Here is a 144,179-nt window from a genome sequence, read left to right on the forward strand (position 1 = left end):
TGCTGCCTGATAATTTTGATCTGCTTAAAGATTATTTTTCGACCTAAAGTGATTAAATACATCTTTTTATTAAGCTCTTCATTATTATTCATCGGTACGAGGTTAAATAAAGTCGTCTGAAGGTAGCAAGGACACAACAAAAACAAGACATTATAGTGGTGAAAGGATAAATTACGAACTCTTGTGCAGATGTAGATAGAAGGATGATGGAGTGTCACGGTTGGTGTGGATATGGCAGTGTGGATCGGGATGGGATCCTGAATCCGGGGTGACGTCCTTTACAGTTTGTTCTTATTTCTACCAGACGACTTTATTAAGCCCAGAAAAGACTTCTTCCATTGGAGGGGTTTATTAAGGCTATATTTAACCTCCAGTTCAAAAGTCTATCTAGGCTGCATATAATCGTCTGGAGATGACATGAACGAAATAAAAAGGACGTCGCCGAGCTCATTAATGTAGCTTACTGTATCAGTGATTTTTGTTTTACTGAAAGGGTTCGATAGGGGCCTTCACCAAATATTTTCAGTACCATAGATCTTTTTGAAGTTAAAGTCGACTAGAGTTAGCAAGATTGAGAACTAAAGCAATGCGTCATCATATTGCAAGGGTGAAAAAACTGATTAATTTTTGGACTCCGGTGAAAATGTTAGCAACAGGATGATGATGGGTCTTCACGGTTTGTGCGGGCGTGGTGGCGTGGGTGGGGGTGGGCCGGAACAGGGTGGATTTGGCTGAGCGTGGGTGGCTGTAGACGTATGGCTGATACCGAGAAAGTCTCTGTAAAAGGATAGAGAAATACCTGTTATGTTATTAATTTCCATATTTACAACTTACTACTATGACGTATTATGCTCTGGCTACCACTTAACGAGTTTACCAAGCTTAGGAGGAATCCTCTGCACAGAAGGGGTTAGGAACTAACTGCAATAATCTCTTAACTACGACCGCACTTGATGTTTTATTCCCGCTACTGCCAAGTGATATTCGTCAATTGAAATACCCTTCAGATTCTGGTGGTTAAGTATTCAAGTGGCCTACAAATACCATGTAGCTTAAGTATAGCTATGCTTCCCTTTGGGATTCATGTCAGCATCATTCTGGCATCCCCTTTCTTTCATCTGAGGATTGGGTGAGGTACGACCCAGAAAACACGAAAACAGATAGTACGAAAGAAGGAGACTCAACAACGGCATGCGCAGTGGAGAAGGCCTGACATTCACTTACTTGCCATTCAAGCCCCCTGAAATCCTGGCAGTGCCTCACAGGTCTATCTGCGCGTACGTAATTAACCAATATACATTTAATGACCAAGGTATCCTTCATCAAAAAAACAAAAAATCGTCTCACGGTAGCCAGATTACTATAATCTAAAAGGGTGACAAGAGGTCTGAATGAGATATAAGAATGGATCAGAGCTTATACTGAGTTGCCCTTTAGATGATGAAATGACACCGACTGAATGTAACTGCCTGGCGGTAGCAAGAATAAAATAACTGATTCCTGATGAACGCAAGGGTTACTGCAGACTGTTTTTGACTCTCAGACTAGGAGAGGCCATGGCCAAGATGAATACATTTGTGTGGCTGTTGCAAGAACAAAAAAGTTGACCTTTCTCACTTGTCACCTCAGTATAGCGGTTGATGCAAGGGGTGAGGGCGAGGGGGTGGGGGTGGTGGGGGTTGGGGTGGCGCTCCCATTGTCTGTTGCTGTTGTTGCTGTTGCTGTCGTTGTTGTTGTTGTAATTGTTGTTGCTGCTGTTGCTGGTGGTGGTGCAGCGTTTGTGCGTGTTGCATGTAGGCCGCTGTGGCATCCTGTGCCGGGGCTGCAAGGGGCGGGGGTGGTGGGGCAGCGGAATGGGGAGGTGGAGCGAGGGGGTCGGAGGGTGGTATGTTCTGCAGGAGCCTGGCGTTGTGTTCCTGAGCCTTCTGCCGCAGTGCCGCGATGCTACTGGATCTGCCAACCAATACATAGGATGAGTGGCAAAATAGACGACACATCATAACACGTCAGCTTCTACCAAACACGTCACAGAGATTCACATAGCTCGAATAATATGTCGTATATTTCTAACGAAACTGCTTAAACGATTGTATCTAAGAAAACATAGCCATGGATTCTGAAGATTCTTAAAACACACACACACACACACACACACACACACACACACACACACACACACACACACACACACACACACACACACACACACACACACACACACACACACACACACACAGGAAAATGATACATCGTCTTTATCGTCGTCAGCATTATCGTCAGCATCATTATCATAACCCACTCACCACTGTTAATGGTCCTTTCCGTGCTTAGATATCCGAACCATGGTTTGCCTTATAACAGCTCCCAGGCTATACGATCTGTACTTACTCCCTAGCAAGACCCTTATCCTAAGATGATCCATTTTTATGAGGATATAATTCATACTTTCTTTTGCCATTGACATTAATACTCCTACATCACTTTCTGTTAGTACAGTTATTGTACTAATAACTGGTAGTTACAATGTATGTCACAGAAACTTTTGATGTTATAGTCGAATTACTGTGATTAAAATATAAACAGAATCATGATGGTGTTGGAGGTTGACGGAAATTTATTTGAGTGTGTGGTCCATTTACCCATCACCCAACCCCTTCGTGCCTCATCAGGAACGTAGGGGGAAAGGGATGGACTACTCATGCCCAACGTTTAAAGTAGGGATGGTCAGCCTCATTAGCCCTTGAGTGGCAGTATTTGAATAATAAACCTCAACTACCCATCGGATATAAACCCTTGCTGGCCCCGTCTGAGTTGGAGCGCATTAATTCACCAGGTGTTCTGTGGTTGTACTGTATGGTTACTACCCACCGTTGTAAGTGGTTTTCTAGATTACAGTAAACCATTTGATTTGCCACTCGGTGCAGTCAACTGAAACCAGCACTACATCAAGAAAATGGATAGTATAATAAAAAATCTAATTAATAGCTAAACGCAAGAAAAACTTTGAAAGGAGGACTGATGGTAGAACTGTGGTTTGTTTGCGCTTTAAAAAAAAAAAAAAAAAAAAAAAAAAAAAAGAGGTTTTTATCAAAGACCAGTGGTATATGTTGGGTATGGCATTGTTGCCTTACTGAAAATCAATATGGTAAGGGACGAAGCGAAAAGTATGTGCTAAAGAAAAGTTTATAAATTCAGTGTGAAAGGGAAGTGATATGATTAGTTATGTATACGAATAAGTTAGTCATATATTGCATAAGTCCTGAACTACGTATATTTTTACTTGAAGATATTTGTTACTAATATTTTTTGGCGATGTAACGTTGTTTTTTAAAGTTCCCATGAAAAGGCATTAATAAAATTTCTCTGCTGTGACACTGAATACACTGACTTCACATCTTGTTCAGTCAGTCTGATAAGCATTTAGATTTTTTAATTATATCGCCTGACTGAGCAGCTGGGCAACGGATGTATCCCAATTACAGAACTGACCTGAAGTCTTCCTGGGGCAGCTGTGGTTTGACCTCCGGTGCATCACCCCCTGGCTCCTCTTCACTCGAGTCACCTCCATCATCCCCATCGCTCCCATCATCTCCATCGCCCTCTGCTCCTCCCCCTCCCTCCGCGTGTCCCGGGTGAAGGTCTTGCTTGTCCTCGTGTTCCCTGGTCTCGTTCTCTTTGTCACCCTTCTCCCCGTCCTCCTTCTGTAGCTGTTGTGCCGCTTCCATACTTTTGCGGTGCATCCCTGTAAGTACACGCGTTGTCATCAAGCAAGCAAGGTTGGGATAGGACTGACTCTCACTCTAGTTTTTCCTTGCACATTGATTACTGCATGATACATGATTACGGATACTGATTTCATCCTTGTATAGCACTTAATGTCACTATAACACTCGATGTTAGTGAAAAAAGAAAATTTATTCTTGGCCAGTCATTATCGAAGTATACTGTTGATTAAAATGTTTAACTGTAATAATTATACATTTAGACAGTGTTGGGGAAAGATAAATAGCAGCAGAGGAGGTCCAGTTAGGACAAAATAACTGACAGTCGAGGAGGTCAGGTCAGTGCTAATGTGATGGACACTGATCCCCCAGCCGGGCGCCCTGCCCCCCGCGCCCCCACCACGCCCCGGCACACAACTGACTCCCCTCACCCCCGCCCCACACCCCGGGTCGTATTCTGAGTGGGTATGAAGAGATTAACACCTCTTCCTTCGTGATTTATTCAGCGCATTGCACTTCAGCATCGTCTGGTATATCAGTGATACAATGATATAGGTATTATACGATATACAGAAAATATCAAGATGCAGCAGACAAAAGCAATGGTCAAGGAAGAGGTGTTATGAAGGCTGCTAGAATATGAACCCATATCAACCCGGGTTCACACAGGTGACCCAGAACAGAACCACCATTATTTCAGTTGTTTCAGACTCTCCTGCAACGGGCAACCCTAGAACAGTATCAGGTGAGACGCAAATGACTGTGCTATTGCGTTGACAAATTTACTTTAAGATTTATTAGTGTCTGTTTATAATTAAAATTAGTCGGACGCATTTTACACAATGGATACATGATATCTTTATATATTCTGGTGTTGTATTTCCTTTCATAAGTATTAACTGGATTAAGCCGGTGATAAAGCTGTATTTTGTGGATGTGATTCAATCGTATGGTTGACTGCACTTCACCTCTAGTGTATCGTGTCCTTCAATCCCATCCTTCCCTGTGTGCATATGTGTGTCGATACTTGATCTGTCTGTCCCTTCTTATGAACTACAGATCTATGCCCGAGTGATCACCTCGCTGCTAAACCACGACTGTTGATGGTGGGTAAGGCTGAGGCGGAGTGGTGGGTGCTGGGGGCAAGTGGCGCCAGGTGGACTCACCTCCGTTTTGACCCATACCTAGCAGCCAAGGCGCCGGGCACTCCTCACCAGCCTCCACACTCTTAACTATCGCCTCGGGCAGGGGCAGCGAGTGTCGCACCATGGCGCCGTAGAGCCCGTACTCAGCCATGATGGTGCTCTTACCCCACGTCTTCTCCGTCTTGCGCCACTTAGCTCGCCGATTCTGGAACCATACCTGCCGAGGGAAACAGGGAACCAGGGAATTAGGAGTTTCATACATAGTAATTTTGGAACCATGTGCAAGGAGTTATCATGAAATAGGTAAAGATCTAATAGGTTTGCACTTCCTGTTGCCTACCTTAACTTAAGATGGAGAATTAATAAACAGGGAGCGGATGAAGTATATTCTCATACTGAAATTGTGTTCTTGTGAGTGAAAGTACAGCACAAGGAGCGCGAGTTACTTCACAGACGGTTGTGAAATTTTACTTTAAAAAGAAAGGTTAAATAATAATACGAATTGCTTTTAATCTCATGTTTGCTTGTTCTGATTCTACGCACACGGAAGCAGGAAATTCTTTGGATGTTTCGTACAAATATAAACCACAATGTAAATGCAGTAGCAGGTGGAGGCGGGAGTGCAGAGTGCTAACCCTTTGATTAGGTATGTCTGCCCCAAGCAGAAAAGAGATATAGTCTGGTGGCAGTAATAAAGGGAAGAAAAAAAAATGAGGGGATGATAGACACTGTTACAAACCCCATCACTACGAGATGTTTACCTCTGCTGTGAATGAAAACCTGTGGTCGGAACAGAGTGAATTGATAGAGACGTCACGGTGCTGAAGACGTTTAACCTTTCACTATGATGACGCTTTCGCATTTCATTCATGCTGCCTCAAGACGATTAAATTCAGCTGAAGACTTGCTCGCCAGAATGATATAGAGGGGTTGGGGGAGAGTCTCTAGGGTCCCTAAGTCACATTATCCTCTGCCTCTTCACACTTTATCTGGGTTAGTTATAGCCTTATTAGCATGTTTGTTACTTGGGTACTCTGTTAGGGTGAATAAAGTCGCTCTCTCTCTTGTTCCCTCTTTGTTGTCGCCTCTCCCTGTTGTAAAATCTTCAGCTCTTTTGTTCTGCTTATATCCCCCACCCCCTCTCTCTCTCTCTCTCTCTCTCTCTCTCTCTCTCTCTCACACACACACCATTTTTCTTCATCTAATTGTGTTTCATCTTCAGCTTTTTTTTTTTCTTCCTCCTTAAGTTGACCGTCTCTCCCCCGTTTTTTTTTTTTAGCCTTCCCTCCCTCTCCTGCCTTGCCACCCCTCCCTCTCCATCCCTACCTCCCCTTCCTCTCCTTTCCTACCACCTCTCCCTCTCCTTCCTTATCTCTCCTCCCTCTCCTTCTCTCTCTCTCCTTCTCTCTCTCCCCTCCATCGTCTTTCCTACATCCCATCTCTTCTCCCTCCCTTCCTCCCATACCATCTCTCCCTTCCCCTCCCTCTCCTTCCCTCCTACACCCCTTGTCCCCTGCGGCAGAAGACATGACCGGACAGTTATTGCCCTGACTGCACCCAATGGAGTGTGAGGTGCTGGTTGTGGTGTGGAGCACTCACACCAGCCCTCACTTCCATTCTCCAGCCATCACTTGCCCTCACCAGTCCTCGCTCGCCTTCACCATCCCTCAGTTGTCGTTCCTCGCCTTCACTCGTCCTTATTTGCCCTCACCAGCCCACTGTTACCGTCACCAGCCCTCATTTACCATCACCATCCTTTACACCCACTCACCAGCCCTTACACGCCTTTCCTTGCCCTCGTGCTGGCACTGGCATCATGAATGTCCACAACAGCATCAACAGCATCACCCAGAATTAGATAATGATCGCCTTATAACTGCCTTAGCCTACTAATATCCTCCCATGAGTAACTGTGCATACTTATGGTGAAAATATGTTTCATAAATATTCATTTGCGAATATACTACAAATGGATTTATTTGAACACACACACACACACACACACACACACACACACACACACACACACACACACACACACACACACACACACACACACACACACACACACACACACACACACGCATATATAGATAGATAGATAGATAGATAGATAGTATGCCCGTATATATATATATATAGATAGATAGATATTATATATATATATATATATATATATATATATATATATATATATATATACTGTATATGTATGTATGTTTATATAGCCTGTTTGAAATAGTTGTTTTAGTGTTGCTGGTTCGTTTGTTCATTATGCACGAAATTTCGTTAAGACAGAAGGGGCCAAACCAAACCACAACAGGTCAAGAGAGATTCCCTGTCAGGCTCAGGAGAATGACCCTCTTCCCTTGTTTTGGTATTAACCCGGGAATTAATTTAAACTTTCTCTTTCTTGTTTTTCCTTATTAGTAAACTTTAACTGTAATTAGTGTTGGCGAAGTATTGTAATCACGAGAGAGCGGAAAGTTTGTTGTATTGGGGAGATAATAAGACAGCCATGTTAGTTTTCACCCTCATTCCAACTCATCACTTTTGACATCCCACCCACCCAAGGCGATGACGTCCTTGTTTTTTTTTTTCTTGCTATTGGACAATTTCATCTTGGTTAGGAAAGACTTCATATACTACAGGAGTTCTAGAGGTAAAACTAATCGTGTAATGGTAGCAGTCAGTGTTTCCATTCCCTCTACTTTCCCCTAATAGTGATATGTCTCATCATCCACCCCTGGACAGCCAACCTCACTCACTCTCTTCGCATACTCACATTTTTTCTTTCTGCAGTTACTACACTTGTCTCCTGAAACCACTTCCTTCTGCAGCCTCCTCTGATATCCCCTTACTTCATCCTCCATCCACTCGTTTGCAGCCACTGTTGCTCAGTCTGTTCTCTGATTCACTTCCTTACTTCATCTCCACTCATCTCTTGATATCACTTCCTTCCCCTTCAGTCTTCTCTGATATCTCCCCATTTTCCTCATCCCCCATCTTTTGATTGCCACTCTTACAACTCTCTTATGCATTTCTCACTTTACTCCTTCTCTTTGTTCTGTGTCTTTGTACCACTTCCTTTCTCTTTCATCTCCTCCGATATTCCTCTTCTTCGTCATCCACTCTTTCATTACGTACTTTCACTCTCTTAACTCATTTCGTACTTCTTCCCTCCCCTTCAATCTCCTCTGATAACCCCTTGTGTCCTTCATCATAATCCTTTCTCACATTCCCCCCCCCTTTTTTTTTTTACCCTTTTTCCCACCCTCTCATCTGTAGGTACGTTTTCCCTTCACCCCTTTCTGCTTAGACTTTATTATTCACTTTCTGTTTCACTTCTCCTTACTCCTTGTGAGGCCACTGGGTGACTGGAGGAGTGTGGTGAGGTGTGATGACTGATGATGCTGTTGATGCTTACAGACAGTAATGGGGCGGCAGCAGGGGAGAGAGAGAGAGAGAGAAACTGGAACAAGACTAGAAGGGCAAGTAGGCTAGAAATCGCGTGCCATAGAAGGAATACGCTAGAAATCCAGTGATCGTAGGGAAGCTGATAGAAACATACAGAAAGACCGTGTAAGGGAAATGCAACATTAACTGCTTGCGCAAACAAAATCACTCAAAAGATAAATAATTGGAATAAGAAGAAACCAGATGAAGCGAAGGGACACATGAAAACACGCATTTGTAAACTGATATACTCAACATCCCTTAATCTGGGTGACGTTCTTTATTAGTTTATTCTTGCTGCTACCTGACGATTTTATTTAATTTAGGAAGGATTTGTAGTAGAGGAGTATAATTAGGCTATATATGTATCCCTCCACTAATAAAATAATCTCCCTGAAGGTGAAGTAACTCGTCTGAGGATAACAGGAGTGAATTAAATAATTTGTCACCGGATTCAAGATGTTAATGTTAAAACTGGTGATTGAAAGTTTTATTTTTCTTACATACTGTGTCTACTTCTGTCTGTTTCTAAAGAGTTTTTGGAAATTTGTGATGTGCATAACTTCAAAAATTTCTCGTTTTTTTTTTCCTTGTAACATTATTCCTTTAGATTTATCCATTGGCAAAATTTTCTGCTTCTTCCATATATCTCTCGCTTCTTTCCTCTCCCCGCTCTTCTCCAGTCCCTCATTTCTCGAACTATCCGCTCATGCACTCATTATCCCTATTGCTTCGTTCTCCTCTTTCCGCTAACCTCATTAATCTTCATCTAAAATCTTCATCACTCCCAAGCATGCAGACTCCAACCCTCTGCTCCCTCACACCCTCATGCACCATCCAGCTTCGTTGTCCCTCCTTCCTATCCATCCGCCTGAACCTCTATCCACTCATCCACCTTAGTGCTCCCTACTTTACCCTTTCTACCAAATTCTCTTAATCATTATGCATTCACCATTCATAATCAGCTTCCTTTTCACACCCTTCTTGATAACTCTACTTCCAGCTAGCCAAGACTCCACATATCCACTCCCTCTCGTTCATGGACTACTGCTCACTGTCTTCTAATCTCTTCCTTCACCATCCCATCTTTTATCATTTGTCCTCCTTTCTACCGTTTCCCTTTCTGTCTTCTTCCAACTCCACTTCCACATAATTCATACAACGAACCATTCTGACGTTCTTTTCGCATTCTGAATCTACACTGTCCGTCCACACCTTTTACACTTCGGTTCAGTCTTCCACACACTAGACCCCACTATTCTTTACCTTTGTACTTACACCCTACTACAGCTATCGACCACCCTACGCACACTGCTCCATTCTCCACTCACCTAATTCCTCCACCACACCTTGCTTCAACCTTTGCGACACACACCCTGCTTCACCTCTCCATCCACGCTGTTCCTCACCTCATTGCACCACTCTACACGCCCTATCCATACTTTATACGCCTCACTTCACTATCTACAAGCGCACACACACACACACACACACACACACACACACACACACACACACACACACACACACACACACACACACACACACACACACACACACACACACACACACACACACACACCGCTCGCTGGTGCAGTGGTAACGCTCTCGCTTGCCAACTGGTGGACGGGAGTTCGCGCCTCGCTCAGGTTGCGAAAAGTTTCACTGACGAAGTGGGTGGTTACTGTCCCCCTTGAGCAAGGGGGTGGGTGTGTGAAGGTCACAGCCTTGCCCTTAGATCGGACTATATGAGCTCTCAGCTCCCTTCCGGGAGGGTAAAAGCTGACGATCACGACCATCAAGTGATCCTGACCGACCCGGTGAATTACACACACACACACACACACACACTACTCCAATCCTCCACCAGCTCCCACCCCCACCTCGCTCCCTCTGCCCACATTCCCCACCACCTCCACCGCGCTCCACCATCTGGCTCCAGCGCCGTGCCCCCGCCAGCAATAAGTCAATTAGCGCGGCGTCTGCTGGTGTATATTAAGAGGCGCGTTATTTAGGGTGGGTCAATTTGGCGGGCCCGAGGTGGGTTTAATGGCTCTGGGGGCAGTAATTCGTAATAAAGACTGCTGGCCCGCGTCTCTCACCAACCCCCTCTCCCCCCTTTTGAACCCCTCGCCCCCTCTTCCTCACCCCCTCACCCCTCACACCTCTAACCTCCACACATTTGAACCTCTTAATCTTCAACCCCCTCTTTACCGCAATTAATCACTTTATACTTGAACCTCTTATCTTTGATCCCCATACCCATGAACCCCTTGACCCCACTTCCTCACCCTTGAACCCTCACACCTCTAACCTCCACACTTTTGAACCTTTAACCCTCAAACCCGGCATTACCTCAGTTACTTCCTCATCCGTGAACCTCCTATCTTCGATCACCTTACCCATGATTCCTATAAACTTGAACCCCCCTGCCTCAGCCTTGAACTTCTATACCTCTCTTATTTTCATCCCCACTGAACCTCTTGCTCTAGAAATCATTGCTCTTGAAAACTCTACCTTTGAAACTTCTCACTCTGGCTTTCTCTCCTCACTCTTGAAACTCGAACCCTCCTTCCCTCTCCTTTCATTCTTTAATCTCGAGCTCTCCTTCCTTCATTCACTCTTGAACTCCTTATCCTACCTTAGCTCCCCCACCCTTGGACTTTCACCCTTTTCGCCTCCTAACCTTCGAATCTCCTGTCACCCTTGCTGACTCCCTCATCTTATCTGTCTCTCTCTCCTTTCATCCCTCACTCTCTCCTTATCCCCCCTTCTTATCATCCCCGCACCCTCGCTCGCCAGCTCTTCCCTTCTCACACCCTCGCTTTCCCCAGCATGCTAGCTCACCTCTCCAGTCTCTCTTATCCCTCACTCTTATTCATTCTTTTGCTCCTAATATCGTCACCCTTTACTTCCATACCCTCCCTCGTCTCACACCTTTCCTCACGGCCCTCACTCCTAACACCCTAATCGTTTACTCCCCAACTCGAACACCTTCATTCTTCACTGCCTCGAATCTACCACCCTAACCCATCACTTTTCTGGCACTTAACACTCTCACGCTTCACTTCCTAGTTCTCATCCCTCACTCCCTCACCTTTACCATCCTAACTTCGCCGTTCTTATCTCTAACTCCTAAACCTATATATATTATCCCGCCGACTCCCACATTATCCCTATCAATATCTCTATCAGTATCTCTCAGCAACCTGAACTTTTAAACTCCATCACCTCTGACCTCCTCGTCCTTCTCCTCTCATACCTTCACCTTTAATCCCAGCATTATGATGACTTAATTTAACTACTTCCAGAAAATTTTTATTCAGCGTAGGAGAGACCTCTATCTGTGAAAGGATTAGAAACAATCTCAACTAATCGTTTCGGTTCGATGATGCCTTTATTTTTTGTTCTTGCCAGCGAAGACAGTGTTAATTAGTTTTAGTTTGACCTCTCGTGCGTAAACGTTTAACCTTACTAATATTTTCAAATACACAATGTCGTCACCGTTCCTCACGTCTGATTCATCTTGCCTCTTACCCCTTACTCTTTCGCCTATCCCTGATGCCCCTACTCCTGTCTTCACTGGACCCGGCCCGTGATCCACTGACCTTTACTTCAGCTCCGTGATCTCAACCCCTAATACCCTTACCCCCTAGCGCACTAACCCATAATCTCGCTAAGTTCTCAATCCCACTAAACTCTAATCACGTCATCCTGATCTCCTGACCGTCAACCTTCACCACTTCTGCCCTCTGACCGTAATACCCAAACCCTTAACACCCTGACCCCTATCACATTAACCCCTCATCATAGTGCCCAGTCCTTTCGCTTTGTTTTCCTTCATCCGCCGACCCAAACTCCTGATCCCTAACCCCTAACCCCTGCTCCTGACCCTCAAAACCCCTAAAGTTCTAAACCCTTCACCCTGTCCCCTTGTCCTTTAATCACTTTCACCCTGACCCTAAACCTCCCTCATTCCAAGCTCTCTGACCCTTAGCATTCCTTGGCCCAGTTCTTCTTATCATTGAACCTGTTGTCCTCTCTCATGCACCGTCCTTTTTACCTCTTTATCAACTTCTATTTTCACCCCTGACACGCTGATACTTATCCTTCCTCACCCCTGACACCCTGATACTTTTTTCCTCATCCCTGACACCCCGATATTTATCTTTCCTCATCCCTGACACCCTGATATTCATCCTTTCTCACCCCTGATACTAATATTCACTCTTTCTCACCCCTGACACGCTGATATTTTTCCTTTCACACCCCATCACCCTGATCCTTATCCTCTCATGTCCAATGTCCTGATCCTTATCCTCTTCCCCCTAACACCCTGATATTTATACTTTCTCACCACTGACACCCTGATATTTGTCTTTTCTTACCCCCGACACTTTGAACCCAGCCACACAAACAGATTAACAGCCAATTCCCTGTCATAATTAAGATTTGTTGTGGCAAGCAGGAAACGAAATGGAGTCCCCATTTTTCCTTTTTACTGCTTCTCATGTAAAAAGACGGAAGTGATGATGTGTTTGTTCGTGAATCTAGCCATCATTCATCATCATTATATTCCATTTTACACATGTTTTCCATGCAGCGTGGAGCAAACGGGTTCCCCTGATGGCAGCCCTTCACCTTCCTCTGGTCTGCGCCAGCTCTCATAGAATCAGATACCATAGTCATAATTATCTCTGTAATAGACAACCTCAATAAGATTACTGATTCCGATACTTTGCTTTCCCTTTGTATTCTGCACGTTGTTTAAACCCTGCCACTCACTTTTCCCTCTCATTTACATCCCCCTCCTCTCACCACCTACTCTCATTTACACTCTCCTCATCACCTCCTGTCTTTTACAACCTGTCTCTCACCTTTCCCCCACTTACATTGTCCCACTCCCACTAACACCCCTTCCTCTCATTTTCCTTGCTAGCTTACACCTTCCCCCTCACCTGTTCTCCAACTGATATCCTCCCTCTATCCTCCCCTTCCCCATACTGTACAGCCTCTCTCTCGCCTCCCCATTCCTCTTACACTCTCCCTCTCAACTCCCCTTCCTTTTTGCACCCCGTAATCTCACTCCTTCCTACTTATACCCGTCGCTACACCTCCGGCTCACACTTACCCGTACACCCTCCCTCTTCCACACTCTTCCCACTAACACCCCCCTCCTACACACCCCTACTTAACCAACCCTCCCCCATATCTCCCCCCCTCCATTTTACACTTCTCGTCCCCACACTTCCCCTACCCACACCATCCCCCTCCCACATCTCCTCTTCTCACACCCGCCCTCCCCAACCGCCTCGTAATTGAAAACTGGCCAGGGTCCTTGGACGGGGGTGAGGGGGGGATGAGGGGTGAAGTTGGGTCATTCCAGGCCATTCCAAGCCATTCCAAGCATTCCCGGTGTGCCGCGCTGATGAGTAATGACCAATACGGGGCGAGGCGAGGCGGGGAAGTGGGTCGTAAGTAGGGGGCGTGGCCACAATAAGGTGCAGGCTAAGTGAAAGGAGCGTGGGCTGCTGGACGTTGGGTGCACTGAAGTGGTGGACGGCTTGACTGCACCGTTTTAACCCTTCAGTACCATGTCGTGCTTCCTTAATTACTATCTATCTATCTATCTATTGCCAGACGCCTCAATCCCGTTTGGGGTGGCCACAAACAAATCGCCTCCAAATCGCCCTGTCCCCCGCCATTTCACTGCCCTGCTCCCAACTCACACCCCCCTCTCTCATATACCTCTCCACCCCACTCTTTAAAAATGGTATTGTTCAACTTACACCTTCATACTAGAGGGAACAGGTATAGCAGGAATGAATTTACTTAACGGTTTTAACTTGCCTTTTTCTCCACCGTGGTAGCTACTGATGTGTGATGGTGTTGGTGAACCTCCACGTTTAGGGTCGTATTCTGAGAGACTTTGATGATTTCGTAACTCCTCTTCCATAGTAATTTATTCCTCACATTGCACCTCGGCATCTTCTTGTATAGATTTGATGCAAACTACAGTGACGTTAAAACAAATAATGTACGGGAGAATGGCAAGGTTTAAGATGCAAAATAAGACGAGGTGCTACAAAGCTTTCTATGCGGCTTAGAATATTGCGCATAGAACTTCTTGTACATAATCTGGTAATAAATTATATGAAAGTGGAAGAAAGTACAGTGGATTTGATGGAAAGTAGTCAGGTACTCGTATACCGTTGAGGATAAAAGTCTGCCTACTATTCCATTGCGTCTGCTTCATACGTAGGGCATGTCCGTCACTTTCCTCAACACTACGTATCAAATAGAATTGTCTGTGAGGGGAGAAACATGACAAGCCGCTCCCAGCTTAGACGTATTAAGCATTATTGTTAAAGTGAGAAATAGAAGAGGTGAAAATCTGGCGCATTTTTGTCCTCGGTTGTACATACGCTCGCCTTTTCATTCCTTCATCGAGAGATGGATCTGTATATAGGAAATGAACTGAGACTATAATTGTAATAGAGAACCATTTTTGTCTGTATGTTCAGTATATTATCTGCGTCTTATATTGAACACCCCGCCACTGATGAAGAGCACTGACCTACGATTATTAACAATGAACGTTGCTGATATTCATTGATCTACAGGATGGTCCGTTGATACCACTCCACTAGAAACTCATCTGAGAGTATCGTAACATGGTGCAGGGACAGATCAGTCTGCTGGTAAGGGCGTGGGTATGGCAGTGGAAGTAGGAAATGAATAAATGATGTAGGACAAGCATTGATAACACTGTACTGAGCCGTCCCCGCAACACAATAAATCGCCCAGTGGAGTGGGAGCGTTATATATGGATCATCCTGTATGTTTTGGTTCAATCAATCAATCATTTCCTGTGGCACCCCACGAGATGCATAGGGCCTCGATGAACTCTCTCCACCAATATTTGTCTCTTGCCATCTCCTTCAGGTCCCACCAACACTCCTCTCCTGCTTCCCTTTTCAATGTTTTGGTTACTCAGCAAAAATATGAGAAAGTGAGGACGCTGGCGAAGATGTGGAGAATACCAGAGTCAGCAAAAATTCTGCCCTAAAATTATCCCCACGCGCTCTTGCATACAATCCCGCACTGGGGTAAATAAGAGAACACAACAGCGACGACAGAGATCTTGAGTGTGATTTTCTTATTTATTTTATTTTGCGGTAGTATACGTTCTGACATCCTTAATATGCAGAGGAGTATTGGAGAAGGAAAAGGAAATGAAACAGGGGTAAATCGAGAACACGGTTTGTACTCTACTTACGAGAGAACACCAAAATGAAAATGAGGTCTATTTTTTCATTTATTTTTACTGCCTTATGAACACGTTACTTTCCAGTCGCTCTGTAATTCGTTTTATTACTCTCAAGACTGTGTTTGATATACTGATTATCATTATCTTTTTCATATTTTCTTCTTCACGCTTGCTTCCTGACTCCCACTTACTGGTAGACTTCATCCCATCCTGCTATCATTTCTCTTCTCATTTGTTTCTTTCTTTATTTATATATTTATTTATTTATTTATTTATTTATTGGTGGGGGGCAAACCCTCTTTTCTGTTTTTTTTTTTTTTTTGTGTCTTCTCTGGTTTCAGTTTTCATCTTCTTCTGACATAGTTTACTGCCTATACACATTTGACGTAGTAGTCTTCTTACATGTCCTCTTTCGCATGTCTATAGTTCATTTTCTTCCTCTCTATTCTTGCTTTTTTTTCCTTCATGGCTCCTAACTGTGTCTCCTTCTGCCCCTTCTATCTCTCATCCTTCTTTCTTTCACTTCACCCCGCATCCCCTTTCTTCTTATCTCCATTCTCTACACCACTTTCTTCCATGCCTTTAACCTAGTCTTTCTTTCTTCTCACTCTCCTACCTCCCTGCTACTCTATTCCTCCTCCCCCTTCCTTCCCTACTCTCCGTCAATGTTATTTTCATTCCCCCACCCTCTATCCTTGGCCCTCCTTCCTCTTCTCCCCTCACTCCTCTCCCTTCCTTCTCCCCTTCCATTCCTCACCCTCCTTCCTTGCATCCCATTTTCCCACACACCCTCTCCTTCCTCTCGTGGACTAATCTGTGGTCCTTATCTCTCATTCCCACCTTCCTTTATTCACTCGATCCCATCTCCTTGCCTTCCTTCCCTTGTTTCCGTCTCTGCTCCCTCCCCCTTTCCTCTTTCTCCAGTATCTCCTTCCCTTCGTCTGTTCTCGGCTTCACTCACTCTTGCTTCCATTTCCCACCACTGTCGTTTTGTTTGTTTTCATCTCCCTGTCTTCCTTCCTTTGCTCTCTCATCCACTTCTTCCCTATCCTCCTTTTCTGCCTTCTCTTCTTCCCTCTCCTTGTTCCCTCATTCTTTCATTCCTTCCTTTATACTTCTCATAGCAGCTCATCTGTCTCTTACTCTTCTCTTTACCATTTCTTCCATACTCCTCGTTTCCTTCCCATTTCCTTCAGAGTAATATAAACAGCAGCAAAAGCTTCTTATGGCACGAGAAGGATTAAGACATTGAAGCATTAAAGTGGAAAGAGAAGGCTACCTCAGTGTTCTTGTATCTTCACTCTTGTTTCTCACCCTACGTTCTGTTCCTCATCAGCTTCTTCCTAACCCATCTCTTTCTTTCTCATCCCTTCCCTTTTTTATTTATTTTTTTCAAGAGTAAGATTCGTTTTGGTATATTTTTTGCATGTTAAAGTGAGGATGAGATAAGCAGTTTCAGTATGCACTGTACGTTTATGCTTGTGACATTATGTATGTTACAGTTATAGATATGTAATGGATGTTTGGATGATCATGTAATGTATTCTGTGTGTGTGTGTGTGTGTGTGTGTGTGTGTGTGTGTGTGTGTGTGTGTGTGTGTGTGTGTGTGTGTGTGTGTGTGTGTGTGTGTGTGTGTGTGTGTGTGTGTGTGTGTGTGTGTGTGTGTGTGTGTGTGTGTGTGTGTGTGTGTGTGTGCGCGGCAGCCCGGCTCACTTAACGAGGGGTTTGCGGCTTGGCGGGCACTGAGGCTCCCGGAATCAAGTTTGGGTAATTCAATAAGAGCGAGATGGCCCTGCCCCTCCCCCCTCTTCCCTCCATCTCCCCTCTCTCCTCCATCTCCACTCATCCTCATGCGTACCCCTCACCCCTTCATTTCACCTCACTCATACGTACCCCTCACCCCTCTATTTCTCGTAACCCCCCAACATACCCCTCACCTCTCTATCTCTCCTTGCCCACTTAAACATACTCCTTACTCATCTACTTCCCTTCACTCTTACTCTTTTATTTCTCTTCCCTTACTTACCCTCTCCCCATTTACTCTCTTCTGCACCTCTCCCCCCTCCCACAAACTACTTACCTCTGCATCCTCTCACCCTTCATTCTGATCCCGTTCTCTCACACATTCCCACTCTAATCCCACCTCCCACACACCCCTCACCCTCTCACCCCTTCTCCAACACACCCCTCACTCTCTAACCCCTCTTTCCACACATCCTTCGCCCTCTCACCCCCTCCTCCTTCACACCCCTCCTACCACACCCCCCTCACCGCTTAACCTCCACCTTTTTCCCCTCCCTTCACACACCTCTCACCCTCTCGCCTCTCCATCCACATCCCATCACCCCTTGTATCCTACACCCCTCAGCATGGTCATAAAGTGGGGACATTTTGGCCACATTTCTTCCCCTCCTTTACTCTTTTTCTCACACACACCTCCTTTCTCTCCTTTGCCAATTTCTCCTCCGTTCCCTCCTTCCCCTTCCTCTACCTCCTTCCCCTCCTTTCCCTCTTTCCCGTCCTTTCCCTCCTCCCTCTGCTTTCCCACATTTCCTTCTTTCCTTCATTTCCCACATCCCACTCTCATGTATACTTCTTTACCATCCTTAATCTCTTAAGCTGGCCTTTTTCCTCGCTGTTATGCTTTTTTCCTTTCCTCTTCTTCTCTTCTTTCCTCCTCTCCTCGCTCTGATTTTCTCCTGTCATTCCCATCTTCCTCCTTTTCTTCTTTCTGCCTCCTCCCTTTTTTCCTATCCTTTCACTGTTTTCATTCTCTCTCCATTTTCCTCTCTTCTCATCTTCTCTCCTCTTCCCTCCTTACTTCGTCTCTCTTTTCTTTTTCCTTCTTTTTCCCTCCTTTTTTCTCATTTCTTTGTCTCTGCTTTGCTTTTTTCTTTCTTCCTTTTCTTCTTCCTTCCTCTTCTCTCTCTCTGCTTCTCTCGTTTCTTTTCTTTGCTTCCCTCCGATCTTTCCCCTCTTCTCCATCCCTCCTCCCTTACTTGTTCTACTCTCCTGTCTTCTCTCCTTTCGTTTCGTTCCTCATTGCTCTTCTCTCCTTTCCCTCCCGCTCCTGTCTTCTTTTCTCTCCTCTCCCCTCCTCTCTCCTACCCTCGTCTCCACTCCTATCCCCTCTTCTTCTTTCCCTCCTCTCCTCTCCTCTCCTCTCCATTCCCTTCTCTCCTCCTCTCTCCTTTCTTCTCTCCTATCCTCTTCTCTCCTCTCACCTTTCCTCTCCTCTCCTCTTCTCTTCTTTTCTTTCCTCTCCTCCCACCTCCTCTCCTATCCTATCTTCTTCTTTACCCTCATCTCCTCTCCTGTCCTCTCTTCGTTTCCTCTCTTCTTCTCTCCTATCCTCTCTTCGGTTCCTGTCTTCTCTCCTCTCACCTCCTCTCCTCCCGACAGTGGCTTCGTACCCAAGCTCGCTCAGGACACCGTTCATGCAAATTCAGGCAGACCCAACAAGAAGGCGATTAAGTTTATGTGAGTTCTTGCTAACTTCTTGTTTAGTGTTATTTAGTGGCGGGGGGGACGTGGAATACTTACTGTGTGTGTGTGTGTGTGTGTGTGTGTGTGTGTGTGTGTGTGTGTGTGTGTGTGTGTGTGTGTGTGTGTGTGTGAGAGAGAGAGAGAGAGAGAGAGTATTTCCTGCAATATAACGGCATGATAAGACAATTCTTCAGCTGTACAGTCGATCAAGAAAGTATAGATGCACACTTCGCGAAATTATTTAGCACCAGAGAAGGAAAATTTCAGGTGACACTACCCCACGTTTATACACCTGGTTTCTTGAGGAGGCCATACATAGCCTCTGCTTGACATTTCCTACTCAGTAGCAGGTGCCATCCAGATTACAACAGATTAACTACCCTGTAACGTCATGAGCTATACTGATCCTTTAGAATATCCTCGGCCCCCTCCTACTCCATACTTATTATTGAATGTACGTCCTTTCCAAAACATTTCATAGTGACTAGTACCATATTCTTGTGTTAATCTCTTGTTATAGCTAGGCAGGGAAGGTGAAGAGATAGGAATTTTAGGACAAGTTAAAGTGCACAGTGGTTAGTTACCCAGATCGCCTCGGCTCTTAACGATGCCCTCCTATCTGTACTGTCTCAGCCATGTCACTATCTCAGCCACGTCACTATCTCAGCCAGGTGTAAGGTATGGGTGCTCAAGAAATGGTGAGACATGGAGCGTAACTCACATTGTCCTGTAGTTTCGTCAGCTTAGATGGCTTGCTACGCTCACTTCACATTAACTTGGCCAGGATTTTCGTTTTTTTTGTGGCTTATATCACGTTGGCAGAATGAGACAATGCTACCGGGCTCCATCCTTTCCATAGCACTTCCCCGAGACTGGCACCATTTTTCTTGTGTTAATCTTTTGTTACAGCTCAGCACTGAAGATGGACAGATGACAATTTTAGGCAATGTTGAAGGTAAAAGTCTGCACTACCTCTTCTTTAGCGATTAAATATGCATACCGCACCTTACTGTCCTCTTGTGTGATGTTTTGTCTTTACTTCCATCATGGATTGCATAACAGAAACGATAATACTGACGTGCCATAAACACAAATAAACTGGTAAGAGAGGTACTAGAAAGCCTCTTGGATCCGTATTCATATAAATTAAGGAGGGTTTTCACACGTCTTCCTTAGTGGTTTCTTTTGCTTATTACATCGTATTATTCTCGTGTGTGTGTGTGTATGTGTGTGTGTGTGTGTGTGTGTGTGTGTGTGTGTGTGTGTGTGTGTGTGTGTGTGTGTGTGTGTGTTTGAACATATCAGAGATAAACTGGTAAGGAAGATGTGCTAGGGAGCCTAACCGATGAGAATACTGCCTGGAAGCTCACGGGAATACGAGCCATTGTCTCCGGCGCCACCCAGCATAACTCTCGTTCCCTGATGGCCTAACTCGCATCACTCATGCACTCTAATTCCTCCCCTTCCCGCCGTAATGGTCTATCGATACAAATTTGATCATTGTGTTAGCGGCGGCGTTGCGAGCGGCCGGCGGAGGAATGAGCATTTAATATCTGCGCCTGGAAGGGATATTTAATACTACATTAATCATACGGGGCATCAAGGGGCACCAGCAGGGCGTATCCCTCTGGGGGCTCCGACGCGGCCAATATCGCCCTTATGGCCAATCGGATTTAAGGGTGAAAGGGGGCGTGTGATTTGGCCCCGTGGGAGAGGCCTGGGGAGGGCCCATACCAGCGGCTATCAAGGGTAATGTCCCCAATATTTCTCTGACAGACCACGGCGGCCGACCGAGCCATCCCCTCCCTACCCTACTGCTCCTTATTCCACCCCCTTACCCCCATTACGACCTCCACCCCCACTCCAACCTCCTTTTCCCTTTCCTCAACCCCTCCCTTTCTGCCTTGTATCTCACCCAACCCCTCCCTTCCTTGATTCTTTCCTTTTCATCCTTTCTTCTCTCCCTCCTTCCCTTTCTTCCTCTCATATCCCCCTTCCTTCATTCTTTCCCTTCTTCCTGCCTGCCTTCCTTCTCCCGACCATCCCTGTTCTTCATGCTCCCTGCATTCGTAATCGCTCTCTTAAATCTCCTCTCCTTACTCAAATCTTTCCATTCCTCTCTTCTTTAAACCCCAGCCCGTTCCTTCCTTCCCTCTTTCCTTTCTTCCTGTCTTTCTTACAACTCTCCCACCTACCCCTTCCCTCCTTCCTTCCTTCCTTACATCACTGTCCCCCCTTCCTTCTTTCTTTCCATCCTTCCCTCCTTCTTTCCTTCCATCCTTGTTTCCTTCCATCCTTCTTTCTCAACAATTTCTCCCTTCTTCATGCGTCCTCGATTTGTCGGCTATTTCTTTAATCTCCTCTTTTCTTTTACTAGGATCTTTCCTTTGATTTCGTCATTACTTTTTCTTCTATACACAAACCTTTCCTTTTCTTTATTTCTTTATTTTCTCTCATCGTACTCATCTTCTGTTCCTCCACGCTGTCCTCTTCTCTGCCCCCCTCCTCACAAATTATACCGTGTGTGGTGCTGTGTTTATTTAATTTAGTAGATGTGACTGTAGTCATTAATTTGCATGTGAAATCTTGTGTGTTTATGTGTTTACTCTGCATATGAAATTGGATCATGTGAACCGTTTTCATCTCAGGTTCTTTGTGTGTGTGTGTGTGTGTGTGTGTGTGTGTATGTGTGTGTGTGTGTGTGTGTGTGTGTGTGTGTGTGTGTGTGTGTGTGTGTGTGTGTGTGTGTGTGTGTGTGTGTGTGTGTGTGTGTGTGTGTGTGTGTGTGTGTGCGTGCGTGTGCGTGCGTGCGTGTGCGCACGCGCGCGCAAATAAATTGGTCGCTAACGTATTCATTATTTTCTGCCTACATAATCTGTACATATACACGTGTAATCATTAGGAAGCACATTTTATTGCTTTATAGGTGATGTGACGTACGATATGCCTTGTTCAATAATATGTTAATGAACTGATAATGGAGAGGCCAGATTATCAATATTCCAATATTTTGATAAAGTGCAATAACTCACGTGACATTATTAAAAGGTTTTGTGTTTATTTACAGGTGAGTGTGCTGACTCCTTATGCACCTGACTCGTCTCGGCACGGCAGTTTGGTGAGTACAGTCGTCGATTTTAGGGTCGTATTTTAGGAGCCCTGGATACGTAGCATCTCTTCCTTAGCGATTTATTTGGTCTGTTACATCTTTTTATCCCAGACTTCTGTCAGTACTTGAAATATATACAGATCATAAACTAGAATATCATTGTGTATTTACATAATAAACTATAAAGCAGGAGATGCTACGAATCCTACAGTTCCACCCAGAATTCGGTCTTTGGTTTTGCAGTGTGTGGTGTTCTGCTCAATAACAAGTTCTTTTTGCTGTGTTCAGGATTAAAAATGTTATTATATATTTGGTTGTTGGTATTTAATGTTACGAAGTACTTTTGTGCTTAAGAAAGTGTTCAGTATACATTATAGCACGGTAAATTGGATACTGATGCTTGCGTCAATATATTATTTTCACACAAGGTTTGTACAGTAATGCCATGTTTTAAGAAAGGCAAGCGTTTAGCAGACTGATGTGGAATTTGGGCTGTGTTCTTATTGTGTGTGTGTGTGTGTGTGTGTGTGTGTGTGTGTGTGTGTGTGTGGCTGGGAGGGAGGTGGGGCTTTAGCTGCAGGGCGGAGGTGTCAAGAAATGGATAAATGGATAAATGGTGGGTCAGAGTGAATGTGTTAGTTACTTAAGACAGGTGGGCTGGATTGCTGTAGGTGTAAGTTGAGTGGTGTGGGTGTGGTATGTGTGTGAGTTGGGCGGTTTGGGTGTGGACTGGGTGGTGCTGATGTGGTATGGGTGTGCGCTATCTGGTATTCGGTGTGATATGGGTGATATGGGTGTGCTATGGGTATGCGATGGGCGATTTGTGTGTGGGCTGGATGGTATGGGTGTGATATGGGTGTGGGTTATGTGGTGTTCGGTGTGGTATGGGTGTGGGCTGGGTGACGTGGGTGTGGTATGCAGGAGTGCTTGGTGGTTTGGGTGGTATGAGTGTTGTATGGAGGTAGTCTGAGTGGTATGGGTGTAGGGATGTGAATTGATGGTATATATGTAGCGTGGGTGGTGTGGGTGTGGTATGAATATGGTATGTGAGTTGAACTGGGTGGTATGGGAGTGTACTGGGTGGCTGTTTGTAACCCTCCCCCTGGTGTCGCATTGGTTTAGCTTTGACGGGTACGGTAAAAGCTCTCTTCCACCACTTGGCTCCACTTACCTCTCCCTGTCTATCAATATCCCTCCTCTTATCACCCTTGCATGCCAGGCGAGTAGGAGGATGTAAAAATCTAATGGTCTACTTCCTATAGCACGCGTTGTGGCTTAGCTAGATGACTGTTTTATTGTAGTTTCAGATTATATTAACTCTTGCACGTTGGCATTTCTTGAGTCTGGAGAGTGATAAGTGTTGGCAGCTTTTGACTTGAATTTACAGTATTTCCACTCTCTCTCTCTCTCTCTCTCTCTCTCTCTCTCTCTCTCTCTCTCTCCCTCCTCCATTCATATCCCTCATCATCTCCCCCACCAGCGCCCCCAGTAAACTAATGACCCGGGGTGGAATTTATCACTTTGCATGGAATTAACTTGTAAAATTGTCAGCTGTCACCGCCACCCTGGAATATATATCAGAATATTAAGGGGGATGAATGAAAGGAATTAGAAAAAATGAATTAATGGTGAAAAATGGGAAGTGAAGAGGCGAAGAGAAATATTTATGGTGAAAAGAAATGTGAGAAAGAGAAAAGTTAATTGTGAAGAGCTTTAGGGGAAGAAATATATGGGGTGGTTAAAAATACTCGTAAGTTAATGGTATATAACAGAGGTATCAGAAATGGTGATATATATCTGTTGTGAAATAATTAATGAAATCAGTGTATGTGAAACTGGAAAAGAGTATAAAAATTAGATAAGTACCTATGAGAAATGATAAAACTTTTAGTGAAGGTATAAAAATTTTCAGTAGTGACAGATCTGAGAACAATGAATGTATAGGATTGAAGAAAAACTAACTGCGAAAAATCTGTAGATGGATAAAATATACAGGATAAGGAGGAATGAGCACGGATGAGGTTGATAGCGATGAAAAGGTAAGCGAAATGAATGCAAGGGAACCGGATAAGTTGACTGATGAAAAACATGTATAAATAATGAAGATTCGAAAAGAGATTGAAATAACTAAGAAATGAAGGGACGAGTGTGACTGTGAAAATCAGAGATGAAAGTGAATAAGAAAGGATTGTATAAAATGAAAATTATCGAGGAATAAGTATGGAGCATAAGTGAAAAATAGGTTAATGGCAAAAGCTTCAATTAAAATGATGAAAGAGGAATAAGACGGCATTACTTACAGATAAAACTCAAGGAGGATTTAGGATGGGGAAAAAGGATATGCTATCGTAAAAAGGACTGAAAACAATAATATCAAGCACTGGAGAAAAAATATATGAAGAGCGATATTTCTCTCGGTAAATTATAATGGATATGAGGAATGTATGATAAAAACGAAAAATCCACTGATATGAATGTAAGTGAATGGAAAATGAATGAATAAATAGAAAATATGAAGGGAATGAGTAAGAATCAATGAGAAAAGAGTTATTCAGTAAAGAACTTGAAGGGATGGAATGCAAATATATGGAGAAAGATTGTACTATAGCAAGACTCCTTTATTGGTGTGAATGTATAACAATGAGAACATAAGCTGAATGTTAAAATTTAAAAGAGAATGTAAAGAGCAATGATGATGACAATAATGATGATGATGATGATGATGATGATACTGCTGCTGCTGCTGCTGCTACTACTACTACTACTACTACTACTACTACTAATACTAATACTAATACTAGTACTACTACTACTACTAATAATAATAATAATAATGATAATAATAATTGGAAAACATTGAAGAAAATAAGTAAAAAAATAATAATTAGTTGTATGTGAAATATTATAGGGACCTAATATGGTGGTTCGAGAAAATATCACAAATGATATAACGAATCCTAAATACCATCAAAACAGAGAGAATATTAAATTAAAAGAATATCGTGCACTCATTCCAAGTACTTTTTTTTTTTTTAGAAATTACCGAGAAATGTAAAACAAATTAAGAACGTAAGACTGAACTGATGTATTGAATTTTGTATTTTTGTATCGTCAGTAAGATAGTTTAACTATTACCGGTATATCAGTGACTTAGCGACATCTTAACTTTATAAACTTCGTTCTGTCCATTTCTTACATACTTTGGCCACCCTCGTTCATGGTATGCCTCATCTACTGAGCTAAAGGTAATACGTCTCTCTCTCTCTCTCTCTCTCTCTCTCTCTCTCTCTCTCTCTCCTGAAATCTATAACACTGTAGCCAGCATATTCCACGAAAAAAAGGCATGACAGCAGCAGAGAAAAGTTAATTTGAAAGAGGGAATTCGCAATAGCCGGGAATCCGATTTGAGCGATGTCGCAGTGAGTGAAGGTAGAAAATAAAAAAAAGTGGGATGAATCATATATATTAAAAACGGGAAATTCAGCGGGGATATTTCGAGGCAAAACACGAAAAAATGCTTCGTGGAAACTGGAAGTGTGAGAAAACAGATCTGAATTTTATTTTCATTTTTTTTTACGAAACCAATTTATTCTTTATTCACAAATGTTTCCCTGGTTACATTATTTACGGGATTAGGTGTTTTTATGTCTTCAATATGACAGGTCTCCTCTAAGTTGAATGAAATCGTCTAGTGGTGGCCGGAGCAAAATAGAGCACTCAGGGAGCCCATAACCCCGGCAAGAGAGCACTATCGCCCATTTGACCTTAACCTCATACGTTTTCCGGCCCAACTTCAGTCTTGTTCCTCTAATGGTCTTCCGTCGTTATTCAAATTTTGTGTGCAGTTCAGTCCAATAGTTTTCCACGATGGTGGTAATAGCCAAACAGACATCGGGATAACCAGGTCCAGCCAAAAAATAGTAGTAATCGTAGTAGTAGTAGTAGTAGTAGTAGTAATGATAATCATCATCATCATCATCATCATCATCATCATGCTAAAGAACGTAAATTGAGATTCTTGCCTATCACTTCCCCATGAGAGACCTCCCATCAGCTGAAGAAAATCGTCTGATGGTAACAAGGCTAAAATAAAACATAAACAGGCAGGAAAAAGTATAGAAGAGTTAAACCTTCCACGTCGCTAGATCTCTCCTAAGCTGAATAAACTCGTCCAGGAGTGGCAAAAATGTAGTGGCATATTTGTATTGAAGGGGCTAATTCTTAGCGTAGGAAGCTGCATACATTTACAGTCATTGTTCTTAATCTGTCCTTCATCCTGTTTCATCATTCTTACCTTGCATTACATTTATATGCTTACTTTTATAATGCGTAATTCCTTTCGCCATTAGCATTCTCATATACCCATCTCGTAGAAAACCTTCTCTGTTCTCTTTCAGTATTTTGTTGGCTCGTAATGGAGGCTTGTGGTGGTGTTTACGAGTTGATAGTTATTGATGTGTTCCATTAACTGATCAGGATAAATATCAAACAATTTTCTTCTTACCGCCACCCATGATTCATTATATATTACGCATTATATCAGCAGTCTCATTGTCGCACACCCTTTGTCACACGTTCTTCCTGCCATCCTCCTTTCACACGCATATAATCCCTTCTCCCGTCCTTTCTCCCCTCCTCGCTATATCCCTCTCTCTCCCCCCTCCCTCATTCCCTCCCCCTCCCCCTTCCTCATTCCCTACCCCTCCCCCGTACCACATTTCCTCCCCCTCCTCCCTCCCTCGCTTCCACCCTCCGTGACCCTGCATACATCATACTTCTTGTCACAGTTCCCACCCACTCTCCCGTTCCTCCTTCCCTTCCTTCCTTCCTCTCCCCTCCTTTCCTCCCTCTCTCACTTATTTCCTTCTTCTCTCCCTCCTTTCCTTTCTTCCTCTTCCTTTCTTGTCTTCCAACTCATCCCTTATTCTGTCCTTCAGTTCTTTTCTCCCTTCAACCTATTCGGCCTCTCTCTCTCTTCTTTCCTCCCTGTCTTCCCTTCCACTCTCCCATTCCGTCCCTCTCTTCTCTTCTCCCTCCCTGTTTTCCCTTTCACTCTCCCATCCCGTCCCTTTATTTCTCCTCCTTCCTTTTGTCTTCCCTCCCAGTTTCCCATTCCGTTTTTGTCTTCTTTCCTTCCTCCCTCCGTCCTCCTCCCTACTTTCCCATTCCATCCCTTTCATCATCCTTCTATCTCTCTTGTCACCCTCTCATTCCATTCCTTTTTTCATTCTCCCCTCCCTCCCTCCCATTTCTTCCCTTTCTCCCTCCGCTTCCCTGTCTTCCCTTCAGTCCTTTGTTTTCCCATACCAGTTTGTTTTCCCCATTGCCCATTTCCTTCTTCTCTCCCCTGTCTTCCTTCCAATTTATTGCTTTCCTATGCCAGTTTATTCTCTCCATTTTTTCCCCCTCCCTCCATCTTTACCTGTCTTTTCTCCCTTTAATTATATATTTTTTTTGCACGTTTTTGTCTCCATTATATCTGTGCAATTTCTCCTACCCATCCTGTAAATTGTTTCACCACTTAAGTCTGAGGAATTATTATTATTATTATTATTTCTTTTTTATTCTTGCTATCTCCTGACGATTTTATTCATCTTAGGAGAGTCCCCTAGTAGTGAATGGGTTGACCTTTTCGCTGTCCTAATTTAATGAACGTGTAATTTTGCGAGGAAAGTAATTATCGCACTGTCATTCGCCTACCAATTCACACTCGCGGGCTTCATAATCGTCATCATCTTCATCATCATCATCATTCCGACCTCTTTTTCCCAGAGGGGCGTGGGTCACATCGCCAAAAGTCGTACTTTGAGTAACATTTGAAATTACGTATTGCCTCATTCTTAGCGATTTGTTTTGCACTGTACACCCGAATATCCTCTTGATGTTATTGATGCAAACCATGTCAGTCCCAGAACGATATAAACACCGTACAAGAGAACATTAAAATAAATCGTTGCGGAAGAGGTGCTACGTAGCGGCCTATGTCACCTAGAATACAAACCCTCAGCCTATAACAGTTGTAGCTGCCGCGTCATCTCACTCCATCTCTTTGCTGCCAGGCTAGTCGTCCACCCATTATTTATCCTTTCATACCACAGATACGTCACACCCATGCTTTTTTATTCTTTTATATTTCTTTTGCTTGTTTTGTTAGTTTTATTTTTTTATGTGTTCACAGCTAATCACACATATTTTCAAAGCTTTCTGTCTTTTTTTTTCTTTTTCTTTTTTTTTTTTTACCCTTCTGTGCTATAATTTTTCTCCCACTAACCACAGATGCCACAGCCATAATTTTCTTCTTCCCTTACTTCGTCCGGTTGTCTTGATATTTTGTTTTTGTTTTTGTTCACAGTGTGTTAGACATATTTTAAAAATATTTTTGTTGTTGTCTCTTTCCTTTTTTTTCCTTACCATATTTCTTCTTAGTTTGGTTGTGAGTAATTGCCTTCAAGTATTCACGTTCGTAGATCATCAGGTATATAGTTTTTTCTTTCTTTTGCTTTACCCTTCGCTACTCTTTTTATTATTTTTTCTACGTGTTCACAGTTCAGCGAGCAATCATATTCCTCAATCAGACTCCTTTTCTCTTCTGTCTTTTCCTTCATCCATATTATAATTTCTTTCTTAGGTCAGCCGCTACAGTGCATTCATTAAACTATTCATTCATTCATTCATTCATTTATTCATTCAGTTTTTTGGCTGTTCTCCAGTTCTCTTGCAAGCTTTCACAGTTCACCGATAATCTTTTTCTTCTCTCAGCATTTATCTTTCATTTCCTTCTTTTTCCATTTGCCCTGCATCATCTGCTTTGTGTATTATTTTTATTATCATTGTGTGTTTGGCCTAATATTACTACTTAATTTTACCCATGCTTATCCTTTTTTAAGTGTATTCTGCTCTTATTCTTGACCCTCCTGCACTCACGGACAATTTCCATAACAGTTGAATATCATTGCCAATATCTTCTTATTAAATCAGCTGTTATTACTCTTAATCGCCTGCTTCCCCCTGCTCATTGCCACACCACACCACATTCCTGTGTATCCCCAGTCCATTCCATGCAGACTCATTCTTGCTCGAGAGAGAGAGAGAGAGAGAGAGTGAGGTTTCACTAAGATAGTCTCTTTTCTCCTTTCGCACTTTCCCATAGAATGTCCACTCCAATTTTTCTGTACTGCCTGGTGTTCCCCCTCGCTTTTTCCTGCCGGTTTCGGCTAGAGAGTATAGTGGGTTGGGGAGAGCCTTCTTCTTTGCTATCCTTGACTTGCTGTAGTAGTTTTGTTACTCTTACAGGGGACAACTGGCCTACGGCAGTAATCCTTTCTTCATATGTTCTATTGTTGTTGTTGTTGTTATTGTTGTTGTTGTTGTTGTTGTTGTTCTTCTTCTTCTTCTTCTTCTTCTTTTAATAGTTATATCATTCCATACCGTCAATTAGTAATCACACATCTCTACGTGTCGCCCTCGTCCTCAAATCCCACATTATCCATTTCACATAACTTTCCTCGCCCATTAGTTCCCTCACCCCCTCCTCACCCCCCCCCCAGCACGTGGTCGGCCCCGTCACTTGTGATGAAACACGTGACGCCTCGGGTCGCACCGTCGTGTCTCTTTGTCAAGTTCTCCTCTAGTTTAAAACGTTAATTTAAATGCTGAATTAAGTTATTTGCCTCTCGACGGGAGTTCTTCCTAGGTTGTTGTTGTTGTTGTTGTTGTTATAAATTATGATGTTGGTGGTGGTGATTGTTGTTATGAATTATGAAGTTGGTAGTGGCTGTTGTGATAACGGTATTGGTGGCTGTGATGGACGATGTCTTCCTATGGACTTCGATGTCTGGTTATGCAAACTCCCCTCAGCCCTTGATCCATTACACTTTGCTCAAGGACACTACAAGTTACGAAATCCTAACAACCCGTTCCTTTTGAGCCAGCTGTCGTCTTACATGACACGTCTTATGTCACCATTTCGGCACAAATACCTTCAGTCCATTTTAAATTCATGCCAGAAGCTGTCTCATTCAGGACTGGTGCATTGTAGTTAGCTGATTGTGACATATCGGTGGGTCCTGTGGAAAATTAGCAGTCTGATTTATCGAAATTCAGATTACCAAACTGTTCTTGCAATGTGGCTGCTGCTTGGTTATTCATGATTAAGTATTGGAGGCGAATACAGTTACAAATGTATTTCTTTTTTGTGTCCGACTCTGGGCATAGGCGTAACAATCCGTTCTCCGAGACCTAGCAGTCCTCCTTTCGTATCATACACCTCCACATGTCACCACATCGACGCTAACACCCACTTTCCATATTGAATACATGTTAGGGCTGCCATATCCAGGACTGGTATATTGGTATTTGTTATGAAATTGAATATAGCTTACTCATAATGTGAATACTTGCACTGTTCTGTGCTGCCATGGTATGACCAAAATATACTTTGTTATGTTTATTCCCTTGTTTTGAAAAAGTCATAGTGGATAAAATTTAAGCATTATAGAGCATAAACTATACCGGTGAGGAACTTTGTGGGGAAACTGGGCATCACCGATCAGAATTTCACATGTACAGGATATGTGATACTGTTATGGAACACGGAAATTCCCAGTTTAGTTGTTTATAGAGCGTAGTATTATAATGTGCGGTGAATATATTACATTATTAAGAGTCATGGAAATAAAAGCAAATTCGGATGCATGTGTATCAGTATATAAATTTTATGTGACAGTCATGTTTCAGTCTGTAAGCACCACTGTGTGTGTGTGTGTGTGTGTGTGTGTGTGTGTGTGTGTTTACTTCTGTGTGTAGATATATTGCGGAGATACACTAAGGAAAGCATGAACATTTCCAAACCACAAACAAGGTAAACAAACTCAGTTTTAAATTATTTTGAACAAAACAGGATTTTGTATCATAAATTTTTATTTAAGGAAGAATATGTGTAACTCACTCTGTTGTCTCGTTTTTACTTCGTTTTACCCATCCTTTCATTGAAATTTTTTTTCCATAAATTATGTCTTCTAGACTTCATATTTACACTCGTGGTCGTTTGTGCGCATCTAATATCTTTTGCATTACAAATTGCTTTATTGACTTACATACAGAACTTAATTTTAATCCTGTATCCATTCCGGCATTTTAGAGTCTTCATGGTTTCATCTGGTCGTCTGTCTTTACAACTTCAGTCTGGTTTCATCTCTCTGAGTCTCATCCAGAACTTTATTTTTTTTATTTTCTTTTAATCTTTCACTGAATTTACTTACTTCAGTCTTATTACATTTTTTTCACATGTGTATTATCCTTACACTGTCGAATGATATCCATTTATTTCCAGCTTTGACACCTATTTTCCAGTTTTCCCAGACTTCCAGGCCCCCGCCTCTCCCTGGCTAGCCCAAGGCCCCGGGTGTCACGTGATGGTATTAGCCTCATTATTAGCCTGGTGTTGGCTGAGCCGCACTAACTGCCAATTACCGTGCTGGCTCCAGGCTTGTTGCTCCAGCCCGCCTCTCTTTCTTTATCTCACGTGCCTCCCTCACTTCTCTCACGTGTCTCCCTCACCTCCATCTTTTCTTTTTCTCAGTTTGGCATTTCCCTTACGTGCCTCTCTCACTTTCTTCTCTCTATCTGACACTTCTCTCTATCTGACACTTCCTTCACTTCCATATCTGATACCTCCCTCACGTGCCGCTTGTACTTCCATCACTCTGTCTACCACCGTCACCTCTTTGTCTCACATACCTCTCTTAAGTGTCTCTCTCATTTCCTTCTCCCTGCTTGACAAGTCTTTCACTTCTCCTGTCTTTCACAACTCCCTCACGTACTTTCCTCGCCTGTCTTCTTTTTTCTCACGTCTCACTTACATACTGTACATCCCTCCCTTTCATATATATTTCATGTTTCATCCTTACTATCTCTCTTCCACCCTTACCTGCCTCTCATATTAATTTGCCTCCTTTTTACAGATCTCTCCGCCTCTCTCTCTCTTCCTATGTCTTGCCTTTTTCATGTAGCTCTCTTTCCGCCCACTTTTATATCAGTTTTTCCTGTCGCGTCTCCCTCATGCCCCTTCTTCTTGTATCTTCTTAGCCCCATCTCTCATAATCACTCTTTTACTCATCTTCCTTGCCCACCACTCTCATCTCTTCCTTCAACTCTCCCAGTTTCGCTTTCATTCACACCTTTTCGCCTGTCACATCTTCGTATCTTTTCTTTAAATTCGCTTACTATGTCTTTCTCCATTGTGCACACCTTTTCGTATCACTTTTTATTTCTTTTCTTGCACATCACCCTCATCTCTCTTCCTGCTTCCTTCCCGCTTCACTCTCTTTTACCCATATTTTTCTCACATTTTCACATCCCCATATATCTTGACTTCCCTTACTTTCTCTTATTTACTTTTTTTCCATCATTCACTCAAACTACACTCAACATTCATCGTCATTCACTCCTCTTTCATCCCTTTTTAAATCTCTTCCATCTCCTCCGTCAAAATCTTCACGCCATTCTTCCATACCTTCCCTTATCTCCTCTTATTTTTCTCCTTTTCTCATGTTACCTGCAAGTTGCCCTCATTTTTCTCACTCCAATTCTCTTTCCTCATTATCTTTGCACATCTTGTTCCTCTCACATCTTCCTCACTCCTCATTTTCCTTATCTTCCTCTACTTTTCTTAGAGAGTCTTATTAATCCAGTCATTTCCTTACCTTCCCGGACTTCACTCTCTCAGTCATTCCTCAAACCCTCCTCTCTCACTCCCTTTTACATTTCTTCTCCCTCTCACATCTCCCCTCACTCCCCGTCTTCCTTATCTTTTCTTTACCTGTCTCATTAGTTTACACATTTTCTCACATTCCAGCACCTCACCCTCACGTGTCTTCCTCCAGCCCTCCTGTCTCACCCTATTTTACACTCCATCCTCACACATTTCCTTCATTTCCCTCATGGCCGGTTTTCCTCATCTTTCTTGACTTTCCTTTATCATTCTTATCGTTTTACCCCTTTCTTTCCCTCCTTAAACCTTTCTTTCTCCAGCCGTCCACTCTCATCCACAACTCTTCAGCCTTTCACATTTTCTCATCTTCTTTAAGCCGAGCCTTCTTTATCTTCCTTTACTTTCCTTGCTTTAATTTTCTTTGTCTTTTTTATTGTTTTACTGTATTTCTCATCTTCCCCGCACCTCACCTTCACCTTTCTTCCTCCAACTCTCCTCTCTCTTACTCTCTTTCCCTCCTCAAATAACCCTTCCTCGCCAGAACGGTTATGTTGAAGTGTAATAGTCTTAATGACGCCGTTTAGAATTATTGTATCGTGTTCCACAGTGCGATTAATGCTCGATTTTACAACGTCAAGTATGTAATGGCCAGATGAGCTGCTTTGGAGTGGGTCTGGGGCGAGAAAACGGTACAGGCGAACTATTACAAAATTCCTATAGTCATAAGTTGAGCTTTAGGACTTGTTCCTTTGTATTATGTGGTAATATATGTGTGGATTTGTATTTTTTCTTGTGTTAGCATACGACTGTGTGCTTGCATTTAGGTCTGATTCTTTGTTGGTGCTTATGTGAATGCCTGCATATCCTTTTTGTATGTATGCGAGGTTCTGCATCCCGTTTGTTTGTACTTGCTGATATATATATATATATATATATATATATATATATATATATATATATATATATATATATATATATATATATAAATCTATATATATAATGATCAGTTTTCTGTGTGTTTGTTGGTTTGTCCCTTTGTTACGGTAACAGCAAACACGGCGTATTGTAGCGCAATCTTTGTCAGAGCAAGGTGCCTCGAAAATGCTCTCACTTGAAAATAAAACAATTTCCAGTCCAATCGGGCCACCGGTTCCTGAGTTATGACTTATTTCTGGATTTTTGACATCGAGTAGCATCGGCTGCCTTTAGGTATATCTCTTTCTTCGTGGGCATTGAGGTTACCGTAACGCAGCCATTTTGACATTGAGCAGAAAGGCCGCCGAATCGAGTACATAATTTATAATGTGTGTGTGTGTGTGTGTGTGTGTGTGTGTGTGTGTGTGTGTGTGTGTGTGTGTGTGTGTGTGTGGCTAATTGTGGCGTGGTGAGGGTAATGGTGCCACTCCACCCCACCAGTGTTTTCCGATAACCATAACATAACAATTAGGGTTGCGATGACAGTGCTGCTGCCACCATCCTGTCACCACCCCCACCCCTGCCATCACCCCACGGCCATCACCCTATACCCTTCCGCCGCTGACTTAACCTCCGTGGTTTTAAACTTGAGGGCAGATCGCCTCATGAAAGTGATGCAACAACTTTTGGGGAATTGCGGGCGTGATGAAATATATCTCTACACCTCTGTTACTGTACTGATTTTCAAACTGATTTTAAGCATCACTAGAGGACCCAGATCCTATATGTTTCTTATTATATTTATCAGTTTTATAATTATACGCAGTTATTAAATATAAAACTGGATTTCCGATTGAGCAACGCACAAAATAATTGTACTTGAATACCTAGCAGGTTGTCAAACATTAATGATTATGATAATAAAGTTCTCCAGGTAAAGAAGTTAATAGGACAGAACACAGTCGTAATGTCTGGGTTACAGCTCAAGAAAGTCTGGGAATCACCAGCGCAATACCACAGTGACGGTACCACCGCCTTGATCATGAGTCGGTACCAATACTGCAGCCTTCATTACCACTGTCACACCCGCTGCTGCCCCCTTACCCTGTGTGGTTGTTAGAGTAAAAACACCTACATCCAAATTGTCCTTTCTCATCTCAAAGTTTGACTCACGTAGTGCAGATCATTTAAGCCCGTCAGTGCGATATCTCTGTGTTCGTTATCGCTACGGTTAGATGACTTGATCCAGCTTAGCAGCCATCCTTTGGACCATATCCTCTTCAGTACGACGACGACCATCTGATATTAGTCTTGCTAGTACCAAACAAATTTATGCCACCTATAATCAAGCTATCATGACAGTTTATTCTACGTTTGCCACATCCGCCACGGCCTGTCTTTCTGTACGACCTCTAGCTATCACTTTTATGATATCGTTTTTTTGTTTTTTGTATCATCACTGCTGCTCTTACTGTCTACCCTACCTTGTGCCACTGCCATTACCACGCCACTGTTATGTCACTGTAGTTGCTTTGTTTTTATCTAACGAAACTGGATCACTCATACAGTTTGAAGGTGAAATCGTGGTTGCATGAAATTCGATTAGCTTTGGTTATGAGTCTCCTTGGTTGCTAGTCAAATCAACCCTCCCGTATGACTACGTTTGACCATCAGTTGGGAGGAAAGGAGTTAGGAATCTTCGTCGGGTTAGAACAAGCACGCTATACATACATGATTTACCTCTGACTTGCCACCTAACTTGCTACTTTTATGTCGTCACTACCATTCCGGCCTTATTTCCGCCGAGATCTACAACTACCCTATTACCACAACAATTCTGACATTAATTCTCACGAGACCTACATTAGCCATGCCGGAGTTATTTCTGCCGAGACCTGCAACAACAGTATCTCTACATAATTTTGCACCATAACCCCTTCCCACCACCACCACCTCCACCACCACCTTACCTCCACAACCCACCACTACCTCCATCTTCATTACCCACAATTATCATCCCACCGATGCATCCATAACCTTCTCGTTGTTACCACCTCTGTCCGCCACCCATCACTGCCACCAGCTCGACAACCTAGCCTGACTCACAACCCTGTTATCACTCTTGCCATTACCACCATCATTTCCATCTCACCACAGCCACTCAGTGTCAGGGTGTGGAGAACACGATTTCCAGTCATTCTTTCCGACGAAATTTCCGTAGCAGTTTCTCTGTGTTGTATTTGAGTCCTAGCTTTTTCCTGTCGGTTTTTGGATAGAGTGAGAGATACGCGGAAGAAACCTTCCTACATTGCTATCCACGTCTCCGACTGATAGAGTACACTCCTTAGTTATAACCTGTCCTATAACAACGGACTTCGAAAAGACTAATCGGTCAGTTAGCGTTTGCTTTCCTTTATACGCCAGTTCATTACTACTAGTGTACCCACAGCTCTACTCCTATTATTCTTTAATCATCTCTGCCACCACCACTACCACCATCACTTGCACTACCAGCACCATTTTCACCACCACCACCTAACTACCAACATTCCTATAACCCACTACTACCACCATCAGCTGTAACACTATCCGCCTACCTTCTGTACCGTATACAGCAGAGGACCCACTTACGGTCTGTGCATCTGCTGTCGGGTTCCTGCAGCCACGCCACACTGCCTCCCGCCGCCGCTGCCTGCTTATTTATCTATCTTGCTTGTATTCTCTACGTTAATTACTTCATTTCCATACTCCCCCTCGGCCCGCTGCTTACATTTGCATAGCGGCTGTCCCCCTCCTTCACCGTGCTCATCCCTCACCCACTCCCCTCCCTTCCCTTTCCCCCCCACCCCCACCCTCCCGGTATATACTATTTCCTTCCCCTCCCATCCCCTCCTTTCTTCCTCCTTCCATCCTTGCCATCTATCCCTCCCTCTATTTCGTCACTTTGGAACCTCCTCTCCCTCTGTCCCTCTCCTTCCTTTCCTTCCTCCTTTCACCTCCTTCCCTCTCTCATCCTTCTGTCATCTGTCCCCCTCAGTTTCGCATCTTCCTTCTCAGTATTCCTCCTCTTCCTTTCCTCCCTTCCTTCCATGTCACTCATCCTCCATCTTCCTTCCCCTCTTCCTCCTCTCCATCGTTCATCTTTCCGTCATTTACTCGTCTCTCTATCCCTCTCCTCCTCTCTCCCCTCTCCTTCGTCAGCTTCCCCTCCCTCTATCACCCATCTCCTTTCTCCCTTCCTTCACGTCTTTCATCCCTCACTTCCCTGTCTTTCCACCCTCGTCCACTCCCTAATCTTCCCCTCCTACCCTTCCAGTTCGATATCAACCCTCCCTCTATCCCTCCCTCTTTTCCGTTATTCACGTCAGTCATCTCTCAACTTCCCTACTATCTCTTCCGTTCCCCTCACTCCATCACCTACCCTCCCTTCGCCTCCTCCTCTCTCCCCTCCACCATCATCTACCCTTCCTCTATCCCATTCCTTCTCTATCCCCTCCTCCGTCATCTACTTCCCCTCCTTCGTTCCCCTCTTTTTCAATTCCCCTCTCCGTCGCCTATCCTCCCTCTTGTCCTTCCATTTTTCCCTCCCCCTCTCCTCTTTTCTCTCCTCTCCACCATCTAACCTCCCTTAACCCCTCCTCCTTTCTCTCTCCCCTCCAGACTTCCCCTTCATTCAAATCCCCTCCCTTTCTGTTCCTTTCCCCTCGGTCATTAACCCTCCCTCACTTTGCTTCTCCACTCCTGCATCTCGCTTCCCAATTTCCCTTTTCGTCATATTTCCCCTTGCTCTCTGTTTCTTCATTTCTTGCCTGTTTGCAGTTTTCCTTTGTCTCTTTCCCTACTCTGCTGTTTCACTCCGTTCTCTCCCTCCCCTTACCATCCCACTCCATTCTCTCCCTTCTCGTACCTTCCCACTTTGTTCTCTCCCTTCCCTTACCATCCCACTTCGTTCTTTCCCTCCCCTTACCATCCCACTCCGTTCTCTCTCTCCCCTTACCATCCCACTCCGTTCTCTCTCTCTCCCCTTACCATTCCATTCCCTTCTCTTCCTCACCCCTTACCATCCCACTCCGTTCTCCGTCTTCTCTTACCTTCCCACTCCGATCTTATATTCTCCTTTATCAAGCCCCTCCAAATTCTCCTTCCCTTTAACGTGTACCTTCCCTTCCAGCTCCAGCTCCTTTTCCCTTCCCTTCCCACCCCTTCCCTTCCCTTTGCTTCCCTTTCCTTCCCATCCCCTCTCCTCCCCTCTCTTCTCCCCTTCCTTTCCCCGTCACTTCTTTGTCATCTCTACTCAGTCACTAAACTTTCCTCCCATCGACCCCTTTGGAAGCGCCTTCATCATCTCATTTTGCCTCTCCATTCTCTCTTTATTCTCTTTTACCGTCTCGCTAACTTGACATCGTCCTTTCCTTCCATCGTCCTCTTTACCCTCCGTCAATTTCCCTTCATTCATCACCGCCACCCATCTTCTTCTTCATCACATTACTTTCTTTCGTTCTTATATTGTCTTCATGTTATTTTCGTCTTTCACTCTACCCGTAACCACAATGCCTTAATCCCGGAAGAGGATGGCTACAATCAAATCGCCTCCACGTCACCTAGTCCTCCACCATCAGGTTGCCCTTCCTCTGACTCACAGCTCCCTTTTCTACTTTCATATATCATCATCCTGTCCATTCCTCCCTCCCATCACCTTTTTCTTGGCGATTTATTTTGCCTACTTCGTCCTTATTATTCTGTCATAATGTTCTGTTTAAATCGATTATTTCGTATAAGTGACATATAAGAGAATATTAAGGCATAAAGATAAAATAAATTGTTAAGGAAGAGGTGTTGCGAAGCCTACAATGCTGCTTGGACAATAGCCAGTAATACCATATAATTCTGTTCCAGTTAAAATAATTTATTGTAGCCCTGGTTATTTAGGGCTAGACGATTGATCTACTTTCCTATACGCTGCTCACTTCAACTTGGCTTAAAATTTCCATCTCTCCTTCTTGAATGCTGAGTTGTAACAAGAGATTAACAATAGACTTTGGTGCTAGTCACGAAGAAGTGTTATGTAAAGGATGGAGAGCTGTGGTATTGTCCTTTTCTGCCACTGAACTACCAGATATATGCAGCACACACACACACACACACACACACACACACACACACACACACACACACACACACACACACACACACACATCCCCAAGTCTTTTCCAGTGTTTGTCCCCGTTTACTTGGATATCCCCTCTTTCCAAACACCCAGTCTCCCTTCCTAAGCCTCTGTTCCAAGCTCCTTTCCCAGTTTTTTCCTATCCTCCCCTTCCACACACTCTTGTCATCACACAGCTCCCCTTTCGCTTCCCTCTTCCTCTCGCGCTTCCCTCCTCTAAGTTTTCTTTCTGTTTCTGATCCTCCATTACCTTAGTTTCTTTAGCTAACGTCCCCCTGTTTCATTTTCTTTCGCCCGGTTATGCAAAATTCCCTCATCTTCCTCCCTATCCCCCGAAAGGAGTGTTGTGGAGTACATGAAAAGGGCAGAGTCAGCCAGCAGTCCACTGGGTTCAGGTACAGATAAGCCTGGGGCCACAACACCAAGAAGTCATCAAGATCGGTGTGAGAGCCCAGTTGCCAAGACTATGGATGTCGCAGTGCCTGACAAGAATGGTGTAGTGTTGCTTGATTAAAGACAAGACAAAATTAGAGCGCAGACCAGCGGTAGTTTACATTACTGTGTCCGCCAGTCTGTTCTTATTCACACACACACACACACACACACACACACACACACACGAGAGAAGGTATATCCCTCTACTCAGTGATGGAAGAAAAAAAAATAAGAGCGCAGTAGTTCTCGTTAGTGTCCACCACCAGTACCAGTTCGTCATTTCTCTCTCTGTCTCTGTCTCTCTCTCTCTCTCTCTCTCTCTCTCCCTCTCTCTCTCTCTCTCTCTCTCTCAGTAATAAAGCCAGGGCCCCTCGATATTGACACGCGAGATCCGTCCTTCCTGGTCCGCACTAAATACGGGTTTAATAAAGTGTGGAAGCGGGTCGGACTAAATACCTATTCACATACAGCTCCTCCTGCCAGACCCCGACACTAAATTCCAATACAAGTTCTTTGCTGTAGACGAGGCGTGAGTTCCGGAGCCCCTTCAACACTTGCACCCCGGGAGCCGAATGGTCAATATCCCGGCTGCATTGCCCCTCCGACCCCTTTCATATGCACCCATTATTGCCAATATCGCAGGCGGCAGGCACGTCCATAAGCGCATTTGCAACTTCACCTCAGCGAAATGGCGAATTCAGATTACCCAACTAGCATCCAAGTTGCTCATCTGGGGCGGCCACCGATCAGGGCAGGAAGCGACACGAGGGGCGAGGGAGAGTGTGTGAGAGAGAGGGTGAGAGGGAGAGAGAGAGAGGACACCGTGGCGAGGTGTATTTTGTTCCTCCATTACCGCCTACGTTAGCACTAATATCCCGGGGAACGCAAGACAAAGGTTTGCAATACACACTGTCTCTATCTCAGGGCGTAAGGGGAGGAAAGAGAGAGAGAAAGAGCGAGAGCGAGAAAGAGAGGTGTAGACGCGGGTTTTATCTTCTTCAATACAATGATGCCTTTTTAATTTTATTCTTACCACCCGTGGACGATTTTTCTCTGTTGTGAGAGCTTTTGTGCTGGAGGGTTTATAGACAACTTTCATTAACCTTTCGATACAATTACATTTTCTATATCTTATTCCTGCTGCCTGCAGACGGTTAGATTCAGCTTTAGGGGAGACATCTTTCAAGAAAGACACTTACTAGGATGATTTTATTCAGCTTTGGGAAATCTTTCGTAGATGATGGTTTAGGAAATAATGTCTGTTAAGCCATTCAGTGCAATGACGTCATATATATATATATATATATATATATATATATATATATATGTGTGTGTGTGTGTGTGTGTGTGTGTGTGTGTACTGTCGTATATCCCGGTGCAGACGATTTTATTCAGCTTTAAGAGAGACCTTTCGTGGTAGAGGGTTTAGAGACCATCATTCTTACTTCTTTAATATTTTACCGTATACATATTCCCTCCAGACGATTTTACGATTTTATTTAGCTTAAGAGGGAGACCTGTGGAGACCTGCTCTGGTATTGAAGGCATTAACTCGGCCGTCGTAGGGATGAGACTATTTGCGAGGCGTCACTTAAGGCTATTGAAGTCGGGAGCAGGAGCCAGGGTTAATGACGCTGGGGTGAGACTGTCTGCGTGTGTTTACTGCTGCCGGGGCTCTTGATGGCTGTGTTTTGTTGCAAGGGCAGCAGAGAGGTAGAGGTAGAGATAAAGACAGAGTGAGAGAGGTAGAAGTAAAGGTTGGGAGGGAGGGCTGTAGAGGATTAAAGAGAGATAAGAGGGAAAAGAGGAGGTATAGTGAAGGCAAAAGGTGAGGGAGGGAAAGCTGAAGAAATGGATTACAGGACGGAAAAGTATAGGATGGGAGGGGATGTCCATACTCAGGGACGAGCGGTAGGGAGGGAAGATTAGGGAGAGAAATGAGAGGAAAGAGGGTAAAAGGAAAGTAGAGGGAGGAGAGGCGGGAAAATTATGATGCGGAAGGGAGGGGACGAGAGGTAGAAAGGGAGAGACGTGGAGGAATAGAGGAAGGAGAAAAAACTGTGGTGTTAGAGAGAGGGAGAGACAGGGGGGAGACCTAATGAGGTGAGAAGTAGAGGTAAAAATACTGTGGAAGGAAAACGTAGTAATAGAGAACTGAAGATGATGGAAGAGAGAGAGAGAGAGAGAGAGAGAGAGAGAGAGAGAGAGAGAGAGAGAGAGAGAGAGAGAGAGAGAGAGAGATGGAAAAGTTATGGTGTGGAAAGATGGACTGTAGAGGGACGAAAATACAGGAGTAAGGAAAGTAGAGGTGAAAGGGACGAGACGAGAGAAAAAAATGATGGAGGATAAAATATGGTTTGGGAGGGAGGAAAACTGTATGGAGAGAAGGAGTAGAGGTGGAGGAAGAAGTAGAGGGTGAGGAGAGATGGAAAGGCCAGGAATCGGAGGGAAAATAGGGAAAAGTATGTTGTGCACGGCAGAAGAAGTTTGTAGGGACGAGAAGAGATAGAGGAAGGGGAGAGAGAGAGAGAGAGAGAATTTTAGGGAGGGAAGGAGGGAAGGAAAGTAAAGGAGTGAAGGAGGGAAGGAGGATGAATCTATAAGTGCGAGAGGTAAAGGCAGAAGAATGGAGGGAGGAAGAAAAAATTGAAAGAGAAGGGGAAAATGGCTGGAGAAGGAAGGAATGAAGAAGCATGGTGCAAGAGGGAAAGGAAGATTACAGAGGAGATAGTAGGAGAAGATGAAAGAGGGGAGAAGTCTTCCGTCCAGTTGCCTCGGAGCCAGCGTGCGAAGGCGTCCCTCACCAGAGCCATAGTAGAAGTAAGAATACTGTAGATATAGAGCTGGAGGAATGAAAGGAAAAAGTAGGGGGTGAGAAAAGGAAGGAGAAAAATTGTGGTGAGGAGGGTAAAAGGAAACATGGGAGGGCGGAGAGTCCTATGGGAAAGAGAAGCAGAGGTAGAGAGGGGAAGAGGAAAGGGTGAAAATGGGAAAAGGGAAAACTAGAGGCTTAGAGAGGAAGGGACAGAAAAAAGCTATAGTGAGAGGAGAGGGGGACTTTGCCTGGACGAAACATATACTGTATAGGTAAGAGTAAGGGGAAGGGGAGGGAGGAAGGGAGGAAGAATTGATTGGAAAAAGGGAGGAAAGGGCAGGATAAAAGAGGGAAGAGGGGAAATATATAAACGAAAAAGAAAGACGAGAGGGAAAAAGAGAGGAGGAACTAATAGAGAAGGGGAGGAAAAAGAGGGAGAAGGAAAAATATAAAGAAGGAAAAGGGAAGATGGGAGTGAGGAAAACATGATAGGGAGATGTCATGGAATAAAGACAATTGAAGGAAGAACTGCTAGGGAAGGGAAGGGAAAAACTGAGGATCAGGAGGGAAGAAGGGAAAATATATAGAAGGAAAGGGAAGATGGGAGAGAGGAAAGGTTGATAGGAAGGTCGAAGTGAGAGGAAAAGTTTGAGGCTATAAAAGGAAAAGAAAAATATATAGAGAAGCAAGATGGGATGGTGGAAAGAGGTAGATGAAGCTATCGGAGGATGAGGGAAAGACAGATAAAGAGGGGAGGAAAGACAGATAGAGGGAGAGATAGCTGTAGTTGGGAAGTGGATGTGAAGGGGGGTAATATAAGGAGAAAGAGGGAGGGGGGAAGGACTGTATGGGAAAGATAAGTAGAAGTTGATAGAGAGAGAGAGAGAGAGAGAGCTCACATACACACACACACACACTCTCTCTCTCTCTCTCTCTCTCTCTCTTGCCTCCCCTCGCCTCCTCCACTTGCACCCGTTATTGTCTCACCTTCCCGGCCGGACGCTCGTCAAGGGAGATGATATTTCTTGCGACTGTATCATATCTGTCTCGCTGCCGGACACTGCTCGCTTATGAAGTCCGGACAGGGGGAGAGGGGCGACCACTGGGATAAAGAAGAGGAGGAGAGAGAGGAAGAGGTATGGTGAGAAGGACTGGAGAGAGGAAGAGAGATGGTGAGAGGAATTGGGGAGAGGAAGAGGGATGATGAGAGATGCTAGAGTGAGGAAGAGAGAGAGGAAGAGGGATGGTGAGAGGAACTGGACGAAGAGAAGAGGGAGGGGTAATGGAAGGAAGAAGAGGAGAGAAATGAAAGAGGAAATGGGATAATTTGAGGTACTGGAGGCAAGAAGAGGGAGAGGAAAATTATAACATAACTGTAGAAAGAGGAGGAGAGAAATCGGCGAGGAAAATAGAAAAGTAAAAAAATAAAGCAAAGGAAGAGGATTAGAAACGGACGAAAGAAAGAAACGGAAAAATAAAACAAAAGAAGAGGAGGAATGTAAGAGAGGAAGAGCAATTGGGGGGAAGAGGGAGAGGAAAAATGAAACACGAAAAGAAATACAGGAAATGAAGAGCGATTGTAGGAGGTACTGAAGAGAAAAAGAGGGGAAAATAACACAGGAAGAGGTACTGCAGAGATGAGGAAGAGGCAAAGGGACTGTGAGAGGTATTGGTGGCATGGAAGAAAGAGAAAGAGGAGTTGTGTGAGGTATATCAGTGTTTATTATCCAGTCTTCATTTCTTCTTCCCCGTCCATTTTTTTTGTCGTTCTGCACATTTTTTTATTGCAATCACCTTCAACTTTCCATTCGTCAATCGACTTTCCCTTCCTCCTGCCAATGCAAGTTTCTCCATATTGTCTTCCCTCCTCCTCATATTGTTTTTCCGCTTCTAGAATGTCTTCGTAATGCCTTTCCCTATCCTCATTCTCTTTCCTAATAATCTGAGTATAAGAATGACAAAATGAAAATCCGTTCACCTCGTATTCCCTGGACACATCGTGCTTACAATACTGGAAGTCTGAAGCAAAAGGAAATACAGATTGAAGAAGTCAGATTCAAAGTTGACCAGTTGTATACACGAAGGACTGAAAGTATTGGTTAACTCTTACACTGGAAAGTAGGACAGAAAAGGAGTGAAAATGTGTAGCTGGACAGGTGCTGTGTACCTTTCGTAATCGGTTAGGGATGCAAGCGGGGTGTTCAGAAGATCAGTGATTACTGAAATAACAATACTAGAGGTAAAGAAATGCAACACTGAGACGCAGAGATTGTATATATATATATATATATATATATATATATATATATATATATATATATATATATATATATATATATATATATATATATATATATATAATTGATAATGAATCCATTATCCACGTTGTTAAATTTTTTGCTCTGTCTTTCTTTCCACCTAGACTTGATATACTCATGTCTCGTTTGTGCTTTCCATTTTATGCATTTCTATATCTCTCAGGTGAATGTTGCCTCTTTAATTACCCTCCACCTGCCAAAGGCAGAGGAAGGTGTTGTTATCACTGGGATCAATAGGTGTCCATCCGTAGAGTTGGGCGGCAGGGCGGCTGGCTGGGAGTAGAGATTTTGTTTTCTTGGTCAGAACTCAGAAAATGTTCACAACAGAGTCATGAAATTTCACATAGTTGTGTCTTATAGTGAAATGTTGCCTTTTGATAGGCGCTGAAAATAATGAAAAAGTTAAAGATTTTTTTTTTTTCCAGAAATTTCAATGCGAACTATGCAAGGAATCTGAAGGGCTCAGGTTATGTGTCCTCAAGGCTTTCTCCTTACGTCCACCTTTAAAAGAAGAGATTGGGGGGAGGGAGGGAAGGGCCGTTATGCGCTTGGTTAGGTGTGCAGGGAGGTGGGGGGTATGTGCTTAGTCAGATGGAGGGTTGCAGCCTATGTTTTACTTCCTCACTACTTTGCTGTTCCCTTCATATTCTGCTGTAACGCTGCATTCCACTTTATCTCAACCGTTACCAGTATTTTCTCCTTCCATCTTATGGGCATATTTTTTCTCTTTTATTTTATCATCCTCATCCCCCTTCCCCTCTTTTTTTCCTTCCTCGTTTGCACAAGCTCTGCAGTTAATCCCTTGCCACCGATGACGTATTCTCTGTTTTCATTCTTGTCACCTCCAGGCTATTTTATTCGGTTTAGGAGAGACGTTACGAGCGGTTTCATACGGCCTTCAATTACCTCGTGACTGCCAGGGGGGATCTCGTGAGCTGAATGAAATCGTCTGGAGGTAACAAGAATAAAGCAATCATAATACGTTACCGAGTACAAGCAGTTATTTATTTATTTATTTTTTTTTCTGCTGCTCGTCTTTTATCCACCTTCGCATTGTTCCTTTTAATGCACTCTCTTTTTATGGCATTTTTCCTCACATGTACTTTCTCCTTTTCGAAGCTGTCCACATCATATACTTTCTTCCTTTCACCTTTTTCCTCACCATGAACTTCTTTTCTTTCGCATCCATTTTTTGTCTCATGCACTCTCGCATCATTCCTCTTTCTCCACTCCCACCTTTTCGCGTCTTTCCTCCTCATGCACTCTCCCTGTTACATAATTTCTTTTCATACACTTTCTTCTTTTTGCATCTTTCCTAGTCATGCACTTTTTCCCTCTTGCATCTTTTCTTTCCATTAACTCTCTCCTTTTCTCATCTCTCCTTTTCATGCGCTTCATCCTCTTCCCATGATTGCTCCTCATGCACTGCCATACACGTTCTTGCTTTGCCTCTGCTCTTCTTATTTTCCGCCTGCATTCCCATTCTTTCCCCATTCTTTCCTCTCTCACACCCTCTGCCCTCCCTCTCACTTCCTCTCTCCTCGTCCACGTCTTCTTCCCTCTCTGTCTTTCGTCTCCCTTTCTGTGTACTCTGGTGTACCTTTAACCTGTTGAATCAGGTGACGTATTTTATTTCTTCATTTCTTCATTTATTTATTTATTATAGTGATAGGGTTTAATGAAGGCTGTTTCGAAGACTCGTAAGCTGAATAATAACGTCTTAAGGCAGCAAGATTAAATTAAAAAACACATAATTGGAGTGAAAAGGTGTAATGTCCTGTAGACTGTTGGATTTGAGCTTCTTCCCTTCAGTAGGTTTCTCTTCTTCTTCCTCAGCCACGTCATCTCTTATCCAAAGTCTGTCTTTCTTTTAAAAATTATCCACCATACATCTGCCCTAAGCAATATTATCATTAAAGACGGTGCATAATTTTGCCTGTACCAAGTATCAGCGTAGATACTAATTGATCAGATGCTTCAATTGATGAAGATTTTAGAGCTGAACAGCATAGACTGGAACGATTACTTCAGCATTTGCAGTTCCTTCTCAGTTGAGGGAGGAAATTGACATTTTAGACTGTGAAACTCTTGAAGAGATCACTAACACATTTGTTCTAACCTGACAAAAATCTCTAATCCCAGGTGTAGTCAGACTGGAGCGGTTGGTCTGGCTAGTAGCAAAGGATATTCATTCTTATTCATAACTAAGGCTCATCAAAGTTCCTGCAAACACAACTGGGAATTCAGGTTGTGGGAGTGGCCCAATTGCATTAGGTGAAGACGAACGGATTATAGCACAGTCATAACTATATATCGTTAGTATTACAGTGCCATGTGTACCATACATTTTTGTTAACAATATATTTTCATATTACCTTGCCTTCTATATGTTCCACACGTCAAAAAACAAAAAAATCGTACCTTGTCGTCCAGAGGGTCCTTACCTAAAGTGAATAAAATCGTCTGGGCTTAACCAGAAAACAAGACGTCCTCAAACTGAAGAGTTATGAAGATCGTTCAGAAAAGGAAAATGCGTTGGTGCTAAGTTCATTGCTGAATTTACATCTAGTTTTTTCCCGTATGCTTTGGCCGGCATGTCCAATCCTGATGATGTATATTTTCATATTTTCCCTTATTAGCAATGATTTTCGGGAAATTGTTTTCATAGCCTCTTTTCATGCTGTGGCAGTTAGGAAGTAGTAGATGAAAATTAGTAATAATATCGAGTCACTATACTAAGTCCATAATGTATGTATGGTTTGTGTATGTAATTTTGTGGCTCAACTTTTCGTACGGTCTATCCTCTATTCCCCATCCCACCTCCAGCTACGTTCTCCCCATTCTGCCTGTTCACTTTTCATGTGTCCTCTCCTCTCTCCTACCTCCTATCCTCTACTTCAACTATTTTATGCCCACCTACCTGTATTCTGTCCTCGGGAAGGTCCAGCTTGAGCGAGAGCATCTCCCTGGCGTACACGTCTGGATAATGAGCATCCTTGAACGCCTTCTCTAACTCCTCCAACTGGTATGATGTGAAGATGGTTCTGTGGAAAGAAAATAGATTTAGTTTGGAATAAAAATTAAAATAAAACTGAGAAGTTGAAAAGTGAATCTTGTGGACTAGGAAAAGTACATTCTACACATGGTGGAAGGGATGAAACACAGTGTTGTGAAAAATTAGAAAGTAGACATTTTACTCGTAGACTTGGACGCACATATGGGAGATGGGTGAAAAGATGAATAGCTTGGAGAAAATTGTGAATATATTATTAGAAGGATGCCAGCTGCGAGGATAAAAGTCAATATTAGGAAAGGTACAGAGAATGAGATGGAGGTAATTATGAACAGTTCTGAGCAAGGAGGAAATGGCTTGGAATTTTGAGTCGACGATTGAATTTTCTGATGAACAGGAATGACTGAACCATGATCCAAAAGGATATAATTCGAAACCCATTGGCAAATGGTAAAAACAGAGAAGGATATGCAAAAGAGAAGAAAAGAATGCAGTGGGACGAGAACTGAGAGAAAAATTATTGAGGAATATCTGAAAACAAGATTATATGGGAACGAGGAGGTATAGGTAAATAATAGTATTGATTATTGTGCAATCATTTTAAGAATAATAATGATGTTTGAAAAGATGTGCGACATTTTCAGGGATACATGGAACAACGGAAAAGTGTAAAATCCCTAGAACCTTTGGGGGGGGGGGAGAAAGGTGGTCACTGCAATAATATAGCTGTATAACACAGCGCGTCATTACTTACTGTTAATTTACTCTTTACAAATATTCTCTTAGATCTGCCCTTAATAATGTGCTGACTTAAGAAACTAGCTCTTATGATAGGTCTGTTATTTATATTGGTATTCTTACATGCTTATTCAATGTTACTCGATAAACCTACTGCAAATGGTAAGTGATGGCGACCATCATCCACTCCTGATGTGGTGATATCTACCTCTTCCTTCACGTTTATCTTTCTTTTTTCTGCTTCTGCCCTCCTCTCTTCCTATTTCTTCCATCCCTCCTATCAGTTTTTATTATCTTGTTTTCCACTTCAGGTGGCTCTGCAAAGAATGACAAGCCAAACGGTTTCTCGTAACCCAGGAAGTAAATTATAATGCTGGGTGGTATCCTACATAATATTCCAAATAACAGGGTGAAGTGGAGCCTACTATAGTGCCCTTGTTAATTGGGTGGAGAGACGTAAATGTGGCGTCCATCCGGGAACCAAACCTTCACACTCTTCCCCGCATCTTGCTATGGTGAGACTGTCTGCCTCAGGGGAGCATTGGTTCATTGAGCAAGTTGGCTCTGCAGGGGCAGTTGCCTGTCTCCAGTTGATAGGTTTACTCGGCCAGAAAGACTGGGTTCAACCAACGACTGTATTAGCAGTACAGGTTACTAATTTCGGAGGAGTGTTCGTGTTATGACCGACAGGCGCAACTGTTTACTTTAGAACTTGCAGATTAGCTGTGTAAAAAAAAAAAAAAAAAAAAAAAAAAAAAAAAGACATGAACATTGTTTTTTCCATTCCGAACACAACTAAGCGTCTTATCCGAGCTCCTTGCGATAGGTCTACCCTTTTCCCATCCTCCAGCCAACAGTTGTAACTAGAAAATTATAACAGAGTGACACGTCTATAATTCTGTCATCTTAGGCCCAAAGCTGAGGTGACGTTATTGGCGTATTAGGAGGCTTTGGACTGACAACAGGTGCTGATAATCGTGGAAGAAGAGAAGGGCTTGGGTGCTGGGATATTGGCACTAGTTTTAGAAATTTGCTGACTTCCCGCCGCAACTTTTAAAACTGGTATTAAAAAGTTATGACCATCAGTACCCCCATTACCCGCACGTCCCCTCCCACATTCTCTCGGCATCTTCCACTAAGGGTACGGCACTTGTCAATAGTTCATTTACACCTCTGTGGCTCCGAGTTAATGAAGCAAAATTCCAACACTTCGAGTCAGCATTTTATGATTACTGTAGCAGAATCACAAAGTGTTTTTACACGGTTTCGATGTTAAGAAACTATTGATCAGTTTCTCATTTTGATATCGGTCTTCATCCGTGCCGTCTACTTGTGTGTGCTTCTCCAGCTTTTGACACCTGTAGTACGGTGACTTTTTTTTTTTCTTTTTTTTTTGAGGGGCCGCTGTTAGACGATTATTATATTAGGTTTAGACACGACCTCTTCAAATGCTAATGTTAGAAGCAATATCCATTAAACACTGAAATTTCATTTCATATATATATATATATATATATATATATATATATATATATATATATATATATATATATATATATATATATATATATATATGTGTGTGTGTGTGTGTGTGTGTGTGTGTGTGTGTACAGATACAGATTTAGTAGATAGATAGATAGATTTATTTATTTCTTCGGGTATTTTTGTTGTATAGCTAGACGACTGTCTAGGGTTTGGGGGAGATATCTTGTAGCGAAAGGGCTAGAAATAATATGCACTGACTTCTACAGTACGATGACATCTAATTCTGTTTATATTTTTGCAGCCATTAGACAGTTCAGTTCGGCTTAGAAGGAACCTCGGAATAAAGAGAATATCTCTTCACCAATGTCTGTGATTACTTCATGCATTTTTTTTTCAAGTAATCAAGACTTTTCGTATAACGGTAACAAAAACTGGCAACAGCTAATTCCATAATAATTCTAATAATACTCAGGGACTTGACAGTAGGCTACCGTACTCCAGAACGTTTAAGGGTAGATTAATGGTCTACATCCCTGATGGCATTACATAATCGAAATACCTCTAGTCGCCTCGAACCAACGCATGCCACATAAGTCACCGCAACTAACGCCGTAAGACATGTAAACCACCGGGCGTCTTATCGTATAAAAACTGAGTTGTAATACCAGACTTTCAGCTTTACGAGGAAGGATCCGTAATGTTCAGTGATCTACCTGTAATATTACACTGGACACTGATCCCTTCATAGCAAGAAGTCTGTACTGATGACCCTTCTTTCCTGCATTATTCGGCCAACTTCAGACTATTTTTAATAAGTCAGAAGAACGTCTTATTGTGGTGGTCATCGAAATGGCTTCAGTTAAACCCCTCACCGCAATGACTTCTCTTTTCTGCTTTGTTGTGCCCATCCTCTGTATTTTTTTTCTCGTTTCTACTTGATTGTCCATCCTACGACGTTTTTTTTCCCTTCATCTTAAATGGACCTTCGACAGCGAAAGGGTTAATCATGCAGCTGTGTTTATTTGTACTGAGAGCTAATTGGAGCCGTCACTGCCAAATTACGAGTTATCGCTGTCACAAATACCCCGCGAACCGGAAGCATTACAACGCGCGTGTTTGTTTACATTTGTCGGGGTGACGTCACGCTGCTACCCCTGCCAGCTGCCCTACTGACAGGTCTTCCCTCTTCTCTCGCCCTCCCTTCTCTCTCTCTCTCTCTCTCTCTCTCTCTCTCTCTCTCTCTCTCTCGTCTATTACAATTCCCTCGTATTTTTTTTTGTCGTTTCCTCATATGCAGTATTCCCTCATTCTTCTATTCTGTCGTTCTCTCCTTCCTTTTTCCTCCTCTCCTCGTCCTCGTCTCTTTCACTGTCTTTCCCTTCCTCTCCACAGTCTGTTTACGCTGTTTTCTTTCCTTTTGTCCCTTCCTCTTCTATTCTCGCATCCTCTTTTCCCTCCTGTCTCTTCCTCCCTTACCAAATACTGTTTACTGTATACGTGCCATTTTCGTCATTGTTTATATCTTCCCTTTCTATTGTACGCAACTTAAAGCTCATCCGGTCCTCAACACGCCCCTGTCTCTCACCTAATCTAAAGTTTCTTCACCCCACTTCCCTTCAGTTACTCTCTCTCTCTCTCTCCACCTACAGTCGGCGTGCGTGTGGGGGTGTTAATTGTTGTTGTTGTTGTATTGGTGTGTTGTTGTGGTGGGGTTAATCCTGGTGGTGATGAAAGGCCAGGACCTCACTCTCACCAGACGCCTCTTAATTGTTGCCCTAACTTTGGACAATGGCGCCCTCAGTCTTCCTTCCACCTGATCATCCCTCCCTCTCTCCCTCCTTCTCTGTCTCTCTCCCTTCCTCCCTCCTTCTCTCCCTCCATCCAGCGCCCCCCTTTTCCTTCCCTCCTTCCCTGTTTCTTCCCTCTCTCCTCCTGTCTCTCCCCCTGTCTCTTGTTCCATCGCTTCTTAGCTCTCTCTCGTCTTCCTTTCCACTCCCCCTCTCTTCTTTTCTTAGTCCCCTGTTCCTTTCTCCTTCTCTCTCCCTCCTCTTCCGTCCTCCTCTCCTTTGCTCTCTCCGTCCTTTCTCTCTCTCTCTCTCTCTCTCTCTCTCTCTCTCTCTCTCTCTCTCTCTCTCTCTCTCTCTCTCTCTCTCTCTCTCTCACACACACACACACACACACACACACACACACACAATGTTATTCTATGGCTTTCAACTCTTTACGCATCTTGGTGAAGGGCCAACCTACAAGTCATGCCTACTGATGAAAGGATCAACACCAGGGAAGTAGACAACTGAGAGAGAGAGAGAGAGAGAGAGAGAGAGAGAGAGAGAGAGAGAGAAATGTTCGCATATGTAGCTGAATATTGTGTGTGTGTGTGTGGGTGTGTCTGTATGTGTGTAGTCAGAGAAGTAAAAGAAATGGCTGATGAAAGATCGAGTGAAAGAATTGGAATTGGAATACAAAGAGGGAAGGGAAGGAAACAGGTCAGCAAGACACCCTTTGCTCAGCAGGGAGTGAGGATAGAGCAGGAAACAGGAGGCGGGCGGAAGACGAGAGAGAGAGAGAGAGAGAGAGAGAGAGAGAGAGAGAGAGAGAGAGAGAGAGAGAGAGAGAGGTACCATATTCAGTAGCAATAATTCATGGGACTGTTGGAATATAATCATAAGTACTTCAGTTATGAGTGAGAATGCGTGTTTTTAATAATTACAAGGATGTCAAGGTTAAGAGTGTTCTGGTGTATAGTCAGCATTCTCCAAAATACAGTCCTAGAAAAAGAAATATGAAAAGAAAAGATTAGGGATATAATGTATGACTGAAGAAAGATCCAAGATTAAATGAAATGTGTAATGATACGGTATTTTACTTTAACCTGGCCTAAAATTGCCATATGTCCAAGGGAGAGAAGAAAGAGAGGTTGGAAAAGTTAAGAGAAAAGAGGAGAAGAGCAGGAAGAAAAGGATGGTGCCAGGAGTTTGAGCAAAAAGAGGATGAGGACAAGAGGGAAGGATATGACTACGTTAAAGCGAGAGGAAGAGAAGAGGTGGATGAAGAGAAAAGGCCAGAAAATAAAGCGAGTGGAAGAAGAGGAGAAGGGCAGCAAACGAGGAAGAGGGGCAAGAACAAGACTGTAGAAATAAATTTAGGAAAGGTAATACATCAGGAGTCAGAGCGAGAGGAAGAAAAGGAAAAAATCAGGAAGGAGACAAGAAGCTAGTAAGAAAGGAGTGAAAGAAGAGGAACAAATTTAGGAATGGAAGGAGAGTCGAGGAGCTAGTAGGAGAGGTGAAAGAAAAGGAACACGAAGGAAGGAAAGAAGGAAGAGGAGAAGAGGCAGAATAAGAAGTGTGAACGAAGAGGAACAGAAAGGAAGGAAAAGAGGAGGAAGCAGAAAGAGGGATGAACGAAGAAGAAAAGGAAGGAGGGAAGAGACCAGGAGTAAGAGAGAGAGAAAGGAAAAAAATCAGGCAAGGAGGAAGGAATAAACCAGGTGTTAGAGAGAGAGAGGGAGAGAACTTGGAAGGGAAGAAGGAAGGCCCTGCCCTTCCAACCAATATTTACCAACGCCACTTTTAGTCAAATTGCTGGTGCAGTGGCGGCGTGGTCCCCGCTAGTCAAGCTTTTACCGATATTACGCATATTGTGGTCCTAACAAGATGGTCCCGCCCGGCTACCTCGCTCACGGGGGATGAGGGGGAGGTGGGTATAGGAGAAGAGGAGGAAGGGAGAGAGAGATTATTGGAGAGGGGGAGGTGCTAGGATGGAGTGGAGATTTGAGCGTGTTTGGAGGAGTGGATGGGAGTGCGTTGGAGGGAAAGCTAAGGGAATGTGGTGAAAGGTGGTGCAGGTAGGAGAAGAGGAAGAAGGAGGAGAGATTATTAGAGATGGAGGAAGCTAGGACAGAGTGGGGATTTGTGTGTGTTTGGAGGGACAGAAAGGAGTGCGTTGGATGGGTATCCGTAGGGGAATGGGGAGGTAGTGGAGAAGGCAGGGAGAGATTGTATTTGAGATTGAAGTGAGGATGGAGTAAAACTTGAGCGTGTCTGGAGGAAGGAAAGGGGATACATGGATTGCTGAAGGAAAAGGTGGACATGAGGAGGTAAGAAAAGAGGACGAAGAAGGTAGAACGGTGGGGGGGGGAGGTGAATTTAGGATCGAACAAAGATTTGAATGTGTTTGAAAGTGGGAAGAGATGCATGGAGCGCTGGGAGCATTAGAGGGATGATAGAGGATTGGAGGGAGTAGAAGAGGGTGAAGAGAGATGTGTGTGTGTGTGTGTGTGTGTGTGTGATAGCACTAGCACTAGCTGATCACTACCATTACTCAGATGGCCGCTACCACCAGTTCTCCTTCCCCCACCTTCCTCTTCTCAGCAGCTCCCTCCCCTCCCCAGGGTAAGCCCCTCTTCCCCAGTGCTGAGTGAAGCTGTTGCCGAGTTGTGCGGTGTGCTGAGCAATTCTACCAATAATCCTAACTCAGGATACGTATTTGCTGTCTGGTGTCCTAACTTCACTTATAATAGGCGCTGATTTTGGAGGTCGCCTAACTCCGAAGTGGAGTGGTAGGCCGTGTATATTCTGGCTATTCTCTTTTTTCCAACTTGGCCTGAAATTACCATCTGTCTATGAAAGCAGCTGTAGCAGTAGATTAACAATAGAATGTGATGATAGTCGTGAAAGCGCTATGGAAAGGATGTATAGTTGTAGCGTTATCTTTTTATGGCACAATGCTACGTGAAATCAACTAAAAAAGAACGAAAATCTGAGCAAAATGAAGGTGAAAGATCACAGTACAAGTGGAATCTGTGCAATGAGTTTTACCGACTACGGGTCAGATCCGAATCCATACTTTATTTTGCTCGAGGAAGCTGACTTTAGTTTTATAGTAAGAGTCTACAAGCACTGGAAACAGTGGGGATTATGGAAGCATTGGCTTAAAAATGAATGAAAGATCTGACCGAGTGCTTGTGGTGGATTTGTTATATATATGAGCGCCGGCACTTGCAGGTTTCGCCCATCCGTGCATTAACTGGGACGCTTCTGACCTTCCATGATTTTTATCAACTGAGGAAAAATATCACATTCTGAAAGGGAAAAAAGCAATTTCCTTAACGTCCCTTCAGTAGCGTAGCATCTCTTACATTATATATTTGCTGCCGCCTGACCATTTTACAAGTATTCATCGTAAATGAAACCTCTTATATTGAAGATGTTAATTCCTATCATCCAGGTGGCGTCTTTTAAAATATATTGTTGCCACTGCTAGGCGATTTTACTCTGCTAAGGGAAGGCCTTTTGTGCTGAAGCGATTTACTTATGTTATGACTTTTATATCGCTGAAAATCTCCCCTAACGTGAATTAAATCGCCAGGAGATATTAACAACAAGGAATGAGTCTCTGGATTGGAAGGGTACCTTGAATCAGGGTGAGGTAATTTCTAGTTTTTTCTTCTTGCTACCCGACGGTTTTATTCAACTTAGTAAATGTGTCTCACATTTGATGAGCTTTTTTTGGTTCGATGTCTACTGTATTTTCATTTGAATATCATCGTCAGGGATAAGAAACAAACATCTCCGGGGTCAGTGGATTTAAAGCACCTCTCATCTCAATCACCCACCACACAATAGGGTGCTGGGAGAAGGACGCCTTCACGCGGTGGCATCGATATGACCAAAACGATGAACTGTCCAGTTTTGCAAACGTTACCCAATCCCCTCCCCGATCACTGAAAGGGGGATGGTGGACTGGGGAAGAAGGGCAACTTAGTCTTCAATCCATCGGGTTCACGTCAGATGGGCTTGGGGTTGCGTGTACCATTACTACTACCACTAAATAGGAAGATGGAGACCTGATGGGCGTGTAAGCAATTATATCCATTTTCTGCACGATGGAGCCGGCTGATTAATATTATATGGTGGTCAGTGTGTGTGCATTAAGACCATTGAAGAATTACCCCAGTTGCCCTGAGCCTCTAGTCGGTGAAGGATTAAGTGGTCTCATCTCTTCATATAATACGTCAGGAAATTGAGCCTGTCAGGTTACGTACTGGAGTGATTAATTAATTATCTCTTCTGTTGGAATTAGTAATCCATCCATTGATAGTAACAGTTGTTGCTCATGTTATGAAAATGAGTGATTATTGTTTTCTGTGCAGCTGACATTACCTTACTAATTTCCGAGATCTGAATAAACTGAGCAAAATATACGATATGGGTCTCTCCGTATACGCTACTCTCCGTTCAACACACGAACAACTGTATATATATATACTGTATATACTGTATAGATAGATAGATAGATAGATAGATAGATAGATTGATATACAGAGAGAGAGAGAGTAGCTCATATAATTTTTACGTGACTTCCGTCTATGGATATCCCAGTATAGTTGCATGTGCCGTTCCATAATTACCTCGTTCCCTATATTTTTGCATTGTTGTGTCGGGTGGGGGTGGGTGGGGGGCATCACATTAAAGCTGGGTCCGCCACCACAACCCCGCCACCACTATTGTCACCATATAAAACTGAAACACCAAATTAATGCCTGGCTACACCGCAAACACCGCTACTGGGGGTAATGTGCTGGGGGAGCGGCAGGGGTGGGGGGTGGGAGGAAGGCAGGCATGAAAAAGAGAAAGGGATGGATAGGGAAGAAAAAAAGAAACACAATGCATGGAAAAGGGATTGTGAGAAAGGAATGAGTGAAGGAAGGAGGGATGGAAGAGAGAGAATCAAAAATAAATGAGTCGAGGAGGGAGGAAGGGAGGGAAGAGAGAAAGTGAGTAAGAAACGAGTGGAGAGAGGGAGGGAGGGAAGAGAGAGAAAGGGAAGAAAGGTATCGATGGGAGAAGGAAGAGGAAACGTGATGCAAGGAAGAGAGGATGGAATAAAAAGACGAGTGAGGAAGGTAGGGAGGGAAGAGGAATGAGAGAAAAAAGCTGAGCAAAAGAGTGGGGAAAGGAGAGAGGGAGGGAAGGAGGGAGGGAAGTAAAGAAGAGAGATAAAGGTGAGTAAAGGAGGAGGGAAGTAGGGAAGAGAGAGTAGGAATTGGAAACGGTGGATGTTGGAAGTAAAGGGAAAACGTAGGTAGGGAGGGAGAAAGAGAAGGATGAGTAAAGAAGTGTAGATGGTAAAAAGGAATGTAGGGGATGATGGTAAGGACTGAGTAAAGAAGTGAAAAAAGGAAGGAGGGATGCAGGGAAAGGAAATGTGTGTGAGTAAAGGAATGAATAGGAAGAAAGGAAGGAAAACTAGATATTTGAAAAGGAAAGAAAAAGAGAGAGAGGTGAAAATGACAAGGGAACGAGGAAGACATGAAAGAGGGGGTGAAGGAGTTTATCCGACAAATATAAGAAAGTGATGAAGAGAGGAAGAAGGTGGAGAAGACGTGGATGCGTTAAGTGAAAGAGAGAAAGAAAACTTGATGACTGATAATTAAAGGAAAATAAGAGAAGAATAAATTAGAGGGAGAAAGAGGAATGACTGGAGTAAAAAAACAGAGGACAGAAAAGACAGTGTCAGTGAAGAGAGATAATGAAGGATACGTGGGAAAAGATGAGTAATTTAAGGGGAAGGAAGGAGAAGTGACGGAAGGAAGGAGCCAGCGTGAAACATGGGGAGAAAAGAAGTCTTGAGGAGTAGGTGAGAGAGAGAGAGAGAGAGAGAGAGAGAGAGAGAGAGACAGACAGACAGACAGACAGACAGAGACAGAGAGGAAAAAAATACACTGGAAAAAAGTCGAGTGAAAACCGAACAGAAAGGTAGGGGGATTGCATTTTAAAGCTGTGCAATAATCCGCGGACCATTTTTACGATAATGGTGTTTAGTGGCTGAATATATTATGAGGCGAAATTCGGGAATGAAAATGTTGACTCAATTAATACGGGGAAATTCACGCTGTGGCGATTGTGTGTTGTTTTTAGCTTTACACGTATTTTCTGTCGGCATTTTTTTTTTTTTTTTTTTTTTTGGTAGTTTATGGTTTGTAGGGATCATGCGAGGCTAAGTTTATCTCCAAAATAAAATAACTTAGATGATCTCACCTGAATTTGCGTAGTAACATATACCATCTAATATTTATGGTATGAAAATGACTCTTGATTCTGCTTAGTACCAGACGCTTTTATTCCGTCTAAACAGCGACTGTCCTCCAGTACTCGGTGTATAGAGAAGCCCCATTAAGGACTTTGAAGCTGACTGTTACCCATTTGGATTCTCCCAATCGTAAGTTACTATTATACTCAGAACGTTGAATTCGCTTGAACTCATTGACCAGTATCCAAGTTTTTTTTAATCATTGCAAGTTCTGGACTGGTTAAGATTCCCTGGACTCACCTATGCCGCCTCTTCTTCTTTTTCTTGCGTGAGAGGCCGATTGCGGAAGGGTCCGTCGGCTTGCCCAGAAGATTGTCAGTGTTGAAACCTGGGGATGATAATGGGAAGTTAGTACACAGGAGGAGTACACTGGTTAAGGCGAGAGGCGTTTTGAATGCTGAGAAAATGGAGGAAAAATGAGGCGGGAGAAATGTGTGAGGAAAGTTTGTCATAATGAAGTGAAGGCGTTAGAAAAAAAATAAAGTACTCTGTAGGAAGAAAAGGACTCGGATCCCCTTCAATACGGAAAACAAGAAGTCTCTCCTAAGCTGAAGTTTCCTTAATCATCAGTAAGAAAAGATTATATATCGTTGTACAAAAAAGGATTAGACTTGATTGTTTTTTTAGCCCCTCGGTGTGAGAAGTGTAGCTTAATCTGAACAAAATCGTCTGGTGGCAGCAATAATCAAATACAAAACGTCATCGGTGCAGTGAGGTCAGTGGAAGGAGTTACATTACACAGGGACAAGTGATTGCCGGAAACGGGATGGCTCTCAAACCATTCAAGGCAAGAGTGCTTTACTTAAATTAATTTCTTCAGTCCGATGACGTATTTTTCATATTCATGGAACCACCAAACGATTACATTGAGCTCGGGACGGACCTCTGTAGTGAAGGGATAAGTGAAGGTTTAAGTATGAAAAGTCTCCCCTCAGACAAATAAAATCGTCTGAAAGTAACGTGAATAAAATATAAATTATGTCACCGGACTGAAAGGGTTAAGAAGAGCATTGCCGTCTGGATGCAGCGAGAATAATTATAATGCCATATCAAATTCATCATCGTACTGAAAGGGTTAATTATTGGTCAGGTAGACGGAAAGACAAATTAGGGATCGTATTCTCATCGGTTAAGGATGCACCCTGACGCCACCGTGCCTGATTATTTCGACCTGTGGCACGTGAATATTTCCTTTTATGTTATTTTGCATGGAATGTCGATATTGTAATTAGTAGTAGTTGAAACTCCAGGCTCAACTCAGTGTGAACAGAATGAATTGCAGGCTGAAATTATCCTGCTCCTGTATTCCTTCATCCTCTGACGGGATAGTGAGGGCACTATGGGACATTTGTCTAACCGGGCAGTAGTGCTGGCTGGTTATATCGGTGCCACAGCAAGAAGGCGTCCCTCTCCAGCACCATGTCGATATTAAAAAGGTATAAATAACATGCGAAAGAAAGCTAAATGTGTTAAGAAAATAAATCGGCAAGGAGGAGGTGCTTGAAAGCCTAAGTCCTAAGCTGACGAGAATAACGGCTTAGGAGTTGAAGTGCCACTGACCCCTTCACAATTTTCTTTCCTTTCCTAACTGGCTTATATCATCAGGTGGTAGGAAAAGAATCATCATCCATCATACATTCCCTTGTATCTCCATAAGGAACCCTCCATCCAGTTGGAGCGCCTTAACCTACTAGACAATTAGATATGAGGAAAAAATAATTAAACATAAAAATCATAGTAGCAAAGGAGATTAAAGAGTCTGTTTTTAATTCCCTCAGTCAGATGCCATTTCATTTAATAATTGCTTACCCCAAGTGATATTAGTCAGGTTAGGAAAGACCTCCCGCACGGAAGGCGTTAGAAACAACCTCCATTAATTTCTGCATCATGATAACAGTTTTTCTGCTCCTTCCTTGCTGACTCCATACGATTATACTTAGCTTAGGGAATACCTTTGGCTGTGAAAAGATGAAGGGCAGCTTCCACTAATCTTTCACAGTGATTACTATTGTCCTATTAAATTATTTCTACCCATACACGATATATTCCCCTCAGAAAGATCTCTTTGCATAGTTTATTCTCTCTCTCTCTCTCTCTCTCTCTCTCTCTCTCTCTCTCTCTCTCTCTCTCTCCTCCCCCAGTTTCATTACCCGAGTCTTTCTATCACTAATAAAGCAATTTCGAGATTTAATTGAGCGGAGGGTGAGTCTGGTGGCCCCACACCCTCCACCCACACCTGTCACCCACACGCTTGTTATATCCTCATCCACATCCACACACATCTATCCACATTCACCAACATCCACACACACACCGTACCCACATCCACATACACCTTACCGGTACGCATCCACACTTATCACTCACACGCTTGTCATTTCGACACCTTTACATGCTATAGTCACATCCACCCACATCGTATCCACACCTACTCGCACTTTACCCACACCGAATCACACCATATCCATATTCACTCATACCATACCCATACCAATCCACATCAACACCATACTCTCAGCTTTCATCCACGTTATCACGCAACTTTTGTCACTCACAGTTTTAACCTAAATCTAACCCACATTGATCCGAATTTTACACACACACACACACACACACACACACACACACACACACACACACACGAACTTTTTCCAGTCTTGTCACTCATCAGTTCATCTGCATTTTTCACTTACACTTGGCATCCACATCCTTCATTCATATATCACCCATACTGTATCCACATCTTCCATCTGACTTCATCCACATCATCCCCTCACTGCCCTTATCCATACGATTAACCCGTATCTTTCATTCACATTTTCCACCCATATAAACCCGTCTAATCCACACCCGTAGCTACTCCTCACACCTATCACCCCTCCCCCACACCTGTCACCCACACACCTGTCACCCACTAATGAACTAATGACCAGGTGAATGCCGTCCCTTGCTCCCTGCTGTGTTCCGGTGGGGGTTGAGAGAGAGAGAGAGAGAGAGAGAGAGAGAGAGAGAGAGAGAGAGAGAGACTAGCTGGAGGAAACACGTAAGTAAAGAATTTGAAGGGTAATAAAGGAGTAATTTTCGAGATGGTCTGCCGGTTGTGCTTTCATCTTCACTACAAACACTGAGCATTCTAAAGGGCTTATCTTCCTTCCTTTACCCGGACCATTATGTTTATTAGGCACGTAGGATCATTATTTACAACAATTAAGTGCATCACCTTCTGTATGTTTATAAGACAAGTATTTATAATCATTAAATGCAACTTCTTCCATTATGTTTTTTAGTCTAGTAGTATCGTTATTTACAGTATATAAATTCTTCTTCCATTATTTTCATTAGACTTTGGATCGTTATTAATTCTGAAATATTCCCATTAGGTTTATTAGACCTGTGGATCGTTATTACTTTTGAGATGTTAATGTATATCCTTCCATTCTGTTCATTAGACATACTGATCGTCATTTAGAGCCATGTGCATCTTTTTATGGAGTCACGGTGGCACGGTGGTACCCTGTTCGTTAATTTGCTTCAAATTTCAATGTGAGTTGCGACTATTTTAGAGATTTTGTCAATATTTTAGCGGTACTGTAGAGATCTGAACAATTTTCTGGTTATCTGCAGTTTTCAGTGTGTTGTATCATTTGATTTGGTAACTAAAGTAGTAATGTTGTCATTTTCTTATGTAGTTTTTCTTGTCACACACATAGACTCTCAGTATGCATTACTGTGCCTCATATACCACACTAGCTGTACCTTGACTGCTTAACAGATTAGTTTGGTTGGCGATATCTAGGAAAATGTATGAGTGCCTTGTAGGCTAATTTCAATATAATCAGAAACAATATATATATATATATATATATATATATATATATATATATATATATATATATATATATATATATATATATTTATTTATTTATCATTATGATTGCTGAAGACGGCTGAGTTCATTCTGTATAAAAATTCTACAAGCATCAAAGTAAATGCGTTTGTGGCTACAAAATCACTAGCTGCCACTATCCCTAGCACATTAATCACCGGAGGCTATTTTTGTCTAAGTTTTCCATCTTTTAGTGATACTCAGTGTGATGGGCTCCATACTCCTTCATTTTCACAAGTAATATCAAACTACGAGATGCCAGCGGCTACTTCAGTGGTCACTACTCTTCTGAACTGTCTGCTTGCTTCCCTCCATGCATTACGGCGGGCGCATAGCGTGCTTCTGGCAGCAAATTCTTCCCCCTTTTCTGTCCAGCTTCCTAATGCAAGAGTTAACCGGTACCCACAGTCTTTCATGTATGCAAAAGATCAACTCTGGAACTGTCTATCACGGTCTGTATTTCCTTTGGCCTATGATCTCCAGTCTTTAAAACGAAATGTGTCCAGGAAACTTGAAATGAAAGGATCTTGAATTAAGTCTTTGTTTTTATTTTTCATGGTGGGAGCAATCTTGTAGGCATCTAGCCTTTGGTTCCATCTTCCGTGCATTAAAAAAAGTTCCAATGCCTTTACCATTTTGTGTTTTGTGGGGTGGCTGCATTCAACAAATATTTTTATTTCCTATGCCTAGGATATGATGTTAAGATGAACCAGAAGCTTTGCAGACGGTAGAGGGATTTGTATTTTATGTGGGTTTTCACAGTTTTCAGTGAATATAAATGTAGTGTGTGTGAGAGTATTGGATGCAGCGGTGACATGGACTGCCAACACCTCCATTGTTGTCGGTGGGTGGGGTGGCGTGTGACAGCTACCCTCACGCCGCCACCAGAGAGTGATGGTGGCGGTGGCAGTGTTCGCGGGGGGGGGGGGGGGAAGGGAACGTGGACTATGGAGGAAGGGGACGTGGACTGTGTGGGGCGTGGACTGTGAAGGGCGTTGGGAAAAGGAGCGTCGACGGTGATGGACGATGGAAAAAGGAACGAAGATTGAGAGGGAGGTAGAGGGAGTATTTGCTGTGGGAGGATGGGAGTGTGAACTCTGGAGGCTTAGGAGATAGAAGCGTGGACTGTGGGAGGTGTGGGAGAAGGGAGCATGGAGTGTGCTGAAAGATAGACTATGAATTGTGGGAGTGTGGGAGGACTCTGTGTGGACTGTGGGGGTATGAATGAAGGAAGCCTGCTGAATATAGGGACCATGAAGGTGTTGCGAATTACTGTTTCACTAAGGGTTATATTGTGAATGTATTTTGTGCATTACCAGCTGAGTGTATACAACTTCACAAAGGGTGTGTTGCGCGTATTATACTTGTTGAATATATACGGCTTCCATGGAGGTTGTTGTGCTTGTGTGAGGTAGTTTGTACGTATGAATGTTTACTACTTGTGGGGAACATTATAAAGAATGATTATGCTAGAGTTAATGCTTTTCTATGAGAGCCTGTGTGTAGATGTGTGAGGCCGTACATTATAGGAGTGTATATACCGAATCAGCGATACTGTAGTTTTCATATTGTGCACTCATTAAAAAATAATGTATCCAAAAACGCCAAGCGTCGTGCCATAAGACACAACAAATGAAAAAAAAAAAAAAAAAAAAGCGACATTACTTTCTTGAGGCTGTAAATGTTAGGGATTAAGTATTCTGTTGTCTAAACCACGGGGAGGAGCTGCATATATTATAACAATAAAGGAGATACATATATCATAATGTAACAATTTAATAACTGCAGCTAACATCCAGGATTACCAGCAGTTACAAGTTGACAAAAGGCTAAGAGCTGTTTCCGAAATTCATCATGCCCAGTTTATCTGATTTTTTTTTTTTTATTAACATGTTCGGTTATTTATTTTTCTATCAATCTGTTTCTTTTGTTGGCTATTCAGTGATGATTGTGTGTGCATGTGTGAGAGTGTGCGTGTATAAGGACTGGGACATGTGCATTAATGGTAGTAAATGCACGCACTTCTAAGCTCATCTCCTTCTCTTCCCCTCCTGAGTGCCCCAGGGGAGGGAGAGAGGAGGAGGATTACAGAGAGAGAGAGAGAGAGAGAGAGAGAGGGGGGGGGAGGTTACTACATAAGAGGGAGAAACGATGGATGGAGGGGCACAGAAAGTAAGAGCGACGATGGACAAAAAGAGGGGCGATGGACAGAAAATTGAAAGATGGAGAAAGGGGACGAATAGAGGGCGAAAAGTGAGGAAAGAAAAACTGGAGAAGGGAACAGGAATAATCAGGAAAAGGGAAGATGAAAGACGAAGGGAGCCTAAAATGAAAGTGAAAAGAAGGAGGAAGGTTGTCTCATTCTGGACGAGTGTAATGGCATTAGCGAAGGTGTTTTTTTGACATGTGTGGAAGATCGTTAGGTTTCCATACCATACTGTTCAGCTTTACTGTATTTCCTCAGTTATTTCTTCTTTTTTCTTTCTTCTGTCTTTCTTCCAAGCACTTATTCAACACAGCGCCATTCCTTTATTTCTTCAGTTCGCCTCAAACTTAGCACAGTTGTTCCTTGGGCAAATACTCCCAGACTTTATTTTCATTTTTAATATTTAGGTCTTTTAAAGGGTTTTAATGGGTCAAAAGTCAAACCATACATAAACACAATTTGGGGGCATTGAAGTTTGTCAGTTTACTACGGCTGTGTGGAAACCATCCTGAATTCCCATGGGAATGTTGGTGACTTTAATTAAGTCTGTTTTAACAAAATTAGAATAATCAAATTGTCTCCTGCATTAGTCTGAGATCGAACTCGCGTCCTTTCAGAAGCAGACCACTTCGCTAACCACTTGACCACCACCTCCCCAGTTCCCTCTATCTAATCACTCCCCACCTCCCTCTAATTACTCCCCGCTGAAGGACGCGTGCCGGTCGGGGGAACTGAAGGGAATATTGGGTCAGAGGGAGATGGGAGAGAGATGGGGTAAAGAGAAGATGTGGTGATGAGAAGGAGAGGAGGAATAACCTAAATACAAATGAGGTGGGTAGGAGATAATAGACATAATTAACCCCTTCACTACGATGACGTGTCTTTATATCTAATTCTTGCTGTCAACAGTTGATTATATAAAGCTTAGAAGAAAAATGCATAAAACAAGGATATGGATGGTCGAGAAGAGGGGATGATGAGAAAAACAAAAAGAATGGTGGAAAGACAAAATAAGATGAGACGGAGTTGATGTGATATTAATAGAGGAGATAGATGTAAGGCCAGAAGGAAGAGTGTGAGTCTCAGAGATGGAAGAGAGGCAAGTGGCAGATGTGGCAGGGTGTGATTCTTGGTAAGAGGTAGGTGTGGATGATGTAGAAGAGTGAGGGTTGTTGCAAGAGTCAGGTGCTTTGTGGAAGGGTGAGAGTCATGGCAAGAGGCAGGTGTGGAAGGTGTGGAAAGGTGTGAGAGTCGTGGCAAGAGACAGGGATGGAAGGTGTAAGGGTGGGCGATGTGGCAAGAGGCAGGTGTGGAAGGTATGGATGGATATGAGTCGTGGCAAAAGGCAGGTATGGAAGGTGTGGGAGGGTGTGAGTCGTGGTCGAGTGTAATTTTAATTCTGAGTGGACTATATGAGTGTGGAAAGAGGTACTTGCTTGGAACCTATTATAATGCTGACTAATATGGTCAAAGAAGATGGGACATTAAGGGCTTCTTCCCAATTAAGAGAGAGGAAGAGAGGAATGGAGAGGAGGGGGAGAAAGAAAAGATAGGATGGAGAGAAATGCGGATATGAAAAATTGTTGAAGGAAGGAAAAAAGGGAAAAAAAAGGCGAGGATGGAAGGAAAAGAAGGGAGTGTGGAGAGGAAAGAGAGGAGAAAGGATGGAGTGGAGTGCAGGGTAGAGATAAAATGGATGGGTAGAAAAGAGGAGGAAACGGCGGGGAGGGAAGAAAGGGAGAGCAAAAAGAGATGACGAAAGATAAAGGAAAACGAAAAGAAAGGGAGGAAGAGATGAGGAATCGAAGGAGGAGGAAAGGAATGAAATGAGAGCAGAAAATAAAGGCAAAGAAGTATATTAAAAGGATAAAGATGAAGAAAGGTACAGCTGAGAAGGAGGAGAAGAGGAGGAGTGAGAAAGGGAAAGAAGGGATGATGAAGGAAGAGTAAGATAAAAATGAAATACAAAAATAAGAGGAGAAAAGAGTGGGTATACGAGAACAGAAAAAAAGCTGCAAAAAGAGAGGAAGTGTGGAAAGGGGAAGCGAAGAAGAGGAGGGACGATAGGGAGAAGAGAGGAAGAAACGGAGAAAAGAAAGTTTAGAGGAAGAGAAAAGCCATGAAATTTAATGAGAGAAAACAACAAAAGAAGGGAAAAAATAGAGGCCTCCCCCAAGGGGGGAATCACACCAGCCGCGAGCCGATACATATCAAATGCGGCTCGGAATATGACCTTGATCTTTACCTACTTTCACCAATTTCGAACACGCAGGAGATTTTCATCCCCACTACACGCTTGTAAAATTTTGTGATGATATCTCGAGCGGTTGCGAAGTTATCTTGCCAACAGATACACAGACAGACAGACGACAAATTGAAAAAACTACCAGCTTCGCTGTCGCGGCTGGTAAAGAGAGGGTGAAGGAAAAGGAGAGGACGAAGAGGAAGAAGAGGATAGTAGAGAGAATAGAGTAGAAGGGAGAGAAAAAACGAGAAGAAGAGAGAAGAGAAGGGAAGTGGGGAAGGGAAGAGACAAGGTAGGAGGAAAGATGAGAAGGAAGAGAAAGAGAAGACAATAATAAAGGTGGGAGGGAAGGGAAGGAAGGAGAAGGAAAGGAGAAGAAGAGACAGGAGGTAGAGGGAGAAGGAGAAGGAAGAGAGAGGGAGAGAAGACAAGAGCGAAGGTAGCAGTAGCCTATATCTCACACGTCACGCGCGGAGATCTTGTCAACCTATTTTTTCTCCCCTCCCTCAACATTTTCTCGTGAATCTGAAGTTACTTGTAAGAGCCCATTGTCACACTAGTAATTACTGAGTCTCCCCCACCCTACACCACCCCAACCCCACAGATATCCCCCACCCCCTCATTGTTGGAGAGAGAGAGAGAGAGAGAGAGAGAGAGAGAGAGAGTGTGTGGTGTGATTGTGTAACAGAAGGGAATGTGGCGGAGAAGAGTTGGAGAGAATGCTTTAATGGAAAGAGGGAGGAGTGTGAAGGAGAGGGGTGGAGAGGAGAGAAGGGTGTAATACAGAGGGAGAGGTGCGGTGAAAACTGTGATGGAGGGAGTGAGAGGTGTGGCGAAGTGAAAAGAAGTGTGATGTAGGGAGTAAGTGGTATGATGGAGAGAAAGTGCGATGGAGGGAGTGAGAGTTGTGGTGGAGAGAGAATTACCTGTGGTGGAGGGCGTGAGAGAAGTGATGGAGAGAAAGTAAGTGTGGTGCAGGGAATGAAAAGCGTGATAATCAAATAAGTGTGACGGAGGAAGTAAAAGGTATGATTGAGGGTGTGATGGTGGGTGGGAGATGTGTGAGGGAGAAAAAGTCAAGTATGATGAAAGGAAGCAGAGGTGCGGTGGAGAAGACAAGAGGAGCGTGATGGAGAGGAGAAACTGTGAGTGTTGGGGAGTGGAGGGAAGAAGAGCTTTGATAGTGAAGGAGGATAAGACGAAGTAAATATGAGGACAAGAAAAGATGATTGCTTTACTGTAAAAAGCGAGGTTTAATAAATGATGGGATGGGTGTGCCTGGTAAAAGAGAGAAGCCGGGTAGAAGGGAGAGATGCTGTGTAGGATAAAGGGAGAGATGTGTAATGGAAGGAGGGGTCAGTGTGATAGAAATGAGCAAGGAAAAAACTAACTACCCATTCTCTCCCTTCAAAGAGTAATTTCCTTCATATATTCCAAACAACCCTAGTGATGGCGACAGAAATTTTACCTCTTTTATTGTAGCTGCCTTTGGACGATTTTTTATTCACTCCAAGAATGACCTGTCCTTGTTCAAACCCTTCACCTGGACATCGTCATTTTTTTTTTCTTTTTTTTGCCACTATCAGGCGATTTGACTTAGGAGAGGCCCATGATAGTGATAGGGATAATGAAGGCTATATTCAACTCCCCTTCAGTTCGTTTATTCTCTCCTAACCTAAATAAAATTGTCTGGTAAAGCCAAGAATAAACTAATAAATAAGTCACTGGAATGAAGGGATTAAATGTTGAACACAGTCACTACAAACTCTTAAGTGTCAACATGTAATATTTTATCCTAGCGACCGTCATGGTATTTCCTTCTTGACATGAAAAATGGCTTCTTGTTTCTGATTTTTTTCTATCATCTGTTTCTCTTTCCTTGTTGCATCTTTTCACCTTTTCCCCCTTTCTTCTTTTCCCCTCCCTCAACTTATTCTTCCTTTCTTATTATTTCACTTTCTCTTTGCTCTTTTTTTTTTTTTTACCCATTCCGCATGTTCTCCCTCCCCTGTTCATTCCCCTACGCTTTCCTTGTCCTTCCCGTCTCCAATTATCTTCGTTTAATATAATTTTTTAGTCCTCAAGAATTAAGGTGGCGACTGAATTAGGAAGAACATGACAAGCATAAAAGGTTCAGGCAGGCATTTGTTCCAGTGCTCACACTTATCCCACTCTCTTTTTTTCTTGACCCCTCGCCTTTCATCTTTACACTATTTTTTCTCCTCTCTCTCTCTCTCTCTCTCTCTCTCTCTCTCTCTCTCTCTCTCTCTCTCTCTCTCTCTCTCTCTCTCTCTCTCTGCCACTCCCCTTCCTGTGACTGCATCCTCCTTTTTCCCCCTCTCTCACCCTCTTTCCAGCATCACCATCCTTCTCTCCCTCTCTCCAACACTTCCCCTCTCTCACTCTCCCTCCAACACTCCCTGCTCCCTCTTCCCTCTACTTATCATTCAGGTCGGGTAGCTGTGAGGGGAGTTTGTGGGAAGGGAGGGAGGGAGGGGGTAACTGGAAGGAGGGAGATGAGTGACGGAGGACTGGAGAGGAGGGAGAGAAAACTGGGCGGAGAAGAGGGAGGTGAAGATAAAGATGGAGGACGTAAAAATGTGGAGGAAAGTGGAAAAACTGAATGTTGTGGAAAAGGAATTTTAAGGAAGGCAAAAGAGGAGGAAACCAATTAGTCTAAGGAATAGGAAAGAATGAGAGGAAGAAAATCAGGCAAGGAAAGAAATGCAACGAAACACTGTAACGAAAAGGCGATAAATATTTAGCATTTAGATGAAAAGAGAGACAAAAAGGCAAAAATTTAATATTCTTAAATGATTGTAGGACATCCAGGAGTAGAGGAAGAGAGAGAGAGAGAGAGAGAGAGAGAGAGAGAGAGAGAGAGAAAGAGAGAAGGCGGCAATCATATTCGTTATAATCTAATCTCTGGCAAGAATTCCCTTTTATTGCCTCTCTCTCTCTCTCTCTCTCTCTCTCTCTCTCTCTCTCTCTCTCTCTCTCTCTCTCTCTCTCTTTCCTCTTCACCATTTTACACTCTTCCTTCTCTCCCAGCCTTCATTTTACTCCCTCTATCCCTCCACTTCTCAGTCTCCTTCCCTTTTCTTTTCCTCCCTTCCCGTCTGTCATAACCAGGGTATTGAGAAGTTCCCTCCCCCTTTGCCTGTCACCTCTCTCTCTCTCTCTCTCTCTCTCTCTCTCTCTCTCTCTCTCTCTCTCTCTCTCTCTCTCTTTCAGTTAACCCTTTTCCGTGACCTTTCTCCTGTTCTCCTATTGTCCATTTAAACTGTCCTTCTCCCTCCCCATCCCCTTCATCTCTCCGTTTACTTTTTCCATTTCTAAGTCCCTTGACCATTCCCTACCCTTCACCAGCTCCCTGTCTATTATGTACCTCTTATATCTCCCCTATATCTGAATATCTTAATCTCCCCTCTCTTTGTCACCTTCTTCTGTACTATCCTTGTCTTATTTCCATATAGACCAAATGGCCTATTGTGAGCATCCTCTTTTCTTGTGTATCTTATTTTACTCAGATATTTATTTTCTTCATTTTCCTGTTTTGGTAATCCTATTCTGATATCTGTTTTTTCCTCCAGTGTCATTATTTTCCCAAGCAAACATACTTCTCTCGTAACTTCGTGCCAAAATAATTCTAAGATGACTAAAAGGTTCCTCCCTTCCCCCGTACACGCACTTCCACTACTGCCACTACCTATAAATCCACCTCTATACCCTTTACTTCACGTACCTCCATTCATCTTCTGCTATTCGGTATCTCAGTTATAGCCCATCCCATACAATTTCCCACCGAGTTCCTCTAGCATGTAACATCCCCCCCCTTTTTTTTTCTTATTCTTTTTCCACTAAACATCATAACTTCGTATCTCGCTTTCTCACACACCATCGTCTTTCATTTGTTATTTTGAGCCTGATCACCTGTGCCTTGACAACACATGTATGCCCCTCTCCGTTAACCCTAACTACGGTATACAATATTATTTCAATGGTGCCTTTTAACCCCGAGAGATGATGTACATATTTTTACTCTGGCTAACGTGAGACGATTTTACTCGCCTCTGGAAAACTTGCGAAAATCAGTGGGTTAACAGTGCATGAATCTCTTCTTAACGCGATATCTTTCTTAGCCATCAAACTTTATCTTTATCATCAACTCATAGATTCAGTTTTCTTAGTTATATTATTCTCTGCAACAGTCAGCGTCGAAAGGATCATTAAGTCTGTTGTTGTTTGCTTTCCTTTGTACTCTTCTCCTCAGATGAATAAAATCGTTAATGTTGGTGGCAGAAATGAACTAAAAATAATAAGTTGCTATCATTCCTCTCAACATCTCCACTCCAGTATTATCCATCTCCCGCAGCGCACTACCTCATCTGTATATTTCCCTCGATCATCTTCAGTTCAGTGTTACCCAGCTGAAACAGTCCCATCCTCTCTGTTACACATCTTCACCCGCCGCTCCTATATCTTTCTTCCTATCACCCTCCCCGTTATTATCACTCCTCACCATCCTTCTCATTCACCCCATTATTATTACTCCCCGCCATCCTTCTGTCTCTCCCGATTATTATCACTTCCCACCATCCTTCCCTCTCCCTACAAACCTCATGTCTCCCTCCCTTCTGGCTCAGGGTAGGGGGGTAAGGGGGTAGCGGCGCCCCTGGATGAAAGGCTCCAGCGCCACCTTTGATGACGAATATCCTGATTACTAGTTGCAGGGCTCATTGTCCACGCCAGGCCGGGCTGCAGGCGCCAGGTGGGCCACACTACACACACCTCGGCCGGGGCCTGGGGAGTGATTTGGCCAATGCGATGGAGTGTTCCGGCGAATAGGATGGAAAGTTAGGCCAATAGGATGGAGTTTTAGGCCAATAAGATGAAGTTTTAAGACAATAAGATGGAATTTTAGGTCAATAGGACGGAGTTTTAGGCCAGCAAGATGGAGGTACTGAAGGACATCCCATTTTTACTAACGCTATTTGACGTCATTGCTGTTCTGAACTGGTTATTTGTCTTACATATTTCGATAGGCAAGGAGCACCCGTCTACTTCTTCTTCTTTTTTTTTCTTTTTTTTTTTCGTTTTTCTAATGAAGTATTTAACTGTTTTCAGTTCTGAATGCACATTATCTGGTCAATTCTGGAGCACTCTTGTTCATTCTCTTTCCCTCCATCGGAAGAGAGATGTGTTCACGCACGCAATGTATTCACACACATCTCAGGAAGAACCAACTGTCATTGTGGCTTTCTTTTGTTTGACTTTCATTGGAAGGAACATCTTTTTCAGGAACCCAGCCTTTAGTTCGTTCTTTTTGCATAAGAGAATATGAGTGGATTTTTTTTTTTTTTTTAATTATTCAGAATGTTTGGCCAGTAGAAGCAAGATTTGTTAGCTGGAGGGGATTATGCAGGGACAGCAGTAGCCGAAGATACGTATAGCCAGCGCTGCTCCGTCGGTGAATTACGGACAGACAGTGACAGGGATATGTACGTGAGAAACGAGGGAAAGGATTGTAAGCTGTTAGGATTTTTGACACTGATGACAGAACAATGTGACGATGGTGGGAGGCAGGCGAGAACACACAGGCAGACAGATGAGGAGGGAGCCGGGGTGTGATGCGGGAGACAGGCAGGGGAATAGACACAAATAGACAGATTGACAGTGAGTGAAGAACAGAATGGGGAGAGGACAGAGGTAGAAATGGGGGGACTTCTTCATTATACTCGTATGTAGTAATAAAAGAATATCCATACCCAGTCTCATTACGTGTTACTCCGTACATTAGTCCACTGTACATAGAGATGGTTTAGGCTGGCTGAGTCGAGGGTAGGATGAAGTAGATGTGAAGATGGATGAGCTAGGTGTGAAGGCGGGTGAGGTGGGTGTGGGTGGATAAGATGGATGTAAGGGCTGGGTAAAGTGGATGTGACAATGAATGAATAGGATGTGAAGGTGGATAAAGTGGGTGTAAGGGCTGGGTAAAGTGAATGTGACAGTGGATGAATAGGATGTGAAGGTGGATAAGGTGGGTGTGGGGTGATAGGGTGGATAATTTGGGTGTATTGATGGGGCAGGATAGTAAAGGATAGGACGAGGTGGGTGTGAGGTCTAGGTGACGGCAGGGTGAGGTTGGTGTGAGGGTTGGGTGAGGTGAGGTGGGTGTGAGGGGCTGGGTGAGGTGAGATGAGTGTGAGGGCTGGGTGAGATGAGGTGGGTGTGAGGGCTGGATGAGGTGAGATGAGCGTGAGGGCTGGGTGAGATGAGGTGGGTGTGAAGACTGGATGAGATAAGGTGGGTGTGAGGGCTGGGTGAGGTGAGGTGGGTGTGAAGACTGGATGAGGTGAGGTGGGTGTGAGGGCTGGGTGAGGTGAGGTGGGTGTGAGGGCTGGGTGAGGTGAGGTGGGTGTGAGGGCTGGGTGAGGGGCGTATAAGGGCAAGGCCCGTGGGTAACGCGACACCTCACCAATCTTCGTAATGATGCCGCACCAAAAACAACACCACAACTTAGTTTAATCACGCACTTATAAACCCCACAGGTCCAAAATCATACAGTAAAAAATATTAATAAAATTTTGAAAAGTTTTTTGTCTCGTGCTGTTATGGCATTATTTCAGTACTTTCATACTCCTTTGCACCACATCTTTCTTTTGACAACGTACTATAAATCACACCGGTCTAAAAATCGTACAGATGAAAACAAATTTTAAAATGCGTTAAATGTAATGCTTTGTACCGGTGTAAGGTAATTTTTATGCTTTTGTTTTATTTTACTGTTTTATTTTATAACTTTTTTTTTATTATTTAACGTTTTTATTGCGTGGGGTACGACAGGGGGCTGGGCGGGATTACCAATCACGGGAAGTGAAGTGAAATTGATGAGGACGGTGAGACTTGTTATATTGGTGCCATCACGACTAATTGTCTCAGCTCCCTTCCCGTCCGCATTCCCGCCCTGCTTCCCCTTCCACACACCCCTGTCATCCTGTTCATACTCTGTCCTTCTAGTTTACACCCCTGCTTTCCCGTCCATACTCTGCCATCCTTTTCCTTCCCCTTCCACGCCTTTCCGTTCCTGTTCCTTCCATACCTGTCCCAGCCTGGTCATACTCTACGGTCCCCTTCCCTTCCCTGTCACATTCCTGCCCTGCATCCACGTATACACCCAAGTATTCCTGTTCCATCCACACCCTTGCCTTTCACTTTATATTCTACCGTCCCACATCTCTCCTGCCACATTCCTGCCCTGCCTACTCTTCCTCTGACCCCTGTAATCCTGTTCCTGGCATACCTATGCCATCCTGTTCATATGCTGCTTCCCCTTTCATACCCACGTCATCTTGTCCATACCTGCTACTTCTTTCATAGCCCAGTAATCCTGAGCATACCCTGCCCCCTCCCACACCCCTATCATTCTATTCATACATTTTCTGACCTTTCATACCGCTCCCATCCTAATCGTACCCATCCTGACCTTCCACACTCCTGCCATCCCATTCACACCTTTCAAATTCGTGCCATCCTGTTCACACCCACACCTTCCACATCTTTGTCATCCTGCCCACATCCTGCCATCATTTCTTTCGTCCATATCCTTACTGTGGCTTCCTTTTCCGTTTCTTCCACACTTCTGTACTTACATGTTATCCATACACCAGTGTTCTCATCCATCTCAGTCTCTTTCTTTTTTCGCCTTTTCCGTTCAAGTTCCACTTTCTTCCACCCATTTTCATCTCCACTCCTGTCATTCAGTCATATTCATATGCACATTCTCGCCTTCAGTCCATTTATCTTTACGTCTCCCCCTCTCAAACTCCTTGCTCTTCCGCAGTTACTTTCCTGTACTCGTAGGCCTACTTTGCATGCTGCCTAGATACCTCTCTTTTCTCTTACTTCCTTGTCTCCTTTATTTATGTTGCCTGATTATTATTCCCTTCTTTCTGTTCCAGTCTCCCTCCCTTTTTCGTCTTTCTTTCCATGTTTGTTTTTGTACCTTCCTTTTCTCCCACACTTATGCATCCTCTTTCTACTTTATCCCTTTACCACCATACCCCCTTCCCACCCACCCCGTCCTCCCCTGTACCCCCTTCCCACCGCCCTTCATCCCCCATACACTCTGCCCACCCTCCCTCCATCCCCCATACCTCCTTCCCACCCTCCCTTCACCATCCTACTCCCTCCTCTCCTCCCCCGTGCCCTCCTTTCCCATAGCCCCTTCCACTCAGAAATTCTCACGACCACCCATATAAAATTTCCCATCTTTGACCCTCCATCCCCTTCTGTTTCCCTCCTCCTCCTCTCCCCAAACCCCTCTCTTCCCTTCCTCTTTCCTCTCCCCACCATCCCATCTCTCTTTCGACCATTCCTTTCTCTTCTCTCTTCACCCCTCTCTTTTCCTTTCCTGTTTTCTCCCATATTTACCTAACAAGACAGACAGCTTCTTTCCTCTATTCTTTATTCTTTTTTCAGTTTTTCTTATATGGTTACCTTATTTTCAGTTCAGGTCTCAAAGTCTTTTCTTCTCGTCATGGCTTTCACCCTCCTTTTTGCTAAATTTTCCTCCTCTTCCTCTTGTTTTCTATCCACCTTCTCCTCTTTCTCCCCTCTTTGTCTCCTTTTTCAGACTCCTCCTCCTCCTCCTCCTCCTCCTCCTCCTCCTCCTCCTCCTCCGGTCCTCGTCATATGTTCAAATTTTTCCCAGACATTTTTCGCCTTTTGCTCAGAGGGTCACAGAGGACAAGAACAAGTTAAAATAAAGGCAAACCACTTAACGTCACAGTAGCGTAAAAAGATCCACTGCTGGACAGTCAGGATAAAGGAGTGCACTGTAGAATATCACCCCTATGTGAAAATCTGGGGCACGCGAAGAGGAGTGGCGTGGGTCTGAATAATGCAAAAATGAATAAACAAATAAAGAACAGGCTGTGCTTGAAAACTGATAATGGGAAATTTGGTAAAGGTGAGAAATAAACAAAGTATCTCGAGACGAATGAAGTGGATCAGAGTGACGCAAAGCAGCCATAGCGCCGAGCAGAAACAATAAAAAGGTGAAATGCGGACAAAGTAATGGAATGCACTACGGAAAAATCACCCGCTGTATAATAAAGATGAATGGCATAGGGACTTGAATAGCGTAAAAATACTCTGTGTAAAGCCTGAAGTGAAAGAAAATGCAAAATTGTGTGAAAGTGAATAAAAAGTCTTCACCATAGCAAATCACGTCTGTGTAAAATATAAAGACGGAAAAAAAAGATGACAAATCTAAAGACGCAATAATAGTAATAATGCCGATGAGGAAAAAAAAGAAAATCGATAACAGAAAAACAACGCGAAATTCAGTAAGAGAAAAAATCGCGAAATACGGGAAAAGACAGAAAAAACGCGAAATTCGCTAAAATATGACAGAGAAACGCAAAATTCGGCAAAAGTAAATATGATGAAAAAAAAACAAAATCTTTCCAAAATCACTTAAACCTTTTCCTGGTCGTGGAAAATATTATTCACTATAACCGCTGAACGGGCCATTCTAATTTCGGTTGGTAATTACGGCTTTCGCGGCAGCTACCAGCAATTATGTTAATTCCATCATTTAGGCTAATTGACTGTCAGATAGAATCACCCCCGCGGATCCCTCGTTGCTGGGGGAGGCGGGGATGGAGGGGAGGTGGAGAGGAGGTGGGGAGGAGAGGGAGTGGAAGAGGAATGAAGAGGAAGTGATGGAGAGCGAGTGGAAGATGAATGAAGAGGAAGTGAAAGGGAGTGGAAGAGGAATGAAGAGGAAGTGAAGGAGAGAGAGTGGAAGAGGAGTGAAGAGGAAGTGAAGGAGAGGGAGTGGAAAAGGAATGAAGAGGAAGTGAAGGAAAGAGTGGAAGAGGAATGAAGAGAAAGTGAAGGAAAGAGTGAAAGAGGAATGACGAGGAAGTTAAGAGGAGGGAGTGGAAGAGGAGTGAAGAGCAAGTGAAGGAGAGGGCGTGGAAGAGGAAAGAAGAGGAAGTGAAGGAGAGAAATTATGACGAGTAAGAGATGGAGGAAAATGAGAGAGAGAGGGCGGGGGGGACTGGGAAGAGGAATGAAGAGAAAGTGAAGAAGGAATGACTAATCAGAAAGAGAAGAAAAAAGGAGAGAAAAAAGAGGAAACAACAAACGGAGAGGAAATGGAAAAGTGACAGACAATGAAGATGAGAGAAAAGAAGGATAACGAAAAATCAGACAGAAAGAGAAATGACGAGGAAGCAGAAGGGGAACAGAAATTTATGGGGAGAGAGTGAAAGACGAAATGAAGAAACGGAGAGGAAAAAAAAAAAGGAAAAACTGGGGAGGAAAGGAAAAGGAAAGTGACGTGGAGACGGTGAGAAAATGACGAGGAAGGTGAGAGGAAAAAGCAATGCAAAGGAAAATGAGAGAAAAGAAAAATAAACAGAAAATGAAGAGGGAGGCGGAATTATGAGGAAATGGAGAAGTGGAAGTGGAGAGGGACTGGAATTAAGAGATGAGAAGAATGGTAGGGAAAAAAACGAAAAAGTGGAGGGAAGATGGAAAGATGAGGAAGCGGTGAGAGAGAGAGAGAGAGAGAGAGAGAGAGAGAGAGAGAGAGAGAGAGAGGAAAAGGGTAGATGTGAGAGAGGGAAGGGAGGGAGCAATTAAATGGGGACGTGGAGCTAATATTAGGGGACCACTGGATTCCCTTCATATCTGTCCCTTCTCTTCATCTCTCTCTCTCTCTCTCTCTCTCTCTCTCTCTCTCTCTCTCATATAATAATTTTCATCTCTTCAGCCCAAGGACGTATTTAGCTTATTCCCACGCTTATGTAATGTCTAAGCGACATTATACCGCTTATGGAATGACATAAAAGAAATAAGGAGCTAGTGAAGGTGATATCTAGTTTCGGCAGTCCACAGCGTCTGTCCTAACCTGACTGAAATCGTCTGGCAGCAGCATAAATGTAATATGAATGATGTCTGGCTGAAACGACTAATCTGACAGTTTCTGAGTAATTGTGGTGGATGCACTGATTTGTGGGATTCTTTTTCTGGATGCAAGTGATTGATCTTAGATGTAAGTTAGGCTAGGTTAAGAAATGCAGGATTATTAAGCGGAGCGCTCGCGCGCAAGTTAATCTTATACTGTATGTATGCGCCCTTGCGAATAACATAGTGTCAGTTGCGAAGTCCTGCACTCGACGGACAGCTAATACTGATTACATAAACATTTTGCACATAATTTATCTTAAGCAAATATAAATATACCATGTATATTGAAACTTGCAAGAAATTACAGAAATATGATGTATTTCAAACTTGCTTTAATTAGAGAAACCTTTAATTTGTATCCATCTGAGGAAATAAAGTGTAGCACTGCATGAAAATTAATGATATAATATGCGCTGAGGTTTGCTGGAAGTCGACCAATATTTATTTGAAATACCTGAACTTGAAACTCTTTACCCGCAGCTGTCAAGTCTGGCCACGGTAATTGCACGGGTTCACAAACTTTAATTTTTTGACAGAATTATTTTGATAAGTAATTGCTTTTGCCACTGAATTACGAGTTGGTTCTTACTTCGGATTTTTTAACTGCCTAACCCAGGATTTTTTTTAATTCTTACGTATTCTTACTTCTTTTACTTTTTACTATATATGTATTTCTCATCTACTTATACCAGGAGCTTTTTCTTTCTTCTTTTGGTTTATTCATGAATTTTCATTAATTTTCATATGCCCCTCCAGGAAATTCTTTTTTATTCTTACTTTACGTCTTTACGTCTTTTATGTTATTCTAATTTTATGTCTATCATAGGCCTGTCCTAGAATTTTTTTTCTTATTGTATTCTTATTTCATTTATTATTTGTATCTCATGTGCATATTTTGGGAAATTTTCAATTCTGACCTTATCCCTATTTTTTAAACTTTATTTTTACATCATTAATTTCTGAAGCCCATCCCTGGCAATTACGCTTTTATTTAATTTTTAAACTGTTCTTACGCCTTTTAATTGATGCTCATTTTTTATTTCTCATCGGCATGTCACAGGAAATTATGTTTTTATTTATCATTATTTTTACTTCCTATGGACAACTTTTACTTTATATTTATCGTAGTCTGCTCCAGAAATATGTCTTTCGTTGACAGTTATTAACCTCAGTCTTTCTCTCAGCTTACGCATTAGTTCAGCTGTTTAAATAATTATAATTAGTTTAGGTATATTCGTAATTTGCGATCTACTTGGACTGAGGTGTGTGTGTGTGTGTGTGTGTGTGTGTGTGTGTGTGTGTGCTGACACTTAAAACCATTACTCCAGTGACGCCTTTTTACCATTTTATTCATGCTGTTTTCTTGGGTTTTATTCAAGTAAAAAACAGGCATTAAATTTTCGAGCTGTAGGGGCTGGGTTTAGCCTCCATAAACTCCGACACTTCATGAGGGCTCTTTGTAAATAAGTTCGTTTGACAGAAGCCAAAATAAATAAATAAATAAATACATAAACAAGTAAACATACATATAATACATCATAGGATGAAAGAGGTCAGTGCTTTCAGCCCGAGTACGCTTTTTTTTCCTTGTTATCTCCAGACATTTCTTTATTCTAGGATTGTTGTAGAGGAGAGGTTCACTTAAACGACAGTATATCTAACCCCCCATGTTAAAAAAAAAAAAAAAAAAAAAAAAAAAAAGAGTCCCTGAAGCTGGATAAAATCGTCAAAAAGTCACGAATAAATAAAGCGGCGTCCTCATCGACCCGTATTCTCGTCGGGTATGGAGGTTCCCTAGCACCTCTTCCTTAGCGATTTATTTTTGGATATGGCTGGTCAGTATACATTTGTACGTTTTTAATGCTGAGTAGGGCAATGTTAGAAGGATGTATGTATCACAGAACAGGGTAATAAGGTATAATTAGCAAAATAAACCTTTAACGAAACGGTGTTCAGAAGCTGGGAAAAGCAAGGATTAACACCGTCAGTCCCAAGGCGACTTTTTCATATTTCTTTACTCTTGCCATCACTTTATTATTTTATTGAGATTAATGGAGAGTAGGGGGTTTTTAAAGACTGTTTCCTGCCCTATACCTGCGAGATGCTAAACACCTGAGTTAGTGAGTGGATAATACTTCTAGTACCTTCAGTAAGTGGAGACTCTCTTATGTTGGGTATATTCTAGTCTAGCTTATTACTCCCTTTCAGTCCCATGACTTTTCTTTTATTCTTGCTGCTGCTGAAAATTTTCATTCCGTTTAGTGAAGCTTTGATGCGATGCGGTTAACTGAGGCTGTACTTTACCTATCCAGTAGAAAAAATATATAAATTGTTGAGCTCAACAAAACTGTCTGAAGACGGCAAAAATTAATGCATAATACATCATCGTTGTGAAGGGTTAAGATTTCGTCAAGCCAAAGATGTTAGTGTTATATATTTGCATAAATTATTTCTCAGTTTATTCTTTTTCCCGTGTTGTTGCTTTTCCAAAACTAGGAAATATATTGTTGAGGTGCATAGAAAAGCAAGACTGTTTCCTTACATGTTGCCGATAATTTGGAATCCGTATACTGTCTTCAGTAATATATATATATATATATATATATATATATATATATATATATATATATATATATAGTGTGTGTGTAACACGCAGTCTCAACAGATTAACCCCATAATGCAAACTCTCATGTCTGTCATTTACTGCTAAAATTTGCTGCTGTGTAAATCAGTGTTGCTTGCAAGCTTTAAACATCTTTTTAAGAACACTTGTGATTTGGGACCTAATAATTAACGCATGGTTACCACCGTGATTTTTTTTCAATTGTTTTTCACTTATGAACGGAAAGTAATTAGCTCTGCAGTTCTGTGTTATTTCTCTCTCTCTCTCTCTCTCTCTCTCTCTCTCTCTCTCTCTCTCTCTCTCTCTCTCTCTCTCTCTCTCTCACACACACACACACACACACACACACACACACACAAACTTTATGTAGTAGGCGTTAAATATACAGCGGGCCGGGGAGGTAACGCCGAGCTCGCTTCCCACGCCGACTAACAGCAAAATTATACCGAATTAATTTAGCCGAATTATCCCCGCATAAAACATCAGGGAATTTCCATCTTGCGTTGTCAGGGAAGAGTTTGTTAATTAAGGAAGGAAAGTTGGGAAAGGAAGAAGAGAAATGAAGAAGGAAATGAGAGAAACTTGGGAAGGAAAGGGAGATGAAAGATTGAGAATTGAAGAAGAGAACTTGAGAAGGGAAGAAGAGAAAGGAAGAGAAGAGAAAAGTAGTGAAGGAAAAGAGAAACTTGGAAAGGGAAGGAGAGAAGGAAAGGAAGAGGAAAAGTGGACAATTGAAGGAGAGAAACTTGGGAAGGGAAGGAGAGAAGGAAAGGGAGAAGAAAGATGGTGAACTGAAGGAGAGAAACTTAAGAAGGGAAGGAGAGAAAGGAAGGGAAGAATGAAGTAGTGAAGGAAAAGAGAGACTTGGAAAGGGAAGGAGAGAAGGAAAGGAAGGAGAAAAGTGGACAGTTGAAGGAGAGAAACTTGGGAAGGGATGGAGTGGAGGAGAGAAAGGAGAGAAGTAGAGAAGGAAAGGAGGGAACACGATAGGTAAGGAGGATTTTCAATGAAGGAATAGTTTGGAAATGAGAAATTAAAAAAAAAGTGGAAAGGACGGAAAGCTGGAAAGGGAAGGAAAGAAGAAGAGTAGGAGGGAAGAAAAGGTGAGAATTTACGGAAGAATAACCAGGGGAGGAAAAGTTTGGAAAAGAGAAAGAAATAAATAAAGACAAAACGATAATGGGAAAGTCAAAGTGTAGGGTATTAAAAGATATAAAAAAGAGGAAATAGAATAAAAATTATAGATAAATTCCTGAGCCGAGATTAAATTAACTAAGAATACTCGTAAGATAAAAAGACATTGTAAGAAAATAAAAGTTACATAAACATGTGCCAGATGAGATAAAAATACTAAGGCAGAAACGTAGGTGATAATAAAAATAATAATAATAATAATAATAATAATAATCCATCCATCCATCCATCCATCATCCAATCCTACGTTGCCCCATGAGGAGTGTAGGAGCCCGGAGCTAGGCACTTGGTCCTGACATTTAAGATGAGAGTGACCAACCTCACTCATCCCAGTGTGGCATTACATGAGCAATCAACCCCAACCATCCCTTGGATATAAACCTTCACCGGCTCAATCGGATTGGAGCGCAATAATTACCCACTAATAATAATAATAAGAAGAAGAAGAATATAACTCACCACTGGTGTACTGAGTTATAATAATAACAATAATAATAATAATAAGTACGACTCTCGGTAAAACTCTGTACAAATCCCAGAACGAACATTATACACTGTATATTAGCAGAGAAAATTTGATGCACGAGACATAAAAGCAAAAATAGTCATTGGATGTAAAAAAAAAAAATACTGACGTGAAAACTCGTAATTATCAAGTTAAAATTATAATAAAATACCACAGCCGATATTAAATGTGCACAAACTTTGATGAGGAAACAGGGATAATCAGAAAAAGAAAGGGGGATAGAAAAAAGTAGAGGTGGTTACAGTGATGATGACAACGACGAATGAAGTAAATAAAAATATGATTAAATATGGAATTAAGTTGTTGGTAACCCCAGAGTCGAGATTAATTAGCAGAGATGAAAATGAGGAAAATGGCAATGAAAGAAGCCCTGGAAGAATAGAGTTTGTGTGTGTGTGTGTGTGTGTGTGTGTGTGTGTGTGTGTGTGTGTGTGTGTGTGTGTGTGTGAAGAATGAGGTGAATGAAACTGATGTAAATACTCGTATACTAATAAGTCTTACAACCAGCAATATTTTGTAAAAGAATCTAACAGGGGAGATAAAATAATTAGGAAAATGAAAACAGTACAAAAAAAATGAAAAACGATAATAGGGTTAGCACTGGATAGAGATTTTGATAAGGACGGAGGGAATAATTAGGAAAATGGAAATAATACGAAAAAAAAAAGAATAAAAACGATAATAGGGTTAGAATTAGATAGAGAATTTGATAGGGAAGGTGGGAATAATTCGGAAAATGGAAATAATACGAAAAAAAATAAATAACGATAAGGTAAGCAGTAGATATAGAATTTGATAAGGAAGAAGGGAATCATTAGGAAGAAGGAAACAGCACAAAAAAAAATCGGAGAACGAAAGGAAAGTTAAGTTGATGATGATGGTGATGAAGGAAAATTATGTAAAATAATAATAACAATAATAATAATAATATAATAATAATAATAATAATAATAATAATAATAACAATAATAATAATAATAAAAATAAAAATAACAACAACAAAACTACTGCTACTACTACTACTACTGCAACCAACAACGATAATAATGATAATCATGATAATAGTAATAACAATAATAATAATAATAATAATAATAATGGTGGTGGTCCCAGAAAAAGATAGAGAAAAATCACTAGAAGAGCGGATATATATATATATATATATATATATATATATATATATATATATATATATATATATATATATATGTATATATATATATATATATATATATATATATATATATATATATATATATATATATATATATATATATATATATATATATATATATATATATATATATGATGAATGGAATGGAAAAAAAGGTAAAGTCTTAAAGACGTGTCCGCAGTGGCGTTAATTTAGTAAGAAAATAAAACAAGGATGATGGAGACGAGAAAGATGTACATTAAACAGGCACTGGAAAAACTAATTTAAAAAAAATAAAAAAGAATGAAGCGACAAAAATTTGGCAAACCTGTCGGTAGATTCAGGAGCTGGCATTAAATTAAGAGAAAAGTTTGATATGGAAGAAGTAACAGATGGAAAATGAAAAAAGAAAAAAAAAAGAATAATGATGATGATGATGATGATGATGATGATAAAGAAGAAAGTAAATTAAAATTGTCAAGAAGGAAGAGTGAATGAAATTGGCGCAGCAAGCATTAAATGAGAATAGATGTGAAACCAGGTTGAGAAAAAATGCATAATTGAAGAAACACTGCAGCGACGTGGTATAAAGAAATGTATGAAAAATGAAGAAAAAATGGTGATGCAGAATCAGGGGAAAGTTGCTGGAGTCGGCATTAAATTGGTAAAGAAACTGGTAAGGAAGGAAAGAGAAGTTTTAAAAAATCAAAATACGGAAGTAGATTTGAGTAGATTTTTTGGTAATGATGATGATTGCGATGATGATGATGATGATGCTGAGCAAATAAGTAAGGACAATTATAGTTAAAAATTAGCAGAGGAGTAAAATAATGATGAAGAAGACGAGAAATTCAGGAGCGAAAGAAATAGTGGTGGATCGAAAAGAATATAGTATATAGTGAAAAAAATGATTAAAATAATGGCTTAATATCCCATGCAGTGTTAATTTATCAGAGAATGTGATAAGGAGGGTGGATCAGACAGGAAGAGGAGAGGAAATTCGAGGAAGGGAAATAAGGTCATTATGATGATGATAATGATGGTAATAATGATGATGATGAATGAAGGAATGAAGGAACAAAAAACACACACAAACCCGCAAATTACAGTAAAGATAAATCGCACATACAGCATTAAATTGAGTGAAGAAATAAAATACGTATGAGGGAGCTGAACACAGGGTCTGGGGGCGGGTAGGACAGGACAGGCCAGGACGCACTAGAGGGAATTAACATTTTTCAACTCAGTTTTACCGCCTCCAAATTTGCCATTGTCGTTTTTGCCAGCATTATTTTTTTCTCACAGGGGCAGAGCTGGTGGTGGTGGTGGACAGGGTGTTGGTGTGGGGAAGCTGCGTGGAGGTGGATGGCTGAACAGTTTTGTATTTGTGATTAGTGCTGTTAGATGTGTTTTGCACCATTATCATTATCATCATCATCGGTGGTGGTTAAGGTGGTGGTGTGGGGAAGTTTCATGGAAGTGGATGCCAAATTGTTCTGCATTTATGGTCAGGTTTGTTATTTACCAGCAGGTTTCCTATATGCCATCATCATCATCATCATCATCATCATCATCATCATCATCGTCATGGATATATGTGGTAGATATTTTACGATTACTTACAGTTTTAACTCCTTCGATATCTTATGTACAACATCATCATCATCGTCACCCTCATAATGAAAGATTTCTATGCTAGATATTTTGGGATTAAATACAGTTTTAATACTTTCGGTATCTTATATCATCACCACCACAATCACCATCATCATCACCATCATCATCATCATCATCATCATCATCATCATCATCATCATCATCATCAATCAGCGCTGATAAATGGGATGGGTATTTTATGATTTTGATTTTAACTCCTTCACTGCGATATTATCATGCTTTGTTTTACTCAGCCGCGGTACATATTTATTCAGTTTAGGGGAGTAGAGGTCTGGAAGCAGAGGGTAGTCAACATGTAGCTCATTTATACAGTTTTACTAGTACAGTGTTAATCCCTGATGCACCATAACACCTTGCATATATTCCAACCACTGCCAGACGATTTTATTCAGCTTTGGGGGAGTGCTATTGTAAAGTGTGAGTGTTAGAAGCGATCACCCATGCAGTACTATGACGTGTTTCTTATATCCGTTTAATTACCAGAGCATCCATTAACGTGCGGGGTCCTCTAATAAGGAGGGGGATAGAAACAAAATCTCTTAACCTTTCCTGTAGCCTACCTTGAGTTTTTCTTTTAACTACCACCATTCTTTTCTTTTTTTTTATGAGGGGGGAGGGGACTTAGGGGAGATCTCTTGTAGTAGGTTAGTTGACATTAATGATAGTGTTATCAACTCGTTCAGTCCGGTGACGTATGCTTTGCTTTATTCTAGCTGCCTCCTGACGAATTTATTCATTACTTTCGTATATTAATGCAATCAGCTGAACATAGCAAGAGTAAATGGAAAGGGGGGAGGAAGGGCGTTAATGACGGTAGCTAATGTTGATAGTAGCCGTAATGGTGATCATGGTTAATATTAACAGTATTAATGAAAGTTCTTGGCAGATTCTGTTATGTATTGCAAGGAGAAACTACAGTACAATAGTACAGGTAATTTAAATACTCATATTTTCGTAGATATTAAGAATATGAGTAAAATGTAGTCATGTTTAATATCAACGTTAATGTCAAACAATCCATATTACTTTTCTTTGTTACGTGTTTTCAGTGACCACCAACTTAGCAAAGTACCTGACGTGGGGAAGCATGCTTTTTGGTAGCAATGAGTTGGTAATGTTTCATGTGTGGTGGGTTGACAGTAAGTACACTGGTGCCTTCACCTCCTGCCTCCGATAACCGTACATGCTGGGGTGGACACACAGCGCTCACCCTCACACTGCCGCCTCTCACGCTCCTCACCCACCAAACACACAGTACCCAGCACTGATCACCACTGCTAATATCGGGTACCGCCAAGCGATTTTGTGAAGAAGAGAGTCCAAGGAGCGTTAACATTGTCACCATTAATCGTCACAGGTCGGGACAACACTAGTTTTCTGTTCTAGCTAATATCAGACTATTTTATTCAGCTAAGAATGACTAACAGCACGCAGAATTCCAAGAGATGCTTTTAGCAATCAAATAATGAACTGTTGCGAATGTTTACAACTAAAAAGATAATGTAAACACACACGAGAATTACACTAGCGTCTGCTCACAACAAACTGGATAACGAACACTGGTGAGCGCTCACAACGAACTGTCCCAAACGCCTGAGGATCGGTTTTAACTTAGTATCAATCAATATCAGACGCGTTTCAAGAGCCCGGAGGAATATTGCCGAGTATGGTGGTAAGAAAACAAGAGAACGTAAAAAGGATCTGTTCTTGTAAATTAAGTATCCGGCATATTGAGATGTTACGTAATGTGTGTGTGTGTGTGTGTGTGAGAGAGAGAGAGAGAGAGAGAGAGAGAGAGAGAGAGAGAGAGAAACACGTAACAAGAAAGAGGGAGCATCGGCCAATAGTGTACTCACGCGGCTTCGAACTTGTCTGAGCCGAACAAAAAGAGAGAGAGAGAGAGAGAGAGAAAGAGAGAGAGTGTAGATAAATAAAAGTCGAAAGAAGTATATAATATCAAAATCTGAATAATGTGTTAGAGTGTGGTGGAGACTGTATACAATGAGAGAGAGAGAGAGAGAGAGAGAGAGAGAGAGAGAGAGAGAGGATCCCGTAACTCTGCCTATTTGATCTTGAAGGGCGTCCAAAGTGAGAGACGAACCATTCTCTTCCATTTCCTTGTCTCCTCCTCCCCCCTCCCCCTTCCTTTCTTCCTTACGTTTTTTCCTCTCTCTCTCTCTCTCTCTCTCTCTCTCTCTCTCTCTCTCTCTCTACCTACCTACCTACCTACCTACCTACCTACCTACTACCACTACTACTACTACTGCTACGACTACTACTACGACGACTACTACTACTACTACTACTACTACTACTACTACTACTACTACTGCTACTGCTACTGCAACTACTACTACTACTAATACTAATACTTCCATCAGCATCTTGGGCTTGGGCTTGACAGTCGTGAGAGAGAGAGAGAGAGAGAGAGAGGGGGGGGGGGTTCGAGCCTTTGATTTCTCGGCTTCTTCCTCACGGTGGTCATTTTACCTCCACTGAGAGAGAGAGAGAGAGAAAGAGAGAGAGAGGATAACAGAAGGGGGGAGGGAGCTAGGGAAGTGAGGTTGGGGTGGAGAGATTATAAGTGAAAAGGGGGTGGGGGCACTCCATAGCTCCCCTTCATAACTCCACCCCTCTCCCCCCATCCTCTCTCTCTCTCTCTCTCTCTCTCTCTCTGCTTCATTCGGCAATGTGGAAGTAGAAGCTAAAGAATTGCTTGCTTCTGAATGTGTGTGTGTGTGTGTGTGTGTGTGTGTGTGTGTGTGTGTGTGTGTGTGTGTGTGTGTGTGTGTGTGTGTGTGTGTGTGTGTATTTCATGTGCTACAATCAGTGTTTATATAATTATGTGCATGCGAGTGTTTTCATGAAATTTAGAAAAAAATTGCGAGGCTATAGTTTCATCATTATAGATTTACTTTGCCTGTTCTGGTTTATGCAAACTTATAATTGACAGACCAACGCCCCGTGTTTCAGATCACCGTCCTTTCAAACTGTTTTATCATAGACGTTGTGTGTATGTCTGTGTGTGTGTGATGTGTATGTGTTTGTGTGGCGTGTGTGTGTGTGTGTGTGTGTGTGTGTGTGTGTGTGTGTGTGTGTGTGTGTGTGTGTGTGTGTGTGTGTGTGTGTGTGTGTGTGTGTGTGTGTGTGTGTGTGTGTGTGTGTGTGTGTGTGTAAGAAAGAGAAAGAGAGAGAGAGAGAGAGGTAGTGTGGTGTTGGTGGTATGGACAGAGCGACGCCACAGGACTGACGCCTCCTCACTGGTGTATACTGTCGCATGTATTGATGGGGATTGATCGTTTGAGCGGCGTAGAGATGTCCTCAGGCTGCGTCTGTTGTGTTGGTTGTTGTGGTGTGTGGTGGTGCTGTCGTGGTTGTGGAAGTGGTGCTTGTTTTGTTGTAAGGCTGATGTGCTGGTTGTGTTATTGTGGTGCTTGTTTTGTTGTGGTGCTAATGTGATGGTCTTGCCGTAGTGCTGTGGTGTTTGGTTGTTGTGGTTGATGCTGCTGTGGTTGTTTAATTGCGGGTGCTTATGAGCTGATGTTGTGGTGATGTTTTGGCTGTTCGGATGGTGGTGGTGGTGTGTATCGCTGGTGTAGTGTCATAGATGCTGGTGTGTGTGGTGGTGGTTTTGTGGCTTATAGTGAATGCTTTTTATAGTGCTTTAGTTGTTGTTGTTGTTGTGGCTAATCTTGTGGTTGTGCCAGGTTAGTGTGGCTGTTGTAGTGGCGTGGTATTGCTGTGATTGTTGTATGTTGTTGTTATAGTGGTATTCTGGTGTGTAAAGGTGCAGTGGTTGTTATGGTGGTGTAGTTGTGTTGTTCATGAGGTTGTTAACGTATTATGATGATGTGGCTTTTATTGTGTTACTGTGTATGTGTGTTGTGCCGTAGTGATGTTCTAGTGACATCTGTAATTAAGTTTCTTTGCGATGTTATGACTATGGTATTGAGTTTCTGAGGAATGATGGTGTTATTAATGTTATGTGATGTTACCGATTTTCTGCACGGTGGTTTCCAGGCGTTGTAATGTTGATGTCATGGTTGCTGTTTGCGTCTTAACGGTGATGGCGACAAATATAACCAATGCCTGTCAATATTGTTGTGTATCTCTTAGTTACTGGTTGATTTGATGGCATAATGGTGTTTTGTTGCTCCTGATGTTTTAGATGTTGAGTTAGACGGCTTACCTGTAATATTCATGTTGATATTGTGCATGGTGTTGAAGTGTTAGGTATTTTAGATCTGGTGGTGATTGGTTTGCATATTGTGATGATTCGTGATGATATACGTGTGATGACTCATTTATGTTGTTTGTTGACCTAACCCCTTCATTCTCTTATTTCTTTTGTATTTTATCCTTGCTACCGCCAGATGCAGTGTAAAGACTAATAGGGTGATGAGGGTGTTTAATAGTGTGATGTGGGTGTTGATGAGTATGTTTATAGAAATACTGAGACGATGCGGTAGTATGATTCTGCGGCTAAACTTTCATGTCGATGTTTCATGAATTATTGAGTTTGGTTATTGTTGGATAGCGGTGTTGATGGTGATGAATTACTAAAGTGGTGAGGTTTCGAAGCCGAATTGTTTGTGATGAGGGGGTAAGTCTGTTGATTTGGTGAGGTGATGAGGTGTTGGTATTGATGTCTGTTAAATTACCGACCTCATGAAGTGGTTCAGTTTTGTTTCGATGTTGTGGTAATGATTAATGAAATAATAAAGTTGTGTAATTGTGTAATGAGGATTTTACGATGGTAAATGTTCAGTTATCGTACAGTGAATGCCTGAGGATGTGTGTTAATTACTGAAGCTGTGAAACAACATACATGTGATGTGTTTCCTCAGTTATTAGGTTATTATATTGTTAATTCTTGTGTTGCAATGTGTCAGTGTAAATGAAATCACTAAAATCCTATGCTGTGATCGCCATAGTTACTGTAAGGTGTCAGGTTCTTCGTGTTTTGACCACATAACCCCTTCAGACGACTTTCTTCACATTATGTAAGCCCTTTGTGATTGGATGGGTTAGATATAGCTTTCATTAACTCCTTCACTGCAAGGAATCTCCCCCTGGACCGAATTTAATATTGTATGGAAGTAACAAGAACAAACCCAAACAAGGCTTCGTCGCTGTGAAGGGGAAACTTTTATACAGTGATAATTTGTTATGTAACAGTATCAAACATTACCATAATATTGGAAAATAGTTGTTACAGTGTTGTATTTTAGAGAGGTAAATATCTTTCTGTAATTGTGAAGTGTTACTGTGGCATACTGTACTGTATCGGCTGTAATATTTTGCGTCATTGTAGAAGTTGTGGTTTTGTGCCTTGACGACATTATAAGTTTGTTTGTGATTTTTGGGGAACGTGTTTGTGAGCAGTCCTGAGTTATTGTGATGCAGGGCTAACGTTGAAGCTGGTGTTAAAATCATTTGCCAAGACGTTCTTATGTTCTCCTACAAACCCCTTCAATATTGTGTACCGTGCCACTAATACACGTCACGCACACGATAATGTTAATGGTATAATGAGGGAATGCGTCTTGTCCGGTGTACTGTACATGGAAGTGTCCCGGCAGTTGCGGAGGACATTGGTATGAAATGTGATAAATGTGTACAAAAAATATGGATGGTTCTAACGTTTGTGGAATATGGTGTTTAAAACGAGTATTTTTTTCCCCCCCGAAAATGCATAATCTAAAATCGGGACATCAGTATTCATTAATCACCAAGTTATGATTATAGCACTGAACAATAATATGACATACGACGTGCATCATTAAATAATACCGTAATACGACGTATTTCATTGTGAAGAAGTACTCTTGATAATAGTGGGCATGAGAATAATTCCTTAAATTATTGTACATTTATTGAGATCAACAGTTTTGTCATACAGTTACCCTTGATAGTAGATAACGATACGATCTGTAGGAGTTTAAATACGAATATTATATATCATGGTAACATTTTCTTATGGATGAATTTTTATTGCTGTCGCATGCATTTGTGTATCGTTGTTATTAATTATATGGTGGCAAATGAGATTATTCTGAATGCTGTAACAAATTTCCTTTCTTACTGTATCCTACTTCCGAGTTATAGTAGGCCTAGTAAATGAACATAATTTATGATAATTCAGCTTATTAACCACTTCACTCCAGTGACGTGTTTCCGTGAATGCTGCCACTGTACGATTTCATTTAGCGCTGAAGATACTTTTCGATTTGATGGAGTAAGCTATAGTTTTCCTTAATCTCTTTACTGCGAAAAGGCTGTCCTATAATAAAAAGAAATTCGTCGAGCAGTAGAAAGAGTATTATAAATGTCACCGAATTAAAGGGATTAAATATATTTACAGTAAATTATACACACAGTGATTTATGATGATGACAAAGCTTTTGCTATAATTTTTGTCAAAGCTTGTCTCCCAGTATATGCTTAGTTTCACTGCGGTGTAGGTGCATTAATTACGCCTAAGTAAAGTCCAGAATTGCCTCAGTAGCTGTGTGCTTTTTGCATTTATTAATTCATTACCTACATATATATATATATATATATATATATATATATATATATATATATATATATATATATATATATATATATACACACACACACCACACACACACACACACACACACACACACACACAACTGTTCCATCTTACTGTTCTAAACTGAAAACTATTTCCGATACTTATTTAAGAAAGCGATATGGTAAGAGATATATTGCATGTATAGTGGAAAATGTTCATAAAAATAATATAAACAAATTAGAGAAAGATAAAGAGATATGACATTTGATTATGAGGAGATTTTCATCGTCATGAAGCAATTTTTGTATTGCATAAACATATAAAGCTTCTTGACATTTTTGCCTGTGGTCTGTGATGAACGATTTTGCAGTAGTTCTGCTGAACGCAATGATAAACCCTTCATGTTTTATCCTTTCTCTATGGAGTTATTTTATGAGGTGTTTGAAGATTACCTTGTCCTTGTTTCATTCCGTGCTCTCTTTTGAAGTTAATTCCTTGCTTTCCGTTATTTCTGAGATGCTAAAATACAAAGCTCTGAAGCTGGGTCTCTTCCCTGTATTGTGTTGTGAGGGAGAGGGACGCCTCCACGTCGTGGCACTGATATAGCCGAGTAACGGTTATACAAACGTCCCTCAACCCCCTCCCTATTCCCCAAAAGGAGAGTGATAGACTGCAAGAGAAGAGACCTTCATCTTGCAGTCAACTGGGTTCATGTTTCAGATGAGCCTCGGACCGCAACAACAATCCACTGACGTAATTTTTCTCTTTATACTTGCTATTTCTAGACGATCTTATTTAGTGACCATTTGGGCTGGTTGTGTTATAGATATAGCCATCATTAACCCCCCGCTCTAATGATCGTCTCTCCTAAACTGAATAAAATCATTTGGATGTAGCAAGAGAAGGCAATTTACGTCACCGAATTGAAACGGTCACAGTATAATCAGTCAGTGAAATGGCTTGAATTTTGGTATGGGGAAGATCTGCAGTGTGACTTTGGATAGCGATAATTTTGTTTGAAAATGAGGTTGTATTATTTGAAGAGCGTCATGTTTCAGACTCTCAGTGTTTAAGATAGCATGAGTTAGGATTCTTGTTAGTATGTGTTGACTAAACCAATATTCATGTTAGCGACCCTGGGTATTTAAGCTGCTGTGAACAAGTTAGCATTAGATAAGTTTGTGTGAGGTCATTATTAGAGTATCGTACATGAGTAATCTGAAGTTGATTATAGTAAGAATATGTCAAGCTAGTATGAGTAAGGCTAGCATGTGCTAGATCAGTGTTATAGATTATTTTGTTAGACTATGCCAAATCATGTTACCCATATTAGCTTAGATTTTGTTCTTCATGCATGAGTTATATCCTGGTTAACTAAACAGGTGTTAGCTTTGAGGGAATAGGCCTACAGTTGATTATTACGCGATCAGTAAGAATCAGGTCAGTGCCAAATCGATTTGCCAGTAATAGTAATAAGAGACAAGTTCACTGGGCTGGCGTGTAATATGTGTGTTTGTGTATCGGGTTAACATAGGGTAGGATGCTGTATTAGGTTGGCATAAAAACACATAGTTTAGCATCCCTACCATTCGGAACTCACGGAAACTAACAACATACATACCTACACCATACATCAATATTCAGACCTGCAATTAGTCAACTTACTCTTCATATACTCATAACTGAACCTGCATTTGTTAACTTTTCTCACACTCATTCTAAAGCCTACAGCTGTTTACTCTTCATAATCTCATACTTTATCTTGCAAATGTTTACTTTTCTTGTAATCATACTTGAATTTGCACGTATTTACTCTTCATACTGCTGTCTTGTAAGTTAAAGATCGGTAATTTCGTTAATATAACTGACAAAGAGCATACTTAAAATATAGATAAAATAGCAATGATTGTAAGACTGGGTTATTCAGAGGTCTGGGAGGCTGGAGGAGTGTGGTGTTGGTGGCAGTAACAGTAGTGTGTGGCCCATATTCTCGTAGACTTAGGACGCTCTCCAGCAAGTCCTTACGAGTTCATTCTGTTCATCCATGGCTCGTTAATAGGTTACTCCTTTGTCTGATGGTTATGCTGATTATGCTGATATTAAAGAGGTAAGAAGCCAACAGAATAAAATAGTAATGTGAAACATGGGCTAGTCAGCCTAAGCCGACGAGAATACGGTCCTATGAGTCAGCACGTGGTGGGTGACAGGATGTGAGGTCATTCAGTGAGGGTAGCAGTGATGGTTACCTGGGTGAGAGGTGGCGGAGTGGGGGTCGTGCCTCAGGCCATGGTCAAGAGCCAGCATCTGGGGTGGGGCGGGGCTGAAGGGGTTGAACTGCCCAAAGTAGCCTCTCATGCCACCCATACCGGCGCCTGCACCGAGGGGTTCCAGCAGTTGTGAGGCCTGCGAGGCGAGGGTGCGAGCGGCCGTGTAGGCTGAAGTCCCAAGAGTGGTACCGAGGGCGGAAGGCGTGATGGCGGGGGGTGCGAGACATGGGGGGGAGCGTTGACCCTCCGAGGCACCAAGACCTAACAGCTCCTGGATAGCAAAGGGCGATCGTTGCGGCAGGGTGGCAGAGGAGGCGCCCATGGTGCCCAGCATGTTGGCGTACAGCGCCCCGCGGTCAGGGTGTAGTAGGTTCATGACGGCGGCACACTGGCAGCACCAGGCGACGGCGACGGCTCAGTGCGTCCACGGCATGGCGTGGCGTGGCGGCGCGGGTCGGCGGCGTGTGGCTGGCGGGGGCGGCGGCGTGTGACTGGCGGGGGCGGCGCGCGGTGATGAGCGGAGATGAGCCGTGGTGGCGGGGGTCCGGGCCCCGAGTGGCTCAGGTGGGCCAGTGATCCGGCCTTATTGCGGCCCCGGACCCGCCGCAACGGTCCTGCGCCAGGCCCCGCCACACGCACCCGCACTTCAGCTAATGTCCCCCGCCCGCCATTATTAGCCATTTTGGCTGGGTAGGCAGGGGCGGGGCAGGAGGGCTGCACCTACCCCGGTGCCCCGCCTGCCCCAACATGGCCTGGGCACGCCGCCCCCGCCTTTAACACCACCCCTGAGCAACAGTAGCAAGGTGTACATAAATAAGCACAAGGAAGATATTATACCATAAACAGTATAGCTGCAGCTGGCGAGAGCGGCCGCCTGGCTCCACCCCTTTCCCCGCCTCGCCGCCCATTGGTCCCTCCCCCAGCGCGGCCGGCCAATCACCACGTAGCTCTCATTATGATTGACAACCTCTTACTAACTATCCATTCCGCGATCCCTTTACTCCAGGACCCGGTTAGAGCGAATCGTTTGCATAAGGCGCGCCCACTCACAACATTCTAATCAACCATTCCACCAACATTTACAAGCTGAAATCAAGAACCAGTTGAGCGGGGCGTCTAACGAGGTATTTGCAAGGATAATTCCTGAATGGCGCCTGGCCGTCACGATGATAGGCGCTTGTGTGTTGATTTTCTCACTTCACCCGCCGCTTATTTACATATGAATTACAGTCTAAATACTTAATCGATATGCGTGTGGGTCGAGGTGGTGCGGCGCTCCCCCGCTCCGACTTGTGGCCCCCCAGCATCTCCACGCTACCACACGCCTTCCCTCACCTCCCAACACCCTGCGTAGGACTCCCCATTTCTTACCGTACCTCCCCACACTTGCATTAACTTTACTATTCCTCACTATGAACTCACTACTCCTCACTATCCCTGTACCATTATGGCATTCACTATCCAGCCAATATCTTTTCCATACATGACTTTTTAAAAACCCCTATACCAGCTTTTCGTACACCTCCATAATCCCTCCCCAGCCTCCACACCGTGCCTTCAAAGACTACTACACCTCACCACACTTCACACTTGTCACACTATTCCTCCCCTTACCATGCAGTGCTGTCCTTTCACCACCCTCTACCATGGCTTCATCAACATTAAGGCTTTCCTAAATATACCAACATTTATTTTTGATGTCCCACCACAATTTCCCACCAGCATTTTCACACCAGCACAAGCCCCGCCTCGTCTCTCCACATCACGCTGCTTATTACACTTCCCATTTGTTACCATACCTCATAGCACCTCCCCCTTTGCTTCACTATTTTTCTCATACCATACAGTGCCATCCTCATGCTCTACCACGACTACATCACCACTATTAAGGACTTTCTTATCCAGCAGTATGTCTTCACCCAGCCTTGTCATGCAGGCCTCTTCTTTTTCCCATCCCTAACACGATATTCTACACCAGCATCTCCAACGCACCACATGCCTTGCCTCCCCTCCTCACACCCTGCCTACTAGGACACCCCAATTTCTTAACACAACATGCCGCACCTCTTCACTTGTCTCACTATTCCCCCCTTTACTGACATGAACATTAAACACGAAATATGTTGAAAAATAGCAAGAGGGAAATACAGAATGCAGCATTGCATTATTGCATCGTGTATCCTAGTAGATGTGTCTATGATTATGCAGAAGACGAGTTTATGACTGTCACTTCTCATAAGGACTTGAACTATTTGCTGTACTTATGCCGATATGACTTTTATTTTTCTTTTTAATAAAACACTGCCACCATCATCAGTCTTCCAGGGCTGGCTGTTCCAGAAATAAACAACTCGAAAGAAGAGGAATTTCTTATATCATGATACTGGAACACTTGGTAGTAAAAATTTTCACCTCTAGTTTCATTAAATTAATCAGTTATGAAGTTTAATAACTGGTGTAATGACCTTAGACATTTTTGTGGTAATTAGTATATCCTCTCATTATTGGTTTTTGTTTAGCTAAAACTTAGCTCTTTTAAAAGATCATATGATATTATTCCATACTTTCGGTATGACTTCAGCTGCTTTTCTTTTTTTCTTTGTGTGTGTGTGTGTGTGTATGAGAGAGAGAGGGGGGGCATAGATAAATAATTTTTATTTATTTGTTATGTCTTGATAACTAAAACTGAACGCAGTACTCAAAAAAATGAGAGAGAACTAAAAGACTTTGTGAAAACAAATACTTCATATATGAAGTCAAGCAGTCTTCCTGTAAATCTCACTAATCTTTTGACTTTCTTATTCACTGGACAAGAGGTTCAGTTTTATTAAGGAAATTCACCTGTCGCTGATATTGAAGAAAAATTGTTAGCGGCCGCTTAGGGTTTTAACCCATCAGTACAATGACGCAATCTTCACGCTCAGTCTTGCTAACACCAGACGATTTCATTCAGCTTAGGAAGAAACTCGAACTTAAGGGCTGTAGCCCTTTCACATGATAATGATTTTTCAAGTTCATTCTGACCACTATCAGACGATTTTATTCAGCTTAGGAAAGAATTCTTGGGTAAAAGGGATAAGAGCTTCTGTGCACTGATAGCATGTCTTTAGATATCAGGTTATTATAACACCGAAATATTTTCCTTCAGATTGTACTCTCAGGACATGTATCAAAATGCACACTTTCTCATTCTGTAAGTGTGAAGTATTGGATATTTCAGCGTTATTAAGCTCACTTCCTGTTTTTGAGACCAGATGGAAAATTTCTCAGTATGAGTTTTAGATGACTTACAAAGAGTATCTTCTTTGTTGCCAGTTTTCATGTCATCAGTCAACGTAAATACATTATGAGGCATTTACTTATACCATTATCAAAAACTGAGAAAACAATCGGTCCTATTGCTACTCTTGTATTATATTTTCCCCCACACCCATCCCTGCATCCCCATGGCCACACCCGTCCATTCCAGCAGATATGGAGACAAGGCTACACAAACCGAACTCAAATACAACTACATAGATACACTCCCTGGCCCATTCTCTCTCTCTCTCTCTCTCTCTCTCTCTCTCTCTCTCTCTCTCTCTCTCTCTCTCTCTCTCTCGGCTATGTTTCTCCGCGCCCATTTCTGCCTCCCCATGCCCGTCCACGCCTCCCCACGCCCACCATGAGTCCCCAGCCACGCCCTTCTCCCCACCCCAGCACCTCGTCAGCACCCTGGCTTCTCATGCAAATTTCTCCAACCTGAGGGACAGTTTGTTGGACGGTACACTACACACCCCTGGACGGTACACTACACACCCCTGGACGGTACACTACACACCCCTGGACGGTACACTACACACTCCTGGACGGTACACTACACACCCCTGGACGGTACACTACACATCCCTGGACGGTACACTTCACTACACCCCCCCGGACGGTACACTATACTACACTACACATCCCTGGGAGGTACGCTACAACCCCTGGACGGTGCACTACACACCCCTAAACAGTACACTACGCACCTATGGACGGTTCGCTACATACCCCTTGACGATACACTGATACATTCCTGGGCGGTACACTGCACACCCTTGAATGGTACACTGTATATCCATAGACGGTACATTACTCTCTCTCTCTCTCTCTCTCTCTCTCTCTCTCTCTCTCTCTCTCTCTCTCTCAACTCTTACTTTACTTTTTTCTTCCCATTCTCTCTCCGTCTTTTTCTTTCTTTCTCTCTTTCCATTCACCCTCTTCCCACCTCTCACTCCCTCTCTTTTTATCCTTTCCTTCTAACCAACTCTCCCTTCCTCTTCTTCTTCTTTTTTTTTTCAGCTCTCACTTTCCCTTTCTATCTTCCATTCCCAACTCTCTTTCCCTCCCCCTTTTTCTCATCCTTGCTCTCCCTTTCCTCCTTTCCCTCCACTCACCCCTCGTCTCCCCTCTCTTTATCCTCCCTCTCAGGGCCCCTCTTCCCGGCTGTAATCCTCTCCTGTGCGGTTGGTGCGTGGCGAGTGTTTGAGTCACAGCCTAAGGTAATGAAGGGCTCGATGCTGGCCTTCTTATACGCCCCCTCCACACCCTTCCAACTCACTCACTCACCAGTTTACCCCCCTCGCCAACTTACACTCCAGCTTACCCCCTCTCCATCTTACACTCCAACTTACCCCCTCTCCAACTTACTTCCATACCAATTTACTCCCTCTCCAACTTATTTCCTTACCAACTTACTCACCCTTCAACTTACACTTCAACTTACTCTACCTCCAGCTTACACTCCAACTTACTTCCTCATCAGTTTACTCCCTCAATCAGTTTACTCCCTCAATCAGTTTACAACCCTCATCAGTGTACTCCCTCACTAACTGTCTCCCTCACCAACTTACTCCCTCACCAGTTTGCTGCCTCGCCTACATACTCCCAGACCAATTTATTTCCTCACCAACTTATTCTCTCACCAAACTTCCTCACCATCTGACTTGCACACCAGATTTTTTTACCAACCCACTCCTTAAATTACTGTCACACTACCTTACTCCCACACCAGCTTAGAGGATCCCCAGGTTACCCCTCTTCATCTTACTTCCTCGCCCGCGTTCTCACCCTCAACTCTCGTTTTCGTGGCACCCAAATCCTCCGCACTCATCGCACTCCAGTATCTACGTAAAGCATTTGTCCACATCCATTTGATACATGCCCACACTTCCTTTTCATTCATCCCTACCTCTCTTTTACCTCTTCCATTGTTCCTGTTACACCTTCTCAAATTTTTGTCACACCCTTCCACACCCTTGCTACATCTCCCCAGCCCTTACCGTTCCATTTACTCATATGGCACATCTCCCCACACCCTTACCGACTCTGTCCAAATTATGCCGCTCCTCCCCACACCCCTGCCAACTCTTCCCATGCCCTCTCCGCTCGTAAATCCTTGGCACATTTCCTCACCGCCTGTCACATCTCACAGCGCACTTACTAAGCCGTCCTACACTTAACCACACGCTTACTCACCTTGCAGCACCTCTACATGTTCCATTGCTTGAACCATCTCTCCTCAGCTCAGTCACAATTTCCCATACACCTGACCCACACCCTGTTATTTCCACGCCTGATCATTCGACTCTGCACCCATACCATCAAGAGACAGTGGAAAGTAAGAGAGAAATATGACTGCTTGAGTTTCGAGATAAGGCTATTGATATTTGCTAGAGAGACATTTCAGATATTAATCAAGAGTCGGAACAGAGAGAGAGAGAGAGAGAGAGAGAGAGAGAGAGAGAGAGGGAGGAAGGGAGGGGGGGAGGGAATTATTTGAAACAAAGAAACATGGAAGGAAAGATAGGAATAAGTACCGCAAAGGGACCAAGAAAAATAATATACTACGACATACAGAGACAATATGTACAGAAGCCAGTAGCGCAGACCAGAGAGACAGGAGAGAATGACAGAAAGTGGGGACAGCCTTCTGGTAACAGGCTCTGGGCACGGCAAGTGAATAAGACGATCAGGGAGAGGTTATAAGCTGATTAAACAACACATCAGCAGCCAGTAAGAGAGAGAGAGAGAGAGAGAGAGAATGTGTGTGTGTGTGTGTGTGTGTGTGTGTGTGTGTGTGTGTGTGTGTGTGTGCAGTGTGTAATACTCCTTGATCACTCTCAAATATTCTTTGTTTTACACTACCGCAGTTTAATGCTTCCTCCTTCTCCTTTACTCTTTCTTTGTGCTGCCACTTCCTCTCCTTGCTTCTTACTATGCTGTTGTTCTCTCTCTCTCTCTCTCTCTCTCTCTCTCTCTCTCTCTCTCTCTCTCTCCCTCCCTCCCCTCCCAAATACCCCCAACAGTCACTTACCGTCTCAGGCCTTTCCTCTAAGCTGGTCGCCCTAAGAGAGTGAACTGGGAGGGAGAAATGATGGAGAGAAAGTAGCAAGGAAGAATGAAAGGGAAGGAAGGGACAATTCTTCAGACAGAGATGAAACCTGAGGAGGAAGATGAGAAGAGATGAAGAAAGAGAATGGGAAGACGAACCAGAGGCTGGGGAGGAAAACTTTGGGGAGAGAAGGAAATGGGGAGAAAAATTAGCTGAAGAAAAGGAGAGAGAGAAGATGAAAAAATGAGGTAAGGAGGAAAAAAAAAAAGAACTGATGAAAAACGAGGGAAGATGAAGAGAGGGAGAGAGAAGTGGGAGTGCAAAAAAATGAAGAAAGAAGATAGGTAGGTAGGTAGGTAGGTAGGTAGGTAGGTAGAGAGAGAGAGAGAGAGAGAGAGAGAGAGAGAGAGAAAAAAAAAACACTGCAGTAGACAGAAAATGGGAAACAGGGAGGTAGGGAAGATAAAGAGAGGATGATGTGGGATACGACGGACAAAGGGGGCTAGGAATGAGAAGGAAGGAAATGGAGGGGAGAAGTTAAGGGAGAAAGGTATATGGTAGGGGAGAAGAGAAGAGATGAGAAAGAAAAAGGAGGAAGGATAAGAAGGAAGGAGAGTGAAGGAAGAAGGATGATGGGGGAGAGGGAGGGGGAGAGGTAAACAAAGGAGAAAGAGGGGGAGAGGAAATGGAAGGGAACAAAGGAGGGTTGGGGAATCGGATGGAAGGAGAAAGGAAGAGAGAAAAGTAGCATATGTAATGGGAAAAGAGGAGGATATCGTTTAGAGAGAAATGTGGGAAGAAGAGAGTAGTGAAGGAAAAAAGAAGATGCAGAGAAAGAGAAACGGGGATAGTGAGGATAGCATGGGAAAAGAATGGGAATAGAGGAAGTAAGCTGCGTAGTAGAAGGGCAGAGGGGATGGAAGGAGAATAGTGAAGGACGATGGATGGAAATGGATTGCGAGGTTGAGAGTGTAAAAGATAAAAAGAGGAGACAGGAAGGGAGAGAGCGAATAACTTAGGAAGAAGAGTAGAGGATAAGGAAGAGTATCAGAGACGAGGAAAGATGCGATGGGAAGGAAAGATAAGGATTGGAGATAGTAGATGGAGAGCGTAAGGGAAGATGGAGGGAGGAGAGGAGGGTAGGGGGAGATGAAGGGAGAGGGAATGGCGGGCAAAAGAAAAGGAGAAAGTGAGGATGGGAAAGATGGACACGGGTAAAAAAGAGAAACGGGAGAGAGTGGGGAGAAATGGAGGGAGAAGGGAAGGGTAAATGGAGATGGAGGGAGGGGTGAACGTAGGGGGAGATGGAGGGAGGGGGGAATGGAGAGTATGAGAGAAAGGGAAAGGAAGAATGGGAAGGAAGGAAGAGGGTAAGAGAGAGAGAAAAGTGAGGGGGTAGGGTCAGATAGTGGGAGGAGGTGAGAGTAGGGAAACCAGTGTGTCCCTACCGTCTTCTCCTCCTCTGTCTCACCGTACCCTCTCCTTTTTCTCTCTGGTAGATGGAGGTAAAAGAGAGGGTAGGGAGAGTGGAGGGAGTGGGGGTTGGTGGGTATGGGTTGAGACAATAGGGGTGGAGGAAGGGAGGGAGTGGGATGAAGGAAAAAGAAGCTTAAATTCCAAGACGAAATAACATTAAGCCTGTAAAATGGACCCAAATGTTCCTCTGCCTAGAATCATTTAATGTATTTTTTATCATGGGGGGGAAAGTTATGAATGTTTTATGGCCATATTTTCCACAGTGTTGGTAAGATGTCTGTTGTACTGTTTGACATTTTTTCACTTGTTCTCATATTATTTTTATTATTATTATTATTATTAGTAGTAGTAGTAGTAGTTGTAGTAGTAGTAGTAGTAGTACTGTGGTCATTGTTTTTGGTGTTGCTTTATGTGGTTTTATATTTTTACTGGTTGCAAAATAATTTAATCGCATTGTTGGTACCGCGTAGTAGTCTAAAATACTTTTATCATTAATATATATTTTCATACTTACTAATGGTATTGCTGAAAAAGTAGTATTGTTTTATAGTATATACTATCATTGCATGTCTTTGGAACTCGCTTCCTCTGAATTGATTCCCCCTAAACCTCATCCTACGGCTGTTCAAATCCAGCTATTTCAGATTTTTCATGAATGGAGGACACCTGTAATCTGGTTTATGGAATACTTTATTTAAATTGTTTCTCCTTCCTCTGTTCATCTTTTCTTAAAAAAAGAAACTTAACCTTGTGTCTGGCTACACCCCTAGGGCCATCCCCCCACCAGCCTGTTTTCCTCATGAACCTATTTTCACCCCCTGGACCCATTTTCCTCCAGTGACCAGTTTGCCTTTAAAATATCTATATTCCTCCATGGACCTGTTTTTCCCCCATGGTCCCATTTTCCTCCCATGGACTTATTTTCCACCATGGACCTATTCTCAGCACAGACTGTTTCTTCTCCGTGGACATGTTTTCACCATGGACCTATTTACCTTATGGACGTAATCCTCAGTGGACCCGTTTTTCCCCATCTACCCACACTTCCACCCACCAACCCACACACACCTACCCTCCCAGAGTAGTCTATTTCGGTGTAGCACTATGACTCAGCAACTTCACACACACACACACACACACACACACACACACACACACACACACACAGGGACAGAGAGAGAGAGAGAGAGAGAGAGAGAGATGGAAGGGGCAGAGCAGATATATTGGTATGAATTATTAGCCGATAAATATTTTCCTTCATATTTGCAGTCTTGTCTTTCTCATTTAATTTTTTACACGTCTCTCCTCCCTTCTTCTTTTCTTTACTATATACCTACGTTCATTTGTTCTTCTCTTTTTCTTATTTCATTAACTTTCTCCTTTTAATTTTGGTTTCCGTCCTCACATTTTTCTCTTCTCTGCTACTCCACATTCTTCTCATCTTCCTTCCATCTCCTCAATAATTTTTCTCTCATTGTCATTTTTTTCATTCCTGTTCCCTTTTCCCTCGTCACACATTTATTTGCCTTGACTTCTTCACATTGTCATTATTCTTTTCCACAGCATTCCACCTCCCCGTCTTCATTCTCCTCATCTTTCAATTCCTCCTCCTCCTCCTCCTCCTCCTCCTCCTCGGCAGCAGTAACCTCGCCCTTCACACCGGCTGATTTCCATAACAATGCTTACCATGATAAACACTTCCAAGGTAGTGATCCTCCCTTCTTTCTTCCCTTCTTCCTCTTTATCTTCCTCATACCCTTCCCCTTCTTCCTTCCCTCCTACCCTTTATTTTTATATTTCCTCTCTCTCTCCTTTCCCCTTACCTTCGTTTTCCATTATTTTCTCATCACCCTCCCTCCTATTTGTCTTCTTTCTTCCCTTCCTTCCCTCCTTCCTTTTTATTTTCCTCGTTGTCTTCAGTCTTCCCATCTTTCCTCTTCAATTTCATATTCCTTTCTCTCATCATTCTCTTCATCTTCTGTTTTCTTCTTTCATATCTCTTCTTCCTTCTCTCCTTCCTCTTTATTTACTCTTTTTCATCTGTTCCACCTCATGTCTTCCTTTGCTTTTATTTCTTTTGCTTTCTTCCCTCTTCCCCCTTTCCTTTCCGTGCCTCATATATTCCTCTTTTCTCATCCATTTCCATCACTTTTCTGTCTCTGTCCTCCTCTTTCCTAAGTGCCTTCTTCCTATTTCTTTTGCGTTCTCATGCCTTGTTTCTTTCGTCCCTTCCTCATCTATTTGTCTCCTTTCCTTCTCTCTCTCTCTCTCTCTCTCTCTCTCTCTCTCTCTCTCTCTCTCTCTCTCTCTCTCTCTCTCTCGTCTCAAGCCCCTCGTCCACCCCCTCCCTCTTCCCAAGACACTCCTCTCTCCACCCAACCTGTCCCTCTCATCGGTCTCTCCTCCAAGCACTTTTTCCCTCCCCCTCTTCTCTCCACCTTGCTCACACATCTCTCAACTGCTGGCAAGGACAGTTTAAGAGCCTCCTCACAGTACTTTCTTCCTATACCCTCTCTCTCTCTCCCTACCTCCTTCCCTCCCTCTCTCCCTACCTCCTTTCCTCCCTCTCTCCATCCCTCCATTCTTCCCTCTCTCCCTCCCTCCTTTCCTCATTCTTTCGGTACATCCCTTGCTCCCTTCCTCTTTGTCCCTGCATGTCTTCCTCCTTCCGAGCACCTCTGTTTTTCCTCTACACCTTCCTTCCTACGTTGCACTCTTTCTCCCTCCCTCTCCTTATTCCTGCCTCTTTCCATCCTTTCTTCTCTTCTTCCTTATTCCTACCTCTTTCCATCCTTTCTTCTCTTCTTCCTTATTCCTACCTCTTTCCATCCTTTTCCTTCCTCCCTCTTTATTCTTACCCCTTTCTCTCTCTTTCCATCCTCTCCTTTCTCTCTTTTTCTACCTCTTTCTCTCCTTTCTTCCCTCCCTCCTTAACCCTACCTCTTTCCATCCTTTCATTCTTATCACACCATACCTTCCTCTCTCCTAATCTCCTTCCATCCTTCTGTCCCTCCCTCCTTTCCTCCTTCCCTCTTTCGTTCCTTTCATACCTTCCCTTTACCTCCCTTCTCCTCCCCTCCCTCCTTCCCTACCTACCCCCCCCCTCTTCATCACCCTCTCCCAATTCTCTCCTCCTTGCTCACACCTCCGTCAGTTGCAAGCCACGAAAAGGTTTCCGTAAAAAGCATCAACATTGCACAAATAACGCGGTGCAAGTGTGGGGAGGCAGGCGTTACAGGGGAGACGTTTGTAAACACTCGCTCGCCCGCTGAACAAACACATCGCAAACACCGGAGAATCCTCGTAGGAGTCAATGGGTAAACACAGGAAGGGGAGAGAGAGAGAGAGAGAGAAGGGGGGAGGGGAGGAGAGATAGTCAAAGTATGGGAGATACGATACTGGCGTTGTACTGAGATGGGGAATGGCTGGGGAAGATAACACGTTGGAGATTAAATTAATGAGGTGAGGTTGTAAATGGGTAAGTGATGAGTAGACACTAGCTCTGGGATGGCATGAAGCGGGGGGCCGGAACTGGGGGAGATTGATGAGGGAGGCAGGAATTGGGCGTGAACTTGGGTGGAGGAGATACGATGCTGTGCTGAGCTGACGTGAGGAAGGTACTTGGCTGGGAATGAACTGAGGTTGGGTATTGATAAGGGCGAAACGAGACTGGGAACAGACTGAGATATTAAGGTGAAAAGAGAATCAGAGTGAAGGACATATGAGGATGGGGATAGACGAAGATAGGGAGATACAATATTTAGGATAGAATGACATGGTAACATAGATGACAAAGTGGTGAATCGGACGCGAGACTGAAAATGTACATAGATGTCGTGGGGGAAGTGGTGGGAGAGATAGGTCAGAAATAGACTTTGTGGTTGGGGATGGACTCAGGTGTTAGGAGTGAGTGGATGATTAGAGTGGGGGAGATATGAGGATGGGCATAGACTTGGAGTGGGGGCTGGGGGGGAGGGGGAATACGAGTTGCGGGGTGGTAGTTGGCTGGGAAAGTGTTTTTGGTTGTGTGAGAGTAGTGATGGAGTCGTATGGCTAAGACAAGGATAGGTATAGGTGAGAAGACAATGGAAACACATAGGATACAGAAGCAGTGGTGTGGCCAGAGTTTAACTATAATCTACGAAAATTTAAATCCTCCGGTGATGACAAAAATAAATAAATAAATAAATAAATAAATAAATCTTCGTACTGAAGGAAGTGGGGATAAGGTTATCAGTCGGTGTATAGTGCATGATTTCGATAGCGCGGTAAGAAAAGGTTAGATGACATGGGTGCAGAATTAATGGGAAAAAATATGGTGCTTGCGATTGGTCTTAAGTGTGGATGAGTGGAAGTTTTGTGTGATGGAGTTGATAGTGTGTGTGGGTTGAAGTGATTTAGTAGCAGCAAGCAGATGGAAGAGAGATGAGATGTCAGTGGGTAAGAGTGACACTGTAATGTGATGTTTAGGAGTCTGACCTGTTTTTGAAAGTTAAGTCTCGCCTAGATCTCGAAATATGTTTGGCTGCCAGATTGCTGCTTCAGTTCGATGACGTCTCCCTTTATTAATGTTATCCCCAGACGATCTTGCTCAGCTTACTTGTAGATGAAACTAAAAGATTTGGGGGGGCTGGTGGAGTTTTATGTATCCTCTCTTTATGCATTCACCTTAATAGATCTCCCCAGAGCTTAATAAAACCGTCTTGAGGTTTAAGAGTATATTAATACAATACATTATCAGATTGATGGGGTTAAGTATTTGGCCGCAGTGTTTGAATTAATTGAACTGTATGGTATGGCCTGAAAATAATTGTTCTACAAATAAATCAGAATCGTCGTTCAATAAGTAATCAAGATATTTTATTCTTTATTTTTAGTTTTGTTTTTATTTTTACTTTGATATGTATTGTAAGCTGAGTAAGATCATCTGATGGTAGCTGCAGCAAAATCCAGAGCTCGTAGTTGGCTGCCACAGTGTAACATATTGTAAAGTTTAGGGACGCCTGGAGACTTTGTGGTGCTGAAGAAGGAGGCTTTCATGTAGTGACACCGACATGACCGGGTGACTCCGCTCCTTGGCCATACAAACGTCCGTCAGTTCCCTCAGTAAAGAGCGTGGTGGACTGCAGGAGAATGGTAACTTCAGCTTGCAGTCCACTGGGTTCACGTCCAGATGAACCTGAGGTAGCAACTGTTACCACTACTGTTACTCACCAAGTGTTGGAAAGGTAAGAATTAGACGGTCTGGGAGTGGAGTGTGGTCTAACAAAGTGAGGTAAGATTAATAACGTAAAACAAAAGATTTCCTGATAATTGTCTCATACTTACATTATTTATGAGATCCTTGTATCTAGAATCAGGACAAATGAGTTAAATTTACCATTGCTCCATATGACATTTGGGAGGAAGGAAGTATTTAATTAGTAATCTTTATATATCCAGTAAGAATAAATAAAGAAAAAGAAGTGGCCCGAGACTCTCCTTAGTTTAGTCTCGCAAAATAAATTCAGAGTATTAATTATGGCGTTTATTAATGTTTCCCAGGCTTCGGAATTATAAGCTGTACTGGCAGTTAGTTATATGTAGTTCAGTTCTGTCTGAGAGAGAGAGAGAGAGAGAGAGAGAGAGAGAGAGAGAGAGAGAGAGAGAGAGAGAGAGAGAGAGTGACAGAGAGAGAGAGCAATTTAAGGCTCCTCTCTTAATATAAAGCTTATCTGTCCCGCATTCACCTTCCTGACAGGAGTAAAAGGCTAAATTGACAGATAGACGATGAAGACCACTTTGAAGACGTAAACAAACCCTTAATTATCTTCCTTTCACTAAACCTTCTACTCATCCTTCCCGTCCCCAGCCATCGCAATTCATTCTTACTTCTCCGTCTCCTTGACTCCTTCCTTTTCCTTCCTTCCTTCATACTTTGTTTTTCGTTTTACTTTTCTCCTTCACAGCGTCGTTTGGTCATTATATTCCTCTCTGTCTGTCTGTCTGTCTGTCTGTCTGTCTCTCTCTCTCTCTCTCTCTCTCTCTCTCTCTCTCTCCACCCCCCCAGTGCCCCCAATCCCAATCAGATTAGAGCAGCATATATTAGCGCGCGGTGAATGGGTGGGTGGATTGGCTTTAACTAGGAGCTGTAATCACATAGCCAGGCTGCAACACACCCCTGGACCACAATCACTAGTAATTACCGATGACAGCGCCACAATGCTACCAGGGACGCCGAGGAGATGGGGAGGGAGGGGTGTGAGGAGGGGCGTAGGGAGGGAGACAGTGGAGGAAGGACGGAGGGAGGGTATGAGGAGGAACGGAGAGAGAGAAAGTGAAGGAGGGATGGATGTGAAGGAAGGAAGGAGCGAGGAAGAGCAGAGAAGGGACGAGGGAGGAGCAGAGGAGAGATAGGGTAGGCGGGGTATGGAGTGAGGGATATGAGGAGAGTAGGAGAGAGAGAGTTACAGTGGAGGGAAGAATGTGAAGGAAGGACGGAATGAAGGAGAGATAGTGAAGAAGGGACGAGGGAGAAGGAGGTTGGAGGAGGGACGGATGTGGAGGAGGGACGGATGGAGGGAGTATGTGGAGGGACAGAATGAGAGACACAATAGAGAAGGGAGACATGTGGAGGAAGGACGGAGGAAGGAGGAGAGTGGAGAACGGACAGATGAGGAGTGATGGTGAGAGAGAGGGTAGGAGGGATACGGAGGAAGAGGCAGAGTGTCGAGGAGAGCGGGGCAGGAGGAATGAAGGGAATGAAGGATGAACGAGGGAGAGAATGGACTGAGGAGAAAGACTGTAGGGATGTAGGGATGGAGGGAGAGAGTGGAGGAGGAAGAGGTAAGAGGATGGAGGAGTTGGGAAGAATGACAGGATGAGAGAGGGTGGAGGGTGAGGAACAGAAGGGAGGAATGTGGTGCAAGAGATCGAAAGAGGAAACAGAGGACAAGAGGAGAGATTAAGAGTGACAAGATGCAGGAAGGTGACTGGAGGAATGAACAGGAAAAGGAGGGAGGAGGAGTGAGAAGTATGGGAAATTTAGGAATTACAGAAGGGAGAAAGGAGATATGAGACAATAGAAAAGAAAGCAAGAGTAGAAAGGGGAAACCGGAGGGAGAGAGGAGGAATGGGAACAGGAAGAGGAATGAGGAGCAAGACTAAGAAGGGAGATAGGAAGCACAAGAGGAGAGAAGATGAGAAAGAGGGTAACTGTGCGGAACCGGAGTAAGCATAGAGGAAGAAATAGAAGGAAATGAAGAAAGGTGAGAGGAAAAGTATGAGATGAGGGAAAGGGACACGAGAAGAGTGAAGGAAATGAGACACAGAGATATGTGAAAGGAAAAAATGAAATGAGGAGGAAGGGAAAGAATTAAGGATGGAAGAATGGATGGGAAAATGAAAGAAGCGAGGCAAGATGAGGAATCGACTTAGAAAAAAAGCTAAAAAATAAAGGAGTAATAATGGATCACACCATGGAAAGACTGGCAAGCTCCGAAACAATGCAGAAGAAACAGAACAAGAAAAAATAAGGAAGATCATAAGAAGAGTGATGCCTGTTTTGAGGAGACATTAAATAATCGAAGGGAAAAAGTTTGCAGTTAGAAAGAGGAGACTTTGTGAAAGCCATTAATGTATGTAAAGATTAAGAGAAGAAACAAAAAGAATATCTAGACGAGAACAAACAAAGCTGAAAAAGACACTGTGTAACAGAGAATGAGGTCACTAAGACACCCAGACAATTGAAGACGAAAAAAGTGTGAAGCATTATGAGAGAGAGAGAGAGAGAGAGAGAGAGAGAGAGAGAGAGAGAGAGAGAGAGAGAGAGAATATAAAAGAAAAGACAGGGAGACAGTTAACAAAGATGGAAAGCCAAATCGGGAAGAATGAAGAGCATAATTGAATATCCTGCCTGACGCCCCTGTACACACAAGTCATGGGCGCATCCTCCTCAGTGGCGGCAGATTAAGGGGCCATTATGTTAATACGGCGCTAATGGATGTGTGGGGGAACGGGCTCATTGAAAGGGTTGAGGGTAGGGAGGGGAAGGGGTTAGGGTAGGGAGGGGGAAGTTTAAAGAAGGAGAGGGGATGGGGTACGCGAGGGAATTGGGGGAGAGGAGAAAGGATAATGGGAGAGAGGGGAAGGGAGGAGGAGAAAGGGGAAAGGAGAGGGAGGGAAAGGAATAAGGAAGGAAGGGGAAGAGAACGGGGAGGGGGAAGGGGAAGGGGTAATGAGGAAGGAGAGAGGAAGGAGGAGAAGGGGTAAAGGAGGAAGAAAGTGTAAGGGAAGAAGGGAAAGGGATGAGGGAGGAAGGGGAAAGTGTAAGGGAAAGGTTTGCAATTAGAAAAGAAGCAAACGACAACAGATCTATTCGTCATTTTGAAGTCGTCACAGAGCAGAATGTGACTGTCCGAGTCTGTGATTCTTAACGCCTCAGTTCGATAATGTATTTTTCATTTTATTTTTTGCTATCTTCAAAAGATTTTATTCGCCCACGAAGAGATCTTCTGAACTGGAAGGATTACTGTAAATACATCCTTTATTAACCCATTCATTACAAGAGATCTTTTCTAAATTTGATAAAATCGTCTGGCGAAAATAAGAAGAAAACAGTAAATACATCGTTGAAATTATAGGATTGAAAAGCAAGAAGGGTCCTTCCACCCACCAGTCCTTTCAGCCGAAGATGCCAGAATAAAGTGAGCAAGATGACCATGCAAAATAGAAAAATTGTCATAGAAATTTCATAGGAGAGACTGAATAAAATGAGATAGGAGGGGCTAGTGAGGGTAGGGTTGGGAAATTCCTTCAGTCATTTTTCATATGGTACTGTTTGTGTCAAAGTGGTGCAATAATGTCTGTACATCTTCACTGCACTGTCCCGAGTTATTTTTGTCCTTAAGGTACGGGGAACAAGACTGTACACAGTATGTCAAATGTGGTCTAACCAGCACCGTAAAAATTCTAAATAATATTTATGTTTTTAGTGATCGAAGCTCCTTGCAGTAATGCTCTGCATCATGTTAGCCTTGTTACTCGCTACAATAGAGTGCTTAGGGCTTTTCAGTGTTGAGAAAGCGAGGAAAAGAAGTGAGGGCAGGGTCAGGGAGGTGGGAAGATGAGGGTAGGGTTGAGAACTAATGCGTAAAAAAGGGAATGGGAAGGAATGAGAACAGGGTTAGGAAAGGGCGAGGAAAGGGTTAGGGTTGTTTTGAGAGAATATGTACTGTAGGGAGGGTGACGGGATGAGAACAGGATTGGGGAAGAAGATGATGGAGAGAAACGGGGAATGGGTAAAAGGAAGGGTGGACGGAAAACGGTAGAGAAAACTAGAAATATCTGTCAGAAAGGGAAGAGGCGAATGGATGAAAGAGGAAAATATCACAGAAGAAAAAAGACGATGGAGAGTTGTATTAGGAGTAAATAAGAACGAGGTGAAGAAATGGGAAGGAAATGACAAAGGGTAAGGAGAAAAGGAAAAAAGGGGGGGACAAAAAGGGGAAAAGAATTTTGAGGAAATCGATGAGAGCTATAAGAGTAACTGAAGAGGTAAGGGTTAAACAGATTGAGTGAGGGAAGAGAAGAGGAGAAAAGATTGGTGTGGGGAAGGGAAGGGAAGGAATGTAGAGTGATATATGTGTAGAGAACGAAGAGGAGCGTGGAAAGGAGGGAGAGTGGAGGGAAGGTAGGAAAATTTTCACCCTCCTGCTGTACCTCGAGCACTCCACCTTCCATATGTGGCGACTCCAGTACAGGTCAAGACTCTACAGCTTTATTTTTATTGAGGTTTCTATTTATTTATTTTAGCACACAGCTGTTAGTTTCTCTCCCGGTACATAGGTAGAAAAAAATACATCGACAAATATAGAGATAGATAACTGTGATTCGTATCTTCTTACTTTTTCATATAATTATTCTCTCTCTCTCTCTCTCTCTCTCTCTCTCTCTCTCTCTCTCTCTCTCTCTCTCTCTCTCTCTCTCCACCTTTTCTTCATTTTCTAAGGTAAATATGATGCTTCTCTCTTCATCATGTTTTCCAGGGCTGAAAAATTATTGCCCTCTTTTCGTGTTTCCTCAAGAAATAATCAGTACTCGCGCTTCATTTTTCTTAGTCATACCTTTTATTCTTTTTCATTTTTCTTAGACATCAAAATGCTTCGTCTTATTTCTTTCTCTTTCCTTGAGATAAATGAGATTATTGGATATTAGTGTCTTATTCGAATCCCTTAAGATTAATAACAAACGTCTCTCTCTTCGTTAATATAATTCATTGCACTTCTTCCCCCATTTTCTTCCTTTCGTTGTTACCTTTAGTATATGATACAGATAGGCATGTATGGAAGAATTAATATGATTCCCGTTTTATCTTCGTTTTTTCGTCCTTGTGCTTTTAGCCCGAATATCTGCTGATGATAGAGGGAGTGATACTAATGTCCATCTATTATATATATTAAAGCTGCCTTCACCTGTCACCTTACAAAGAGCACTGTCCACAGTACCTTCCTCTTCCCCTCCACCTTCTTTCAGCCTCCCTCTTCCCTCTTCCTACTTCTCTTTTTCCCCTCCCTCTCCCTGTTCCCTGTTTCCTTTCCTTCTTCTCTGTTACTCCTCCCCATTCCTCTTCCCCTGTCACTTCTCTTTTCCCTCTTCCCTCTGTCTCTTTCTCCCATCTTGTCTTTCTTCCCGTTTCTTTTCCTCGTCTATCTCCTCTTTCCCACTTTATCCCTCCATCTTTCTTTCATCATTAACCTCCCTTTCTCTCACCCTCCCTCTTCTTCTTCCGTCACCCCCCTCTCCTCCATCCCCGTCTTCCTATTTTCTCCCCCTCTCCATCCCTGTTCTTTCTTCCTCGTCCTCCCCTCTCAATCCTCCTTCTTCCTCCCTCCTTCGTCCCTCTTCCCACATACCTCCCCCCCCTCCCGCAGGTGTGACAGGTAGAGACGCACTAATTCAGGTGAGAGGTGGGGTGGGGGGAGGGTAGTGGTGACAAATGGGCAGTTGTGGGCTGAGTGGTCCGTGTGTGGCTCACTTGACGTCTGTATTGTGCACCGCTCAACACTCGCCACTCTCACTCACTTACCACCACTATCTCACACCACCATCCTCACACAGTCACCACTATCTCTCACTTGTCGCCTCTGTTGTGCACCACTCAACACTCCCTACTCTCACTCACCACCATTTACCACTGTCTCCCGCTTATTCAACTACCATTTACTACAATCTCTCATATCATCATCCTTACTCAGTTTATCGCCACATTTTACCATTGTCTCTCACTTACTCACTGCCATTAACCACTGTCTCTAGCATCACCATCCTCACTCAGTCATCACTGTCTCATACCACTCATATTCACCACAGTGTCTCTCCTTCTTCCATCACTCACCATTTGTTACTCTTATACAGCACCATTTACCAATATCTCTCACACTGCCACTCTACGTTCATTCACGCACCACAATTCACCGGTGTCTCTCACCCCAGCCCCTCAAGCATCACCATTTCTCTTACCTCGCACAGTGACTCAGTATCCTCACTCACCAACCCTTCTACACACATAAAGTACATTACCTGTATAATTATACCTTATCATATATAAGGTTTGCAGTATCTTATGTAGTGCAGACCACGCCTATCGACAAATAACCCATGAGTTCCTTACACATGCTGCAGTCCTACACAATTATTACAATTTTTGCACTATATCCACAATCCATGCACGTGTTAAAACCTAGTACTCATGTATATTGTGTCCTATATTAATGCATTTTAGAACCTAGTGTACATGTATTGCGTTATTTACACGTTACAAACTATGCATATGGATTACTGTATAAGGCTTATCCTCTGCTTGCACTATCTCATCAACATGTACACGTTAAGACCTTCTGCACATTAATCTTTTTTTTACTTTTCTCCTGTGCACGTGTATGTTTTATGTACACATATTAAATATGTACTGTATACTTTATCATTTATTCATACAAACAATCTTTTCTTTCGACAGATATGGACGCTGTGAAACGAGGCAGGATGTGAGTACTTTTCATGTTTTCGCTTTATCTCTTTTTATATTCCATATTTTTATCGTTCGTTGTTGTTTTGCACCTCCTTTTAGCCAGGCTGTCAACGGAATGACCTATATCCCACAGCCATTATGAAGCTTTATTTTGTGGCTGGGTAGGCCTGTGAGATAGAGCCTAGAATTTCCACGGCTTTCACTGGACGTTTTGTTAGTATGTGCATGCCAGTTCCGGTTTTTTAATCCCTCCCACCTCATGTAATAGTCGTAAAAAACTGGGATGATAATGATGTTCTAGTTTGCTTTTATGTCGTAGTATTTCTAGTACAGTATCTGGTTTTATAGATAGATAGATAGATAGATCTTTGTCTTTTACTTTCTTTCTGTTCCTTTTCTTTTCTCCTCATCCTCTTTACCCTTTTCTCTAATCTTCTCTCTCTAAACCTCCCTTCATATCTCAGTTTCTTCGCTGTGTCTTTCATCGTTTTTCTCTTGCCATAGATTCTCCCCCACCCTCTATTCCTCTACCTCAAAACTTTTCCCTCTCTCCCTCCATTCTATCCTTTTCCTCTTCATTATCTTTTTTTTCCCTACTCCATTCTCTCCTTCTCTTGTCCTCTCCCTCTTGCCTACAGTCTCCCCTCTTATCATCACCCTCTTTCCCTTCTTGTTTTCTCTCTTCCCAACATTCCCCTCTTCTCTTCATTCTTTCCCTCCCTCATCCTCTCCCCTTCTCTCTCTCTCATCATCTCCCTCTTTCCCTCTCCCACTCTCTCATCCTCTCCCCATTCCTCTGTTCTCTCCCTCTACCCTCAATTCCCTCCCTCTCTCATCCTCTCCCCTTTCCTCCGTTCTCTTCCTCTTCCCTCCATTCTCTCCCCCATTCCCTGTCCCTCTCTCCTCTCCTTCCCCCCTCCACGCCGACACAACTGCTCATCTGCATGTTGTTGTTATTGAATTGTTGGGTCCCGGACGCCGCCCAAGCCAGGATGTTGTTCCTTTAACTCGGTTACGGCGGTGGGGGGAGGAGAGAGAGAGAGAGAGAGAGAGAGAGAGAGAGAGAGAGAGAGAGAGAGAGAGAATGAATGAATTAAATAATAATGAAGTAGAATAAAGCACGAGGAGCGCAAAAATACTAAAGTGACAGTAGGATGAAGAGATACGTACTGTAGGAATAAAGGAAGAGCTAATAACTGAAGTACAGCCTGAAATAAAGAAGGGAATAAGGACAACTCTGACGAAGAGTTGCAGTTTCTGAAGAATGAGAAACTAGGCAAATAGTGAAATTAAAAGTTAGTTCACAGTTTTTTGTCACGAAGATAATAATGGCTAAAATGGTAGTGAACGACAGGTTTAAAAAGGAAATAACAATAAATCAGGTGAAATATAATAATGAACGTGTCTGGAATAAAGAAACCGACAGTTGATGGTTATTGTTGTTGATCAGCTACAGTCTGTCTGGCCGAGCAGACCCATCAACCACAGAAAGCAACCGCCCCTGTAAGGCCATCCCCTGCAGTGAATCGTTGTTTCCCTGCGGATGACAGCGCCTCGCAACAGCGAGGCATGGGGAAAAGTATGTAGTTTCTATTCTTGGGTAGATGCCACATTTGCGTCTCCGCTTAGTTAACAAGGGTACCATAGCTGACCACTTCAACCTGTGATCTGGCTAGATGGTTACCACCCAGCGTTGTAAATGGTTTCTGGGTTACAGGAAACCATAAGACTTGTCACTTAGTGGAGAGCTGACTGAACTGGAAAAAAAAAAGTAATAAGAAGTTACAGGAAAGAAAGGGAGAAGGAGGGAGAGAGGAGGGTAGTCACAGAGTGATAAAGGTGAAGGAGGAAGTAGGCAGTACTGCATCAAGTAAGTGGATGATGGTCGCCACCACCTGCCGCTAACAGTTGATGGTAATGACTGATAAACGACAAAGTGAACATAAGTGATTGTTAAAGAGAGTAATCTAGCTAAATGTACATGTGCATAGATGGATAGTGAGTACTTAGACAGCTGTGGGAGAAACCCATTATATATATATATATATATATATATATATATATATATATATATATATATATATATATATATATATATATATATATATATATATATATATATGTATGTATGTAATTATGCAGATAAACTAGATAATTTTGGGAAAAAATTACGAAGATGGTAACGAAATACAGGATAGTGGAATGAGAAAGGAATATCATACTCATATGTTTCGCATGACAGCAAGAAAAGGATTACGTGCATACAAGAAAACAGAGGTAGTGATGACGATTGTGTTATATAGATAAAGCAAGTGATGAAAGAGGAGAGAGTTTACAGTGCGAGAGGCCTTGGGAGGTAAGGGGATGATAAATGATGATGAAGGTAGTTGAAGGGATAAGACTTTTATTATATGGAAGAGAGAAAAGAAAAAAGAATATAAAGGTTCCTCACTGGTTCTTTGATGATGAGACAATTTTTTCCTTCCATATTGACCTATTTGATGCTACACTGGTCCTCTGAGGGTATCATGTAACAGGAATCTTCGGTGTCTTTGCACATACTTTGGATTGTATAAAGAACAGGTGTTGAAATTTCGAACAGTTTCTCTTTAAGCAGTACACTAGGTTTCCACACTTATAATGTTAAGATTTTCTCTATAGTTCCATATGTAATCTTTTATTAGGATGTCATTAAGATTTCGTGGCAAGAAGCTATTTTATTAAGGCTTAATTCCTAATAGAAAGCAAAATAATATTCCAGAAAAGCCTAAACAAATATGGCAGGAACTTTGCTAATGTTGGAAGGTCAAGAAAATGGTAATTCATAATGGTGAAGGAAAGGAATATGTGACTGATGACTAGTGACGGGGAGAGATATTGTGTATAGTGTTGAGGGGACGTGCACTGCAATTAGTTGATGTTCACTTGTCAAAGAGATGTACTATTTTTTTTTCTGTTAACTAATTTATTTTACTTCCTGTTGCGCGCACACACACACACACACACACACACACACACACACACACACACACACACACACACACACACACACACACACACACACACACCACAGCAAGCCTCTGAAACTTGCATTTACAGAGACAAATGCACACACACGCACGCAGACACATAAAACTAGGGAGCAATGAGCATGAGAGAGAGGGAAAGTGAGGGTAAGGGGCGGTGGTGGGTATAAGACTGTAAATCTCTTGTATGGAGGGTAAGAACACTGTAATGGCGGTAGTGAGATGGCCTCGTTTCTTCCTTATTCCTCCCTTCCTTCTTATTTCTTCCTCCAGCTTCCTGTTTTCCTTTCTTCACTCACCTACCCCCGTTATTTTCTTTTTTTTTTCCTCCTTCACTTTTCCTCCATGCCTTCTTCCTCCATTCCACTCCTTCTCCTTACTTCCTTATTCATGTTTTCCTTCCATCCTCCCTACCCTCTTTTTCCTCATCTTCCTCTTTTCGTACTTCATTCATTCCTTTTATTGTCTGTATTTTTCACTCTTCTTCCTCAATGTTCCTCCACGCCCTTCCTCCTCCTCCATTCATTCTTTATTTCCATCCTAAAACCCTTCTTCCTCTTTGCCTTTCTTCTCTCATTTTTCCTTAAACTCCATTTTCCTTATTTCCTAAACTCATTCTTTGTGTTTTCCTTTCTTAGTCGTTCTCTTTCCTGTCATCTTTTCCGCCTCCAGTACCTCCTCAGCCCCAATTCTTCCTTGTCTTCTTCCTCTGTTCCTAAACTTTACCCTCATTCCATCATTCTTCATTTTTCTATTCTTCCTCATCATCTCTGTTATCACTTTATTCCTCATTCATATTTTCGCTTTGCCTTTCTTCTTTTGTTATAATTCTGTGCCTTCGGTCCTCCACTCTTTATTTATTATATTCTTTTCTGCCTCGTCTCTGTCTTCCCATTCCTTATTTGTCCTTCTATTCGTCCTTCAGTCTTACTCTTCGTCTCATTTCTGTTCTCCTGTTTCCTACACTGTTCTTTCTCTCTGTCTCATTAGCTTACTTGCCGTTCCTTTATGTTCTGTAGTCTCTTGTGTTGTTAAATTCCTTCTTCTTTTCTCTTTCCTTTGCTTTCATCTTACTGCCTTCTTCATATCTCTCTTTCTCATTCTTCTCTCGTCTTATATATTTTTTTTTTCTATTCTTTCTGCCTTTTAATGCATTCCTCTTTCCCTATGTTTAATCTTCTTCACTTCTCCCCTTTTCTCGTTTCCCATTTTCATCTTGGTTCCTTTTTATCCCATCCTCTTTCCCTTCTCTTTTTTAAGTATTCCTTCCCTTCGTCTCTCCCTTTTCTCATATGTTCTACCACCTCTTTGCCTTGTCGGGTCTTCTTATATCCTCCTTTTCTCTGTTTTCTTCCTTTCTGTATCTTTCTTTCCTTTCCCTTATTTTCATTCATTTTCTCTTATCTCCCTATTAAATTTCCTCTTTGTTTCTTTCTCTTATCTCCCTCTCATCTTTCCTCTCTATCTCTTTCTCTCATCTCCCTCTCATCTTTCCTCTCTATCTCTTTCTCTCATCTCCCTCTCATCTTTCCTCTCTATCTCTTTCTCTCATCTCCCTCTCATCTTTCCCTTCTGTCTCTTTCTTTCACCCCCCTATCATCTTTCTTTTCTGTCTCTTTCTCTCGTCATATCATCTTTCCCTTCTGTGTGTGTGTGTGTGTGTGTGTGTGTGTGTGTGTGTGTGTTTTTCTCTCTCTCTCTCTCTCTCTCTCTGACCTACTCTACTTGTTTTCTTGTTTTTTCGCTCCTTTCCTTCTGTTTCCTCTTCCTTTAATTTCTTTCTTTTTCAGTTATGTGTCTTACTTTTGTTATTTGCCTTTTTTCCTTAATCTCTTTCCTCTAAATTTTCTTGTACCGTTTTCTTCCTCGACTTTCCATAAACATCCCTTCTTCACACTTTTATACACCTTCCACTGCAACTTTCTCCTCTCTCTCTCTCTCTCTCTCTCTCTCTCTCTCTCTCTCTCCCTCTCCCTCTCCCTCCCTCCTCTTCTCTTCTCTGTTGCTTTGCTCTGTCTTGTTCTATTTCCTTTCCTCTCGCTTCCACTTCTTTCTTTTCCATTCTTTCCTCTGCCTTCCTCCTCTTCCTCTCCTCTCCTCTCCTCTCCTTGCCTCTCCACTCTTTTCCTCTCCTCTCCTCTCCTTGCCTCTCCATTCTTTTCCTCTCCTCTCCTCCCCTCTTTCTTTCCCTCCCTCCCCATCCTTCCCTCCCTCCCCCTTCCTCGACTCATGAGATTATAAACAATAACTGTCATCACATAAAGAACGCTTCTCCAGTGCGCTCCGGCCTGGGTTGTGAGGAAGCTATATTCTGTCTTGGAGGGAAGGGGAGGGGGGAGGTAAATGGAAGACGGGGAGGGGAGGGGGTGAAGGTGAGGGAGTGGTGGGGAAGGGGGAAGGTAAGTGAAGGTAGAGAAGGGGAGGGAGGTGCAGGGGAGGAGATGACGGGGAATAGTTAAGACGGAAGTGGAGGGAGGGATGTGAGTGGAAGGAAGGTGACGAAGGGGAAATGGGAGAGGTAAATGGGAGAAGGGAAGGGGAGGAGGTGACGAGGTAAGTGGGAGTAGAGGAAGTAAGGAGGTGAAAGGGAGGGGATGGAAGAGAATGGAGGAGGTAAATGGAAGCAGGGGAGGCGAGGGGTGAATGGGAGTAGAGCAAATGATGATGCTTGGGTTTGGAGGAGATGATGATGAGGAATTGGAAATGAGGAGAGGTGGTGCTGAAGGTGTGGAAACGGAAGGGAAGGGAAGGGAGGAAATGTTGAAGGTGGGGAGGAAATGGAAGAGGGAGCAGGGAAGGAGATGGTGAAGAACAGAAGAAAACGGAAGGGAGGGGAAGAGAGTAGATGGTAAAGAAGGGAAAGAAATGGAAGGGGAGAAAGGAAGTGGAAGTGAAGAGGTTGAGAAGAACTGTGGATTTTGACCATGATTTTTGATCGATTTGCATCTAAATCGAATACCTTCTTTCTTTTTTCCATCCTTTTCTCACAGGCGCTGGTTAGATCTTTAGTAGTCAATTAGTGTTTTCCTCCAACAGGTAAGCTTGTTATTGGCCAGTAGGTCATCTGTTATCTAAACCTCTTTTGTACTCCCTTATACTCCTGTGTACTTCCCAGACCCTCACACAATGTACTGTATATGCCAAGGTCTGTCATAGGTGGAGCAGGTCTTCACGAGATACTTTGTTAATGTACACTCATAAATCCGTTGATATGTACACAGAAACCGTCTCGATCACAGTAGCTTATATTTCCTGTCACCAATAAAATGCATCATTGTGCAAAGTTTTTCTTAAGAACAACAGTAACGAAGGTGGACATGCGTAATGAGTGATAAAAGTGAAGGATTATAACGTCAGACAGATCCATAAGAACAGAGGAAGAAGCTATGATGGAAAACTGAAAACAACCACAGTGGGAGAGCATCGGTTCACTACGCATTACGAAATAAGATTGTAAGTCTGTTGAGAAAAACTCATTATATACAAGACAGTTTCGAAATGAAAGCTTAAAATAAGAAAAGAAGAATATGGAAAGGGGGATGTGAAAAGGAAATAGTGGTGAAAAAAAGGATAGAGGTCGTATTGTTAGTATTTTAAGCTAAACATAATGAATGACAGCTGAGCAAATGCGATGTGTGGTGGGGTAAGGCATACCCAGATAGTATTGGTGGTTCCTGAAGAGCGTTGAACAGTCAGGGAGATACCATTTGGGACACATATTATACATTACTCGAAAGAACACACAGAGAAAATCTATCAACCCTTCCTTCTTGATGGGGTATTTTTCATTGTACTCTTTACGAAAGTCAGACGATAATACTCAGAGTAGGAAAGAATTTTCGAACTGGAACGGTTTGATATCCCTCATGAACTTCTATCAGTATAAGAATGCCCTTTCCAAGTTGAATGTAATCGTCCGGTTGAAGTAAGAGTAAACAAAATTATTCCCTCGGGCTGAAGGGGTTAACTGGTAATAATAGCGCAAAACATTTCAGTAATTGCGTTTTTATCGTTATTAGTAGTACTGATAATAGTTGTAGTATGGTAAACTGAATTAGTACGAGTATTCTAATGAGCTGCATTGTCCGATAAATATCAGTAATTTCATTAAAATATAATTTAATAAGAGTGCTTGTTATGGGTATACTTTAGCATTACCAAAGAACATAAAGACGTAAGGAAACCTACGTATATTTATTTATTTTTTCGTAATGATCCTTCAAAACATCACAAATATGTTTAATATAGCAAAATGACGGCTGGCTGACCTCACTGGCAGGCTCTGTCAGCCGCATTACACTCATAATAATGTCCACTTACAGTAACGGTAATTCATTTATTGAATAACTGAATTAACTGCAGCTTCACCAATAGCCTGGTTGGACTATTTAAATGCAAACATCAAATGTATTGCTTATTTGCATAATTGGACGAATATGCTTTTTAATTGCGAGGAAGCTGCTGAAATTGTTTGTAGAATAAAACCATATTTTTATTCTATGCGGTGTGGCATACAAATATGTATTTTGAAAGTGTTCACTCTCCTTATGGTATATTTTAATAGCTATTATTTAAAAGATAATATTTGTTACCTGTAACAAAAGTTTCCACGGATGTTAACCCCCTGAATCCAGTGACGCCTTTACTAATCTTGTTACTACAAGACGATTTGTACTTAAGATGTCTAGCAGTAAAGGGATTGAATAAGGCTATATCAAACTTCTGCAGTTCGCAGAGTCACTCCTAAGCTGAATAAAATGGTCTAAATCGAATTAAAAGGATTGATACAGTGTTGGTGCAAATCAGTTAATCACAACGTCATTCTCTGTGAGTTAAATCAGTGGGGCGTAAGGAATGATCCTGTATGTCTGATAGTGATTGCAGTGATTGGCATTGTTGGTGATGAAATATGAGTGGCTTGTGTTGTCAGGTGCCGAACTGACAGTGGGACACTCCAGAGCCGCTGAAAGAGTATCAAGGAGTAAAGGAGTTCACAAGGGAAAGCACACAGTAACAGACCTACTTATTCTTTCAAGGTTTTTCGATATAGGGTCGGATATAAAAAGGACAGTATAGTATGAAGGCTCACTGCGTGAGTATGTCTTTAAAGTTTATATGCATATATTTAACTAGCACAGTGCCGTGATTTGTTCAAATGAAAGTATTATACCCCTCTTTGGAAAAGTTGTTTACTGGGAGATAAAACAGTTTAGGCCCGGCATGGACCTGGAGAAGATCCAGGTAGGGATGAAATTGTCCTGTTTCCCCAATAAACAATTCTCCTCATGTTTTCTCGAGTTTCTACTATATTTAGATAATGTATATACGCACCTGTTTGATATTATGTGGGTAGTTGTTATGTGGGTATGTACAGCTTTTCACAATATTCCAGATTTTTCGCGTACTTCTCTCAGCTTAAAAATCTTAACAAGTAAGTGCGGTTAAAAAGAGAAGGATGACAGAGTGATATATTAGAGTAATAAAGTATGCTGATTATAAAGTTACAGATTTTTTTGACAGCTGCCAGATAACTTAATAATATTAATACCTAGATCATGATTAAAGTGAGTTTACACATTTGCTAATAACGACGATTAAATTATTTAAACCTGCAGACCACACACACACACACACACACACACACACACACACACACACACACACACACACACACACACACTACATCCTTCTCTTGTATGCACTAACTGGCGTACTTATAAGTCCCCTCTTTCTCCTCATCCTCGTTTCCTCCTCCTGCCTGGCACACAGCGGAAGGGCGTGCCTCCATCTCCAACGAGGACGCCCACGTACACAGGATGCTCAGGTTCCTAGTCCATTACCACCCACTCCTACCCAAACCACGCCCATTTAATCCACATATTTCACATCTCACTGTAACATCTGCCCATAACTCCTTCATACATTTCATCCATTTCACATTCACTCTCACGTACCCTCCACTGCTGCCCAGACCACGCCAGTCCACTTAACACGTCTTAGATTAACTTATGTCTTTTTTTTATTCCATTTCAATATCCACATACTTTAATCAACACCTCACACATCCACTTCACACATCTCACTCGTATTTTTTTTTCTTTCGAATTCCTATTTTTTTTATCGTCTTGAAAATAGCTGTGAATGCACACACACACACACACACACACACACACACACACACACACACACACACACACACACACACACACACACACACACACACACACACACACACACACACACACACACACACTTGTCACGTCTCATACCCTCACCCTATGCACGCTCACACCTCACAGCACCTCACCATTCAGTCTCACATTCTTCACATTCTACACCCTCAGGCTCATCACCGTCAAACTTCACATCCTCACACCTCGCCCACATCCTCCACATCTCCACCCTCCACACCCTAGTCTCACACCCTCACACCTTCAAGCGGACTGACAAATGCTCCCTGTCTCTCTAATTGTCGGATACATTTGATTACCGGCGAGGGTGCGAGGAGAAGAATGATGCTGACGAAGAGGGGCAGGACGAGGGAGGAAGAGGAAGAAGAGAAGCATGATGAAGATGAGGAGAGGAAGAGGGGAATGAATACCACAAGTAAGACAACGGGAGAACGATGCAAATCAAGGGAAATGCGATTTACTACAAGGAATGCGACAAATTGGTGATGAAAGGGAAAAATGGAAATTCAGAGAGAAAATGGATGCAAATAGCAGTTAATGGGTTAAAAAAATGACGGTGATCAGTAAATTGGATAATGAAGACGAGAGGGAATAAGGAGCAATGTCTATTAAAAGTACGATTACGTCTCGGCAGATAAAATACAAGTATAAATGAAAAATTATTAAAATACAGGCAAACAAATATATACCCCTAAGCAAATATTCTGAGATTTAAGTATATAAATTAGATAAAATGGTGAAGAAAACAATCTATAGTTCTTAATGCCAGAATGAATAATTTCAGGTGAACGCAGAGTTACGTACCCGTGTTTTAATTTAGACATGCGAGAAATAGAGATAAAACGAAAGGAATTAATGGCAAAGGCACGGAAAAACTCTTAAATTTAATAAGCTTATTTACACGGAAACTAACAAAAAGAAAACGGAACAGATTCATAAATAGGCCCTACTCAGGTTCACTCGAGTGAGAACAATAGAAGACACTCAGTATACCCATACAATTAAATCCCAAACACCTCATAACAAAACAGAATTGCTGACTTGAATAATAAACTAATAGTAATGATCCTAAAGAATAACAATGTAACACTTAGCTGTATGCTGCAGTAAATATTAGGCAAAAAGGAGGGGGGAGGGGGAAATCGTCAAGGGCAATAAAAATGAAGGTTAATATAATTCATCCTGTTGAAGGTTTTAAGACATAATTGGTCAAAGAAATACCATAATATAATAAGACAAGGGAAAAAAAAGGAAAACATAAGAAGTTAATGAAGAAAGGCGTGATAATTAAGAAAAGCCAGAAAGAACAAGCTAAAGTCAAGCCTTTCACTACGATGAGTCTGCTCTGAGCTGAATAATATTGCCTGGCAGTAATAGAAAATAAGTAAGGAAAACTTTATTCTCGTAATGGCATTCATGGAAACGGTTGTAATCTCATGACCCGGAATCTCTGTCGGCAACAAACAATATAATACACATCATCGTAAAGAGTGTACCCATTCAGACCACCGTATGTTTGTTTTTATCTTGCTTTTACTGGCACCAGACAATTTTATTTAGGTCACCATAGACATCTCGGGCTGGAGGAAGTATCTTTCAGCGGGATAATAATGCTTGTATTTTTCTTCTGCCAACAGACATTATTTTTTTCACCCTAGGAAAGACCTCCAATGCTGAAATGGCCAGTGATGAAAAAGGCAATTCTTAAGACCGCCAGAGAGAGCAATATTCCAAGTTAAGGACCCGACATTAACCAAGGAGGGCATGAGTAAGAAGCAGGGCGGGAGAAAAGGATGGAAAAGATTCTCGCCAACAACGCCCCCTTTCACAACACTTCCAGGCCGCCAGAGCACGAACAATGAGGGAATTTAATCAGATCTGGAGCTCCCTCGGTTGTTAGGGTGTGTGTGTGTGTGTGTGTGTGTGTGTGTGTGTGTGTGTGTGTGTGTGTGTGTGGAGAGAGAGAGAGAGAGAGAGAGAGGGAGAGAGACAGACAGACAGACAGACAGAATATGTGTGTGTGTGTGTGTGTGTGTGTGTGTGTGTGTGTGTGTGTGTGTGTGTGTGTGTGTGTGTGCAGAGATGGTACATTCCGTGGTACCGAAAGGAGGCTTGGAGAGGAGTTATGAGCTGAGATGTGTGGGAAGAGAGTTCGAGTTGGTTGGCAAGGCACAGAGAGATATAATACAGGACGAATTAAGAGAAAATATGAAATGGAGATGCTTATGTGTAGGGGACGAGATGCGGCTAAGCAAGTATGGTGAGTTGCAATGACTGTGTGGAAAATATCAGGTGGTGTAGAGAGGATGTATAATGGGAGTTAGTTTGTAAAAGGATGGGGTGAAGAAGGCTACTACTGGGTTTTGGAAAAGGTGGTGTGAGTGAGGTGGCATGAGAGAAAAGAAAGGTAAGTAGGACGTGTGTGTGTGTGTGTGTGTGTGTGTGTGTGTGTGTGTGTGTGTGTGTGTGTGTGTGTGTGTGTGTGTGTGTGTGTGTGTTGGGTGGGGGTTGAGGGATGGTGTGTTGTGAGGGGTAAGAAAAAATACCACAAGTGTTTGGGCACGTGATATGAACGGAGCTGTGTGTGTTTTCAGGTATAATGTGCTGTAATGTGTGTGTGTGTGTGTGTGTGTGTGTGTGTGTGTGTGTGTGTGTGTGTGTGTGTGTGTGTGTGTGTGTGTGTGTGTGTGTGTGTGTGTGTGTGTGTGTGTGTGTGTGTGTGTGCGTGCGTGCGTGCGCGCGCGCTTGTAATAGAGGAGTGGATGGAGGCGCGATGTGCAGAGATGGTGTTAAAAAATCCGATGTGTTGACTGAAGTGTGAGGCGAGGAGGGGAGGTAGGCGTATAGGATGAGTAATGATGGTTTGGAATACTGTATACAACCTCGCCCGAGAATCTATTGGGCTCGTTGTGACAGGTGCGCCAGGCTAAGGAGGTACAGGTGGAGACAAAAATTTACTCTATGTTTCACCTCTTGAGATTTACACTTTCCTCTGCTAGCTAAAGCTTCCAAGATGAGAGGCGTGGTATGTCTCTCTGCCCATAAATATTTCTGATTCGATGTGTCAGGGAGGAAAATGACGGACGTGCCTGAGTGTGAAGCAGGAGTGGAATAGGAGGCGAACTTTTGCTTCTGACTATACTGGTGGAAAAGAATATATTGCCACGGACACAGACTGAAACCAAGAGAAACGAATACGAGTGTGACTGAAACATAAGCTCTTCCTGTCTGTTTATTGTTCAAGCGAGCGCAAGAGTTCGGTCAGGGAGTGCGCCTATACTCTTTTGTTGTTATGTAAATTAGTTTCCTCATCTGCACGATGCATTGGGACCAACACATCCAGTTTCTCAATAATAATAATATGGTCGTAGAAACTTGAATAGAATTGTGATAACAACAACGGATGCACTGAAAATTGTTATTAGCAATTACGGGTTAATTTTACTATTTATTGAAACTCTACAATTGCCATATAAGCGGGATCTATGAATAATTATATAATTCATCATTGTAAGTAACAACCACTCTGGTAATGGTTATGATTTAGTTAATAATAGTCTTTAGTATCACTGATGTCACACGATTTACGTAAGTATATGCTATTTCAGTTGTCACTGTAGTATTAGTATTCTAATCATAATAATTTCAATACACATAGCATATATGAAGCTAAAAGTGATGAGAGAGAAGTGAAGAATAATATAGGGAAATAATAAGAGATGAAAAATAATGGGGAACAAGAGGAGCAATCAGAGAAGGTAGTGCATGCTCCTGTCAGTTGATCTAAGGGCCGTATCTCTGACTACCTTAACTTATCCACCAAGTTTCGTCCAAATCGGATACAAACTTTTAAGTTATTTTGTTCACACACAGACACACGGGTCGAAATTTGACCTTGCCATTTGACCTTGATCTTTAAAGTGGTTAAAAATATAATGTTGGCCTACGTAGGTATAACTCTGACCTAACCCTGTAACCATGACTTTTGATCTATCGTTCTGAAAAAAGAAATAGGTCAACCCCTTGGATGTCCCTCAGCACTTCCAGCAGGGTTGGTTTAAGCCGGATGAAAACTGAGTTATTTTCACACACACACACACACACACACACACACACACACACACACACACACAACGAACAAAAATAAAATAAAATATAATAAGTAGGTCTGTGAATCCTGACCGAGAATGACAGTTTTTTGTTATTATCTTTGTCGTCGTTGTCGTCGTCGTAGTGGTAATTGTCGTTGTCTCCGTCGTAGTCGCAATCGTCGTTGTCTTCGTCGTAGTCGTAACGGTCGTTGTCGTCGTCTTACGTTCATCTGGATGCGAACCCAGTGGACTGCAGGCTGAAGCTGCATTCCTCCTGCAGTCCACCATCCTTTTTGGGAGCATACGAGGAAGTTGTGGGACATATGCATAAGCGGTCAGTGGGGTCCACAGGTTACATCGGTGCCACCACGTGAAGGCGTCCCTTTCCAGCACCAGAATGACAGTTGAAGTGATTTATTAGATGCTTATGTAAAAGATTTGTGTATGAATTCAGCACTTTATGAGTATTTAAGCGAACATATTTATGTAATTATGCAAATAGGCAATTAGTGTGGTATTTGCATATCAATAGTTTAACCCAGCTACTGGCGAAATTGCTGTTAATTCAGTGATCAGAGAAAATGAATTATTACCAGAGTGAACGCTTTGCACGCCACAGTCTGCACTCTTGTCGCTTGTGTGTTACGGGAACGGCTCTGTTAATGTTACCATGTTAATGTCTTCCCTGCATCATTTTCTGTTTCCCATAAAACTGTTCATACCTCAGTTCATGGTGTTTTCTCTTTATATCCGTTGACTGAATTGCTGGGTAGTAATTTCACGAAGGCGGCAAAATATCTGCTTCCCTGTTAAGTCTTTCCTCCAACACAAAACATGCGAGAATGCCAAATACAATGCGGGTACTTTAATAGAACTTCTGTAACCAGTAAGAGGAATGAAAGTTATTTGAACAATGAAAAATAATGGCAGAACTACTGATTAATATTAGTTTTCTTTCGAGAGACAGAGAGGGAGTTCAGTGACCTTTGTATAAGTGGTCAGTCGTGCCGCCCAGTTATACTGATGCCACCACGTGAAGGCGTCCCTCTCCAGCACATCATTTGTTTGTATTTACCTAGTACTTCTTCCCTCACACACACACACACACACACACACACACACACACACACACACACACACACACACACACACACACACACACACACACACACACACACACACACACACACACACACACACACACACATCCCTACATTCTCCCCCTCATCCCCCACTTCCCCACCTGCCGCACCTACACGGGCTTCATCAATTTCTTCTGCCTGGCATGGGAAAATGAAATATGTATTATGAGGGCGTGTGGGGCCGTGTGCTGGCCATTCACACCTCGCCCTGCTGAGTGGTTGGCAGAGAGAGAGAGAGAGAGAGAGAGAGAGGAAGTAGGTAGAGAATGGAGAGAAGGGGTTGCGGAGTGATAGGGTATATGGAGAGAGGGGAAGAAGGAGTGATGGGGAAAGGGAGAGAGAAGAGCTGTAATTGTGATGCAAAGAGAGTATTATTAAATGAAAATTCATGCAATTAAATCAGTAGTTCCCAGTCTAGGGTCCATGCACCCCCGGAGGTCCATGTGTAAGAATTTCAGTGGTTCATGGTGGGCTTTAAAAAGATGAAAGATTTAAAAGACAGTGAAATTGTCGATGAAAGACATGTTTTATTCATTCTAGTGTTATTATTACTATTTCTACCGGCCAACTCCTATGGTAATGCAAGATTCCCTGTTCGTCAGTGGGCCTTGCTGAAAATGTGTCCCCTCACCCTAAAGCAGGCTTGCTGTGATTCATATTGTGTTAGATATGAAACGGTGACGTCTTGTCTTTGTGAGTAACAGTTCTTGTGGCCCCTTCTACTCGAGGATATTGGTATCTACTAAGCCGAATATAATCTTCTGACGTTAACCAGAATGTAATGCAATGTGCGTCCTCGAGGTAAAGAGGTTTTTAAAAATTGCGTCTAAATATGGAAATCACGTTGATGTTAGTTGTCGACAGTTAAATCGTTAAAAAAAAAAAAATAATAAAAAAAAATGTAGGTTGTGTTCTGCTTCAAAAAAGAATAGTTTAAATTTAATCATTTTTTTTTTTTTTTTTAGGTTACGTTTAATGGAAAAAATTGAAGTGGGTTTATGAGTTCTTTTAAGCTTTCCAAAGGAGCCATGACTTGGAAAGAGTTAACTTCATCACTACGAGATGTTCCCCCTAAACTAGATAAAATAGTTTGGAGTTGTTAAGAGCAAAATATGTCGGGGTTCTGATACGGAAGGGGTTAATTGCAATTGTTTTATCAGCTTCTACACTAAATGGGTCTCATAGGCTGACTGTAATCCTTTCATGGCAGTAAGAATATAACAGAAATAAGCTGTCCTCTTACTCACAGGGCTAAGTGTCAGAGACCTGGATTTTAAGGTCATAGGGTAAAGGAACATAGATTGGTTAAGAAGCAAGGGAGTATTTATGACCTGGGTACCCTGTTAAGGTCCATGTTGGTTGAAAATGTTATATCTTCATAATAAACACAGTATCAGCAGGTGGGTGTCTTGCAGTTAATATCATCATCATTCCCCCTTTTTTTTTCTCTCCAGTTTTTGCGGTAAGCAGGTTCCCATAATAATAACATATCATCACAAAATGTCTTGTTTTTGGTATTACGTCTCTTTAATATTCAATCAGATTTGACTGTGAGGTGCTTAAAGCTGTATGAGTGATGACAGGAGTAAATACAAATAATCATAAACACAGCGTAAGCTTCATAGAATTTATAAGCACCAGTATTGCGGTGACATGCTGAACATACACACTGCAAGACCCTTAAAATAAATAATTCCCTGGAGGTCATCAGGGCATCTGGTCGACACACCCGGACGCTTCCACTGAGGGTGCGTGGGGTGGGAGGTGGCGAGGCGGCGTGGAGTGGCTTTCTCGCGGCCACCTCGAGCGTAATGACTGCAACTAAACACGTCCTCGAAGTAGCGCGAGACGAGACGCAAATTACTCTCGCCTGGCAGATAAACCTTCACAGAGGGATTGCATATTTACAGATTTTCTTGAACCGCCCAGTTGCATATTTACAAACTTTCTTGAACTTAGATTGTGCACAAAGTCTTCTTGCTTTTAGAGCCGTCTTGATTCATACAGGTATCATGCATTTAATAAGCAAATTAGTGTGCATATTACGTAAACACGAAAAAAAATGCGGTAACAGGAAACTGCAATGGACATATCTTTATCATATAAATTGTTTAAGATCCTTGATAAATCTGGAATCTGACTTTCTCTTCTTCAGGGAAAAAAAATGTGCCTCAGAAAATTAAACACGCGATTCAGAAAATTTTGCGTTTTTTTTTTTTTTTTAATTATTGAGACGCGGGCATCGTCACCCTTTTACTTACCTGTTTAAAAAGTGAGAGAAATGTGTCACCCACGATGAATACGGAGGCAAACTGAATATTCGCGTGCATGTGTGTGCGTGTGCGCGTGTGTTGATTTTTTTGTGTTTCAAGGAGGGTGGGTTTGTATGCATTGTGACACCTGATACAATTTGTGTGAGAGTGAGAGAGAGAGATGGATGGCATTCAACAGGCCAGCACACACACACACACACACACACACACACACACACACACACACACACATGCATTGATACAGGCACCATTCACAAGTGTCACAATATTATCTAGGAGCAATTTGGGGTCCCCGGGTGTGAGATCGTCCTCGTTAATGATCGGGCGTGGATGGAACGGAAGAGAGAGAGAGAGAGAGAGAGAGAGTAAATCGCAAGTGAGATATGGAAAAGAATGAATGGAGGGAAAAGAAGGAAGAAGAAAACCACAAAATGAGACAGATCTGAGAAGGGGATGGAGGGGTGGAGGAACGAAAGTAAGTGAAAAATAAGTTGTAGAAAGGAATCTGAGAGGGCAAAAAAATTTTACAATGATAGAGAAACAGAGATGGAATGAGAAGAAAACAAAAGAAAAAAGGTTGCATGTAAAAGAAAAAAAAGTGAGATGAGGGAAAGAACGAGCTAAAAAGTAGTTTGGAAAAATGGAAATGAAAGAAATCAAGTTAAGTAAATATCAGCCAGTTCAGCCTGTGACTTTTTTTTTTATTTGTTATTGTTGTTACTTCCACACGTTTTTATTCTGTTTACAAAATATATTGAAAACTGGTGGAGTGTGATTTAGCGTAACTTATTAACCCCATTTAGTAGGAGAGGTCTTTCCCAGATTGGATAAAATAGTTTGGAGGCAACAAGAATGAATTACAAAAAATCGCCATCGTACTGAATGAGAGAGGTTAGGAACGGTGGTATGGTAAAACATTCACAGCATTGAGACTGGTTAGATGTTTATGAGAGGGTGGTGGGAGGTCTGGCTTGGGATTAAGTTAAAACAAGACCAGCAACATAAACCCATCTTTGACGATATATTAAATCAGGCTGCACAGGCTGAAATTTAATATGCACTGTCCTCGAGGAACCCACCCATACACCCAGCCACTCCTAAGCTGCGATACCAGGATTATTCCGCAAATTTACACACACACACACACGCACACACACACACACGTGCGCGGGTGCGCAGAGAAGGGGAGGGGGAAGGTACAGCTACTTTTACAATGAAAATAAAGGCTATTTATTTAAACTGACTAAGGCTGGAAGTGGAAGGAAATATCATAATTCCTTTCACTGCAAAGGAAGATTCTTTTCATAGCCAAATAAAATCGTCTGACATAAAGAACAATTGTAAAACACATCGACGTACAGAAGAGTTAATCGTGACTGATGGCGACTCCTTCACTAATGTACTAAGCTGAATACAATCGCTTGGCGGTAGCAAGGATAAAGTATGTCATGAATAACTCGTAATGGTAGAGAAGAGGTTAATGGAGATTGCGTCTAACTTCACTTCGATGGGGTATTTCTAAGATGAAATATATATCACATGACAGTAGCAAGAACACGATATAGAAGACGCCATTTTATTGATAGGATTAAGCTCGAAGAGAGTGACATAGTGGAACAAAATATAATGATGAAGTAGAGGAAGAATTTGCTATATTAGTTGAGGTATTACTGACAAGCTTAACTCTATATATTTTTTTTTTCTCAAACTTGGCCAGAAATTGCCACCCCTCCATCTTGAATGATGAGTTGTAACAAGAGATTCACACTATGTAGAATATGGTGATAGTAACGATGATGTGCTTTGGAAATGATGTAGAGGTGAAGTACTGTCTTTTTCTCCCACTGAGATTAGTAAAGTAAGCTACAAAAGAACGAAAATCTGGGTTAAGTTATGGAAAAAGAATTATTGTAACTATCAGAGGAGACACACTGGTTTTGGGAGAACTAAAAAATAAATGCTAGAAGAATAACTCAGAAAAACAGCATATATTACCAGTTTTATAAAAGAATATGTAAAGTCTGTGCTATAATGGAAGTAGATTGATCCTCGTAGCCTTATTATTTTTTGTTTCTGTAAAAAAAAAAAAATACCCTCATCGTTATCGTCAGCATCAACAAGATCATTATTTTTCAAACCCTGATTCCCATTTTACAGATAAAGAAGTAAAATGATACTGATCATTATAATAATAATAATAATAATAATAATAATAATAATAATAATAATAATAATAATAATAATAATGATAATGATGATGATGATGATAATGATGATAATAATAATAGTAGTAGTTGTAGTAGTGGTAGTAGTAGTTGTAATAACTGTGGTAATCGAGCAGGAAACAGAAAAAGATATATTTATATTATGCGCGTATACCGAAATGATCACCAAGCCCTCCATTCCTCCCTTCCCTTCCAGAGGTGACGGATCTTACCATAATGAAGAGGAGAGATAGAGACGGGGGGGGGGTGTAGGGGGGATAAGAGAGATGGGAGAGTGGGGGGAGAGGAGGGAAGGGAGAGGTGTTGGAGAGGAAGGTCGTGATGGAGAGACAGGGTTATATTGAAAAAATGCAGTCATGTGTCGTGAATATCTTTTTTGGAGAGTGTGATGAGGGTGTGAGGGTGGGGGAGGGACGGGCTGACTGTCTTAATGCACCTACCTTCATTATTTGGGACTGCACACACTTCGTCACCCTTCTGTTATACCGTCATCACCCATGCCACACTTGTCAGCTCTACGATCATAAAATTCACACACACACACACACACACACACACACACACACACACACACACACACACACACACACACACACACACACACACACACACACACACACACACACACACACACACACTTTACCCTCCATAAGAAAGTAGGCACCACCACCATAAATGTACTCAGCCACCTATTTCCAGCAATAGGATTTTTGGCCCTCTTGTTGCTATGAACTAACTTAAATCTTTTCTTCACGTTAAAAGTATACGATAATGGTGCTCCTGAGGGAAGGTTTGGCAGTCAGTGCAGAAAATTTGTCGTGCCCAACTCCATCACAGCCATGAACTTGCACATCATTCACGGTAACAACAGCCGACTTTTGTAAACTGGTAGAAAATGTCACAATCACAAGTTCAACATATAACTACCCACATACTGATGCATATACTGTACATTGAAGATACAGTTTTGATGTGTGAGTGTAATTCTTCCCTTTGAACAATTCATGGTACAGTGTACTGTGAAACTGTGAACTTAAGACTCCCTCACCAACATATACTTGGGTTTTCACTTCGTTCACTTTAACTTGGCCTAAAATTGCTATCTTTCCGTTTTGAACGGTGAAATGTAATATGAGTATGACACTAGAACATACAACCACTCACGAAGAAATGATTTGGAAAGAATGCGACCTGTGGTACTGTTCTATTCTGCCACTGAGCTACGGGAAGTTAGTTGCACAATGACGAAAATCTCCGTCCAGTTAAGGTGGGCATCTATACTAATACTCACAGTCCTTTTCACACTGCCTTGCCGCCTTACACCTCCGTCCACCTACCCTGCCACACTGCCCTGCCAAGCCTCCAGCAGCACTCAGGTATTCTTCAACACTACCCTGCCGTCTCCTCATCAACCCTCGCCGCTCACAAAATAGGGTATTGTTTTGAGGTGTGAAAACCTGGGTGGAAGAATTGCTTGAGCTGCCTCTCACACTCGCCAGGTGGTCTTAGGGTACACATTCAGCCTTCTCACACCTCCTTACACCTCCTCACTCCTCATACATTATTCTCCCTCACCCCTTTGTACCTTCTCACACCTCACACACCACACCTCCTCACACCTTAAACGTTGCACGTTCTCACATGTCACACTTTACATCTCCTCATACCTCACATCCTGAGCGTCACTATGTCTGTGTTTTCACCCTCAGTCATCCTCAAATTTCCCTTCACCTCACACCTCTTCACGCCTTCTTAACATCTCAAGTCTTCATTACTATAGTTCCTCAGTTATCAGCCTTGCACCTTCCCACTCCTCCTCACTCCTCATCCCATCCCACACTTCCCCTTATCCCCACACACTCTGCATCACATACGTCCCCACACTTCATACTTTGCATCTCCTTATACATCGTCAGTGCTCGCACTTCTCATACCTGACACCACTAACGCCATCATGACTATTTTTTCCTCAGTCAGTCAACCTCCCCATACCTCAGTCGCACCTCACTTCTTCACTTCTCACACTTCCTGCCTCATGTCTCACACCTCCTCACACTTGCACATTCTAACGCGTTACATCCCGCGTCACTCCGAGCCACACAACTCATTTCTAGCACCTCACAAATATATATATATATATATATATATATATATATATATATATATATATATATATATATATATATATATATATATATATATATATATATATATATATATATATATATATATATATATATATATATATATATATATATATATATATATGTAATGTATGTATGTATGTATATATGAAACAAACTTATCGTCAGAAACGGTACTAATGAATACACTCGGACAACCAGTCAGTAGACAGCTTTCAAAAGCATAAAGCCCCTCTCTTCTCAAAAGAGATCGACTAGGCTTTAGTATCCTTATCAGCGTGTTCTCACTCTTCTCTGCTGGTTAATATTCTTAAGCTGAGAGAAGTTTCGTATGTTTCTTTATCCACAGATGAATCTTTTTGATAACGATGCGCCTGGAAGCCAAGTAGCAGACATGCCTTCAGTGTGAAGTAGACACAGTGGAATACTTGACGACCTTCTGTCCCTGTTTGTGCGTTCATAACAGTAGGAGGGATGTGAGATTTTATTTTTTCCTTTTTACTGCAATGCTTTGTACCATCTGAGCAATATCTTGTGTTTTAAAATTGTCTGCAGTACCTAAATGTCACCATGATAGAGACAAGGTTAAGCGTAAACCTCATAACTGTATCTCTTTTACCTTAACTTAGGTTATTTTTTTTTTCCTTTTGCAGCTTATTTTAGGTAACTCATGGGCAGGTAAAGATAGTACTACGGATCTATATCCTCCGAACAGCACTTCTTCGTGACTAGCAGTATAACCTAGTGTTAATCTGTTCCTACAGCTCAACAGTCGAGAGGGAGAATTGACAATTTTAGGCCAAGTTGGAGTAAAAAGAGTGTATCAGACGTTCTTCCTCAGGTGAACAGAATCGTATAGTAGCCTCAGCTCCTGTTCAAATCAATCTAAGTTAAATCGCCTCGGGTAGCAAGAATGTTACCTAATAAGCGCCATCGCATTGAAGAGGTTGTTTTTGTTGCTGTGGTTCCAGGATCATCAGGACATGAACCAGGTGAACCGTAAGCTATAGTTGCCCTTCTCTTGCAGTTCACCATCTTCCTTTCGGGAGACAGGAAGTTGAGGGACGTATGTATAACCAGGCAGTGGAGTCACCAGGTTACATCGGTGCCACCACGTGAAGGCATCCCCCTGCAGCACCTCTGAATGGGTTAATACGTGATTTTAGCTTTTCCCGAACCGCCATTTTGAGATTTACGCCGAAATGGGCTTCCTACCCCTCAAAACCCGGCACTCCAGCCCCAAATTGTGTGCTTATGATGGTTTTTGTGTGTGTTTATGCTCCGCTGCCTTATTTGCATACACACATACACATAATGGAGGTGTGTGTGTGTGTGTGTGTGTGTGTGTGTGTGTGTGTGTGTGTGTGTGTGTGTGTGAGTGAGTGTTTAAGGGAGCGATTGCAATGTTCTCGGTGCTCACACAAACACAAACGAAGTAGACCTGTGCACGGGGGGTCAGGAATGCATACATAGTTCGCACTTAGTATAATGACTGGAGAGAAGGAGAGAGGGGAGGTGGAAGAGAGAGAGAGAGAGAGAGAGAGACATGGTTGTGGAGGTGATCGACAAAGATTATAACTGATAAGATTGGCAAGGAAAACATGAATACAGGCACTTCAGTAGGGGAAAGGGGACATCACCTGGAGTGCAAAGAATGAAGAAAGACAGGTTAGAAGAACTAGAGAAAGAGAGTGAGGATGAGTCGAGCCTAATGGTAAGAGTGTGGGGAAGGTGGGCGAAGAAAGAAATGGAGATAACAGAGAGGAAAACGGGGAAACAGGAATATAACTGGTGATGGGTATAAAACACAGGGGCAAAATTATATGGACAGAGAGCGGATAACGAAAGACGCGTTGAAATCTGCTAAAGAAAGAAAACAGACGAAAGGAACAGAAAGGCTGGGTGCAAATTTAAAGTTAGGAACTCAAGGTAAAGGGGAATGAGAGTGAGGGAGGAGAGTGTAGAAGTGAGAGAGGGAAGAGGGAATAAGGTAGAGGAGGCTGAAAGGAATAAAGTATGGGAGGAAAGTATAAGTCAGAGATGAGAGAGAGAAGAATGTAGAGAAGACTGATAGAAAAGGGAGAGGGATAAGTAAAGGAGTCAGAAAGGGGGGAATGAAGAGGGTGAAAAAAGATGACAGCAAGAGAGGAAAGTATATGAGAAAAAAGGGTAGAAGAAGGAGGTGAAGGAAAATGAATGGAGGGGAGAAAAGTAGAAGAGTCAAGGAAGGAATATGATGAAGGTGAAGGAAAGTGAAATAGAGGAAGGAAATCATAGGAGTCAGAGAGAGGAGACGGACGAAGGCAGATGATGACAAAAGGGAGGAAAGTAGGAGGGAGGAAAGTGTAGGAGTCAGAGAGAGAAGGAGGAAGAAGGCAGAGGAGGCTGAAAGGGAGGGAGGAAAGTATAGGAGTCAGAGAGGGAGGAATGGTGGGAGGCAGGACGGCCATTGTTGGAGGTGTGAAGCTTTTACGACCCCCTGCAGACGTAAACAATGATGACGTCACGCCTCACCACCCCCAGCCCTGCCCTGTCTCACCACTCATTGCCCAGCCTCACCTCTCCTCATTTCAACCCAGTTCTTTCTCACTCTTCACTCATTTCAACCCAGCCCTACCTCACTTCATTTTCTCACATTTTTCCCTTACTCTTTCCCCTTTTCATCCAAGCCCTCCCCAACTCTTCATCCATTTCAGTTCAGGTCTAACTTATTTTTATTTCATTTCATCCCATTTCTTCCTCACTTTTTGTCCATTTTATCCCAGCCCAGGCACACTCCTCCTTCATATCATTGTAGTTTCCTCTCATCTTTCTTTATTTCGACCTTGTAAATCCTAATTTTTTCTCTGCTTCGTCCCAGCTTTCCCTTACCCTTCCTCCATTTCAACCCAGTCCTGCCTCACTTTCCTTTTCCGTTTTTCATTTACCCTTACTCTTTATTTCAGTTATCCTTGCTCACTCTTACCTTGTTTCATTTACCCTTCCTCATTCTTGACTGTTTCGACTAACCTTTCTTCACTCCTTAATTTCAGCTAGCCCTGCCTCACTCTCACCATGTCATCCCATCACTGCCTCACTCATGCTTCATTTCATCCTATCCCTGTCTCACTCTTTCTCCAATTCGACTAGCCGTGCCTCACTCCGAGCAACAGCTCTGAAGTAGCATGTGGAGTGACCCAAAGATTAGTTTTCGGTCTAACATTTCTCATTGTTTATATCAGTGGCCTAGGAAATGCAGTAATTGGTAAGGTAATCAAAATAACGACACGGAAACAATAGGTAGAACATTAATAACTGAGCTGTGAATACATCCAAAAATATTTAGATATATGGTAGATAAATTTTAATGTAATTAATTGTAAATTCATACACTGCGGTGAAAGCTTTAAATGCCAGTGTCGAAGACGTGATAAGCCAATGACGGAAGTGGAAGATGAAAGGGATCTGGGAATTATCAGTAATGATCTGAAACATTCCGTGTGTAGCAGCGATTACTAATGCTAGATTTCACTGCAGTGGAATTCGTTCGCAAATAATACGATATATTTTTTCTGAGCTTTATGTTTCAGTAATTAGAGCACACCTGCAACATTGTCTTCAGTACTCATCCCCGAACCTTAGTAAAGGCGAAGACAAATTTGAGAGTTGGCAACAAAGAGTTATTGCAATGATCCTATTGTTGCAACGCTGGAGATTTCGGGTTCGATTCCTGGGCCGACCACGACACCAATTTGCTCCTAGAACAGAAACAGAGACCTGAATTGAAAGTTGACGGCTGCATACATTAGCCTGGAGGAATGTTTGGATCTGTCTTACGAAGAATGTTGAAGGATATTAGATATGTTTACCCTTTATAATGATGGCTTAGATTTCTACTCTAGCTGTTGAAAAATCAGTGATACCAGGTGTGAAAATGTGTTCGAAATACGGAATGATACAGAACTCAAAGTCAAGAGATACTGCTCAAAGTTAAAATATGAAAAGTTGATAATAGTTTTGTTCAATTTTCTTCTTGTAACCAATTCCGTCATCGTGGGATGGAAATTATTGGTCAAAGCTTCCTTTATAATCAGCTAACCTCAAGATACACATTTATTCATTTATCCATCAATCATTATAAGTCTGCATTCACCGGCTCGTCCACCCGTCCATCCACTCATGCAGCCATCCAATCACCGCAGCCAACCAAACAGCCCTCTTAAATTTCGCAGAAGGACCCCAGTGAGGAGGCTCCAAAGAGACACACTCCACACGACATTACCAGACCAATGAATAATAAACCCACCGACCAGAGGGGAAAAAAAAAGACGGGAATCAAGAACAGGAACAATAAACACAAGCAGATCTTCCACTTCTGCAATGACAGAGAAAAAGTCTGTCTTTTGATATTGGACCAATGATTGATAAACCCACCGAGCAGGATAATAAAAAAAAAAATGGACGGAAATCAAGAACACGAATAACAAAAACAAAATAGAACGGAGTTTAATAACACGAATAGTAAAAAAACAACGAGGACCTCCACCCCCTAAAAAGAAGGAAAAAACTTTGTCCTTCGTTATTAGAGTCCCGAGATGGCGGTCCCTCAAGTGGTCTCTGATTCTGTGGGTTCGGCGGAGCTTGTCACTAATGATACATTGCTTATTACGGTGAGCACTCGCTTGGCTACTGACGAGGGCCTGGAGAGGTGGAGGAAAGAGAGAGAGGGGGAGGAAAGGAGTGAGGAAGATTTTGAGGAGGAAAGGATCGGGGCAGGGAGAGGCAAGGGGGGGGGAAGTAAGGGATGGAGGTATTAGGGAGGAAAGGGGCGGGGGAGGAAGGGAGGAGGAAGATATTGAAGGGGAAAAGACTGGGGAAGGGAGGAAGAAGAGGAAGAGTGAGGGACAGAGGTATCAAGGAGAAAACGGTAGGGGAGGGAGAAAACTTAGGGAGAGAGTGAGAAACGGAGGTACTGAGGAGGAAAGGGTTGAGGAAGGAGAGAGAATAATCGAGGAGAGAGACGGGTATGGGTGATGCTACTGTGAGGAAAGGGATGGAGAGGGAGAAAGAAAAGATGGGGGAGAAAGAGGGGAAAGAATGGAAGAGAAAAGAAGTGGGGAAGACAACGAGAGAAAAGTGGGAGAGAGGAGGATGAAGGTAGGGACGTAGGCATTGAGGAGGAAAGGGGTAGGGGAAAGGGAGAGAGAAAAGTGGAGGTGGGAGAGAAGGGGGGAGGGAAGGAGGCACTGAGTAGGAAAGGAGTGGAGGAGTGCAGAGAGAGAGAGAGAGAGAGAGAGAGAGAAGTAGCAATGGAAAACAGTGAAAGGTAAAGCTGGACAAGGTTGACAGACTGGAAAATAAGAGATACTTAAACTTAATAAAAATCCGCTCAGGGGAAAGATTATCAGTTTCTTAATCCCTTCAAACCGGTGACGCAGGCTTATTTTTTATTTAGTATTTGCTATCTCCAGACGATTTTATTCACTTGGTATAGAAATCTCAAACTAAGAGGATATTACTTAGCCTCCAGTATTTCCTGCTCTACTAGTGGTCTCTTCCAAGTTGAATCTAATCATAAGGTGGTGACGAGTAAGATGAAAGCAATATATACGTCTTATCAGTGAAGGGGTGAAGGACGTGGACCTAAGTAAGTGAAACAGCTTTAGACAGTATAATTCCAGTATTCATAGGTTTTCAGTTTCTAAGGCTTTATTCATTTATTAATTACTTCACAACTCATACGCTGAATAAAATCGTGTGACGGTGACAGGAATAAAGCTCTGAAAGTCATCAGTTAAAAAAAAAATACTGTAATATAGGTTCCACAATGCTCTCCTGGCTCTGTTTAATTTGCTGCAATGCCTCATATAATTTTTCGTATCCGAATACACACACACACACACACACACACACACACACACACACACACACACACACACACACACAGGCACACACGCACACACGCGCGCACACACACACACACACACACACACACACACACACACACACACACACACACACACACACACTCTCTCTCTCTCTCTCTCTCTCTCTCTCTCTCTCTCAATGTGTCCCACCTCGTTTTAATGTCTTTTCTTCCCTTAGCTAGCACTGTCCCTCAGAATAATTAAGGGGAGTGAGAAAGAGAGAGAGAGAGAGAGAGAGAGAGAGAGAGGAATTAGAATGAGACAAGCGTGTGGTGGAAATGATCAATGAGCTGAGAGGATGATGAAGGACAGTGAAACAGAAATATTACAGAGATGGAGGAGGGCAATAATTAGTGAGATATTCAGAGACAACCTCAACTAAAACAACACTGAAGAGGGTGGCGATGAGGCAGGGGCGGGTGGAGGTGATCAATATACTAAGAGGATAAGAGGGGACAGTGAGAGAGGAAAGAGCACGAGTAGACAGAAACAGAGATAAAGAAACGAAGATGGGCAGCACAGAGGAAAAAATGTTGAGTGTTAACTACAAATAGGACAATACAAGAGACTGGAGATCAGTAAGGGATCGAGAGAGAGAGAGAGAGAGAGAGAGAGCCGTGAAGGAGGAAAAGAGAACGAATAGATAGAATAATACAGAAATTTAGCGGAAGAAAAAAAAATAAAAGGAAATGTGGAAATAGCTGCAGTAGAATAGCTAATGTAGAGAGAGAGGAGATGAGACGGGGTGGCGTGAATAGGATCAGTAAGCTAAGAGAATAAGAGGCAAAAAAGAAATAGAGAAAATATATAGTAAAAAAAGAAAAAAGAGAAGGTAAAAGAGAGAGAAGAATGCAGAGAGATAAATGCAACTAACAACACATGTAGAGTTGAGAAGAGAAAAGGATAGGGTGGGATGGTGATAGGCTGACAGGATGAACAAAGAGTGAAAAAAGAAAAGAAGAAACTAGCTGGAAAGAATTAATAGAAGAAAATGAGAGAGAGAGAGAGAGAGAGAGAGAGAGAGAGAGAGAGAGAGACAGACAGACAGACAGACAAACAGAGTCAGAGGAGTGCTAAGAGATAACTGCAACTAACAACACGTGTAGACTGTAGAGGGCTGAGAAGAGAAAAGGGCGGGGTGGAATGATCGATAAGCTAAGAGGATGAGAGAGGACAGTGTAAGAGAGAAAAGTAGAGAGAAAGAGAAATGTAAGAAGATAATAGAAACAGAAAGACAGATAAACACAAATAGAAGATGTGAAGTGAGCTGAGATGAGACGGGCGGAAATGATCAATGCGCTACGAGGATGAGAGATGACATTGAGAGAAAGGATGCGAGGGGTGAGAGGATATGAATTTATAAAGATAAAAAATGAGACGCCAGAAGTCAATAGAGACAGAGAAAAGAGATGGACGATAACCGCAAAGGGAACAACTTACGAAAAGAGTAAGAGGATGAGGGGCACTCAGTGGAGCTTATTTCTCCGACAAGGGCAACGTAATTTCCAAACCACTCATCATAATGGGTTAGATTTTCTCACCATTGATTAGGGTTTCGCAAAAAATGTTTTCCAGATCCAGGATATGTGATATGAGCCGGATCGGTCCCAAAAGTTAATCGATTATTCCCTGGGGCATGGGATATCTGCTCACCAAATTTGGTCCAAATCTCTCATTTAGTTTTTGAGTAATCCTGCTCACAAACAAACAAAAGAAATATCAGTCCCAAAATTTAATTGATTATTCTCTGGGACATGGGCTATCTGCTCACCAAATTTTGGTTCAAATCTCTCTTTCAGTTTTTGAGTAATCCTGCTAACAGACAAACAAACTAACTAACAGACAAAGAGGGGTGAAAACATACTGTCTTTGTCGGAGAGGAACAGGGGTGAAAACATACTCTCATTGGAGAGACAGACAGACAGACAGACGGACAGACAGACAGAGACAGAACAGACAGACAGACAGACAATGTAAAAGAGTGAGAAAAAAAAAGTGAGATGATTGTGCAGTGATATGAGAGAGTTGTAACAGTGACATGAATTCCCTAACCTGACAGAGACCAGTGAGGCTTCAATATGTTGCAGGCTTGTTTTTATTTAGTGGTCTGTGTGCACTTTTGTTTGTTATTTGCATCCAGAACGGTAGTTTTTTTTCCTTTGTGTAACAATTCTCTATTCACTTTTACTTGGCCTAAAACTGCCTCCTCTTCATGTTGAATGCTGAGTTGCAACAAACATTTAGCTTAAAAACATGATGCTAGTCACGCCGAAATGCTATGGAATGGATGTAAAGACGTGCTGCGGTATTGCCCAATTCCGCCACTGAGCTGCATGAAATGTGCTGCATAAAGACGAATATCTCAGCCCAGGTAAAGAACAGTAACATTCTAGTGAACATTATAACATTAGCTGTTTATTACTTGTCTCTAAATCCACCCATTTCAATTGCTTTCTCTTTTTTTATCATTATTACCGCCAGGGGATTTTATTGTGATTAGGTCTTTGTAGTGAAGGAACTGTATGGCATTTGCTCAGACCTGACAGAGATACCTAACCCCTTTCAGTTCAGTCAATGATTATGTGTAATCAGATTGGACAGTTGATTTGACTAGTAACCAGGGAGACTATTTCCTACCTCATATCCAAGACTTATCGAATTTCATGCAGTCACGACTTAGTATTCAAGCTGTGAGAGTGGCCCAGTTCCGTCAGACGAAAACAAACCGGCTAACAATATCTCAGTCGACCACTCTTTTACTTTTCATCCATCTTACCGCCAGGCGATTTTATCCTGCGTAGGAGCGAGATCGCGTATTGAAGGACTGAACCATCGAACAACAGCTTAGACAGAATAAAGGGATTCTTTTGCAACTTTTTTCCATCTAGTTACAAATATCTGCCTTATGCTGAGTGATGTAGGCTTCGGGAAGCAACAATAATCTAAACAAGAGGATATCGTACAGAAGGGATTTAATGGAGATATTTCAGAACTCTTTCACTCAGGGAGCTGTGTCCTGTTCTGAATAAAATAAACTTGCTGTATTAAAAGAAAAATATGAAAGTCATTTTCGTCCTGAAGGAATTATACCCAATAATGAGGTACAGACATTTGGTTTTCATGGATTCGTTATTGTTGGATCAGTAATTCGTGACTGGTTTAGCTGTCTTTGTCCTTCGGTAATGAATAAAAGACGGTCAGAGCATTACCCACCAGCGTTAAAGTACAGTCGGCATAAGAAGTTCTGTAACCTGTTCTGTGCTTCTTTCCGTGGACTTTGAAAATCAGTGATGAATCCATAGCAACTGATATAGATGACTATTTGGCAACAGGTCAATGTCATCAGTGTCGATTGCCGCAGATTTAACATAATGATTTTCAAAGTTCATGCAGAGAGAGATGCAGGGAAGGTACCAGGACTTTTGATACCGGTTGTACATATACCCTTCACTATTAGAGGACTCATTAAATGACTAAAATCTATTGGAGTAGCAACGATAAAATAGGACACTCGCTTCGATACCAAGAGCAGGCTTGAACGGTGCCTCATCGATATTGCAGCTGTTGTATATAGTGCGATTTTGAAGCAGGTCTCTCAGAACTTGAAGAATTATTTCCCTTCTCATAAAACTATTTTCTTTTTTACTAATCAGCCAAGACCGGAAACATAAAAGAAATGGTAATCTTTCATGTCGACAGAAGCAAAACAACACCGCTGAAAAATAAGACCAACGAGGGTATAACAGCACGCGCCCTTGTTACCCCCTTTCCCCCTTTGCCTCCCGTCCCCTCGCGGTCGGTAATTCGGTCGTTAGGCAGTCGGTAGTTATCCATTTCACTCAGGCAAGGGTTATTTAATGACAATTGCAATCAGCGTCCACCCGCGTCCGCACACACACACTTTTATATCTGGTCTTTTCCTCCCCTCCCGTCCCTCGGCCTCGGATCCAATGAGCGTGAGTGATTGAGAGGAGCAGGGTGCGGGGGAGAGAGCTTGTGGGGAGAGGGAGGGACAGGGGTAGTGAGTGTGTGGGGATAGGATGTGGGGAGAGTGCGTGTTGGGAGAGGGAGGGACAGAGTTTGTGAGGAGAGCGTGAAGTGAGAAGTTGTTGAGACTGAGCGTGTAAGGATAGGCTGGGGTAGAGGGAGAGCGTGTGGG

At 42.6% G+C, this 144,179-nt stretch overlaps 1 protein-coding gene across 1 annotated transcript; it reads right to left on the reverse strand.

Moving 5' to 3' along the window:
* Nucleotides 1-1,625: 1,625 nt before the first annotated feature.
* On the reverse strand, nt 1,626-93,560 carry LOC145401098 (visual system homeobox 2-like). Its single transcript, XM_080273470.1, has 6 exons — nt 93,164-93,560; nt 58,124-58,211; nt 47,471-47,594; nt 4,889-5,084; nt 3,490-3,742; nt 1,626-1,953 (listed from the first exon to the last, which is right to left on the reverse strand). Exons 1-6 carry the CDS (start codon nt 93,558-93,560, stop codon nt 1,626-1,628), a joined length of 1,386 nt encoding a protein of 461 aa, XP_080129596.1.
* Nucleotides 93,561-144,179: the final 50,619 nt, after the last annotated feature.

This window comes from Coenobita brevimanus, chromosome 54 (assembly GCF_032717465.1).
Source record: "Coenobita brevimanus isolate Jiangsu-jjx chromosome 54, ASM3271746v2, whole genome shotgun sequence".
In the NCBI taxonomy this organism is placed as follows: Eukaryota; Metazoa; Arthropoda; class Malacostraca; order Decapoda; family Coenobitidae; genus Coenobita; species Coenobita brevimanus.

What these genes read in the sequence shown, in the direction of transcription:
- LOC145401098 (XM_080273470.1), bottom strand. Translation starts at nt 93,560, where the DNA reads ATGAACCTACTACACCCTGACCGCGGGGCGCTGTACGCCAACATGCTG. An exon ending in AAGAAGAAGAGGCGGCATAG is followed by an intron (nt 47,595 to 58,123) that starts GTGAGTCCAGGG and finishes TTCTTTCCACAG; the next exon opens with AACCATCTTCACATCATACC. An exon ending in AGGTATGGGTCAAAACGGAG is followed by an intron (nt 3,743 to 4,888) that starts GTGAGTCCACCT and finishes GTGTACTTACAG; the next exon opens with GGATGCACCGCAAAAGTATG.